This window comes from Meleagris gallopavo, chromosome 1 (assembly GCF_905368555.1).
Source record: "Meleagris gallopavo chromosome 1, MGAL_WU_HG_1.1, whole genome shotgun sequence".
Lineage (NCBI taxonomy): Eukaryota > Metazoa > Chordata > Aves > Galliformes > Phasianidae > Meleagris > Meleagris gallopavo.
In genome coordinates, this window is record NC_139404.1 from 77369983 (window position 1) to 77514161 (window position 144179).

A 144179-nucleotide genomic window follows, 5' to 3' on the forward strand; every position below is an offset into this window, starting at 1 on the left:
CTGTAGAGAACAAAAGCAAAATTGAAGTGCTGAGCATCACAGCTCTTTTAATCCATCTTGCTCACCCATACCATAAGCTGGTAGGTTCCCTTGGAGCAGAAACTCCACTTTTTCACATCTTTCAGCCAGCAAAACCCTGACTCATAGGGCTTCACTATACTCTCCACTTTGGCTTTGAGGAGATGGATGAGCTGAAGTGTGAATGTCATCTTTGTGGTTTATGAGGATGCTTCAGTGGATGATGAGTGTGTTGTCAGGAGAGATCACTGGGTGGCCTGAGAAGATTTAATGGGTACTGGAAGGTTTGGGGGAGTTGTCTTAGTTCTTTTCAGCTTAAGAAAATGTATACTGTATCTGCAGCTGAATATCAGCAGCTGAAAATTAAAATAACTAGAGATAATTTTCTATCAACTTTGTTGAATATTTTTCTATGGTTTCATAGAAAACAACCAAATGTGTATAGCAGTCTGTCATTTTCAACACAACTGCGTCTTTGTTGTCTGCCTTCTGGAATTCAGCTCCTTTACTATTATTTCTACAGAAAGTTTTGCTCTCTGTGTGAATAAAGAAAATCTAAAACTCTGTTTTACCTTCTGTTTCTTTGATGCCCTTGAGCAAATTGTTTAGCTTTCTTTGCCTTCGTTTTCTTTGCTGTAAAATGAGGCATATGAGACTTCCTAGCAGAGGTGCAGGAAGGCTAAACTAATGTTTGCTGAGCATTCTGAGCTTTCCAGCTGGAGATGGACTTGGCTTTGAGCTACAGCTGAAATGCACGGTTAGCAATGCTAGTGGCATGGATGAACACAGAGAGACTGCTGGAGGGCACACAGTTCAATCCGAAGTAATAAACAACGCATTCAACGAAAGCATCAAAGTTGTCTGCTTCATGGAAACCTGCAGGCTATCCCACTCTGGTGCGATACTTTTGATTTTGTCTCAAAAAAAAAAAAAAAAAAAAAGCCTGAAAATATCCCCAAAGCAACTTACACTACAACCTCTGCCGCGGCTCCTTAATCTTTGTCTCCTGTCTGCAATCCGAAAGTGAGGGCCTCTAGCGAGGATCTAATATCAAAAGAAGGGTAATGCCACTACAGGGAGGGGAAAAATAATTACCAAATTTCCTGAATAGTAAACAGCTTGGGGTTGGATTCGGTTTTTTTTTTTTTTTTTTTTTTTTTTTTTTAGATTTGAGGAACGCTTTCGCTCCATCGGTGGATATCCGCCAGGCTGCTGCTGCCTCAAGTCCCAAACCCGAGAGCGAGCGCTGCGCTCGGCCGGCACCGTGCCGCAGGGCGGCAGGGGGCGGCCGCGGGGCTCGGGGCGCGCTCGGACAGGATCTGCGGAGGGCAGCTCCGGTTCTCCCTTCGGCTCCTCGACCCGGCGCTGCTCAAGGGTGGTGTCCCCGCGTCCCCAGCGCTCAACCATCCCTAAGAGCTTAGAAGCCCTGTCAGGCGCCGAGAACGAACAGAGAACGGCCCGGCACCCAGGTCGCGCTTCTCCTTTGCAGCCCAGTCTGCTCCCTGCATCCCTTCGGAAGGATGCTGGAGTACGCGTAGGAGAGCCCGAGGTGCCGGCATCCTAACGAGCAGAAAACGGAGCAATCCCTAATCCAGCCTCACCGCCGGGACCAGTCCTTTGGATCCATCCCCTCCCCAGCACTTTCCATAAAGCAAGCCTGGGAATGCGGAGGATTTTAGTGGCCGGGAGGGGATTGCTCAGACACGGTCATTTCTGCCCATCGAGGGTTATTCATTAAGTCCTCCTGCTTCCCAAACAAGACAAATAGGCGGCCCGAGTCATCACCTACCTGACTTAGGGGGAAAGGGAGAAGCTTGTGTTATTCCGTGTTAGAAAGGGGGCATGCAATAGGACCAATGGGACCAAATACACCTGACCCTGATAACGACCGCGACAGCACAGTGGCTGTGTGAGTAGAAGCAACATCTACTCCTGATGCAGGACGGGCTCTGACAACCGGTCCCCTCGGCTCTATTCGTTCATGGCTGAATAGCTAAAAGTTGTGCAAAAAACTGTGCTGAAACAGAGCTAACCAATGTATGTTCCTTCGAAACCAAAGAGAAGCTACGGGTTTCGGATAGCCCCTTCTGCTCCCGGCCTTGAAAGCTGCTCCGGAGCCCTCCGGGCCCCACTCGTGGGTGGGCAGCGGCCTCTGAGCCTCCATCGGGACCTCCACGGCGGCGGGGAGCGGTGCTCCGACTGCCTCCGTCCCGATCCGGCCGAGGCGGACAGGTTGTACCGCGGTGAGGAATAAAGCCGGGAATTGCCGAGCGCTCGCAGACGAAAACCAAAATAAGGGAGAAAAAGAACGCAGAAAATAATTAGCGAGATGGCACGCTTCAGGAAGCGGAAAACACCCAAAGCCTGTCACCGCCATCCCGGTGCCCTCTCTGCCTTTTATTCTTTTATTTTCGGGCGTTGAAGTGTTGCTGTGCCCGAAATAATTGTTCTAAGAGAGCCCTTGTCTCGCATACGCAGATATAATCTCTCTGGTCTTTCTTTTTAATGACTTCCATGGAACCAATGCCGCAAAGCTCTTTATCTCATAGTGCATACGGAATGTGGCGTTGTACACATATGGTTTAGTTTTTTCTCCCCTAATTCTTGCGAGTTGGGAAAGGCGTATTCATAAGAATTTGACTGCTTCCACATTGTAGGGTTTGCGGGGCGTTTTGGGAGATCTGTTTGGGCAGAGGGATTAAATAAAATCTCGGGAAATACGTTTTAAAGAGGACCCGGAGGAAACAGTACCATCTTTGGGATTGATTCGTTGCTCTCAGAGAAAGCAGGTGAAGCACTGAGGGACGGATGGCTGTAGTGAACAGACCAAGAATTAGAATTAAGACCCCGTGTGAACACAAATAAGCAAATAAATAGATAGGCGGACGAGTAAATAAATGATAAAAACGAACACGCTGCTAATTGATTAATAAGTAGAAATGAATAAAAAGGGAAGGCACCGCAAACCCGCACTGGGAGCGTTCCCAAAAGGAGCGACGGTGTCCCCACCGTTGCCCCGGCAGGAGCAGAGCTCGGCCCCCTCACACCCTCGAGTCTCCCCGTGGGTGTATCGCGTGGGGAGACCTCTGTGTGCGGTGCGCTGGGGCCGCCCTCCCCGCCGGGCGCTGTGCGGAGCGGCCCCGCAGCGCTGTCCCCGTCGTCCCCGCGAGCGCTACACAGGGGTGAGTACGGGCGGCCCCGCAGCCGCGGCCGAGCCTCCAGTCCGGGCGGTGGGGCTTTACCCGCAGCCTCCCAGCAGCAGCACTACCGCTGGAAGGACAAGCGCTGGTGAGAAGCAACCCCGACGAACGTGCGGAGTGCTTCTGTCCAAATAAACAAATCCGAGCGAACTGCACCCCCTGCACTGTGCCACCCCTCTCCGAGCTGAGCTCAAACGCGTTTTCTTGCGTGCAAAATCGCTGTGACTCCCTCCCCGCCCGCCTCTCTGTCTGTGTGTCCGTCTGTCTGTCCTTCGGGTTGGGCTTTCCGGGAGAGGAAACCTACATTCAGCCGGTGAATGCTCAGGTACACCCTTTGCCGCTTTACCATTTTATTTTGTTGTTTTTTCTCCCCCTCAGTATCAGTTCTCGTTTGAGACACGGCGCGTCCAAAGAGCCGTCTCCCTCCCAAGCTGCTGAGGCCCTCAAATCAAATTTGATCGCAGCAGTCGGAAAGGGCTTTTCTAAGGGAAATGTATTTGTGTTTATATGCGTACACGTGGACATGGACCGGATAAAGCCCCCGAGCCGCCACGCAGCGTAACCGGGAGGTGCGTGAGTGTGCAGTGCGGGAGGAGATAACCTCCAGTCCTTGTAGGGCACGTGAATGAATGGGTCACCGCACTGCAGCTGCTTTCCTTCGGGAATAAACATGAGCTGAGCTCGGCAACGGTTCGCGTTCCCACCGGTGTTTCCCCTTTCACTGTTCTGTTGCAAACGGGAACAACGAGTGTTCCCTTGCGTTACGGCGAGAGGTGGAGAGCTCGCACACCCGGCCCGGTCTTGTCTGTAAGCAGACGCTTTTGGGGAAATGGCGCTGTGCTAAATAAGGTGTTCTGTGAGGGGGGAACAGCGAAACCGGGAGAGGATGGCGCAGAGCTTCCCGCCCGAAGGTTCGCTCCGGGCTGTTCTCTGTGCCCTATTGCGGAGCTGCGGGACAGCGCGGTGCTGCGCTGAGGTGCCGGGGTGAAACGGGAGCGGCCTTCGGGAGGGTCCTGAGGCCCTGGAACATGAAACCTGAAGAGGTTTCCCCATTTTTCCAACTTTGTTTCGGACTATTCATCTCGATGTCCCTCGTAACCAAAGGAGGGAACATTTCCCGCTGTCTTCAACTCCGTCCTCCATATCCCTCCTTGCCGGGGGAGCCTGCTGGAGAAAACCTCCCTGCTGGAAAAACCTTCTTCCCCAGAGGTTCTTGGGTTACGCTCGGCCGTTGCATTATACGGGGCGTGTGCGGGCTTTTAGCAGCCTCCGTAAAAGAATAAAGACTTCGTTTTTGCCCTGCACGCTATTACACGGCTCGCAGACGCCGTTCTGGGGCGAGCAGAATTCAGCTTTCCTATGGTCTCCATGGGATAGGAAGAGAGCTACGCAAGGTGTTTCCAGGCTGCCCGCGGTCCGTGCGACCCTCGGGCAGGTTATCCTCTTGGAAAGCCGCCCCGAGGCCCATTGTCTTTATCTGATGCTTGAGAGATCGGGGAGGAGAGGAAAGGAAAAAAAATCATTGTTAAAAGCACTTTGAAGTCTTGCAATTGCTGCCGCTCAGTTTTTTTCTCCAGTCTCCAGATGCACCACAAATCTTCACTTTGATCTTCCAAACCAGCAATTTATATTTTTTATTTATTTATTTTTTAACTGGTTGGGTAACTCGCGAGTAATGGCAACCATGCAGATGAGGTCACCTTGGGGGAGCGGGGGGATGGCGAGCAGGGAGTGCTGAGATAGCCGGGACGGGGCAGGCAGTGGATGAAAGAACATCTGCTCGGGGCCAGTGTAACATCCGCGTTTGTCCACTGGGACAATGTCCCTGCCCAGTGCTCACGGCTCACAGAGCGTGCGGGGTCGATCCTTGCCCCGCGCCCACCCGCGGAGCGCGATGCCGCGGTGAGGGGCGCGCATGCCGGGCTGGGATGGCACTGCAGCTTCAGGACCCGGCCTCTCGATGTCTCCAGTGCATGCCCATCCTTGTGACCGTCTCCTTGTGACCGCTACCCAGGTTCTCCGCCGTCAGGGAAAGATCTCTGGGAGGGGCTGGGACTCCTCGGCCACTTTGCCTCTCGAGGGTAGGCTCGGAGCAACCCTATTCATAAGGAGGGAAATGAAACGCGAAGGAGCGGGGAGAGGCCCCCAGGGACAGTGGTGCCGGCGCTCCGCTGTTTCAAAGCTGAAAGTGCCGTGCCCAGCACGATGCTCGCCCCCAGCCTCGCGTGGGGCTAGGAGGGTTTTCCCTCTGGTCTTCTTCTCGGTTTTCCTATCCATCTGTACAGTATCGCCTCGGGTCAATCGTTGCAGCTCTCCCCCACCCCCCATCCATCATCTCCCTGTGGGGATGTTCCCAACTCCTCCCCGGGGAGCTGTGTTCGGGATGCTCGGAACTTGCGCATCTCTGGAGCTGCGCGGTTGGGAACGGACCGCAGAGCTCCACCCGCCTTCTGGACCGCGAGGAGCTCAGTGCCATGCCGCTGCCCTGTGGGGACGCGGTGACACGGGTGTCCCCTCCCGCAGCCTCGGTGTGGAGCTGCGAGCGAAGAAATCTCCGTGCGCAGCGTAGAGGCGGCCCGGTGCCGCTGGAGGCGACCGAGCGATGCGGAATGGAGCCACCACGGGAGTTATGCTGCGGCCGTGCAGGAGTAGATGGAGTTTTTACAAAGCAAGAACAAGGTGTGGGGGCAACGCGATGTACAGGATGCGGACACCAGAGTGTCGTAGGGTGAAATCAGCCACTGGTGCCTATAGACCACATCAAAGGGACGCAGGGTGACAATTAAGTGCCTCGAAATACTCCTTAATGCGATGTTTGCGTTGGGCAAGTCCGCAAACGACGTCGATTTTGCCATTGTAGGGAAAAGATGGCAGCAGCTGGGGAGGTTCAGCCAACATTCCTCCGAGGCCTTCGGAGGGAGTGGGGGAGGAAAGGAAAGGAGAGGAGAGGAGAGGAGAGAGGAGAGGAGAGGAGAGGAGAGGAGAGGAGAGGAGAGGAGAGGAGAGGAGAGGAGAGGAGAGGAGAGGAGAGGAGAGGAGAGGAGAGGAGAGGAGAGGAGAGGAGAGGAGAGGAGAGGAGAGGAGAGGAGAGGAGAGGAGAGGAGAGGAGAGGAGGAGAGAGAGGAGAGGAGAGGGAGAGGGGAGAAGAGGGGAGAAGAGAAGAGAGGAAGCGGGACAGAGGGATTTGTGTAATCCTGAAAGGCGAGAGGGGAAACCACAGCAGCGGAGGGCGAGCGAACTCAGCAGGGCGGGATCACAGAGAGCGGCGGGAGGGGGGGGGGGGCGGGGGTCGGCGGCACTTCTGCAAGGATGAAACCTCAATTCCTCGGCGGTACTTCTGACTGCGAGGCGCAGAGTCCGACTGTCCAACGGCTCCAGAATACTCGTCGCAGTACCGTTCGGCAGCCCGTATCCCACATGTATCCCACTGCGTGGAGAACCCCACCCAGATCCCCCCTCCGGGGCTGCCACAACTCCCTGAGTAATCCCTTTGCCCGCCGTGTGCCTCCACCCGTCCGGCTCTTCCACCTCACGGGGCCTCACGTGCTGTGGGGTCCCGAGTTCGCGGTGGCTCCGGGATGCGGGAGAGAAGAGGAACCCGCTCAGAGCATCACTGCGGCGTATACATTTGTAACGCCGAGGGGTCCGGCCAAAAGCCGCCCTCCACCGAGGCAGAGCCAGGGGATCCCGGCATGGTGTTCCCCGGTTATGGTGTGGCCGCGGGAAGGCCGAACCGAGGTGGCAATGAGGTCCACTCCCGTTCTTCGAACATAAAAATAAAAACAGTCGGAAATTAAAACCACTCTGCGAGGGGCACTGCAAGCAAATGGCCCCGGCACAGCCCGATCCTGGCAGCTTTCTGGTTCGTGGAATTCGCTCAAAGCAATAATCACGGCACGCACTTCAGTACACGTGGGTGAACTCCAGGCTGCGGCCCGAGGGGACCGTGAGGGGCGGCCTCCGTGTCCGTGCTCTGGGACCCGGAGCCGGCTCCGCCGCCGCGTGAGATGGGTGAGATCCGCACCGTGCGGAGTCGCCGGGGCCGCGAGGAGGCCGAGGCGGCTCTCCCACTTTGGTGGCCGTGTGGGGAAACGCCTGAGCTCGGGAGTGGAGTGATGGCATCCTTCAGCCCCCGCTCCCTGAATGATGCCATTAAAGTCTGCTGAGTTTTAGGATCGGCGCTAAACGGGATCGTTTACAGTGTAACACGTCGTGCGAGAGGCGGAGGAGCGCGCAGGTTCAAAGAGCTGCGCCTCGAAGAAAAATAATTAAAAAAATGCCCCGTATTTATTTTTTTTAGCCTGAGCATACAGTGAACGCGGCACAGCTCGGCTTTCTGCCCTGAGCACCGAACCCCGGGTCCCGCCGGGCAACAAAGGGCCGTTGTGCGCGGCGGGGCCGTGCGGGAGCCGCTGTGTGCGGGATCCGAGGCGATTGGGGAGCGTGGCGGGCGTGGGGACGAGGGGGAGCGGCGCAGCTCCGTCCGGTTCGGACAGAAAATAAATCTTCAGAACACCTCGAAACACCCGAAATCCTAATAAATAGGAAGAAAAGAAAAGGAAAAGGAAGGAAGGAAGAAAGAAAGAAAGAAAGGAAGGAAGAAAGGAAGAAAGGAAGAAAGGAAGAAAGGAAGAAAGGAAGAAAGAAAGAAAGAAAGAAAGAAAGAAAGAAAGAAAGAAAGAAAGAAAGAAAGAAAGAAAGAAAGAAAGAAAGAAAGAAAGAAAGAAAGAAAGAAAGAAAGAAAGAAAGAAAGAAAGAAAGAAAGAACGACCAAACGAACACCGGGAGCCGTTTTAAGATCTCTTTTAGCCCCCTCGCCAATGCAGCCCCTGAGTCCACCTGCGAACAGGGGACGGGGGCAGGAGGTTGAAGGACACCTGGAGATCGCCAAGGACGGCCGCTTCTTCCCCTTCCCCTCCGCACGGGGGCCGATGGGGCTGCACGAAGCGGGCGCCGTGCTGGGCCGAGTGCTCCCCTCGTCCCGATCCAAGGGCTCCTCCGAAGCCCTTTCGGGAGGCCTCCGCCCGGCCCCGGGCCTCTCACCGCCCGAGAACTCACCTGCTCGGGATGGGTGGTACGTCTGCAAAGAGCGAGGGAAAACGATGATAATAACAAAAGAGTGGGGTGCCGGTGTGTGCGGGGTCTGAGACTCCGACGGAGTGCAGGGCGAAGGGGATGGAGGTGTCACTGGGGAAGCAAAACTGAACGTTGCGGAAGCTCCGCAGAACGAAATAGGGCTGAAAACGAAAAAACGGAGAAAGAAAGAGAGGAAAATATCGCTTAGCGCTCCGGCTTGCTCGGAATTTTGGTCAATACCCTATGTAGGGCTCTTAGCTCTGCCTTTATTGTTTTAAGGTAGCAGCCAAAAGTCAGAGGTCTCTGCAAGCCTTTGTTTGGGAGAGGGACTCGCTTGCTCCGAAGGGTTCATCATCGTTACCTTCAGCACGGGGACAGCCCCAGCTCCCGACACGGTGCAGGGGCTCTGTAGACGGGGTAAGGCACGGAAACAATATTGGGAGACGGGACATTTTGCTGCTTTGTGCCCGGGAAACCCGCCGTAAGCAAGAAAGCAACGAGAGAGGAGAGGTCCTGGTAAAATGGACGGAAAGCGGTGGCTGTTTTATGGTCCGAGTTTATAATCGGATTTTTTTCTATCCTGATAGAAAGCAGATAAATTTATGAAGGGAGAGCTAAGAGAATAATTACAGGGTGAAGGTAGTTAAATTTTATTTCGAGTCCCAAAGGCAAAACCTGACATTTTATTGCAAACATCTGGAAGGCTTAGGAGAGTGGCATGGTGTTTGTTTAAACACTCATTGAGAGCTTCATTCCGTAAAGCACAAACAAAGCCCATTTAAAAACACCCGGACCGTAAACGTTGTGCGGCTCTTCGCTTCTCTGAGCCCGAAAAGAGCGGGGGAGCGGAAATGGGCAACGAATGGGCGCCACAGTAGGGACGTAATTAGGAATTAGTTCATCATACGCAGTGATACCGTTTGTGCGGACCATAAAACAGACCGCTGCCGTGCTTTGCTCGCAGCCGCAGCCCCGCTCGTGGCTCGAAGCGCCCCAAAGCCTCTTCCGAGGGCACCGCCTCGGCTGCTTCGCTGCGCTCTGAAGGCGATCGATGGACTAAAAAGCAGCAAACCCCGCGCCCCCGTTATCGAGCAGCCCTCAGTCCACGCTCGTTTTAGCATTGTTTTCAATTACAAACGGGGAAAAAAAAAGAATAAGAACTCCCCGTGTGCGATGCGGCTGCGGGACCCTCGGTGCCGTATCCCATCGCGCAGCAGCACTGCAGGCTGCGCCCAGCCCCTCGAGCACCACATCTGTGCAGCACTCCGCCGCTGCAGCCACCCCCGTTTCTCCCCTTTACAAACATTCCCATCCACAAACAAATATTTTCAGGCAACGGGGAGGAGCGGGAGTGAATGATTTCTTTCTGCATCTCCGGGCCTGGCCCTGCGACCCCTGCTCCCGTCGCTCGATTCCAGAGAGCGGTTTCCTGGATTTAATGGAGGTTGAGGCCGAAGAGCCGGCAGAGGGGCTGCCTCCCCCCTCCCCCCCCGGGGGTCGGTCAGGATGAGAGCTGTGCTAGGCGCTGCCCTCGCTCCCGGCGCTCCCAGTGCGGTGCGGGGCTCTGCCCCTCGGCCAGAGACCGAGAAGGGATCGGGGTGCTGGAAACGCTCGGTGCGCAAAACCGCGCTGAAACCCGGGAAGATCTATCTCGATGTTTATGCATCGCCCCCCACATTTCGTTGCAGTCGCGCTGCCTTTCCAACACCATTTCCTCCCGCTAAAACGCTATAAACAATTCTTTGTTTTATTGGGCTCTCTTTCTAAACTCTCCCTTCCAGCTCCTTTAGAAGCCCTCTTCGCTCTTCGTCTCCTCTCGGAAATGAGGGAGCGGGTTCTGGCTGGGCGCACAGCCCCTCTCCACGGCCCCGGGGCCGGCGGTGTTCTGCGCGGCCCTCACTCCGTTCCGGCTCCGTTGCAGGCGCTGCGCCGCGGCCCCCTGCGAGCGCTCCCTCCGAGCGCACTGCTCTCCCTGCTCTCCCCCCGCATTCCCCCTCTCCCCCGGGATCCGGGACGCGACCTCCCTCCCTGCGGACTGGGGCAGCCCCGGCCAGGCGCGACCCGTCAGAGGCGATGTCCCAGAGGGGAGGGGAGGGGAAAGGAGCGGCGGGGGGTGCGGGGCGGGCGGCGGGGCCGCACAAAACCCGCTCCTCGGCCTAGATAGCGGCACTCCGCTTTGCCGGCGTTTCCCGAGGAAATCGTTCCCTTCTCGCCTTTCTGCCCGAATTCCCCTTCCCCCAACTCGAACCCCGGAGGACCCCGCTTCAGGTCGGGCAGAAGTGTCCGAGGTGTTCCGCGTACCCCTAAACGTGGCACCGCGGCAGTGTCGCCAGCCGCCCCCACCCCTCGTCCCCACGGTGTTCCGCAGCCTCCGATCCCAAACACCGCTCCCCACAATCCACCCCCCTAAGAGGCTGCATCCACATTAAGCCTAATTCATCCTATAGAATTATTTATTGTTTATCCCGAGCCTCCCCTCGATCCTCGGAAGCGATGTAACTCTCTTTACATTTTCCCCAGACGGGGTTTCGCTCGATCGCACGGATCCCCGCGTTTCGATCATAGAGCTGCCTTCCCCTCTCGGAATTCGGCCCCGATTTCCCTTTTTCCTGAGAGCTCGAAGGGTTTGGGACAGAGCAGGCAGAGGGGCCGATGCCATCTCTACCGCTTCCCGGGGGTGTACCTGGAGGGTTTGTTCGCTCAATGGTTAAAATGACAGAAAAAAATAAATAAAAGTAAAATACAATAAGCCAAATTTAAATTAAATTAAATTAAATAGCAAAAATAGGATAGGATAGGATAGGATAGGATAGGATAGGATAGGATAGGATAGGATAGGATAGAGTAATAAAATAAAATAAAAACATTGTAAGTTTCGCTTCAAAACATAGCGAGAAATTCCTGCCGCCAACCCCACTGCCGACCCCACGACACACGGCGTGAATGACGATTGAGCAGCACCCTCCGGTCCGGCACCCCCAGATTTTAAGGCCGCTTTCGAGCACTTCACGTCGTTTATTTTTTAATTTTCGGGGGCTTCTTTCCCGAGCCCGTGGGCTGCGCGGAGCAGGAGTGCCACAGCCGATACCTCCCCGCACTCAGAGCGCGGCGCTCCGCGAAGGGTTAACTCCCCGCCCGGTGCTCGGGGGCCGCGGACAGCCAAAATTCCTCGTTCCGAAGTCCGACTCTCCTTCCTTTCCCATTGGTCCACAGCTTTTGGGTCTCTCCCGATCCCTCTCTCCCATTGGTCAACGATATATATATTTTCACTATTTTTTTTTTCCCCCTTGACAGGCGCACGCAGCCTGCCTAACTCTCGGAGAAAAAAAAAAAAAAAAAAAATCCCAGAAGTTTGGATCAATCAGAGAGAGACAGAGGGAAAGGGGAGAAGGCAAAAAAAAAAAAAAAAAAAAAAAAAAAAAAAAAAAAAAAGATGAAACCCGGCCCGCGGCCCCTGTGAGCAGAGCACAGCTCCCGCTCTGCCCGCGGAGCACCGCAGCCCCATGTAGGACGGGGCTGTGCCGCTAGTGCTGGAGCCGCGGGGCCGTCCGCCCAGGGCCGGGCCGGGGGGAAGATGAGCGAGAGGCGGAGGTCGGCGGTGGCCCTCAGCTCCCGGGCTCACGCATTCTCTGTCGAAGCCTTGATTGGGACGAATAAAAAGAGGAAACTGCGGGACTGGGAGGACAAGGGGCTGGATTTGTCCATGGAAAGCCTCAGCCCCAATGGCCAGCTGGGCGACGGCGAGGACCCGACGCAATGCCTGGACCTCAACCCCGGTCAGTGCCGCCCCGCTCTCCGGCAGCCGCTGCAGGGAACTCCCGGAGCTGGGGCGGGGGGGTCGGGGAAGGAAGGGAAGGGGGGGGGGAAGGCGTTGTGCGGAGATTTCTCGGATTTGTGTTATTTTTCTTCTTAGTATTTTCGGTTTACAGTGATTTTTTCCGCAGCTCTTTCCCACTTTCCCTCCCGGTCCTAAATCTCTCTCGGATTCCGAGCGTCTCCCGCTTCCTCCTTCCCCCTCTCCTCCCGCCTCTGTGCTCTGTGCTGATCGCGGTGGGACACGCAGCACACCGCATAGCCCGGGTCCCCCCCCACCGCGGGGGGTTGGGGTGCACAAAAATCGAGTCACAGCTGAGTCTGCCCCGTCGGCACCGAGCGGCGTGCCGGGCACAGAAGGAGAGCATCGGAGCAGCGCCGTGCCCAGCTCGGGACCCGCAAGGGCCGGGAGGGAGCGGGGGGCGGCGGGATGGGGGAAAAGGGGCTGAGTGGTGCTTGGGGACGGAGAGCATGGGGCTCCGCTCCCGTGTCTTAAAATCGATTATTATTACCATTAATATTAACACGATTATTTACTACACTTACTATTCTACGCTATTAAGATTGTTACGATGATTGTGATACACTACTATTATTATACACTACTATTTATTGCACGTCCTATTTTATTTGAAAGGCAGCCGGTAGCCCGGAGCTCTCCTCCGGCTCCAGCGAAGCCCTGGGGCTCCTCTTGTCCCTTATCCCCTCGGTCACATCTCTCCGATCCTCCAACGCAGCCGCGGAGCCGCGGGTGGGTGCGCGCCGGCTCTGAGCGCCGCCGAACGGGACGGGGCCACGTCGCTGCCCCTGAGGGACTCGGTCTCGGAGCGAGGTCGCTCTCGGTAATTACGCTTCCTTCAGTATTGGGGTGCTGGGGGAGAGAAGACCAAAGGATGTCTGCTGCCACCACGTAGGAGAAAGTATAGGAGCTTCCTCCCCCGCTCTCAGGCCGCTCCACCAAGCTTAAATCCCTTTGTAACGTATATATATACCTACCGCAATATACATATATTGCACGGTATATATTGCTATTTATGTATTGTACTGTATATATTACAAAATATAAGTATATGGCGATTTTACTGTGTCAGCCGCCGAAAGGCCGCCGTGAAAAAAACTTAGAGAAACGTAAAGAGAAAAACAAAGCAACAGATCACCGAACGATTAACTGAAAGAAATCTGTAGTAAAAACCCTGCCGAGTGTTTCCGGAGGGAGCGAGACCCGGCGCTGCGCAGTCCCCGCCGTTGCGCTCCCGTTGCGCGGTGCTACCGGCACCGTCCCGGAGAGACAGAGTGCAGCGGCCGCCCGGCGGCAACGAACAACGAGAACAGCGGAAAATAGAAGGGGAAAAAAGAAAAAAAAAGAAAAAAGAAAAAGAAAAAGAAAAAGAAAAAAAGGATAGAAATCACGGCTTTGGGGTATTCCTCTTTCAAAATAACAAATACAGAAAGGAAGAGACAAAAATCTGCTTTGCCAAGGCAGAAAGGTGCGCTCATTGGTCTTTCTTAGTACCGTTTCTCACTAATTTCCGGCGTCTATACAATGTCTTTGTGTTGGTCTATAAGTTTAATTTGGCCTTTTTTCCACGAATTCAAAAAAAAAAAAAAAAACAAAAAAACTAAAAAGCCCAACACTCCTGCGCACCGGGCGGGCGACTGACAGAGAACGGCTGCAAAGCGTCCGAGGCCAGGAGAGCCGCGGTGGTGTTTTTCATAAAGCGAAGGAAATCAAGAACAGTTCGGGAAACCATTTCGGGGAGGCTGATAGACTTTAAACGAAGTCCCAGCTGCAAATTGCGCGCTCACTTCATTAAAGCCAAATCCCGCGCAGCGCACCTCTGCTGCCGGGTGGAAATTGGTTCGCGGCGGCGTAATGGCCCCCACATTCCGGCTTTATAAGGCCCCATTAAGAACAAACTTTACACCTCAAGCGTTTAAACGTCGCCAAATCTCTGGCGATATACCAAAAATTGGAGGAGGGAGTTTTTATAGCGTCCCAAACCTTCCCGATTTCAAATCGCTGCTTTGAATGGCGTAGGAAATAGAGCGGGTATAGCGCTTGTGCCGGAGGCGTATTGGTGCGGGCCCCGGACATCGAACTGAACGCGGCAAAAACGCGCACCGATTCGGCGCAGCAGAGAGCGAACGGGCCCCGATTTATCGAACTTTTCGCAAAGAGTCACTCCGAGCCCTCGGGGCTTCACCGCGCCGCATTTCGTCCGCCCCAGGGAACGGAGTGCCGCCCGAGGGAGGGAGAGGAAGGTTCCGTCCTCTTCCTCGCCGCCCTTCTCTGGGGATGTCTCCTTTCTAGGCTACAGCGTCCAGCGCCAATACCGTGAGAAAAATGAGATTGTTCCTCTGTGCCGCAGCGCCGTGGAACGCGTTTTGCCTGGGGAACCTCGAGAGATTCCCACGACCTCCGCGTTGCGCCTGGAGGAGCCGCGCGTGGGGCGATGCGGGACCGTGGGAGGCGGCGGCTCTTATAGCGCTGCCGCATCCCCACGCGGAGCCGAGAGACCCCGCTGCGTGTCGTGGGGCCCCGGCGATGCTGTGTCTCTGATTCGCTCCCGGCCGAGGGGGGATTTCGGCCCGGCGAACAGCCGACCGCCGGCTCTGGGGAAAGTTCCGATGGGAGCCCGGGATTTCCCTTCCGAAACGCGGCCGCTCTACACGGGAGGACCCGCAGGAGCTCCGGGAGCAGAGCGAAGGAGTGCTGTTGGAAATGTGCAGTTCCGTGCGTTTCGGTACTCGTGTCGTCCACAGAGACAGAAAGGCGTCAGCGTGTTCTTAAGCGAATTCCTCCACTGCAGCCTCATCTGGCGTTAAAAAAAAAAAGAAAAAGAAAAAAGAAAGAAAGAAAAAGAACACGTCGATTACAATCAACCCAACCAACCAACCAACCAAACAGCCCCCCCAAAAACCCACACTTTCGAGGGTGTGATTTTTGCCCATCCCCGAAGACGTGGCGTTGTCAGTTACTTTCCGCCCGGTGCGCTGCCCGAAGCGGTATTGATCAATATGAGAGCAGAGCGCGGCACGTCCAGGGGCGCGCACCCAGCCTGGGGGCCGCATCGCTGAGGGGCCGGAGTTCCCCCCTCCCGCTGCAGTGGCGAGCGCTTTCCCAAAGCGTGAGGAATTCGGTTCGTTTTATTTTTGTTTGTTTGTTTCGATGTACACATCTGTTTCTGGTTGCTCATCCTGGTGCATCTCCGTTTCTGGCCGTGCCCAGGAGGTGACTCCGGTTCTCGCTCCGACTGTTGTTGGAGCGGTGTGGGCGTGGGGCACCTGAGGGCTTTTTGCGCTCTGCCTGTGTCTGGTAGAAGTGGCGGCCTTCGCGCCGTATTGAGGCCGGGCAGCTGACCAGCGCTCCGCCACCACGAGCTGCGTGTCGTGGAACGTCGGCTTTGTGCTTGGCAGAACCCCCCGCTCTGGCATCGAGTTTTCCATCTCACTTCTGAGCGGGGCTGCAGAAGTTCCTCCCTCCCACCTGCTGCATCCTCTCGAGCGGGGAGCATCGAGGCCACCTCCGCAGCACCTCAACCCATCGCGACCCCGTACCTCCCACGCGCGGCGATGCGAACCCCGAGGGCTCGGGCTGCGACCACGACGGGGCAGGGATCCCGGAGCCGTAGCGAGCTCTGAGCGGGGTGCCCGGAGCTGAGCGGTGCGGTCCCGCCTGCCCCGAGGAGGTGCGGAGCCCGCAGTGCGTTACGGATGCGAAGCAAGAGAAAAGGCATCAACTCATGTCCTCCTTTTAAATGTATTTTAAATCGTCACCATTTTTTTTTTTTTTTTTAATGTAGTTTAGTTCCATCCGCGGGGAAAGCTGTTAGATCAATCGACATGTCTTGTCTTTAACAAGAACTGTGGGAGAATCCAGAGAGCTTCTGTTACCGGCGCAGCTCTGTGATTCCTTCCGCACCATCCATCACCGCTCCCTCCTCCCGCTCGGGACCGAGAGCCTGTATCGAGTATCGGCCCCTCCTCGGGCAGCAGCGTCCCCCTTCAGTCCTATCTGCCTCCTAGGAAACGGATGCTTTCTTTCAGATGGAAAAGTCGAAAAATGTCTTCCTAGAGTGCAGGAAAGAGCGTTTGCATCGTTTCACAGCACGGCAATACCGCTTTGGTCACCTCTGGTCAGAGATAGGCGTCCCTCCAGCTCACCTTCCGTATGGCTCTGCTTCCACTTTCGTGGTTTCAAGCTTCGAAGAACTGTGTTATGTTGTTCATATGTATGCATACACACACACACACACAAATACAGTGTTCTGTTCTAGATTAAGGCTTACAATAGTTCAAAAAACGCGCTAAAATCAATCTGGGAGCACTCGGAACATTGCCGGGTACATCTCAAGCAGCTTGTACGGCAGTTACATCAGTCCCTGCTGTAAGCAAAATCTGTTCACATGCGGTTTCAGTCACCCTGAGAGCTCACACTGAGATCTGTAGTTTGCACTGCTGACGTAAAGCAAGGCTCAGTGGAAAAAGCTTCAGTTTTCTAACACTGACCACGTTCCAGAGATTGATAGAGATGCCCGGAGGAGCTGTGCCCGCTGAGGGAACTGCAGGATTCGGTGCCAGCTCTCGGCTCCCCGAAGCCTCCCCGGGCATTGGTGAGGAATGGCGAGTCCTGACCCTCTGGAACGCGGCGGTGCGCGGGCGGCGAACCGGGGTCTGTGCGTCCGATGTCCGCCCTCGGCAGGAGCGGCGCTGGGCGCTGCGGAGCGGGTGCCCGAGAGGCGACGCTGAAATTTTTTCCTTTTTTCGTTTTTCTTCCTCTCTTTTTCTTCTTCCTTTTCTTTTCCTTTTCCTTTTTCTCTCCTCTCTTTCTTTCTTTTATTTTCATTTTCCTTTTTTTCTTTTCTTTTTTTTCTTTTTTTTCCTTCCTCCATCAAAACAATTGCTCCGTCACCACTTAATTCTTTGCTCCATCACCATTTAAAGCAGGTTACCACTCCGTCCTGTCTGCTTGCTGGGTACCTGTTGTCTATCCCGTGGCATGCTCCGTTGAGGAGGGCTAAGGACAAATAAAGGGGGGTTCTGGTAATGAAAATCACTTTGGAAACCGGTTAAGAAATTTTAATACTGATAGGAAACATAGCGCCCGTTCAAGTTCCAGCAACGACATTCACGCCATTGGCATCCTTTAATTGCGCATTCCGCACGATCAGACAGCAATGAATTAGCAAATCAATACGAGAAGCGACAAAAGCATTCGTTGCAAAAATATTCCCGTTTGAAAAGGACTGACAAGGAGTCGCTCCTTGTTTGTTGTGTGTGTGTGAGTGCAACATCGCAGAAAGACTGGGGAGGTATGGGGATGTGACGCCCCAAGTCAGCACTCACAGCAACAGGGGAGCCCGGGCTGGGGGAATCTCCTGCCTGCACCCAAATCAGTGAGGGATCTTCCGTGGGGAGGCTGAGCCAAAAAAAGGAAGATGTTGAGGAGGGATTCAGCTTTGGTTGAATCGAAGCTCCTTTCTCCTCTGCTCCTTTATTTTTTTTCTTCTTCTCATTCTCTTTTACTTTTTTAATTTTTTCTTTATTAATTCTTTTTTAATAATTTTATTTAGAAATGGGAAAACTTCGGTTTTGGCCAACCTTTAAATACTTACTTTTGTGTTATCGGAATGCTTCTTGTTTTTGAGTCACACAACCATTTTAAAAATTATTTCCAAGATTTCCTGTCTAAATTAATTCAAAAATAATTAAAAAATTAATTTTGAAATGTGTTTTAAATTTAAAAAAAAGAGAGAGAGATTTTGATTTTGATAATGAAATCAAGTATTTGAGCTTTTAAAAGAACCTACCTGTTAATTTTTCTTCTTCTAACGAAGTGATTTCCCAAATCCAACATAACTATTTTTTCATCTCTCCAAAGACATGTTCTCTTTGTCAATTCATTGTATTTAAAATGAAACAAAAATAAAAACACCAAACAAAAAACTGTCACAAGGGATAGTTTCAGTACAGCATACTCGCACCCGCTCGTTCTTAAGTACTCTTCCTTTGTGAGGGAGCACAGGAAATCATTGAATATTGTTGAATGGACATTTTTGGTGATGTCCACATACATGATTCTTGGAAAAGGAATTTGGGAAGAAATTATAGACAAACCCATTTACAGTTTCTAAAGATCACGTTAATGGCTGGTTAAGAACGGACCATACAAACAATCATAACAATCAGTAGATAGATAGAAATCAGCACGGCAAAAGTTGTTTGAATATCAGTTGCGCTCAGCTGAGCGCATACGGAACAATTATGAATGACTTACGGTGCTGCGATTTCCCCTGATGGCTGGGTGTGCTCTTGGCTGGTGTGAATGCTTTTCCCATGACTGAATTAACAAAACTAAGCGTCTACTTTTTGGGACTTTGGAAAATAAAGAGCAGTCAGATCAAAAACCTGCCCCCAAACTGACAGGAGAACTGAAGACATCAGAGGGCCTTTGTTTTAAATGAGAGCAGAGAGCGTAGAAGACTTGTGAAGAAGATACATCAGCTAACAGCAGCATTTCTAATCAAGGTATTGAAAGTGCTGACTGACCGTGTGGATGCTTCTGGTCAGATAACAATTCCAAGGGATATACGGTAATATTTAGCAATACATGGCGCACCGTACAAAGAGGGCAGGGAGTCTTTGAAAGTTCTGTAGGTTTGAATTTGCTGAGGAAGAAGGGACCTTGAGAAGAGATGGAGAGATTTAGAGATGATGGGCTTTTTTCACTTTGACTTCCCTCAGCCCCACTCAGATGATTCTTTAAGTGAAATGATTCATTGTGCATAGGTGTTATTATTCTATTCTGCTTTCAGTGAAGAAGTTATCTTAGCGCTGTAGATGCACTTTGCACTTGCGAGAGGTAAAAGTAGTTTTAGTGCACTTCAAGCACTTTTTTTTTACTGGGATGAAAAGGCAGAAGGAGGAGACCTGTTGAGTATCACTTGCATCCACTCAGACCTTGATGGAAACGCTCCTACCAACTTTCAAAAAAGCAGACTTCAGTCCCGAAATTGTATGGATTCTGCTGCTGCCCATGTAGCACAATGCCTTTCAACAACCGGGATGGGCAATCCTAAATCCAATCCTAACCTTCAGTTGACATCTCCTTTTGCAAACATGTGAATTGCACAAATCAGACCCTTGCTTGCTCCTTGCTCTTTGCTATGCAATGCTCACGCTAGGGCTGTCGGAACTGCAGTCGTCGTGTTTTCCTGGGCTTCTTTTGGTCTACTGGAGTACTGGGTCTGTCTGTAGGAAAAAATAATCTTGACTGTGAGGGTAACACCAGGAGGATCATTTTTATGCTATGAGAGAACTGTGTTTTCCTTTTGTCTTCAGCTCTTCTGCAAATGTATGGTAGTATGAAAACTGCTGTGTTGGGTCTGATATAAGCTCGGCATTATGCCTGGCCTTGCAATGTCTGAGCACTCCTGCTTTTGAGCTGTGTAAAGCCACACTGCAGTGCTCCATACAAGGCGACAAGGCTGCTTTCTTAAACTGAGAAGTTGTCCTTTTGTTTCTTATGCCAGAGGGATGTAGAAAGTCTGGAAAAATGTAGAATGTAGCTCATGGCTGTGGTGCCTAATGGTTTTTATTTCACTTCAGAATTTAAAAGATAAACAGAAGATCTATTATTGTAGGATTTGGGTGTTTCCTGTGCCAGGCTTCTTGGAGCAAGCACAAAAAGTCTTCATTTACCATCTGACAGCTCTAGCAAAGTCTGTCGGCGAGGCAGCCCCACTCCTTTCTGCCATTATCTGCATGCAGCCATAATGCCGGTTTGCTGTTGTGCAGCTCCCTGCACTGCAAATCCAGCTTTGCCTTTGCAGCCCACTCTGGTTGTTCTGGGCAGAGCAATTCTGGTTACCACAGGACTCAGGAAATTGTGCTGGGGGTGAGAGAAGGGAGGGTGGCCATGAAGATTGCCAGCGGTGTGCTGTTACAGGAATGGTCAATAATTGATAGCTCTTGTGAAAATAGAGTCGTATAATGAAGCTTGAGGAAAAATTCCCCCCATTGCTCTTTGGAATGAAAGATCTGATTGTAGGGTGGCTGTTTATTAAGAGTGTTTCAAGATGGATTGCTAGAGTAATATTAAGGTGCTGAGCATCATTTACCCAGAGTAATGTGGGAATAATTGATTCTTTAAATATCAGTCAAAAAAAGCAGTTCAGCCCCAAAAGGGAACGGAAAATGTTTGAGACATTTGCTGCCTCTTTCCCTTTGCGCTGTGCGACAAAGAATGTCATTGGGCAACTGCTGCAGTAGCTCCGTTCTGACACTGAGGTCCCCTTTGCATGACTCTGGTGGGGATGAAATGGTTATGAAGATGGGGAGAAAGGATCTAAAAGGGGTAAAGGAGTAGAAAACTAGGTACAAAAGGGGATCTCTTTTGGGAAGGAACAAGAGAAACAAGACAGGAAAGGTCAGAGGAGGAAGGAAGTGTTCAGTGTTTTGTTTCCTACCCCAATGGCTGACCATGGTGTGGGGAGAATTTAGAGACTATTTTCAGACTTACCCCTACATCTGGGATGCGTCATGTTGTTTTCCCCACAAAATAATGAATTGCATGGCTCCTCGAGATGCAAAATACTGTTATAGTGAATAGGGTTACAGGGTTTATGAAAGCAGTACGTTGTACCAGACAAATGCGTAATCATTTTGTACGACACAGATATGTGATGGCCCTGAAATAAGAAGGGAAAACTACTCGTATAGAAGCTTTTGGAAACCAACCAACAAGGTGTCTTCCCATGGGTTTTGTCCTCCATGTTTTGATGTAAAAGAAATCAGAAATTGCAGGAGAAATATTAAAATGAAATATTCTCACTTACAATGAACTCCAAAGAAGTTTTATTTATTTATTTATTTATTTTGAAAAACATTTTAAATCCTCCTTGCCACTTTTATTCAGAGCTTCAGACATTTTATAGTCAGCAGAAGTTGTGTGTAGATTTTTTTTTAGATCTATGCTATTATGCAGTTGTATTTCTTGTATAATATTGATTTCCTTTGTGTATAAAAATCAGAGCTTTTTGTTCCTTATATTACTCATATTTAAATAATCCATAAATAGAAGTGTTTTTATGTGCCCTACGGAGCATGTCAGCCATTATTGCAATGGGTGTAGTTTCTTATTATATAGGTATACCTAGAGGCATTTTCTAATTGCTAATTAAATTATGTGTTGCACTTTTCATATCGTTAAGGAAGTAATTAAAGTTTACTTACGGTAATCGGCTACACCAGAAAACTCAGTCTCTCCTTCTGCTCCCAATTTCTACTTGTGACTGTGTGTATTTCTGTGTCTTTGCTGGGGCTGGGGACAGAGAGGAGGAGGAAGACAGGATTTTTGCACAGCAGCAAAATTTCTTGGAAATGCTGTTCCTTTGTGCAGACTGGAAGAGCCTTGTGATCTAAATGAAGAATTATGAATACAATAATGATTTCTTATGACAATAGCTGTGTATTTGCTCATGAATCGGCCCTTAATCATTTTGCTTATGAAAATTGAGATGCTCACTGATTATTCATGAAAACGTTTGGCGATCCTCAGCTGGGATCTACATGGCTGCATCTCATACAGTTGCTATTCACTGCAACACAGTGATGTTTGTTGTACAGATACATGGGAAGAAAAATATTATTACCATAGTCATCCAGTGAATTTTATGCCAGCTAATTTGCTCTGTTTTTCCTGAAAAATACAAGTCTGGCTTTTTTAGGCTGTTTTTTTTCCCCTATTTTCCATTTCTCTTTTGCTTTACTCCAGATTCATAATATTTTTTTGAGTCTCAGTCATGACATTAATCACGTTTTCTCCTGCAAATCAGGATGCTCATCTCCCTTTATTTGTGGAGTGCAAGATGATTCATTGTTAGCAGTTAGGATGTTACACGTCCTTACTTACACTAGTGGCTTTTTGGATCAGCTCTCTTTTTTGTTTTGTTTGCATTAACATCGCTGCAGAGCGCCAATCCACGATGAGGGCTTTGGGACAAACTGCAGTTGTACAAAGAGTAATGTTTTGAAGGTGTTGCTGGTTAGTCACCTCCCTTTAATAATGCAGCATTTCCGCCAACCATTTACACTGTGGTTGGATACAGTTATTCCCATATACATACTGAGATGCGCACTTCATTAGGTGAAACACAATTTGCTGCATTGAGCACAGAGGTGAAATGTCCCTAACTCTTCCCTGCTGCCTTCGTGATGAGGGGAATAGAGACTTCAACTAGAACTCAATCATTATTCTACTTGAGCGGTGAGTTTGGCATCATTTAATACCAAATTCAAAGTGACCCCTGATGATACTGGGACAAGAACTCAGAATTCACAGTACAGGGAAAACCCAAAGTGAAGAATGAAGAAATAACAAATTTGTGAAGCAGAACAGAGGTCTTGCATTGGTTCAGAGCTCAATAAATCACAGGTTAAACCTCCATTTTATAAAGGTATATTTTGTGAACTATATCAGAAAATCCCTGGCATGCAGTTCCCCTTCCTCTGCCTAGGATGCTGAGAGAGATACCTGTACATTTTGCGTACCTTGAACATAAACAAGGGAACAGAAAGCAGTGATTTCTCATCTGCAGATGCAGAGAGCAATCTAAAATGAGAAGGCCATATCTGCAGAGTTCTGTTATTTCTTCCTCTTCACGTTCCTCATTTGGTTAAAAGTAACAGAATTCCCAGCTGACGCTGCTGCCTCGGAGAGCTTCCCGGTTTGGTAAGGAATCAGTGATTGAGCCACTTATACACAGCACTTTTGAAAGTGTGAATCTATCCATTTTTCTCTCCTCTATAAGATTTTGACTAAGCTCAAACAGATAAAGTTATTTTTTACGAGGGCATCGCTTTTCAAAACTTATTTTAAATCTTCCCTTTCTCTCTTTAAGTAAGTCCTTAGATATCTATTTAGGGCCAAATTCAGCAAGCAGCTGAGCAATCCAGTCATCATATCACTGTGTTTAAGCAGAGGCTGTGCAGTGGCCATGATTTTTTTCCAAATATCTATTCTCACCCATTTAAACTGAATGCAGTTCTCTCTCTCTCTTCTTTTTGTTAAAACTGGGGATTTTCGCAGGGAGGAAATTCCTCCAGTTCAGTAAAAGTGACTGTCAAAGCGTGAACAGCAAAGCATCTGCATTCAAATCCCATTTTACTTGTTATATACTCTCCTCATGTTGTGTGCATGTGTAAGTCCCTCTATATAGACAGATTTATAGTATTGCATACTGGATATATTATATTAATAATATTCTGAGTATGTGTGTTTTTCTGAAATAAGAGTACAGTCTAATCTGGACTGACTGAAGTCCTGAATTTGAACATTTAACTTTTTTTAAGTGTTTGAGAAATATCTGTCTTTTATGTTTCTGTTTAGCACTTACAGTTTGTTTAAGCAGTAACTGATATTGGCATCATGTTTGATGGCCAGAAATAGGATAGTTCTGCTCTGGTGAAGAATGCAACTTGCATTTTATTTTACTTTTTTCCAGCAGTGGCACTTGTTTTCCCACAGAACTTAAGCACACTTTCTTGTCTAAGAAGAGAATTATCTTGTGTTTTTATGAGAGAAGCATCTCTTTATCCATCTATTTGCTCAATTTAGCTTGCAGCAATTACCTGAAGTAAGGACTTGAGACATGAAAGTCGCCCTGCTGCTGTCTTCGGTGGGAGTCACTCAACAGCAGCAGCGTTCCCATGGATCCAGCATATATATTTGTGGCAGCAAGGGCTTCCCTCAAGGCAAAAGTGGGGGTGAAATCCTTCCTTGGGAGGACAGTTCAAAAAATTCCCTGTGCTAAACAGAAGTGCAAAAACCTCTTTTTAATGAAAGACAGATTGCCATCATTTGCCAGAGATTATCACTCTGCTAAACTGAAGCAGAGCAGCAGAAATTCCTGCATCATTTACATCCCGAGAACGAGGCAAGGGCAAAAGCTGGAGGGGAAATATTTAGCAGTACAGGAGCAACAGCTGTGAAGAAGAAAAAGCTGCACTTTTAGTTGCTGAGTCTCTCAGCAAAAGAAAATAATAGTTTAGGAAAAGCCATACCAAGCAAACCCTGGGCTGTGCCATACCGTAAACCCTTAAAGGGACACTCTCAACTCGAACGTAAAAGAAGCTCTGAAATTTTCCAGCTCCAGCGGCGCTCCCTTTAAAAATGCTGGCTGGCATTTAAAAGTGTATTGAACTCCAATTTTTGTTCCTGGGATCTTTCCTGCTCCACTTTTTGTGTTTGCAAAGGTGGTTTCTGTTAGCCAGTTTCCTCCTTGCTATCTGAGGCCCCGATCCTGCCAAAATGTATTCCCGTCCTTCGCTGCCGCGAGTCTCCCTTGAAATCACTCCCAGCAGGAAAGGTGAACTCACACTCGTGTGTGTGTAGGATCGGTGCCTGACTGTAGGGGAAATGGAAACTGCATAAAGTTCTGTCAGTGGCACAAAGTAAACAATAGAGGATGTAGGCTGAAATGTAATTTTAGTACTTCAGTTGCAGGAATTCTAGATGTGATGTGTAACTCCAGCAAAGGATAGACCCTTCAGAAAGGAATGTAATTTTTCATCGTATAAGTATGTAACTTTAAGCAGAACTGGCCATAGCATGGATTGAAATTGTTGTAGTTGTAAGGTGATGAACCACACTCTTTCTTTTCATTCCATATTTTCCTTTCAACATAAAATTATGGAGCCCTACTGCTGCTTGCCATTAGACGTTAATGGAACTTTGATTTTATTTCCCTTTGTGCATGATCTTATTTTACATGTTTGGCAGTTCTGATGATGGAACTTCATTTAGAAGCCACCTGCCATCATCTTTTATGGTGTCAGTGCAAGACAGAATGTTAAGAAAAGTGAAATTGTGATCTCTTACATGTCCTTGTTCAGAAAAATTGACCCTGGGAGATGGAAAACACTTGTATATCAGATGTGATTTACACGTTTACTTAAATCTAAAGTCTTAAATTACATTCAAAATTGAAATAAAAATGTTTATATCATTTATATGCATTAAAAATTTTAAGTATTATAGTGACATACATGACCATAATTCAAAATTCAAGTCTAGCATGCTGGTTTTAGCCTGTGCTAGAGCTGATTGGGTGCAAGCCCACTGTCATTTGACAGAACTGTGTACAGCCAGTGCACAAGACTCCACCACTCCCAGTATGATTAACAACAGTAATAGGGGGATGAGCCATTAGGTAAAAATTATCTTTGTTTCTGAGTATCAACCTGAGATAAAAGATAGAGAAAGGAGTTTTGCTATTTCTTGACTTTTGGACTTCAGTCACAGGATGTTTATGGAGAAACATAGCAATCTTTATGCCCTGCTCTTTCTTTTAGTACAGCAGTACAGCTGATTTGTGAGTATAGGTAAGGTGTTTGTTAGTATTTAGACCTTTTATAACATTTTTCTCAGTCTTGGCAACTGTTTCACAGTTCCACACAGCTTTGCCATAATTTCTTCAATGCTGAGATCTGAGTGCCATTTGTGGAAACAAAACCAATTGCATAATGCCAGTTCACTGCTGGTAAAAGGGTACCCAATGATGAAGGATTCTGCACTCTCTTATTACTGATATATATCTGCCAAATACAAAATTCCCTTTTTACAATAGTGGATATTCTTTCACAATATGATGAATAGAGAAATAGTTAAGAAGATACATTTTACCACAACTAGCAAAAAAATTGACACTTGAAGTTAAAAATTAAACATCAGAACTCACCCCTCCCAGTTTAGGCTTTTCAGATTCACATGGATATTCATAGCATAGATTGCTCTGTGCTACTCAGGTTAGAGCATGTTACACTTCCTGGAGGCAACGGTGGAGGGATGTGGATATCAAGGAGATGAATCAGAACATCCCAAGTTGGAAGGGATCCACAAAGGTCACCAAGTCCAACTCCCAGCTCCACACAACACAACCCAAAATACGAACCGAACCAAATACAAACACCGAAACGCTCCCTAAACTCCAGCATCTTGGGGCCATGCCCACTGACCTGGGGAGTCTGCTCCAGGGCTTCACCATCCTCTGGTGAAAAACCTTTTCCTAACCTGCACCCTGAATCTAATATACGGTTTGAGCTTGGCTCCGTGTCCTGCCACTTGCTTTCTGCTTGACCTTCCATCATCCTCAGACCAAGATGTTTCCGAAGCTGCTCATTTTGTTTCAGGCAGCTCTTGAGTACTCAGTCAATGATAAATCAGTGATAAGAAAACAGTGTTTGTGACTCATCATCCTAAATCCAACGCACTCTCATCTACGGCAAAATCAAGAATTCCATTTGAATGCAGAACTTAGTGCTTAATACTTGTGTTCAGAAGTTCAGAGTATTAAAACACTCCAGAGTTTTAGGGAGAAGGTTTGAGTTGTCACAGATTCAACTGATGTACTGTAACATTATCTGACAAAACCTTCAGGAATGTTTTCCTGGAGATGGATGTCTTCACCACTGCCCCATCCTTTGGGATGCTTCAGAAGCCCCAACAACCCAGAGGGAAATGTTTCCCCTTATTTGGTAAACGCTAACATTTTTCTAATGAAAATTAATACAGAATAAACTTTTTTTTATTATTTTTTTTTCCTCCAGTGATTTTCTATAAATAAATAGATCCCACGAGTGAAAATCTCCTTGGCAGAGAAACTCAGATTAAGAACGCATTTACCAGCTAAGACTAATTTAGACCCAGCATTAAGGGTTTAGAGTAGTTTGTTGGCTCCTGCGTGGAGCGCTGGATGTGAATTTCACTAGAATATTTATAGATACAACATTCCTCCTTTGTATCACCATCTGCTCGCCACCTCTGTTTCTCTAGCTGAGCTTCAGGGCCTGTACCAATGTCAGCGGAAGCTTTAAAATCTGCCATTAAAATAGCAACAACAGCAGAGATCTGCTGTTAAAATAATAGCAACAACATCCCTCTGTGGGATGCTCAGGAACATGCGACTATGGACAGGACTGTTCCAGCATTCCTTTCCTGTCCTGGGAGCTTTTTAGGAAAGAATAAAATAGAAGCCTGAGTTGGCTCCATTTGTGTACAGATAGCTGAAAATATGGAACTGCTTTCTCCCATTGTCCTTCTGGTTGAACACTGGGGAGAGAGTGGAACAATGCGTGGAAATGCCATAGAGAAAATATAAAAAAATACTTAGCAGATGAATTCAATATAAAACGAGCTCAAATAACCAATAATGTTAATTGTAGTTTTTTTTGTTGTTGTTGTTGTTTTCTTTTTCTAATGACAATCCATGTGATTCCAGTGGAGCCTGCTTCCACACCTACTGCAGTTAATACTACCAAGGTTAAGTCCTTGCATTCAGTACCAGTGGAACTGAACTTACAGATCACTGGTCAAACAGTCTGGAAGCACAACTAAAGCTGAGAAAAGCAAGAAAGGAGAATGTGAAGACGAAAGTAATAAATAAACATTAAATATTTTGCCTTTTTTTTTCTTGGCTGTAAGGGAAAACCATTGTGGCAACAGTTTGTTTTAGTCCATGAGCTGTTCTTTTTTAAGGAATCTGGGTGGCCAATTATATAGATGGAGTTGAGAAATGTTTCTGGATAGCAACTCAGCACATGCAAGTGACTAATGAATTCCCATTGTACTCCACAACACAGCTTCCTGGTGCACTTTAATGCTTTTGACTAGCAGAACACTAACAGAATACTGTAATTCCTGACATGGAAATAGGATCATGGTGGGTAATAAGAAAGAAAATATGACCACAGAAATCAGTAGTAAGTACCGAGAAGCTTTAATTTTCATATTTTGATGTAAAAAATAGTGCAAGGCTACTTTAAGAAGACAATCTAAACCAGAGCCTAGTGTGGTCTTTCAAATGGAGAGAAACTAACGTCTTAAAAAATTACCTCTTTTTTTCCACAGAACAGTTTAGGACAGAGGAACTAAACTAGCCATAACAAAAGGATAGGAAGGACAAAAATTCAAGATGGAAATAATCTCTAGTTGTGATCCTGTCTGGAAAACTACGTGAATGCCCATTGGCTGCAGATATCAAAGGTGCAACATCAATGGGACTTGTGAGGTACCTAAATACTTTTGTGGACCTGGACATTAGGATGGAGCATTACATTTCCTGCTGAATAGTTTGCCCCTGTGTTATTTTGAGTAAGTCTTGCATTCATTCACGTTTGCAGCACTTGGTTTTTCGTTGTCTGTTAGAAGGAAGATCATGCTAATATTTTTAATGCTGGCATCTGGATGTGGAATAGGGTAAAGGATATTTTCTCTGGGGAAGAAAAACCTGTGGCTTCCCAGCCTTAAAATAAGAAACATTATTAATTTAAATGTCGAAATGAGAGGATTTCTAAACTTGTTTCAACTATTCAATGAATAACTAGTCAGAAAACTAACCCTGTCTTCTTGTACATTCACTGGAAAGAATATTGCTCACCGTAAGAGGAAGAATAAGAACTAAATCTAGAGGACAAAGAATGTTATCGAGTATTAGCTGCATGTCAATAATATGACAATGTGGAAAATATTAGTGATAACTGATAACTGGTCATTACAAAACAATGACATTGTGATTGATGATGTTCAGTCTCTAAAGCACTTAAGATTCTGGTCAACTATTGCATGGTATAAGTAGACACTCAGCTCATAAGTGCAGAGTTTTGCACTTGGGCAGGAGGAATCCCAGGCATCCATACAGACTGGATGAAGCAGTCCTTGAGAGCAGCCCTGTGGAGAGGGACCTGGGGGTCTTGATAGATGAAAAACTTAACATGAACCAGCAGTGTGCTCTTGCGGCTCGGAAGGCAAACGGTATCCTGGGGTCCATCAGAAGAGGGGTGGCCAGCAGGGAGAGGGAAGTGATTGTCCCTCTCTACTCTGCTCTTGTGAGGCCCCATCTGGAGTACTGCATCCAGGTCTGGAGCCCCCAGTACAAAAAAGACAGGGAGCTGTTGGAGAGGGTCCAGAGGAGGGCTACAAAGATGATCAGAGGGCTAGAGCACCTCCCCTACGAAGACAGGCTGAGGGAACTGGGCTTGTTCAGCCTGGAGAAAAGAAGGCTGTGGGGTTCCCTTCCAACCCTGGCCATTCTGTGTTATTTTGTGATTCTGTGATAGACACTTACAGTTTTAATGGCTTCCTAAGAATATATACCAAATTAAATAGCAAAGAGCTACACAAAATGGCAGCGTTCTAAATGAGGAATTGATTAATGCTTTAACAATTGTTAAGAGTAGGAGAATACTCTTTTTGTATAGAAGTTAGTTTGCTCTCCTATTGTTCAGGCTTTTTCACATCACTCCCATTATGTATTTGTAGAGTACAGTTGGTGAAGTGGAATATCAGAAGAAGGTGTGAATTGCTAGTGTTTCTACTGTAAGAGGAAGAAAGGCTGCTGTACTTTGTTTTAACCTTAACTGTGAAAGTCTGTCAGCAACAATAAGTGGAAATGAACAGGAGACCAAAACAAGGGGGTAAAGTAAGAGATCTCCATAAGATAAGGGAGCCCAATTTATTATTTTTAATGACAGGCATATGGAAGAGACACTTCTACAACAGTAGTAACAAGAAACAGTCTACCATTTAATAACTGTAGAAGATATCATTTATTTTTATGGCAGGTCAAAAGCGCAATTCAAAAAACAGATGAAATTTTGCTTTCATGAGCTCAGCAGGCCAGGATCATACAACACAATGTTGGCTGCAGTTGGGCAGTCTTTGAAGTCAGTTGTATCTGCCTTTGCACTACTGGGTGCATGAAGCTTCAGAGTGCTGGGGAAAGAAACCTTTAAAAAATTACTGTGGAGAAAATGTAAGATGAAAAGGGAGCGAGGAAGTAGCACAAAGGAAAACAAAGACAAAACCCACATTCTTGTGCCTATAGATTTACTCCAGTGACCTGTGTGAATTTTCACTTGTTGACATTATGTGATACTGACCCAGAAAGACAGAAGTATGAAATAGCAGCCGACTGGGCAGAACAGCAGTGAGATAAACATCATCTTTGTAATCTGAGATAAATTCCCTTTATTTTTGTTCAATAAAAGCAAGAATTGCACAGTGGAAACCGTACAGATGAGGTCAGGCTCATGAGGTACAGCATCTCTTCTGTGTGGCTATGACTGCCCGTCAGTAATATACAAGAGCTTGACACATGACTTTGGGACATTAATTTCACATTGCACATCTACTGTCTTTTAATTCCTTGGTCTATTACGACAGTGAAACATCTTTCCTACTCATCCTGGAGTTTTGCAGGGAAGGAAATTGGGATGAAATGCCAGAGACAATCTTTTGTCAACGATGTGCATGCCTGGCTGGAAAGAAGTACTCATCATTAAAGCAGGTTATTTGAGTACATCAATCCTGCTCCTTCTCGATTATTCCTGGATGTTTTAAATTACTTTCTGATAATCTGGTTTGTTAATACCTCATCTCTAAAATCACAGCTTCCCCTTTTTGTTTCAAAATTATCTGTCTTTACTTTTCCCTAGAAAATCCACCATGCTCATACTCTGAGAACGTCTTGCCTACAGCAACATTATTGCTGATAATTCTCTCCAGATGTTGTCTGACACATAACCATTAGGCCAGGCACTTCCTAGGATATTTACCTGCCATTAAGGAAAAACAAAAGCAATAGCAAAGGCAGTTTTCTATTTAGACAAATAAAACTGCCAGGCCAAAATAAGTTTAGAATTACACCTGCTAACAAGCATAAAAAATCATAAACACTGAATAATTTATTTATTATATATATGTAATAACTTATACATAATATTATTCAGTAATGTCCAAGAAAATATGTCATGATGAGGGACTTGGACTCATTATCTGGTGAATTCCTATCTTTCGTGTAAGTAAAGAATGGAACATGTATGAACATCTTCTTCTAACTTACTTTGAGAAACATGACTTGCTAGTGTTCTGCTTTTCTCTTACAAAAATATTCCAGAATTAGCAGGCTACATCTTTAAGGAAGAAAGGATAGGGCTGGTTAAAGGAGCAGAATTGATATTTGATCATTTCTTACTTGAGGTCTCTTAGCAAGAAGGATATCCTCTCTTCCTTCTGCACAAGGTGAACTTCATGTGAGGAGTAGTGTAGAGGATATCAGTGCCTGACATAAGGCCTAGTCCTTTCAGATGCATACAGAAAATTTGGGCCCCTGGCATCCCCCAGGGTGACAGAAAAGAAGCTTGTTTCTGGAGAGATTCTGCAGTGGAAAAGTTACCATTACAGAGTATACATTGAATTGCTACCGAGACGGATATTTCAATGCAAAACTGTATTGTAGTTAGGTTTTCTTTGAGCAAATCACACTCTGAAGAGGAAGACCCTATGTGTGCCCTTTCTCCCATTCTCTGTGCTGGTGTATCTACTTCTTCATTAAATTTACATATATTTTTAAAAATTATTCCACTTTTTTCCTTGAGTTCATGTATGTCAACTACTTAGAAGGGCAAACATGACAGATAAGTGTTGTTAAATTATTATTTCTGATGGCTATGGCCGTTGAACAGCTTTCTTACTTTGTAATCTCTTCATAAGATTGGACAATGTCCTCAGGAGTTAATCTGAGTGGGTGACACCTATCACAATGCAAACAGATCTATACCTTAGAACAAGTGAGGGATTATTTATTTCTAACCAAGATGGTAAATTTGCAAAGATGAAGGGAGAACGTTTTTTGCCTGTTTATCTTGCATATTAAAGTAGGCCAAGTAAAGAAGTGACTAATTATTTTGTTCCTAATCTCTTTCTTATGCAGCAGTCATCTAAGAAACGTCCTCATGCTGTTCTCATTCTGCATCAATCTACAAATATGGCTTTGCCCACAAGTGAAAAACATCCTTCAGATGTGTTCCTTATTTCAACTGTGTAATAATATGCCGCACTTCTAGGCCTGTAAGGCTTCCCATTGTGGGAGGCCTTAACAATATCGAGCTGTTGGGTTTTGGCTCTGTGTACTGCCAGATGAAATTCATGACAACAGCTTTTCGACTCTTTAAAGAGCTGTCTGCTATACACAGAAGTGAGCAGTAAAATGGGAAAAGAATGTAAGGGAGGACATCCATTTTTCATAATTTTTTTAAGGCTATCTCAGAAATCTGTTCTTACCCAATTTCTTTAAGTCCGTTTAAAAAACCTAATTTTATTTTAAATTTTATATATTGTTCCAGATTAATATACCACTGTGTTTTAAAAGACCTGAGCTATGCAGGTATTTCACTGAGTCTTTAACAATTAGTCCTTTAGCATGTGAGGGCTTTTTTGGGGAAACACAGAAATACAAAAATTTTACCTTGATTTTTTTTTTTTTTTTTTTGTATAGAAGCTGAACTATATCTGCGTATCTGCGTATTTCAAATGGTTTCGCTTATGAGGCATCCTGTACAGAAAGTTTTACAGAGTTATCTCAGGTCTTGCCTCTGAGCTACCCTCCAGCTGCTTTACTTTGAGAAGAAAATGGCAGGACACTATCATCATCCAATTCATGAGTAGATGAGCAACAGAACACAAGTTCAAGTCCTAAATGTATCCTCAATATCATACATCTAATGCTGTGATTATTAATTTCTATTCTGTTTGACAAATCATACTTCCAAATTCAGAGACAGATAGCATCTCCAGTCTATACAATTTTTAAGCTTTGTTGCTATCTGTGTCTTCTAGAAGAGGGACTCCACTTTGCACAGTGTAGACAAATAGGCTTAATAATGACACAGTGTTTGGACATAAACCCATCTGTTTCTGCTGCCTTGTTTGCATCCAGACTTTCAATGATGTTACTCCTACCCTTTAAGTGTGTTATCCAAGAATTCTGTATTTTTCATGTGGTTCTGTGGGAAATATGTTCTCAACACAATTTAAATCTTGTGGGGTTTCTGAGAGTTGACCTGTAATCAATAAAGGTTTTGGTCTCTAATCACCCTCTGCCTCTTCTCAGCGTGTTACCAGATGTCCTTTTGAAGAAAATGCTATATTATCTTTTTTTTTTTCTTTTTTTTGAAGCTGTCCACAATCATTCCCTTACATAACATTGTTTCTTAGTCATCTTAAGGTTGGCTCTGTTTCACAGATTTGCAGGAAATCCAGTCTCTCCAATCCCTATAGACTTGTAAATTTTTATTTTTTATATTTTTAGAACCTTTCTGGTTATCTCAGACTAAAAAGGATTCATCACACCCATTTCTTCAGCAATTCTTTTTTTTTTTTTTTAAAGATCTTTTGCTGGTAACTTTAATATTTATCACTGCATTATAAACATTCTTCAGATTTTTCATATATCAGTGGGCTTAATGTTTTCTTCTAGATAACTGACAAACTTTATATATTTACTTTGCCCTGGGTTATAAGTAGAGTTCTATTCAGTTTAAATAAATATAATTTATTTTAAAATTGAATCTTTAAAATCTATGCACAGGGAGTGAGGATATTGACTAGCTACTTCCAGAGGGATTGAGGTAGCATGATTTAACAAGTTTTTAGTGACAAGAAACACATAAATGATGAAACAGGGTAACGTGACTGACAATAGTAAGTGCATTTCTTGAGCTATGAGCTCACCACCTTACAAATATCATCAGGATCTTAAAGGATGACTGGCTTTGTTATCTTCAGGAAGAAAGGAAAGGAGAAAGAAAGAAAGAAAAGGAAGGAAGGAAGGAAGGGAAAGAAGGAAAGAAGAAAAGGAGGAAAAGAGGAAAAGAGGAAAGGAGGATTTCCCCCCAGGTGAAATGATATGGAGTGCACATTCTTTACAGTTACTATTTCAGAGGTCTTTGATCAGAATACAGAATATATCTGCCATCTTCAAACACCATCCTAAAGGATGAAAAGAAGATATTTGACTAATAAAACTGCCACCTCTTTTCCTTTTTCATGGCCTGAGAAGCAATATATCTGTTCTCATATTGCACCTCAAGCAGCCTTCATCACTGATCTGCAAAGGAGGTTCTTGTAGTTGAATAGCAGCAATTTCATTTTTTGTTTTATTTCTTATGAAATTCTTTTCCCAGTGGTGGCCATCCGTTTCACATTTAATGACATCATTTGAATTGGGTCATGTGTTCTGCGGGGTTTCTAGATGTTGCTTTTCTAACACACTTTAAGCATTATAACCACTCAGCAGAGCTGATGTTTTCATAACAAATTCAATGGTACTTGTCGCAACAGCAGAAGCCCTCTCTTTATGGTAGAATAGATAACAGGTCTACAGATGTCTTTTCAGACAACTTAGTATCCGTGATTTACTTTCTTGGATCCTCTGTACTGTGTATTACTGCCCTAGCATTCACTTGTCTGAATCCTCATCAGTTTGAATTTCTTCTGTCCCTTGTCTCTGTCTTAGTATCCGTATTTCTACCTTCCCAGATCTCCAGGCATGTGTCCTGTTCCTCTTGGAGCCTTAGCACAACTGCAAATTAGAATGAGAAGTTACTTGTTACCAGAGGGTAATGATCACTTGAAGGAATGGTGTTCACAAAATGGAAAGCATTGGTAACAGGAGAACATAATATTTTAAAAGCTCCACCAGTTTGGCCAGCACACAGATTGCTGTTCTGCCTGACAGCTTACACACCTCGTGGCTGTTTGCCTGTGGATCTGTGGCCATATCAACAAATTCAGTGAAGGACATGACTGAAAGCACTGCCTTTACCCATGCAGTGGTGGGCCCGAACCAAAATGGTGTCCGAGCGCTGCCAGGAGAAGTGTGTCTGCTTGAGGCTTATTTCCTGCAGATGGAAGGGGCCTCCACATCCGGGGTAACTTGGCAGTGCAGAAGGCCTTGGGTGTCCCCAAAGCTTTTGCTCTCTTTGAAAGTCAAGGCAAGGAAGGCACCCTGCCTCGCGGGAGAGATTTCTGCCGCCCAGACAGGGGAAGTTCTGGTTGTTATTAAGTCTCTTGAAACTGTGAGCAGTTGTGAAAGCATGTTTGAAAGCAGGATATGCTCCATAGTGATATCCAGGGCTCTTAAGAGATTTTAAAGGAGCTTAAAGAGGAAATCAGACCTGATCAAGAGAGTTTCAGGACAGTAATTTAACAGGGGAACTCTGTATAGTTTGAGGGTGTTGCTTTCCTGTGCGTTGATTTCTCTGTGATTCTGAACTTAAAAAAAAAAAAAAAAAAAAACAGTAGGATATTAAAACCAGAGCTTCTGCAGTACAGTTTGGATGAAATCATGAAGTGGGAGAATATGGAAAATTTGCCCATGCAAAGCCCACTTTTTGCTTAAAAAGTTACATCTTGCAGTGTTTACTGCTTTGATGTGAAGCCCAGCAAACGTGCAAAGAGAAAAACAGTTCTCTCTGTTCTTTCCATCTGGGCCTACAGAGAAAAGCATAGAATGATCTTGAACAAAAAGTGCTCTGGAATGCAAAGGGGAATAGCAAAGTAGAACTCAGGACCTAATGTAGACATTACATTACTCTTGCAGGCTTTGCTGTAAATTTGCTGCTATGCAATGTATTAAAGAATCATCTTTAACATGGGTTATGGTGAAAACGTGCACTCCCATTAACAGCTCCCTAGTCAACAGAGATCCTCTGAAATCAAGCCACCTGGGGGAAGATGAAGGGCATTGTGGAATTTGGCCTATCTACGTTGGAGGAAAAGGAATCAACTTGACTTGTTAGCGGTTTTTCAGCTTTATTTCTGGTTCAAACTCCTGATGGCTTTGCAGCTCAGTGGATCTTGATAGAGTATATAACTGCTCTGTCCAGAATGTCTGCTGACTTTCGCAGTGAAACTCAAAGAGAACTTTTATTTTTTTAGTAATATTCTTTCACAACAGTGAGTTCTTTTTCATGCAAATAAACGAAATAGTCTATGAAAACGAAATAAAAGAAATAGCCTATGTACTTTAACTCTGCACTTCAAAGCATTTCCACTAGCAGCAGGGATATTCTGCACAGAATAACATACTGATGGCTCCTAGACACCTTTGTAGTGTTTTCTTGGTCATATGCTATGAACTGCAGTACTTCACTGTTTTCTGCCACTAAATGATGTTAACAGTTTATGCTTTTCCTTTACAATGCAAAGTAATATCCAACAATTATCTATTTCCTATTGCCTACTACTAGGGGAAAATGTTGAAATTCTAGTTGATATTTCCTTTTAATGTTAGGAGGGTTAAAGCTTAACATAATTTAGGTTGTGAAGCCCCTTTGAAGTTTTCAGTGTTATCCAAAGCCAACAGTTTCTTCATAGTTCAATGCTTTAATAAGTATTCAATGATATGATATCAGGGACGAAAAAACCTATTTTTTAAAACAAAATCATAAGATTGAGGTGTTCGTAGCTTCATGGTATGGGATAAGGAATGGTCTTTGACCCTAACAGATTTCTCTTTCACATTTATGGTAAACCATGCAGATCCACACCCACATTCTAATCACGAGACAACAGCAGTTGAGATGCAGAGTCCTTAAGGACCAAGGAGACTATTAGATTGTCACCATTATACCTTCCGTGTATCACAGACTGCATCATCTTACTCAGTCATAGCTTTCATTTGGCTAAATAATATCTTCTAGAAAAGCACACAAAAATTAATCTGAAAATTTCAGAAATTGGGTGCTTCAGCCCAATCTTTGGCAGTTTGCTCTAAAGTCTATCACCATACCACTAGGAACATGTGTCTTCTTTCCCTCTGAAAAGGGCTTTGCCTTTCTGCTTTGGTTCCTATCATTCCTTCCTCCAGGAAATTAAAGAATTCTCTTCTATTTCATGTTTTGTATTGCAATCATATTCCTGCATTGTGGTGAACTCATCCTGTCTTTCTTTAATACACGAAGCAGGCATCTTCTTCTCTAACATCTTTTCACCAGATTTGAAATAATTTCACTCTTTCTTTTCTCCATATCATTCATTTTTAAAACATCTTTTAGAAAAGTTGTTTGCAAGACTGCATATGGTATTTCAGTACCATTACTACTGCATTCAGTATTAAAAACACCTCTGCTCCCCCTTACCCAGTTTAAACATCATTACTTGTTTATTGCTAGGGCACTGCACTGGGTGCCCATGTTGTGCTCTTTGTCACTGTGATCCCATACTCTTTTCATTCACACCACTGTTCCAAACACAATCTTCACTTGGTAGGTTTGTCTTTCATTCTTTTTTCCTAAACGTATAATTTTGCATTTGCCTGATTTAGCATGCTCTCTTTGACAGGATTTATGTTCCATTGAACCACATAGTACAGCTTTATTTATATCTTCATTTGAAAAACTGTTTATATCTTCAATTGAAAAATCCCATTTCATGAATGGGACCCCTCTCCAGATTTTGCATCCTTCTGCCCACGTGTGATACCAGGCAGGCAGCCTATTCACTGAATACTGAAACTATTCTGGTCTTTAACATTCCCCCACATTTCCAAGATATATTCAAGTCCATCACAGCAGATCAGGGATCTCTCCAGCCAAGTCATTTAGAATTGTTTTGCACGAGTGGTCTCAGCCTGCCAAGTTGAAAATACTTTTTCCTAGGGGACTGATCTGAATTTATCTAGCATTCTCCTCTGTTACTAATAAAAATAAATGTTCTTCATCATTCTTAAATGATGCAGTCTTACTTCTGAGTCCCAGGCGTAAGCAATTGTTATTTTGTATCTATATTAGTGCATCCGACCTTGCATTGATCTTGCTAATTTGGCATTCTGTTTTATGGGCTATCAGCTAACGTTTATTGCTGTCTTCTGGTAAAGAATGTTATGTCTGTAAATTCCCCAATACATTTGCACTTACTTACTAATGCAGAGTTGCTTGCTGTTTTTGGCTAATTCATCCTTGACTCATTCAGATCATTTAAAACTCCACCCAAAATCTCCTCCTTTACTCATTGTTTCCTCACATTATTAGTTCCTATGAGCAATCTACTTTTTCTTTGCAAATTCAAATCATTTGGGACATCGGAAAAAACACTTCTAAATACAAATACCCATGCAGTTTCAACTTTCTTTCAGGTCACGCCTGAGAACCTGACTTGATCCTTAAACTCTTAACTACCAAAAGCGTTAATCTTCTTTCCTGTCCTTCAAGCAATCTGTTTTCATGAAAGTGATTATCTGGATGGAGGCACTCACATCTGCCATCAGGAAGCTCTGTTGCACACTAATAGTTTGCAGTAACACTAGCATTGCAGCTGCTTCTGGTCTGGGTGCTTCTGGTCCTGCTGTCATCCCCAGGGGCACAAGGCTTTCATTCTTGCATGCCCTGGTGAACGGGGGCTGGCTATTAACACGTCACCCACACTATGTGGCAGCCTGTTGCCTCCACCTTCAGGCTCTGGAGTTTACCCTGACATTTGCCAAGTTTGCAGAACAAAAAGTGGTTTCTGTGTGTTTGACTTCTTCCTGAGCCTGCTGTTCCTGCAGATCTCAAAATGGCAGTCTCCCTTCTTGAGAAGCTGCATCAAGGTAATTCTTGTTGATTCCTCTTTTTCCCTAGAGGGCAAGATTAGAGAAGGGAACAAAGATGTGGTACCAGAGCATCCCCTGAATTCTTTGCTTGAATGGAATTTGTGCCACTGTGAATCTGTATACATTTATATGTGCTCATAAGTCCAAAATATAGGGAAACAAAATAGATTATCTGAGACTGCTTCCTTTGCTTCTTTCAAGAGTATTTTCTTCCCAGTCCTCTTCCATGAAAAACACTCCCCCACACAAACTGTCTTTAGAAACAGTCATAGGTGCTGCTCAAATTCATTCCTTGAAATAGAATATAGTATAACTTAAAATTAATCAAAAATGTAACTTTTTCAAAACACACATGAGCATTATGTTATAAATCATGAACAATAGTGCATCCAAGATCTTTTCTCATCTTCCTTGAATATTAGAAGTACTGAAAATCCTTTTATTACCAAGAAAAATATAAAGGTTCCAAAGTCTGCCAGAATAATAGTAGGCAATAAATGAGACTGAGGACTGGAAGAAAGGGACTGGAGTTCTACTGTGCTTGGGTTGCACCATACTTCAGATGATCCATGATTTGCCCCAAATGTCCTTTGAAATAGTGCCCAAGTCTGCGTGATTGCATAGGCTTGAGTGGAAGCTACGTGGACAAACACGGATCTGCCACCTCCACATCCAGCACCTGAAGCTTGAATATCAGCCCAACTCTTCCCATACATACTGTTAGTATACAGACAATTCAGTATACAGGGACTACATTCACAATAAAGTGGTAAGAGGCAGCGGAAAAAAGAAGTCAAAAAGAATAAAAGGAGAATAGCTAGATTTCCAAGTGTCAGGAGTGTAGGACAGCAGGCATAAAAACCTAAGTGTGGATTTAACATGATGTATGGCTGGTCTGCTGCCTTCCAATCAGAAGACACACAGGTACAGATCATGCCTTAAGAGACAGAGTGTGGGTGGAAAAGAAGAAGCAGTTACCCACTTCGTGGGGGGTTACATGCACATGGGGACCATCAGAATAATTAATCATACAATTTGGAAATCTCTCTCTGTTGTTGCTTCTCCAATGATTCTTGTGTCCTGGGCAGGGAGTGGGTTATGGATGACATGACCCATCATGTCACCATGTCACCTCACTGTCTGCAGACTTCCTGTGTGACCTGTCTTCCTTCACCCCATGCATTCCATGGGGTCCAGGGGGTAAATGGGCTTCTGATAAGCTGAAATAAGTTAGAAGTTGTAGCAATCAGAAATATTAACACAACGGAATGGTGTTACAGGAGATGCAACGACAAGGGAACTAGCGCAATGGAAAAGCATTACAAAGAAAAATGAGAAGTGCTCACCCATCTCTGAAAATCTAGGCTTGTAAGGGAAACACCACAAGGAAGGAAGCTCCACCCAGAGAAGCTTCTTCAGTGGCAGTCAGCCCTTAAATGAGGTTTAAGGGAGGTGCAGCCAGGCTCCTGAACTGCCTTTACCTGTGCTCCCAGGACTCACTGGGTCCTTTCCCCAGGTGCTCAGTGGTTCAGACTGTGACTCAGTAATCTACTTTTTACCGAGGTTTTTACTGTGAGGTTTAATTTTGCCTTGTTTATTAACTTCAGCTAAATGCTTAAGCATTGTCACAGCTTAAGGCTGCGCAGAGAGGTGGTGGATTCACCATCCCTTGAGGTGTTCAAGAACCGTGTAGATGTGGCACTGAGGGACACATGTTAGTGGGCATGGTGGGGATGGGTTGATGATTGGACTAGATGATCTTAGAGATCTTTTCCAAGCTTAATGATTCTATGAAATAATTATTTCTAATAAAGCATTTATAAAGCTAAAGGAGATATTCTTGAAATACCGATCACATCCAGGCAAACTTGTGGTGATGAAAGAGCAACTAATGTAGGGAAGAAGAACACCTTCTCAGACTGCATGAAGGCTGAGGAAAGGAGGAAAAATGAGGTTCTTGTCAGAAAGTCCTTCTTTTGGAAGTGCATTTTCCTGTCCTGATAAAGGAGGAGAGGCAAGAAAATCACCAGTTTATATGTACAGAAATTTTCATAGTGAAAAAAATTTCATGGGAAATGGTATGAAAAATATACTGGAAAACAGAGAGCTGGGGAGATTGCAGAGTGCAAAACTACTCCTGCGTAGGGGAAGGCATAACTCAGGTCAAACTGACTTTGTAACAGTGAATTACAGAGCAAAACCGAACCTGAATTGGAAAGGTTTTCTGTGCTAACTTTACCAACGGTTGCTGATGGCTCTAAACTGAAAGTCAGTTTTAGCTAACACGTTCCTAATTTTTTCCTCCTTTGTTAAATTGCTTTTCATTTGCTCTGAAAATATCTCTGAATAGGACCTTGAAAATATATGAACTTTTACCACAAGCCATGAGGGTGGTGGTACAAAGAATGCTGGAGAAAATTGCTTTTGGTCTGAGGGACTCAGAAGACAATTAGAAGATTCTTAAAATAAGAATAATAATAAGGAAAAAAAGAAAAGACAATTCTGACTTTTGTTGGGGAGCAGACAACAGGACATCGTTCTGGGACTCACTCCCCAGTGAAACTCATCCTGTTGGCAGTTCTCCTCGCCACCTTTGCTCTGCCCAAGGACCTCACATTCCCTCTTGGCCTCCTTTCAGCTGAGCAAGCCCCATGACTGCACTTGGTGGGAAACTTTGCCCTCCCGTCATGAAGTATGACATTTGTGGTTAAGCAGCCCCTTCTAATTTTTCTTCCTGATGTCTCTCGTGGCTTTGCTTCCTTTTTGCTGCTTTTCCACTATGATTTGCTCTTTTCATTTGGTAATGTATCTCAACCAGCATTTTGTCAGCCTGGCTAATATCTTCTTTATCTGTCTTCTGTATGGTCAAGAAATACATTTAATTCTCTGTCTCTTCTCCTAGTTTTCATCCAGATGGTCTCCATCACTTAATGGAGGGTGAATTTCTCACCTTACCTACCCTGGCCTTCAGTCTTGAGGCTTCCCTCTGGAATCTGAAAATTGAAAAACGAGTAAAAAAAGCCTCCTTCAAAACAACTTCCTCAATAATAAATCAAGACTCACTTTTTTCAAACTGTCTGTTGGTGGAAAAGCTTGGAACATTCTCTTTGTGTATTTGGCTTGCATGGAGTTTTATTGACTTCTCACTTTTTGCCTTAAAAACCTATTTTAATTAAGTGCAATCACACTTAATTATCACAAAAAATCTACAGGCAGAATAGTGGTTAGATTTCAAACCCTAACTCAGGTCCAAGCTGGCTTTGCATGCAACTGGATAAACTGTGATTACTAATAATTACACAGCCATGTTATGGTGCAATATGCTTTGAAAAGTAAACCTTTCAAATTATTTTTTTATCTCTCAAATTCTCCTAATTCCCTTCCTATTTTTGGAAAGGAAAAAAAAAAGCAAAGAAAAAGGGAAAAAGAGGGGAAAAGGGGAAAAAAAGGAAAAGCAGGTTCTTTTCTGTATTGAACTGCTTGTTCTAAATTGCTGAACCATGTGCTTCTGTCCTGGAGTCTGCAAGCACAGCTCCTAATGACATTGCTCCAGCTGCAGGAATCTGCTCAGTGAAAGGAGAGGAGGAGGGTGGCTGCTGGCCATTTTTGTTTTCTAACGTGCATGGGTTGAAGAAAGAAGAATCCCTTGTGGGATTTGAGTTAGATGGCTTTGGCAGCTGTAAATTACTCACAGCATGCTGCAGAGTTTATGCTCTGAGATATTTTCAGTTCCATCGAAATCTCGTTCTAAAAAAAAAAAAACAACCCTCGCTAACTCAAACAAAAATCAGGCAACTGTGCAGGAGATTGCTGTGTCTTTTGGCCAGCTCATGACTGCTGACTCTATAGGAGGAGCTTCAAGAAGCTGGGTTTGCTGCCTTGGAGACTCAGAAGAAATGACAGCAAATTGCACTGAAATGTTGCTAATGGCAGTGGAAGTGCTTTTCTTCAGCCTGTGAGTTACATCAGGCCGCCATACAGGGGGGCTGTCTGCTTATCTGAAGGGAGTGCTACTGCACAGGTTTTAGAGGAATCTGGGAGTAATAACTCCATGTTTTCTGAAACATTGTTTACTTCTGTGGTTGTGCTGTGAAGGCCATTTCAGAGTAATTCTTAGTCAGAGGGCAGAGCTGCAGCTCATAAATTGTACCTGTGCAAATAAGCAAACAAATAAACAAGAACCTGTGCTAAAATTAAAAATCTGTTGTAGTCTGAGGAGCACAGGGTTCAATACCTCTATTTTGTGGAAGAAAAATTCTTTTCTTAGACTAATTTCTGTTTCTTAAAATAAAATAAAAAAAAAAACAACGCATTTTTATAGCTTGCTATTCCTGCTGCCTTTGTTATGAGAGAAGTGAGTCTGCCTTTCACCAGAAAGCTGTTGCTGCAATTACAAAAATTCCTTCAGTGGAAGGAACTTACCTTGGCTTCTGAATCCCAGGCCAGCTTGCAAGATCAGCCCCCCCCTCCAGAACCAGCAGAAATAAAACCAACCAAAATATCTCCCCACATTCACATTGCTGGTAAACTGAGAAATTGAATGGATTTAATCTAGGAACGGTTGAAGAGTGGGGAACACAGGTGCCCTTGCTGCTTTTACTTATAGTAGTTATTCAGAAGAGTCATGCTCTTACAGGACGTTTCACACTGTAGACAGATGTGGCCATACAGCCTCCCTGCAGCAAAATTTTGTTATGGGGGAGGGTGAACAAAACTGTCTCACCTTTTCTTTTGCCAACAGCATCACTCCAGCCTCCATTCTTACTCCACAGTGTTATTGTGTTTTCTGCATCACTGCATGTAAAACTGACTAAAATTTTTTTAATATGCAGGAATATTTTAAAGAAGTCAGGAAAATGCCAGGGCATGATCATATCAACATTTTTACAAATGTTAGCACGGAAGAGCAGTGTAATCATAAAAGTGATATGGGGTTTTGACATATTTTCATTTAGAAAATAAGAAGAATTCTTTGACACAATTTTACTTTTAAGAAGTTATGTCTTCTGAGAAACACTATTTCATCAGCATTTTCCAGCTGATTCCATTACCAGCTTCTCTCATAGTTTCATTTTACCTTCGCTTTCTGTGCTTCTTGATAACCTGAGCTTTGTGTCATGGTCCTCCTATACCCATCTCCACCTTCCTCTAAAGGGCAGGAGGAGAACTATGGGAGAAGTGCCACCTGAGCCACACTTATCCTTCCCCAAGCCTAATGAAAAGCCAAAGAAGAAATCAGATGTTGAATAGTCATCTCATATTGTGGGTTGTTCCTCTCTATGTGCTCCAAATCAATCTGCAATGGTTTCTAGCTGAGCTTCCACAGGACAGTAGGTGAGGTCTTCACTTTGACTGTCTGAGGAGATTCTCAGCATGAGCTTGCTAATTGATAGAGATAAGGAAGTATGGTCTCCACTATATTGCACTGGAGAGATGATTCTTATTTGTTTTGCTATTTCAGGAACTGAGCTACAACCTGTGCAAAAAGACAGCAACATAGAAAATGATTATACATCTCTAGTGTCACTGTAAATGAAGAAAAACACCACTGCTGTAATTCAGAAGAGAACTGGAATAATTTCACAAGAGTTAAATGCACTCAGAGAGATACAGTGGTGGATCGAGCCCTGACATCAGGGGAGTCTCATACTTGTCCTCCATAATCCAGCATATGTGGCTTTGTGTCCACCTGAATGTGGTTGCATATATCACATAATGTAGGCATTTCACAGAAGTATGGAAATAATACCTGAGGGATAGTGGGAAACTGTTCAAGCCATCCAGCACTGTCAGTCATTTCCAAATTTCAGCTGGACTTGTATTTTCTGTTTGTCCTCCCCCTACATTTTACATTTTCTTCTTCATGTTTTTATTTCTTCTTAGGGTCTTTTTAATGTCTATTTGTCTTCCTTATTTGATCTACATTTATTTAATGTTGTATTTTTAATTTATTTTCTTCCATTCTCTTTTTCCCATTCTTTCTCCCTCTTATTGCTGTGCGACCTGCGGTATTTCCCTCTTTCTTCTCAGGATGTCCTTGAGAGCTATTTTAGCAAATAAAAATTATTGTAGCCTTCCCTGCAGCAGGAGAGGTGTCTCCCAAATGTTTACCTTGGCTTCCAGGCCATGTAGGAAATTCTGGAGAATGTTTTCATTGATTCAATTTGTTGGCTAGCAAGTCTGCAGTCACTGAAATATTTTGTGTCTGTGTGGGCAGATTTTCTCTTTTTGCTTTACTTTCTCCTTTAATATTGATAGCAGTGCTGTGGGCAATGGCTTAAGATGTTTTGTGCAAGTTCCCAGGTGTCAGCAAGCTTGACTCTGCCTTCTGTGCAAGGGCTTTGAGTTTACACAGGAAGGCAGACAGGGCAATGGTGAATGTTAATAGATTTACTGTTACTTGGGAGGTAGCAGCTGCAAATTAATCATAGCTTCTGTGAGGGAGTGGCTCTGAGCAATTCTGTTAAATGTGATTCAGCGTAGGTGTCTTCAGGATGCACCCAGCACAGGCACAGGGAAACAGTCCTGGCTGAGGTCTGGGAGAACCATGTGGAAGTGGATGTGTCTGGTTTTGTGCTTGGGAATGGTAACTCTAGAGTAAGTCCCCTCAAACCAATGGTAGACTTAAAAAATTAGGAAGTGCTTGAGTTCACTGAAGAACACGGCGTGTTATACTTCTCTGTGACAAATTCTGTGTGGAATTGCTTTCAGTTGTGTGCAGAAATTAAAGCACTTACTGGAATCCGCACTAAAACAGCCTGTGCTACTGACAGGGGTTTGTGTTTCTTGTGGTTTGCAATATCAAGTCAATCACGCTGCCTCTAAAGTCAAAGAGGTCTGTTCATTCTTGGGCAGACTGTGCTGGCCTGTATGGCTTGCTGGTGCAAGCCTTCTGCTCAAGAGCTCCAAGTTTCTGGCAGATTCTTTAGAGCGCCTTGCAAACCTTTGAAATAAAAAGCCATGGAGTATTTGAGTGCATAAATAAATGACGGGAAATCACATGCAGTAAATCAATACGAGCTCACAGACAGCCTAAGAATTGTGAAAGAAATAAAGTGTGAAATAGCGATGATACTGTAAAAGATATATAACAAAATCAGAAAAGCAGTGGGTCAGGTGCTAAGCGGTATGAAGGCTGCTTTGCTCCCTGCCAGCAGCTGAATATAGCAGTTAAACAAACATTCTATAGGCGGAGGCACACATACTCCAGTTCCTCTGAAGTGGAGTGCTGTGCCACTCTCACTGTGCGTGTGGAATAGTAGTACACAGTCCTTGCATTGGGCTCATTCGGTGAGTCAGTGGGACAGAAGAAGCATTCACTGTGGGAATGGTTCCGTGTTTGGAGTTCCTGCTCAGTTGCCGAGTTCCTCAGTGCAGTCCTATATGCAGAAAGAATGGGGGACCACAAATGGATGCTGAAAATCTGGTTATCTGAGGCACCTGGAAGTTATCCTTGTCTTTTAAATAAATTTCCTCCTGAAAGAAAACACTGTTTTTCATGCATCAGCAGAACGTTGCAGGAGATCAGGCACAAAAGGCAGAATGTAAAAGATGTAATTCTGTGATCTTGGTCTCAGCTCTGCCTCTTGGTGCCTGTGTGACCCCAGCATCACCATGTCACTTATCAGCTGATGATCTCAAGATCTGATGGGCTTCAAATCCTGACAGTGTAGGCAAGTCTGGAGGAAGGGCAGGAGGAAGAACAATGACTTGTGCAAATGTTTCTTCTCTTGTGCAGAAAGGGAATAGGCAGAGGAGTGCCTGCTGAGACCCAAAGAACACTGCAAATAAGTGCTGACATTGGGCAGTTTAATGGCTTTTTTGGTTATGGGGTGAAGACTGAAAATGTGAAGCAGGTCCTTGAAAGCTGAAGCTTTTTCAGATTTGTACAGTTTTGTAGAAAAAGGGAAGAGTGTAGAGGGATGTGAAACAGCAAAGGGCTCAGGTGACAAGTGGATGTTTATCCTCCAGTAGTGTTGTAAACTAATGTAACTGCAGTGAGACTGTTAGGTGCCAAGGGAAATTATTTCATAACAATCAAAATGCCAGAAATGACAAAAACTTATGAATTTATCATAAAAAGGCACAAGCTTTTCTTGCACTGCCTAAGTTTCAAATTGCAGAGAAAGCTTACTGACTGTATGTGATTTTAAGAAACAAAGTCAAAGAAAGCCTTGCATAGACGTATTAGGCAGGAAACTGAGGTCCAGCTCTCCTTAGGAGCCAGGGTCTCACACCTGTAGATATAGGTGATGATAGCTGATTATGGTTCATCACAGGCTAGAGGGGCATAAACTGAGGTATCTGTCTCAGCAAAGTTCAGCCTCATTCTTCTTTTCATTCAGTCTTCCAGAATGAGCATTTCAGATGAGGCATCTCTTTTTATTTGTCTTCTTATGCAATAATCATTAGCATTGTGTATTACCCCTCTGCAAGCCAATCTGCACATAACTTTAATTGACTCTTCTGTCACTGATATGTAAAAAGCAACTAATTACCTAGCTCAGATGATAGACTTGAGAATTTTTTTACATTAAGAGGCTTCTCTTGAACTTTTGATCATCAGCCCCAATTGGACCTTACTGTGTTTGCTCATTTTGATGATAAATATGACACCAGGAATAGAAACTAAAAATTTGGTGCCCACTATCTTCTACTAGATACATTCCTAGGTCATTGCTAAAGGTAGTACTGGCCTGCTCATGCAAGAAGTAGCAACATATTTCTTACCTGTCCATTTTGCCCTACAAGTTACTTAGAGGTAAGTGTTGGTATAAACATTTCAGCTTTAGGCCATGCTGATCTTTCTATGCTCTTAAGTTTGCAAAAAATACGAATTAGTGTGAAAAAAGGTGTGATGCAGAAATTATTTGCTGTTTCTTTGCACATGTGCAGGATCCATTTAAGGTTACATTTGCGGCAAGCAGAGAGTTTGGACCTGAAGGTGATGCTGTCTGTTATGTGGGCAGACCATGTTAGGGAGGCTGTTAAGATCTCAGCCTCAATTCAGATGATTTATTTCCAGAAAGCCTGTCACAGTTTTGAAGATATAGCATTAGCATCAGCAGGTCTTTAGGGAGTAGTTAATGATTTGCAGTCTTTCAGCAGCACATTAGAACCCAAAAAATGCCTACCTCAAGGTGACTTCTTAAATGCATTGTAGTCCTTCTTTAAGAAGAGTTTGATAAATCTCAGTTCCTCCTCCTGTTTCACAAACCATCTAGTTGGTCTTGTCCTCTGAAAGGGGGATTTTCCCTTTCCATATGCTTCCCAGGGCTTTAGCATAGCAGTTACCTGATTCCAGGTCTCCTCATACAGGAGCTCCTACTAGGGCTGAAATTATTCTATGACAGGTGAGAAGCCTACAGAAAGCTATTTACAAGGTAATTTCATGAGACAGGTAATTTAAATTATGCCATGGAAAATCTTTGAAGGATGAATTCTAAGGGTGAATTTTTAATGTACCTTATCTCAGACAGACAGTTTCCCCATGGTTCCTCCTAGACAGCTCCAAGACTCTTGCAGAGTGTCAGCATAGAGCAGCGCTGTTGCTGAGAAGAAAACTTGCAGTAGACCTCAGAACAAAGCTTTGCATGGACTCGCTGAAATTTTTTGAGCAGGACTTTGAATTTGGGCTGTTTGAGTTTCATAAAGGAGTGAGGGCCTTGCAAATCATCAAATGAGCAGTGCCTTTACTGAGTGACAGGAACAGCTGTCTCATAGCATTTGCTGCTGGAAGAAGAGACCTGATCCGTGCAATTCTGAAGGTGTGAGGGCGGATGAGTGTAGGGGTGGTAGGTGGGAAGGAAACAGGAGGAACATTACAGGTTACCCTAGCAATACTCTGTGCAGGACACTTGCTTTGTGTTGCCAGGGGCTTCTCTAGATAGAAGATTCTTCCTTATTGATTGACACGTGGTTAAGTGAGTGTCCTTTACTCCTGAAAAAAAAAGAAACCTCAAAAACTTCATCATTGCTATTCTCAATCATTGGGGTTACTACCTAAGCAATCCCAAAACCTCCTCGGCTATTTCCATGTGGAGATGCCTTTCAATTTAGAAACATGAGAGTTATTACACAAAGTATGCCTCATGGATGTGACCTTTTCCAATCCTCCCACTCTATAACCGATGGAGTTGGTCACTCTCCAGTTCTGCCTTCCCTCTGAGAAAAGCACATTGTTGCTGTAAGACACATGGAAAGAGGTTAAGCTATCTTTCTGTAAAATACTTGATGGAATAGGATTGGGTGGATTTTGCCCGAGTTGCAGAGAAAGCCACAGAGAGAGGGGACATAATGTTGAATCTGCTTTGCTGCACTCTGGAGAAACTTTTTGCTCCTATTTACCAATGAGGTGGCCCAAGTGCATTGGTTTACATTTCTCTAAATATCCTGGCTTGTTTTTAGCAGCAAAAGGACACCTGTGGCTGCAAAACTGGCATTTTGCAAATACACAGTGAGATTCAGCCATGGACATAGCCATCTAATTTCAGCCAGTCACTTTTATTTTATTTTATTTTATTTTATTTTATTTTATTTTGTTTTGTTTTGTTTTGTTTTGTCCAGTTTTGTTTTATTTTATTTATTTCTGTGGAGTTTTTTGTTATTGTTGTTCATTTGTTTTCTTGCTTGCTTTTTACTTTTGTTTCTTCTGTGCCTCCCCACAACCTACTTGCACTGTGCCATGTCTGTAGTGAGGAGTGTTGTGGAACATCCTGTCTGGTCAGAGCTGGGAGAAAGGGGTCTGCAGATGGGTGCAAGGTTTTTTAATTCCGGTTTCCTTATACTTAAAAGCTGTAAGATTTAAACAAAAAACAGACCCACCAGCCAGAATCTGGGCGCTTCCTGCAGAAGCAGAAGGAATTCTCTTGGAACAATCCTGTATTTCATTATTATGTTCATCTATTTGTCTGACACAAAATGGCAGTGGGCAGAATGATGCTGAGATGGGTCAAGAGGTATCCACTTACCCAGCACACATAGCAGGAGGTGATCTGATCTGCCTGAACAGACCTTCAGCCAGCAACAGAAAGTAGGGCCTCCTGACAAACAGCATAAAAAAGGAAGAAAAGAATAGTATGGCATTAAAGACATTAATGTGGTTGTGAAAAGTTGTACAGTACAAGATTGCAGTGGTTCCCGAGCAGTTCTCCCTTCACAGTGTTTGACACCAAGAAGCCAATTTCAATAATATTTCCTAATCACTAGCTTCTAGTTTCTCCTTTCTTATTCTGTACTTTTCTCAAGTCCTGTTTTACCCTTGTTCTCCCCTCTGCCCTCTCTCTCCCTGCCTTCCATAGCATATTTCCCTGCGGAGCAGCCCAGCTGTTTCTCAGCCCCCACTGGGCTCCAGGCTGGAAGAGAGGGGTCACAGATCTGCTTTGAAGCATCACCATGGGGCTTCGCAACTGCATCAGGGGAGGAAATTGCTGCCTCCTCCTGTAGTCACATTGCCCAGCTCAGTAGCATTGGAGGCAAGCTTGGTCTGTGCTCCACATCAGGTTTTACCACACAAGGAGATAACGAAGTATGATGGAAGGGAAGGTGTTGAGATGGGGAGGAAAGTACATTGTTTTTAGACTGTCCTTTCCCTTGCTCTTCCCCATGAAAGCTGATAGATCTTTTATTATATTTTAGTGCTTCTCTCTGACTGCTGCGTGTTATGCGATATTAAGGGCTAAGAGGAATTTTTGAGACAGGATGTTTCAGTGATAAGTAGAACATGTGAGGATGCAGAGGAACACCAGAGATAATAAATTGAGTAATGAAATAAAATGTTTAGAGTCTTAATAGGAGATGAACTCATTGTCTGCCCATGCATTTATAATCCACCCATAATGAAATTCCAATGGCAGTTGAAACTCCTCATGGCTTCTTTGTTCTGAGAGACATTGGAGGTAAGACAAAACTGCAGCAATGCCTGGGAAGGATGTGAGGGATCATCTGCATATAAGAAAACAGTGCCTTCTTTTTATTAAGAATTCTCATGTGGAATGTGCTTAATAGTTATAAGCATCAGTAGGATTACCAGAAATCAAGTTTCCTGGTGTGTTGATGTCCATGGGTACCTGCCCATCTCTGGGCTCTAACATGAGCTATTTTGAATTTTCATCCTGTGTTTTTTTATGCACTTGCACTCCTCAGTTTTCTCTGTGCACAGTTATTTGATGGAAACCTCTAACTGCAACAGGAGTTCCTCAGTATTCAAACTCTAATGCTGGACAGCAAAGTAAGGCATTTGGGAAGGCGCAAAGAGACCATGAAATCAATGCATTCTCTGGAAATCTCTGTTTATCAACCAAATGCTTAGTGATACTATCACTAGACTTACCTACAGTTTTCACAGTTAACAGCGAGTAAAGATATGTGGAACAAATGAGATAATTCAGAGCTGATATCCCAAGACGCACAGAATACACTAAGAAGATGCTTTTATTAATTTATCTCTCAGGGATTTTAAACATTTGGGAAACTTTCTTGTTTTAAATTCAAGCCCAGATGGCTAACGTAGCAGTTAATGATAACAGAAATTCTTGTTGTTTTCTTCTTGAATAGAATTTATGGAACATTTACATTCTTATCTGTAGTTGAGATAAAACAATTTTGGGGATTTTGCAGATTTTCTTTCCACATGAAAATATTCATCCTCATTTTCTTACCGGAAGTTCTAAAGTAATACAGTAAAATGCATTGTATTTCTTCCTCTCATCTGCATTAAGATACAGCTATTCTTCTCACTGTAAAAAGTCATAACCTTTTAATAGACAAGATAGTTTAAAAAAAACCTCAATAAATTCAAAATATGTGTATAATATTTGAGGTGCCGTAAATGCTTTAGACATTTAAAAGAATGGGTTATGGAACAGTTTAGTTCTGGAACAGTTTAGTTCTGTGTGGTTGAAAATGTGTGTGTATCCGTACCCAGAGAAAATTATCACTCCTCTTTTGGATGGGAACCAGTAGGTTATTATGCACTGAACTGGTGTGGGGGAAAAGTGGGCAAAGCTGAGAGAATTTTCAGCTTCCACACTGTGTGCTTTCCAGCCTCTTTTGCTGTAATTTAAGTTGTTGAGAACAGCACAGGGGGGCATCCCATTGTTTTCAGTGCACAGAATTGAGATCTAGGCAGGCACAAGTATTTTAGATTATAGTATCTTGCATAAAATGCCAAACATGAACTATCGTGTTTGCCCACATGTTTTCTGAGTGCATCTTTTAGGTTAGATTTGGATGTGAGATTCAAATTTCCTAACATTCAGAAATGGTGAATTATGAAGCTGAGTTTGTGCTAAGAAGTGGTATGTTCTTAATTTGACTTCTGCCTGGATGTTTGTAATTGATTTTTCATTTCCTTTTATCACTTTTATTTCTGGCATGATTTCTAGCGAGGAAGTTGGAATGTGAGCCTCATAGCAGGAAAGGTCATGTAGGCAAAATTACAGGTATGGCTGAAAAGTAAGGAGGCGTACATCTATATGCACATTATGTGCAACATCTGTGAAGTGTTTATGTCAAGAGCCATTCAAGCCCTGTTATTCAGAAGGATTAAATGAGTGCTTCAAGACTAAGTGCAAGTGCTTGGTTATATTTCTGCATGTGACTGTGAATGCCAGGTTAAGAGCACATATTTGTTTTACTGAAGTGGAAGAGGTTATGCACCTCTTTAGTGCATGCACAGATGAAGTGTTAGTGAGCTTTGTAAAGAAGAATGAAGTTCACAGAGTTATTATAGTTAGCTTGTGAATGCCAGATGTTGGGATATGTGTGTGCATGCACGCTGGTGCGGCTGTTGTATGGGTGATAGTATACACACATGTGAGACAACTGTGTGGTGTAGGTGTTATTACTCTCAAGTCCATAACTTCAGCAGGTGTAAATCGGGGTGGCTCAGTGGAAGTCAACAAAGAAAACCAGTGTGCATTTCCTGGAATCATTGTGTGTGACTGTACGATGGGATTTGGACGTGTGGTATTGCAGTTGGCAAACTGTGTCAGAATGTGACTTTGGGAGACTGGGCTGAGGACAGTCAAAGAGAAGAAAAAAATCCAAGCCACAAATGTACATCCAAGAGGCATGGATGTTGAAGGAAAAGGAAAGAGAACATAGACTTATTCTCCAGATTAAACACCAGTTTTGTGCTATTCTTTCCCCATGGAAGTATGTGGAAGATGTGGGATTTTAGGACATTGGTCTTTTATGTAATTCACTTGCCTGTAATATCTGCATTAGCAGATCATGCAGTCCAACAGGAGCACATCTGCAGAATGAAATGGTTGGTGTACAAGACCTGATGTCCATGCTGTGTGGCTTTAGAAGAGAGTTAATGTACACCATACTTTGTGGATTGGATGAGAATAAGCAGTTGATGCTTTGGGTACTTTTGGAGGGCCAGTTTTGGTTTAGACTCACCAAGAAGAAACTAGTTGCATGTGTTACCATAATCCTCCATGATGTGAACTGAAGGGTAGTGACTGGGGATGATAAGGCATTTGCTTAAAAATCACTCTTCCAAGATGAACTGAAACATAGTATAGGCAAACACTCCCAGTGTGGCAATAGATTGTTAAAAAAGCCTGGGTCTTTTTTTTTTTTTTTTTTTGACCCTCTGGTGTTCTGTACCTTTAGTGTTTGTGCATAGTAATCATACATAAATGAGAGTAATTATGGACATTTATGTCCTTTTCAGAACATATGTTCTGAAAAGAAGTTTATTTCATCCCTATAACTTGTTCTGCCTCTATTTTTAACTCTTGCGTTTTTTCAACAACTTTTATGAACAAAATGCTTGAAAGCCATGGAGTGCACAGTTCCTGTTCTCTCCTATGTTTTGAGGAGGTTGGTTGCCCTCAAAAGGCTTAACTAGGAGATAATAATCCCCTCTGAACATGGGTGATGTTCTTTAGTGCTACATATCAAAATTTTTTCTTTGCCACCGAGCTCTTGATGCAGTGGAGCTGGTATAAGCCTGAAGAATCTCTCGGCCATGACCTTGTGTTCTAGCTCTATAGAAGAAAAGCTCACAGCCATTGTTGGGCCACATCAGCAGTATTGCCTGACATGTTGGGCATGGGCATGAGGCTTGGGTTTATCTGTTCCTCCTCCTTCCTCTTCTTAACTCTCAGTTGGGCTGAAGAAGAACATAGCTCAGTACTTCCCTCTTCTGCTGCACATGAAAGGGAAATCTCTAACTACAGAGTTTCCTTACATCTGAACACAGTATCAAGAATTGCATGCGATTATTTTGACTGTCGAATTACACAGTATGAAAGTCATCTGTACTCTGTTACTCTGTGGTCTCTTTCAGCATCCCTTTCCCTGCCTTCTGCCAACTACAGGTGCCTCCATTCGTCTTTCAGCTCATCACTGCAGTGATTTTATTAGAAGTTCTTAAAGATCAGTATCTGGTACCACACCCTGGATATGAAGTGAAGCATTGGCTTTTGCAGATTTTAAAGCTTTTACAGCTTGAACTACTTTTGAATAACCTCATCCTCACAAGTACTATTCACTTGCAGAATACCTAATTATTTTTAGGACATTAGGATAATTGTTTCAAATTAATATGAGATGCCTTCTTGGATGTAGTTGAGGGTGACATTCTGTTTTAGGTTGGCACATGTATGTCAGGCTTCAAATAAAATTGGTTTTATATGATGCAGTTGCCTTTCACAGTGTAGGCTGGATTGAAGGCCCTAATACATTAGTTCAATGTCTGAGCAGCATAGTCTCATAATGCAGTACTGTAACCTGTTCAGCCTCTGTCACTGTTGTCCTATCCCTGTTTTATCACATACTTTTAGAAATACTTCTAATGTTTATTGCTGGCTGTTGAAATGCTAGAGCTCAGCACTGTGCTCTGGTTTTTCTGGAGAAACTTCTCTCTCAATCCTTCTCACATGACTGCAGAGTAAGAAGGAGAAAAATTGTCTGGTTTGAATGCAAGTCTGTTCCAGGTGAAGCAAATGAAAGGAGGAATATGTTTATCACTTTTGAAAAATACCCCAGGCTCATTGCGAGTGGTTTAGTGGAAACATATGGTCATCCTGTAAAAGTGATCAAAACAGCAAACAGAATGCTATGTTGCAAGAAATATCCTGGTAGAAAGTGCCATTGAAAATATTATAATTTCTGCTATGTGGATCAGGGGCAGATCACTGACTAAAGCTAAATACATTTTTAAGAACCAGTCTCATACACATATATATACACCTGTCTCTCTGTGTGTATATAGTAAAGAGAGACGAGATCCAGAGAGTAGGCAATTAAAATATTTAGAGCCATGGAAGTGCTTTCTTATGAATAAAATATTAAAAGATTTGTGCTATAGTTGATAAATTTATATACAGGGTAATAACTGCACTAGGGCAGATAGTTCCCGAAGCCTGAATCAGAAAGGGATGTGTGAGTGGGTCAGTGGATGAAAGGAAGCTTGAATAATGAAGCATATGAATGAAAAAAATTGAGTTTACTCATTTACTGAACAGTTGCAAATTCAAACATCAGCCAACAGAATTAGTCTGATAAATACTGTTTTTCCAAAGTAAAATTGTAGATTGTGAATCTACACAAAAGCAAAGAATTTGGTCTCAAAACTTCAGCTCAGTTGGAGTAAGCTATTTATTTATCTTGCCAAAACCATGGATGTTTCCTAATGATTATCTTCTGACAGGAAATACACGAAACATGTAGAGTGGTATTTATCTTATTATAACTTTACAGCAGATGGACACTCAAACGGAAACAGACAGGTGTTGTTATAAGTGAAAAAGGACACTTTCTCTTCTGTGCATAATCACAATGTGGAACTTACTGCCATATGAGCACAGTGCCAATTAATCAGTGGGAGTCAGGAAAGGTTTGGGCATCTCTCATTATGAAGATGCCAGCTGGCTCCCTGATACTACTGTCATGATAATCATCGTGGTATAGGGAAACATATGTAATGTCCCTCTCTATGGTTTGCAGGCCACCAAATATCTTCAGCTTGCAAATATTTAAGATGTTAGTCTTCATTTGTCTGAGAAGTGTTCCTATCTGCAAAAAGAGGGAAAAACTTAATGGACTTTATAGTCTGGTCTCTGAGAGAATAGATATCTCTGCAGCACTGATCCTGCATGCTGTGTCCTGAGTTGATTAAGTTTCCTTTATATATATATGTATATATATGCATACATATATATATGTATGGCCATCAGAGAGAAGTCCAAGCCACAGAATCCAGAGACAGTCTGTACCAGAGCTTGTTCCTGTTCCTACCAGGGAAGGGCCAGCCACAAGGCTAGGATCTGGTTTTGTACTCCTGCACAATTTGAGGTTACTTAGAGCCAAAATTTTGGTTTAGTTTGGTTTCTAAATATTTGTTGTATGGTTTTATTTGTAAGAACATTGTCTCTATGTTTACAGAATGCAGCATATATCTAATACGTGGTATCTTATTTTTGTAAGTTTCTCCAGCTTTCGAGTGCCACTTTAAATTAAGAGTCCCACTCTTTAATTTTACACAAACTCTTGGACATTGGCCAGACAAGTTCTCTGTAGTCTGTAAAGTTCCGGATCTTGGCCAGATTAAAGTTGTCATCAATTTTACCTCCTTCTTTAAATAACATCCCATTAGTACTTCTCATATGTTTGAAAGTTAGCATTCTCTGTGCTCTTCTGGATTTTACTGAATTTTACACTCTTTTATTTTATCTTTTTATTTAACTGAATCTTAGTTTCTAAACCACTTCCATTTTGAATATGGCCTTTCAGAATGTTTGCTACCGAGCTGTCTTTCTTTTGCAGTCTGAGGCTATGCTGAGTGACAGCTGCAGAGTTTCCCTGGGGACTTTTAGGAATCTCTTGGATCCTTCTGTACTAAATTTCAAATTACATTTTCCTTAAGATACTGAAGATCCAAGTTATTTTTTGTTTTCTGAAAGACAACAATATGACATCAAATAAAAAGTCCAAGTTTTGTTACTGATATTTTTTCTTCTGAAAGATTATTATCAGAAACCTTTTATTGGGAATGCTTATGAAATACCTTTAAGCAAACAAGTTGCCTCAATCCAGATATGAGAGGGCCTATAAAACAGTCTTCTGTTTGGCAGCTGTTCGATGAGATATTTTTGGTTGTGATAGTTCAATTGATCTAAAGCACGGACTGATGAGCTGGGGACAATTTTCTTAAGATAGTTTGGATTAAATATGAAGCCCACAAAGAAATCCTGTGCTGTGGAATTACTCAGAACACTCTTTTCCATCTAGCTTACACTTCTGTAATGAGAATTTGTATTTGCCAAGGATAAATTCAGAGCCCAGCAGTCAGCATCCCCATGATGCAGCTTGAAACTGGAGCTGAACTCTTGAATATTTGGTCCTAAAGAGTATGTGGGCAAAATGTGTAAGTTCTCTTCATCTGTGTAGTCTTAAAAAAGACAATAGATCGTGAGGTTAAAAATCACTTCAAAGATTAACTGTGACTGATGTTCTTTTTCCTGGATGGAGTTAACTTTTGAGATTGAACTCTTGAGGTTAAGTATACTAGCAAACTCCAGCTGCTTTATACATCTTTGCCAAAACAGAGAAGCCACAAACCCAATCTAACTTGCTGGTTAAACCAGGTTTACAACTGTTTTCCTTTGCTGGAGTGAAACAGAGCAGTTGGAGCATACCAGTGAATCAGAATGATTTTTTTTCTTTGCTGAGGTTTTTATCCCTTTTTAAAATCTTATATGGAATAAGCCAAGGCAGAAGCAGTCAGTTCTTGGCATTGGACAGTCAAGTTGATGCAAGACTTGCATTTAGAGCCAAAGCCACTGTGTTTTTGCTGTTGTATTTGCTTTTATATTCTTCTACTAGTTGTGTTTGCCATATATATATTTGAGTAATAATTCCCTGTCATATTGGCCTTATAGTTAGTCTTTATTCGATACAAATAATCATCAGTTTGAGTGTATTTCACAAGCTTTAGTGGCTCAAGGAATCTTGTGAAAATGTCTTTTAAAATTATGATTTAGATGAATGAAGAAAATTTTGTGGGTAAAGTACCAGAGAAGTTTTTCACTTCAGAGTCATCTTGTCTTCCATGGTTTTCATTTGTCTCCATACTGGGTTGCTTCATTTACCTATAAGGGCTCCTTCTATTTTGTTAAGTTGGTCCATATAGTCAGAGGTAAATGTTGGTGATACATCAGTAGAGATTGAAACTTCCTGCCAGTATTCTATTATGTTCTGTGCTGTGTGACAGATGGCAGCAAAGGGGCAGTCTGACAGAATGGCGTCTGACACGGGAGTGAGGATAAGGAAAAGGTGTGTCATTGAATTCCTCGGTGGGGAAAAAGTTGTACCCGTTGACATTAATCAGTGTTTGCTGCATGTTTATGGAGACCAAACAGTGGATGTGAGCACAGTGAGGCAGCGAGTGGTGCATTTTAGCAGTGGCAACAGTGACAGTATGTTACCTCTGCTGGTGCAGATTTTGATGAGCATGGCATGCAGGCTCTTGTTTATCACTGGCAAAAATGCATATGTTGAAAGATAGTGTTTTGTAGCTGACAATTTGCTCTGTTGAACAGTGCTATTGTTCATTTTTAATGAAAATAAATAGGAGGCATTGTTTTTAGATGACCAGTTACACAATAGTTTCCCATCTATGAAATGAGATAATAGTTGTCTTCTAGTTTTTCCTTTTTGAGTTTTGCTGATGTTAATGCCATTTTTTTTTCCCCTCTGGTTTCATAAAAAGTTCTGGAAATTAGTTATTTTAACACTTCTTTGTGCTTTTGAGATTGTAATGTAGCATTGGTGTTGATGAAGTTCTGGGTTTGTACATGCTTATACTGCCCTAAGACTAGAAAATCTTGAAATTGATTTCAACCTGTGGTCACTAATGTAATAAAAAATTGATATTATCAGTAATAAATATTACAAATTCTAGCATGAAATTGTTATGAGGCCTAATGCGCAAAGAAAGCAAAATTAGTATGGTAGAGGAATGCAAAAGAGTCCACAGGAATAATACAGTACATAAGGATATCTGCTTAGGAAATGCTCAGAAGCCTTTGCTTGCAGCAAAGGCAATTGCTGGATCAGCTGCATAAAATCAGCTGTACTAATCTCAGTGGCTTTGCTGAACCTCAGCTTGATTCACCTCTGCTTTCTTGCTGCCTTTGCTGCTGCAGAACGTCCTGTGTAATTTTGAAGTTCCTGGTGGCTTTGTTCAGTTTCTGTCTATGTAGTAGTTATCAGGGAGAAAACAGTATATATCTGAAGTCGTTGTATCAGCAGCCATGCTAGCCAAACTCTACTCTTCCAGTCTGTTCAGCCTTAGTATGTTTCTGTGTTTTCACTTACATAGGATTTGGCAGTTTGTATCTGGATTCCAGTAATGTCGTAATTCCACATGCATGGTTCCCATGCAGCTGTGGGGTGGCAGAAGCATATGCAAAAGCAAGGCTCTATGCTTATTTCAGCAGAGTTCATAGAAAAGAGTGGCAACCGCCAAGTTTTCTCTAAATATGTATGTCCAGGATTGTATAATATCATTGTAAACTGTAGACCTTGGTTTGCCAGCAAGTTCACTGTAGGAGTGAAGAATCATCTGTTGCAGTAAATGTTCACAAACTTTACAAACAAAAACAAACAATTGGAAAAAAAATAATAAAAAAAAACAAGCCAAAAGGCCCAACAGCTTGAAACAGCTGCCACATTCCATCCAAGAGAAATCTTTATGCTAATAGAATCTGAAAGGACCTACATCAGATATCTACACATAAATTTGAAAAAATAAAAAGAGAGAGAAAAGAAAGAAAGAGACAAAGACTTCTGGGTAGGTGGTGTTTTATGTATACAAGCTTTTTGTACTTACTCTCACTCCCGTATTTTACATTCTTTGATACCTTGGAGTAAAACATTTGTTGAATGCACAAGCTTCTTGATATAGTCAAAGGCTAAACAGAATTCTCTCTGTTTGAGTGGTTAAATATGGAGCTCAGTGTCCCTGCTGTGTACAAACGGCAGAGAAAATTCTGCTGAAGATGCATGCATGAAGTTGCTTAGAAAATTAATGCCTTTAAATGTCTCGCATACCAGTCTCTTGTACCAGGCTGATGAAAATGTAGGGAATAATAGTGCTTAGCTATAGAAATAAGGCAGTCAATCACATCTTTTTTTATGTATAAGAGCATTCTGATCCCAGAACACATAGTGTTGGTGCAGGAAGCTGGCTGTAGTTATTGACCATCATCCTGGGCCATTCAGTGAGGATGATGATCTCAGAGTCACTGTGCTTGAGAAAACGGTGTTTTTTAATTCCTGTCTGCAAACAAGAAGCCTGGGAATTTGTGGGTCGAAAGAAATCACGTGCTGAGATTTCCCAGGATGAACTGGAGATAGCGGGAATGGGAAAAGGATTAAGAAAGAAAAATCTGAGCTTGCTCAATATTCCTTGATAATCTCAATAATGGCCACTGTATCCCTAGAAATTCTGAGTGTTACTTCTCCAAGTGATCCTGTAGTTCTCTTGATAGACTCAAGGTTGCTGAAAGGGCTAAGACATTTCCTTTCCTCTAGCACTATGAAAGTGTATGAGCTGGATGTGAGGTTAGCATGGTGACAAAGGATAATAGGAGGCCATGCAACAGGGGAATAGAAAGGGAACAACCATTCACACAGTGGAAGACGGCTATATTTCAAGATTTAAGGAGTTATTTTGAATGCTTCTGAAATCCATGGATCTTCTCTCTAAACTTTTTAGTAGCATCCCACTAGAAAGTTCCAAGATCCTACAATTCCTGCAAGAACCAGTCTCTTTTTGATAGATTAGGCCAAGTCTCACTATCAAAAATACATTCTAGCAAGAGAAAAAACAGAACTCTTTCAATTGCTGATTGCCCAGCATAAGCCAAAAGTGGCAGATTGCAACCTAACACGGCATTAGAGAACCAGAGTTCCTGTGACAGTAAAGAAATCTTATAAAAGTAAGGAATCTTGTCTTGTCCCTTTGGAGCTAGAAGAAGCTATTAGAAACATCCTTAGGAATTTTTCTGTTTGTCCTTTAGTTGGACACAATATTTAGTATCAGCCACAATCTCTTCTTCAAGGCATTCACAGGCATGGTTTTTTTTGTTTGTTTGTTTGTTTTTATTTGTTTGTTTGTTTTTTTGAACTTCAGTATCTATTCCCTAGTTCCCTTCTGCTTACACTAACGTAATGTAGAAATAATGTATTTAAACTTACTGAAGTTGCATCACACTAAAACTGATGCTTGGAGTAAACAAAGCTGTCAGTGTGAATGTCAGAAGAAAATTCAGATGTTCTTCCTGTCCTGTTTTATTACAGGAGCAGGAGAAGGGCTTGAGCTGTGCTAGCTGCCAGCAGCCATGAAGTATCAAGATTGGTTCGCTCTGCGTTTGTCTTAGGTTGCTTACATGCAGATGTCAGTATCTGCCCCTTTATTAATCCAGAATCCTAACATATGTAGAGAAATCCTATTAAAATCATGTGATCTTATGAAGCTGGATGTCATTATAGATTATTTTCATTTATTAGATACACTTAACATTCCCTAAATTCCTTGGGCCTGGAATGAACTTAGTGTCTGCAGTTGGATGACACCATTCAGAAGAGCTTTGTTCAAGAAAGGCTGAGGAGAAAAATCAAAAATTAATGTTAGTACCTACCAAAACTGAACTAAGAGCAGTCACACTCTAGACTTCCTCTCTTCCATTTCCAAAACTGGAGGAAGGAGAAGCACTTATTGTTCTGAGCATTTAACTTGTAGTACTGTTGGTCATGTTTCAGGGCACTGAAGAGTATAATTTGAACAAAGATACTTTTTTTTCTGCACTATGTGGTACCTCATGGTTGGGTAGATGTTGGCATATCACTAATCAGTGAATTCCTTTTGCAGTTACTGATTTGTGCCAGCATGGCAGTTTATGTTCAAGGATGTGGTTCCACCACTTCCACTTCCCCCATTGTCAAAAACATCCCCCAGAGCTCTGCTGAAGTCAGTTTAGTGATAGTGGCATAAAATCTGTAAGTGGGCTTAAGCCAATGATGTTTAATTTTTTCATGGCATGAAATTCCAGTTAATTCCCAGGGTTCTCCGAGACTCCATTTACATGCCCATTTTGAAAGGCTGTCCAGAAAATGCTGAAATGATGCTGGAACAGTATCTACCCGTGTGCCATCTGTTGGCCGTTTACTATACTGCTTCAAGGGACATACAGTTTCTAAGTGCCTCAACCAGAAAGATGATGCGTCCTAAAATACTCCATCTGTATGCAAACCCTCAGATTAATACCTCATTCAAGGAGAAGGACTGTATAATGAAAGCTTTTCCCTCCATCCCATCCTCTCAGATGTTTACTCGTCCCACAGCAGTTTACCTTCACTTTCTTAGGAACTCAAAGAAGATGTAAGACTATTGGTTAATGGTTCATCTCATGAGTAGGTATACAAATTGGTCTTCAAATGATGTAAGAAGCAAAATCTTGCTTATCCTTAAATGATAAAACAATTAAGCATTACTACAAAAGCGAATGATGCATATTCAGGCCTATGCCCTCCACCCTGTGAAGAGGAATCATTTGAACTACAGGAAGTCGCTTTGCTCCTGCATCACTGGGCTTCGTATGCAGGCACCAAATGTATTAATCTCTATAATTTCACATTGATTATCTAGCTTCCTGTCACTGAATCCCAGCATGTTATCTCATATTATCTTGAATTAGACTGTGTTATGATACCAGTGTTAGGTGGAATGCTGGTCTCCATGTAGTAATCCTTTCTTGGTTGGTTTGTGCTATTCATTTGGAGAGATAGATCTGTTCTAGTTTCAGCCCAACTTGGATGTCAGTGGGAGACATAAAGGACCACATGTTCAAAATGGTTTGGAAACAATACATGCAAAACCTTTTCAATGTCCTACAGAATTTCTACATCATACATGCAGATTGCCTAAATGCTGTTGAAGTTTACTGTGTCCTTCAAACAAGTTTATTATCCAATCCACTTAGAGTTCTTCTAGAAAACAAAGGCTTCCTGATGGCACTTGGGCTGTGAGTTTCTCAAATGCTACCAACCAAACTGTTTATGTCCATTCCATTACAGCAGTAAAAGTTTTCCAGAATATTTCTGTGGGGGTGGTGGTTCTGCAGGTGACATCTGCACTCCCAGCCTCTTCTCTGCTATGGCATTCTGCACTGGTGTTCAAGTATCCAGGAGATACTGTCTCAGAGACAGTTTAAAACTGAGAACTATCCTGCATGACCTCAGAGTTACTAAAGAGTCTTTAGCATTTGTTGATATGGACATAAATTTAGCTGTGGTGATTTCACCACATTTTAAACACAGATTTTACTTTTTATCTCCTTAAGTTTCCATATAATAGCTGTTCTATACCCTCACTGGCATGCATGCGCTTAGGTGATCAATGCAGACGATGTATGGTATTGATTTTGTATTGTCTTTGAAATCTGTAGAGCTCTTCTTGATCCATTTGACTGAGCACTTCACATCCATTTTTGCTAACTCAATCATCTATTTAATACTTGTGTCAATTTGTTAAAACTCAGATTCTAAATGTAAACACATTGCCTTACAAAATGAACTGTGAATTATTTTTTTGTAATGTGGGTGTACACCCTGTTGCAATGAAACACTACTATTTGCAAAATTCACCTTAGCCGATTGTATGAAAGCTAGGACCATATACATACTATATATCTAATTATCTAATGTAAATGAGATATTTTGGCAAAGATGAGGCTACATGGCTCAGCATGCCAGTCCGTAATTTTAAGCTACTCCAACCTCAAGTTTTTTGTTTGATTTCTTTCATTTTCTATTAGCAAGTTTACTTTTCCTCCTTAAAGTGAGATGGTTGTCTCATGTAGTGTTTTATACAGTTCTCTTCATCTGCTTTCCTTTATAACATATTCCATATGTTTACTATCTTCTCTTTTTGTTGTTAAGTAGCCTAGAGCATTTTCCTCACCAAAAGCTGCATGCTTATTTTCCCAGGAAACATCATTGTTCCAAAAAATATTATAGTAACAAATAAAACACATTTCCAAAATGGTACTGCCAAATAGCAAAATACAAAATGGTCATTATTTTTGATGACAAGGATATTGAAAGGAAAAAATGCTGTTTAAAAATAACCAATTCTTTAATAGTTTTGTGGGAGGATGTTCAATTAAATGGAATGTAGTTTTCCATTGAGCTCATTTAATTTTGGTTTGAAACTATGGGTTCAAATATTATTATTATTTTTTCATTTCAATTTTTTTCATCTATATTTTGTGTTCCATTCCTGGCATTGCAGTGATGTTTGTTACTATTTATATTTTATGTTGAGAGTGTTTTAAAATCTGTTTGTAAAGCTTTACAAGAATACCAGATGTTATGTTGGAACCTCAAAGACCAAAATCAGATCATAAATCATGACATACCATATACAAAAAATCCAGTTACATCACTCTTTAGAACTTCCTTTATTGACTTTCCTTTTCCTTTTTAACTCACAGCAGGTAGAATTGCAGTGTCTTATCTGGTATGTTTACTTTGCAGACTCAGAACAGAGCACTGGGTCAGACACAGAGGTGTTGGCAGAAAGAACATCCTGCTCTTTTGGCTCCCATTCTGACCTTACATCTGGTGGATCGGGTCCTCAACCTCCTCCACCTTCATCCATGGAAGAGATCCAAGTAGAACTGCAGTGTGCTGACCTCTGGAAAAGATTTCATGACATTGGGACAGAGATGATCATCACAAAAGCAGGCAGGTAAGATATCTCTGACTTTTTGTGTAGTTAAAAAAAAATCAGAACAAAACAAACAACCATTTTCTTTCATGAAATCCCATAAATATCTGAGGGAATAAATGTAAATGATTGTCAGATTTTCACAGCTGCATATCCTACTAGCTTTATGAAGTTTGATAAAGTGATTCCATATTTCTGCCTGAATCAGTGTCTTCAAAGAGTAAATGTCAGCTGTAGGAAGCAGTTGAGGGTAGTCCTTCCTAACAGCAAATAAATAAAGAGATGATCCTTTTGTTGCTGGCTGCACTGAATTTGAGACGAGTTATGAATTTGAGGATGAGCCATTAGAGTTTCAAGTTCTGTTAGCACTTCATGACCCAGCTGATTTAATCTTATACGTGGTCTAGTTTAAATTTACCTTTACTATGAAATAATGTATTTCTGCAATTCTGAGTAGACATATTCTAATGTTTTCTTCTATTAACGAAGAGCAGGTTTAGTGTTTATCTCTGCTATTGCAAATGAGCTCATGTCAGCTGTGGCTAGGAAGAGTCATTAATGGCCAGATGAAAAAAAAAAACAAAAAACAAAAAAAACCCAAAACGCTGAAACTCACTCTGCCTTCCAGTTCTTTGAGTGTCTCATTGCTGTCTATTATTAAAAAAATGGCTAGAAATCTGTTCACCAAAACACAACCTGAAATGAACTGCAAATCTCTAGATGTCACAAGGTATTAAACATTCTAAATTTTTAGACATGCTTGTGATAATATAATTTTCCTTTCCTCCACTTAACGATATTTTAATTGCGATTAATATTGCTGTTAGGAAAATCAGCACCATGGACAGGGTTGTCCAACAGGAACCGCGCGGTTATCTCAAGAGCTGTTCTGCAGAAACGTGGAGGACAAATTTTCCGTAATTCTTTTCCTCTTTTTTTTTTTTCCTCTTTTTTTTTTTTTCCTCTTTTTTTTTTCCGCTTTTTTTTTTTTTTTTTTTTTTTTTTAATTTCCTGAGGGGTGGGGAAGGATTTCATTCATTCTTTTGTGATAAATGGAGGGGATAGGCTTAACAGCAGCACAGCAAAATGAGCAGAGCTTGTTGATATGAAGATCACGTTTCTGAATTAAGTAGTTGAACTCTCTGGGATCTTAAATAACTGCACGGTAATTACAGCGTCTTTAAAAAAAAAAAAATCACTCAAAAAGTTGCAACATCAAAGCCACTGCAATTTTACAAATTGTTTAACACTTGTTCCCATAGAAGCCTGGGGAATTTTGGCAGAGATTCTGGAGAAGAACGGTTTCGTGGAAAAAAAAAATCAAAAACAGGCTGAAATGTTTGGATCTGTTAAAAAAAAAAAAAACAAAACAAAACAATTGGAATCAGAGCTATCAGATGTGTTAAGAAAGACAGAAACACTAACTTTATTTAAGTCATCCAAAATAGTATGTATTTATATATATATATTTTTTAGAGAATAGATGCAGGAAAGCCTGTAAGAGTTGTAAGAAATATTTCTCAGACTTAATATGTGGTTTTCTGTAAACCATTAATGGCATTATCAAGTGGGAAGTTAGAGAATATTTGCAAGCTCCAGTCTTGACAGCTCTTCCACTAACAAAAACTGATGGACCACACTGCAAAACTTAATATACCAAGCAAACCATGTATTCTTTACAATTTTAAATCATATTCTTTATCCTTGAAAGATGATGTTTATTATTTCCTTAGTCTTCGTAGTCATCAAGCTCATCATTGACTGTACCCACAAAATCTATGTAGGTCACTCCGAATGTAATACCTCCTATTTATTTCCCTGTAAACTACAACAGATACAAAGAACACAATAACATAATTTGATAACTACAAAACTGTTTTTCAACATTGCCCACTATTGTGGGCATTTTCACAAGCAATAAGCAAGACTCTGCATGTCATAGGGATCATAAAAATCAGCAACAGCAAAGGTGACACATTGTTTCACGGATGCTATGATGACTCTGCTGCTAGGAAAAGGTTGCCCATATAGTCCATCTTTATTGGCCCGAATAGATGGAATTCAGAAGGCATCAATTGTGAATTATACTGTGGGTGTGGTAGGACAGTTCTGCCAAGATTGACAACGTGCTCCATGAACTTCAGACTGGTATGGGCCTGGCAATGTCGTGTTACAAGAGAAAGGTTGTCTTCTTTTCTGGCCTGACTCTGGAAGTTTGACCTTTCAGCTTTGTCAGTGGCACAATGTAGCAGTCAGTGTTGATGGATTCCAGGAAATCCAGAAGCCTCACCCCTTTCCTAAACCAAAAGACAGTGCACATCACTTCACCCACTGAAGGCTGCGTCTTGAACTTTTTCTTCCATGGGGAATTCACGTTGCCACTCCATGGACTGCTGTTTTTACTTTATCTTGTAGTTGTGATACCACACCTTGTCACTGATAATGATGTGATCCAGAAAACTGCCACCTTCAGCCTCATAGGAGTGGTTCAATAGAGATATATTTGCATATGATGTTCTTTCTGTTCCTTGCGATCATTCATGGGACCCACCTGACACAAACTTTGTTATATTCCAACTGCTACCATCATTTCCAATGCATTGAAATAGATACTAAGCTCCATACACAGTTCCCTGACTGCATTCTGCTGATTTGTGGGGATGAACTGATTGAGATGCTCTTCATTTTGTGGTGTGACAGCTGTGTGTGGCTGTTCAGAACACAGCTTGTCTTTCTCATCACCATCGCCGCAGCTGAAACACACCACTCACTGCCCGACTGTTCTCACATCCTCTGTTTTGTCTCCATAAGCATTCAGCAAACACTGATGAATGTCAGTGGGTACAATTTTTTTTCCCGCATGGAAGAATTCAATGACTCATCTTTGCTTCATCTTCATTTCCATGTCAGACACCATTTTGTTAGACTGCGTCTCAGCTGCCATCTCTCACACAGCAACAAAATGTATTGAGATATTGGCGCAGAAGTTTAATATATACTACCACATCACCAACCTTCTCCTCTGACATCATGGGCCAACATAATAAAATAGGTGGCATTGCTTTCAGAGCAGTCTTCATGTGTAGCTACTAAACGTACATGTCTTTACCATTTAATGTTGTCTTCGGTGGTAATATTAACAGTATTGGAGGAGATTTTTTCTGCTGACCACATTTTAAGTTAACCATTGCAAAGCAGAAAGAAGATCTGGTCAATTTATTTCCTTAGGACATCTGTTTACTGGGACAGATCTTACAGATTTGAAGAAATATACTAGTTAAATGTTTAATATTTTTGATTAAACATTCCCTTTTCAGAGAGGATGTGCCTGAGATAGATGAGAACAGAATTCTATTTCTTCACATGGATTCCATGATACATTGTGCATCCCATAGATTAGATAGCATGATTTCTGACAAAGAGAGACATGAATTATTATTATCTGCTGAGGATTTCCAATTACTTATTAAATTTTGAGAGATGTACAGCTTCCTTCTCCAGGGAAGATTGTTCTCTTTTTTGTCAGTTTCCCTCCAGAAACCGTATTTAAATCCTGCAAGGCCTTCTTGTTTTGGAAGCCCTTATAATTGCAGACTTGGTTGCCTATAAGTACAGCAGCTCCTTAATTTTCTATGACTGATAAGACATTGCTTGCCTCCTGCCTGTTTTCACTAAGCCTTTTTGCTCTTGCTGATTAATGCTAGATTCTAGCCTTCATTCTCATTTCAAACATATTTCTAGAGCTATATCCTGCTTACATTAGGCCTAATACATTTTCTAGCTTTTAAACTCCACTTCCACTCACATTTAAATCTGCTTTGTTGTTTTTTCTTTCTTGAAGTTGTATTTATAACTGCCTATTTTTTGATCTGCTTCCATAAATTGACTACAGTCCTTTTAGAATTTTCCCTTCTTTCTTTCTACCAGAATGTTGCTATTCAGACTTAGTAAGATTCTTATAACAAGAGTCCTTTGTTCTTTTTGCAAAAGATGCAAATGACTTTCTGTCAGCTGCAGTGCATTCAAATCTACAATCTCTTTTATCTCCTTTTGGTTTGAAAGGGAGCTTTAAACTCTACAAAAACTCACCTTAAGCCACAAATCATCCTGATTTTAAGCAACTGTTCCAAAAGAATTATTTTACTCTTTTTCTCTACTCTCTTGCACTATGCGTGCATGTATATTAGCAACATCAGCACAGGAATCTGAACTCTTCTCTACATTTATTAACTAAAGACCATTGTAATCTGAGCTGCAGGGTTTGCTGTTGCACATTGCATAGAAGTGCTGTCCAAATGGGAAAGCAATGAGCAATTATTACTGGGGGAATGCACTTTTACTACAGTGAATGTTTTTAGTCCTGCCTTAGGAGGGAAACATTATGTACAGTTCATGGGGGTGATTACACAAGGGCGACCAAGCACAGAGGCACAAATGGAAGGTGTTCCTCCAGGGATACAAATTCTATCTTTTGCAAATTTGGGATTTCTTCTCAGAAATGAGAGTAACAATTACAGGAGTCTTATCATAGCTACCGTAACTGTACTGAGGGATGCTCATTCTAGGCTCAGTAATAAGAGAAGAATTAAAAAACAGCAGTGAATGCAAGAGGTGGCCTTGCTCCTCTGTGCCTCCTGATAAATTAATTGGTATTTTCACTGGATTTTCTTTGAGTTCCTTATACTATCAGCTGGAGTTGTATGAGACACATACTTGGGGCTGTTTACACTACAAAATGATTGTTCTGTTTCCAGTGGAAGGAAGCAAGAGTCCCATGGTGCTCTTCAGTAAGAGGCAGCAACAGGGATTTAGTTGTGGAATTCTGATGAAGTGTTCATGTCTTCCCTTCCTGTCTCTCGCTTTAACTCCTCACAAGTTTGTTTTTATAAACAAATATACATTTGGCACCAGTCTTGAAATACAAAGAATTATGAGGTATAAAATAGCTATAAATTCAGGATACCCTGTAGACTTCTCTCACTTATACCACAGTCCACCAGAGTCCCTCAGTCACTTCTGTTTATTTCTGCCTTTTCCATTTTCTCTTTTCCAGGGATAATGTAGCAGTGCTGCTGGAGATCTGCTGTGATAGTCCCAGGCCACATTCTTATGTCAAAAACCCAAGTTTTTTTTACACCCACAGAAAATCTTAACAGTAATATTTTAAAAACTTTAAAAATATACTTAAACCTTAGAGAAAATGCTGGGTTCAGTTGAGCTTTCTCTGGTCATTTTAGAGATTAGCCTCTAAGCCTGTTGAATGGTCTGTGGTAACCTTTTACAAGGTATTTCATAAGCAAACAACCCCATAAGCTATATTGCAACCTTACACGGGGTTGCAGTGTTGGAGAGAGTTGCGAACACACAGCATTCAGTTTTCCCAATGTAGTGTGCAGACTTAGACCCAAAGAGACTCAGATTTAATCCTGGATTTCTCAACAACCCTCTGAAATATGACCCACCTCTTAAGCTACTCCCACGCCACCTCTATCCAATTAAGAAGAATGGATTCGTAAAATGCCATATTGTGTACCCATTTGGTTTGGCAGATTTAATGAGCCATTGTGATAGAAACAAGGTAATGCCCTCAAGACACTGAAGACTATCCACTGTTTCTTTTTCTCCCCCTTAACCGTTTAGCTAGCAAACTCATACCATCAGCTGCACAAATCTACTCTCTCCTTGAGGGATTCTGTAGGCAATTTTTCTGACACTTTTACATCTCTCATAACTCTAGCTGTGTGCTGGCAGCTGTGGGGTGATGTTCTCCTCATCTCTGCAATGAAAGCCCTTTTCCTAGGCAGGTTCAGTTACTAATATATCAGAACTTTGCCTGTCAATGGCCTGAAATGGAAAAGCTGTGGGCAGGGTGAATGCTGAGCATTGAGCTCTTCCTTCCCACCCTCTTCTCCAAATGTATGTATGTAGTGCAGATGGGAAAGAATAAAATAATTTCTCACAGTCATAGTACAGTTTTTGAAAGGCGTGTTTGGTAATGTTCACAAACATTCCCATTTTTCCCTTCTCCAGGCTCTATTGTTAATACTTCAAGAATAAAAATATTGGGTAGATATGTAAATCTTCTCAGACATTTCACTATTTTTCATTAAACAGAAGACAAAATGTCACAGTGGTTTCTAAGGAGGGCTCTGGAAACAGTAGACAAATATTTATTTCATTCATTTTTTTGTAATTCTTCATCATCATTTTAATACTTTTTATTTCCCCTTTAATATCCTCCTTCCATCCAACCTATTCTCATTCCATATAGAGACATCTACCTGTCAGAGGATCAGTATGTAACTACACATTGGTATTCAGTATTTTCAGTTTCTCTCAACAAAACTCCATATCTTCTGGGCAAGAGTAGTACAATTGAATAATACGCTCTTGTGGGATCTCAGCTCAAGGTTTGTTGTACACATCTCCAGAAAGTGACCAGTGCACAGCACAGCTTTTCTGTGCTCAGACAAGAGAAGAAAGACCAGGAATTAATTTGTTGTAGAAGTTTCATAACTTACCTATTGGAAGAAAAAAATTTAAGACATAATGTGATTAAACATCACATAAAAGACGACATTTACAAAAAGGTTTTCAAAAAATAGTGCTTAGACTTCAGGAAAGCCATAGTGATACTGCCAGTGTTTCTGTTAATTCTGGAATATAGGCCTAATAAGCAAATTCATTTAAGGCATATTTTTCTTAAGTGTCTACAATCATAAAGGCAAGAGACTCTTCTGTGATGATGGTTTTGCTTTAGATTATTCCAGTACAATTAAAATCCATATTGAAATGTAATTTTCTCAAAAGTAAACATTTGGTGTGACGTGAGACCATAGTGCTAGATGGAGAAAAAACAAAAAAAAACAAAAAAACAACCCCCCTCTCCCCCCAGAATATATATACTGCTCATATCTATACTGAAGCACCAAGAGAGGAGCCTAGACTTGAGGGACAATTTATGTGGAGGGCTGTCTACTAGGAGTCAGAAATAGAAAGTGCTTGACTAGAGTGCCTTACTTTCACCCACAGGTTTTTATCCTGCTATTCCTTTTCTTAAATGGAAAAACAAACAAACAAAAAAACCACCACCAACAACAAAAAAAAGACAAATACAATTGAAACCACTGCCAGAGCAATCTTTGCTATCCATACCAAGTCCAGATGTGTCATGCCAAGAAGTGATCTTTGTAAAGTAGCATGATCCTGGTGTCAGAGACAGATCAAAGAGCTCATTCAGCTTCCTTATTCACCATTTCCTCCCTTGTTTCTACCCTTCTTTTCCTAGGAGAATGTTTCCAGCCATGAGGGTGAAAATTACAGGTTTGGATCCTCACCAGCAGTATTATATTGCTATGGACATTGTACCGGTGGATAACAAGAGATACAGGTAAGCTTTTAAGGCATATAGATAGGAACATTTTGTGATAGATCAGTGTCAGTTAGAGCCCAGGAAAGACAATAGTGTATAATATGCCATTATACACTATTGCAAAAGTATGCTGGAGGAGAGACTGTTGGTTTAAAACTTTGAGTTGACCAGAATTGTAAGACAAAAACCTAAAGGTTTAATATACTTCCTTGCACTTTTTTTCTGAGATCTGAGATGGATAGACCACCCACTGGATAAGGAACTGGTCTCACTCAAAGAGTTGCAGTCAACAGCTTGATGTTCAGGTGGAGATCAGTGACAAATGGTATACCTCAGGGGTGGGTATTGGGACTGGCTCTATTTAATATCATTATCAGTGGGATTGAGTGAACCCTAAGCACTGTACTTTTTGGTACAGTCAACATGCAGGAGGGAAGGGATGCCATTCAGAGGGAATTTGGCAGGCTTGAGAGGTGGGTCTGTGCAAACCTCCTGAAGTTCAACAAGGACAAGATCAAGATCCTGAACCTGGATTGGGACAGTCTGATGCACAGATGCAGGCTGGATGGAGAATGAATTGAGAGCAGCCCTGAGGTGAAGGACCTTGGGGTACTGGTTGCTGGAAAACTTGACCTTCGCTGGCAATGTGCATTTGTAGCCCAGAAAGCCAAACATCCTGGGCAGCATAAAGAATCATGGTGAACAGGGTGAAGGAGATGATTCTGCTCTTCTACTGTACTCTCCTGAGACTCCACCTGCAATACTGTGTTCAGCTGTGGCCTCTGCAGCATAAGAAGGATATGGACCTATTGAAGCAAGATCAGAGAAGGGTCCAGACCTTGATCAGAGGGATGGAGCACCTCTCATGAGAGACTGGGTTGTTCAGTCTAGAGAAGAGAAGGCTCCAAGGAGACCTTTATAGTGACATTCCAGTATCTAAAGAGGGACTACAGGAAAGCTGGGGAGTGAATCTTTAGCAGGTAGTGTAGCAATAGGAAAAGGGGTAATGGTTTTAAACTAGAAGAGGGAAGAAATTCTTTACTATGTGGGTGTTGAGGTACTGGAACAGATTGCCCAGGGAAACAGTCCCTTCCCTGGAAATGTTCAAGGTCAGGTTAGATGGGTCTTTGGGCAACGTGGCTCCTAGTCATGGCAGGAGGGTTAGAACTGGATGTTCTTTCAGGTCCCTTCCAACTAAAACCATTTTTAAATTTTATTATTTTTCTCTGTAGTTTTGAATAGCAGTCAGTTTTTATTTGGGGTGGTTTCCAGCATGCATTTCAGAATATATGTTATTAACAACCACTCTCTGAGGGACGTAGCAATTGGAGTTTAGAGCTTCTAAAGCTATCTCAGCAAAGAAGGAATGGAAAACTAGGCTTTGAACAGAGAAGAGCGTCTCCAGTCTACCCTGAGCTGAATGGTGTCATTTTTAGTGTTGTCCAGCACAGCATGAACATAGACTTAAAGTACTTAACTGATGAAAAACACAGTTGAATCTCAACTAAATTACTAGATTTCTCTAGTAATAATGGCCTTTACCCCCTAGAAAAGTACTCTAGAAAACTCATGATGCTCTGCATCACAGAATACGACCCAGACAGAAATTATTTATCTATACTCAGAAGACCCTTGAGAGCAACTCTTTTCCCAGAACAGTCTTGACCACTCCACATTCCAAAGATTCAAGAACTTTTCTTAAAATGCTAAATATTTCATTTTTCTCTCAAAGTGTTTCTCAGGAAAGTAATTTTTTGGAAGCATCAAGATAGTTCCCTAGACCTAGTTAGTTATTTTGTCTCTTTCCTTCAATGTAGTTCTGAGAGTATTTAACTCAAAAATTAGTAGATTGTCTTATATTCTGTTTCTGCCCTTGCCAGCTAATGCAGCCACATAGAATAAACTAGCACTGAAAGGAATGAACTTTCTTTTCCATTTCTTTTAAAAATACAGGAAATGAATCACTGTTAGTAGGTAAGGACTGAAATAGCTTCACAGAGCCACAGAGCTGAGTAGAGACCCAAGGAAGGGCAGTGCAGGGAAGAATTAAGAGGTGTTAGCAGGACTGTTTGTGAAATACTTTAGACTACAGGAGCCACAGAACACAGAGAAAGAGCTAAGAAGAACTGCAGGAGAGTAATTTTTGGCATACACAGGATGGTTAGCTCAGTAACACAGAAGATAATTTAATTTTTTTTCCTCTAATCCTGACATTGGTTATACTAAATGGATTTTCCTATTTCACTCTATTTTAAATGAGAAATTCTTTTTTATCAGTTGTTCTGGTGGTATCCATAGGATTTTGGCCTTTTTGGATGAATATATGTTTTGTACAGTCTGGCATGGCAGTCAGTGCAGATTTCCAGAGATCACAGATCATTTATCAATATTCAAAACTCACCTGGATATGTTCCTGTGTGACCTAATCTAGGTGTTACTGCTCTGGCAGGGGGACTGGACTAGGTGATTCAAGGTCCATTCCAATCCCTGACATTCTGTAATTCTGTGATTCTGTGATTTTCAGAGAGAGCTTTATTTACTATTTTCTATCCTCTTACTCTGGCTCAGAGAGGGTTAAGGAGTTAAGGAGGCACATGTGGCAGAGTTTTACAGGGAAAATAACTGTGAAGGTGGTTTTAATAAGGAATCAAGTCCGAACAAGTGGCTCAGAGGTAATCTGGCTTTCATTTAGAAGGTAGGAGGTTGCAATAAAGCACATTCCCCCCTGACTGCAAATGAGTGCTTGGAGTGTGTGCGGTAGGATGGCAGGAGAGGGAGAACTCTGGGAATGTTCTTCCAACGACTGAGTGACAATTTTTCTTAGCCATCGCCTCTTCCTCTTTCAGGTATGTGTACCACAGCTCCAAATGGATGGTGGCTGGCAATGCTGACTCTCCAGTGCCCCCAAGGGTTTACATCCACCCGGACTCATTGGCTTCTGGAGACACCTGGATGAGGCAGGTGGTCAGTTTTGACAAGCTCAAGCTGACCAACAATGAACTTGATGATCAAGGACATGTAAGTTAGAAGCTAATCTTAGTTCGTACTTTCCCAGCCTTGCTCATCCCAGAATGAAAAGAGTGATGCTGTTGCTCTAATGGCTCCCCTGTCCTGGTGGCCACACATGTGTAGACACTTCCCATGAGTGTAGAGATTTTTTTCCGTACTTCAGTGCTTTTTCTCAGATGGTTCTTGTCCCTTTAAAGCAACAAGCCCATTTCTCTTTCAAACAGTCCAATTTGACAGGTCAACTGATGTTTGTATCATATGCACTTATAAGACAAGAGTAACTCTATTTGTATTAGTCCTCACTCCATCCCTGTGTCCTTGTACCTATGGATGTAGTGAAGAATTTTTAGGGAAAAAAAATTATTCCTCCTCTTTTTTTCTGCTTCAGATAATTTTACATTCAATGCATAAGTACCAGCCTCGTGTTCACGTCATCCGCAAGGATTTCAGCAGTGATCTTTCTCCGACGAAGCCAGTTCCCTCAGGAGATGGGGTGAAAACCTTCAACTTCCCTGAGACTGTCTTCACCACAGTGACAGCCTACCAGAATCAACAGGTAAAGCTATGTGCCTTCAAGCTTCTTGTATGTGGGATGTTCATAAAAACATTGGTACGCTTTTTGTGTTTGTGAGTCATTAACTTCTCCAAGAAATATGGCTAAATAAATGTGTCCAGTTTACAAGCTCACTGTACTTTTCTGTACAAAAATAAAATGCTTGCTGTGAGGTAGTCAATAGACACGAGCTATCTACCCAGACAACCATCTTGGAGATAAGATGCCTGCCATTTTTACTAATAAAATAACTAGATGAGATAAGCCACAGAGGTATATATTTTGTTCACTTTTCCTTGCCACTTTGTTGTTCAAACTCCAATGTCCTGTCCAGACTGCAATTTTGAAGCAGTACAACCACTTCAGATCCATTATTTCACAGAGAAAACTTTATTTTTCATATCAGTGAAGGTAGAAGCTTCAAAGAAAAGGGAACACCAGCAGTTTTCTGACAAAAGAAGCCTTATAGTATGAGCAACAGCAGTCTATTTTTTGCACACTAAATAAAATTCTCATGCGTAATTCACAGTTGATTCTGATCCTGTAATTTCCACACTAGAGAATTACTACTGAATCCAGATATAAGGAAATTGTATCGTTGCAGCGGGATTCCTTCTGCAGAAGCGTTGACTGCAGGAGCTTTGTGACAGATCTGCCCTTTTTCTTGAACCAGACTTCTTGGCACCCAAAACTGTAAATGTAGTCCACACTAGTATTTGATTACAGAATTTCATATCTTCTCAAAATATAAGACATCTTTAAGAGGAAAACAATTGCTAGGAAAACATGAGCATTTGAAAAAAAATATGTATTTGAGGCTGTAGAAAAACATTAAGTTCTGGAAAGGGCTGGCCTGTGGATTCCACAAGTTTCCTCATTGGCCTCTTGAAATGCAGTGTCCAAGCTTTTGAAGGAGGAGGTTGTCTGCTTCATTGCTTCTACAGGTATGGTCACTGTAGCTGCTGAGAATTCCTTATATCCATCCATTCCCTTTGTACTCTTCTCATGTATTGCTTATTTGCCAGCCACCTTTGCCTCAGCCATTCCCCCAGTCTTCGCACCACCTCTGCCATGCTTTAGGCTCTGCATGCTCAGCTTGTTCATGTACATGTACTCTTTGTCTTATTCTCAGATGAGATGTACAAAACATTTCCTATTCCTGCCATACTTCTCCTTGGGGAAGGAAAGGGAAGGGAGAGGGGGCATTGTTACGATGGCATTAAAAATTCAGCATAAGGTAATTTTTTCCCAGCAATGACAAACAAAATCTCAGTTGATGAAGGTTTTTGTTGTGTAAATGATGAGATTTGAGAGTGAGTTTGAGAGGACAAATAATGAGATTTGAGATTTGAGTTGAGAGGACAAGGAACCGTCACAGGATGGAATGATGGCACAAGCAATGTTAGAAGAAAAATAATCTGTTATAAAGCCTGTTGGGAGAATAATTTACACAATTTTCTTCCATAAATTCCACAGGAAGATTGAATTGGAAATGGTAAGGCAAACATCTCTCTGTGCTGCCATCTGAGCTTCTGGAAAGTGACCTAGTAAACTCATTGGACAACAGTGTACTTAGTACTCTTGGACAGAGTCATTCAAATCAGCTAAAATTAGCCAGCAAATTTTTAGTTTTTGTTTTGTAACATATAAGAGCAGTGTTCCTGTGACTGCTTTTACCTATTCCTAAATTTTTCTTAGTCCAATCCCTTCAAATTGGCTTCAGACAGGATTCAAAATGGAATAAACTATTCCAGCAGAGAAAAAAAACAAAAATTACACTACCATGGTGGATTCACTACCATTGTAGCACTTGTAATTTTCTACTCTTCCTCTCACAACTGTATACTTATACTCAATAAACTTTTAATTGTAGACCAAACACATGAAAAAGATAGAGGAAGGAGAAGAAATGAAAAGAAATGACAGGTTTTCAAATGTTATCATTTTTTTCCTGATGATTAGATGTATAAGACCCTATCTGCAAGAGGGAAAGGAAGAACTCTGTAAGCCACTTTACTGTAAAGAAAGCATTGAAATTTCGTCCTATCATCTCTGAATTCCAAACATTTGTGTTTTCTTTTTTCAGAAACATTTTTGGGGGTATTTTTCTAGCAGCAGTAAAGGAGATTCTGGTAGGACGAAAAAGCTTTTTTATTAAAAACAAATTAAAATCCACTGAATCCACACACTTGCCCTCCAGTGGCTGTAAAACTTTGCCTTACTGGGAGAAGTGTCTCTGGAAACAGTTGTAAAATGTTAGCAAAGCCACCACAGGGATTCCCTCTACTGTAACTCCATACTCCACAGAACATTTCTGTCTCTGTACACACAAGTCCCAGGACAGCTGCAAAATCAGCTTAGCGGAAATTAAGTTCACAAATTAAGCTTCTGCAAAAATAGGAACTGCATTCCATATCTGAAGCTAATAACCAGCAGTAAGGGCTTGATTCTGACAGAAGAAAGACACCTGCAAGTCCATTTTAGATCAGTCTATATTAAACGAGTCCCTTTTGAGCAGTTTCAGCAAAAGCACCTCAAATTCAGCTGAATCTGGAGGTCTTCCTTTTCAGAGCCACTGTGTATGGAACAAAGTGAGGTTGACCCAGGGAAGCTCTTGTGCTGTACCAGGTTAGGGAGCATGATAAGCATGATACTACCAAATGCAAAGTTGGTATCTCAATATTATTTTCCATTCTTGACAACATGGAAATTCTGTTAAGAAAGGAAGAAAGGAAAAGAGAAAGAAAAGAAAGAAAGAAAGAAAGAAAGAAAGAAAGAAAGAAAGAAAGAAAGAAAGAAAGAAAGAAAGAAAGAAAGCAAGCAAGCAAGCAAGCAAGCAAGCTGGAAGGAACATTCCTCAAAAAACACCGTCCAGCTATCTTCTTTGTTAAGAGAAGGGAAAAAAAATGGTTTCCACAACAGCAATTCCTTGAAGGCCACCCAGATGCTGAGCAGCACAGCAGCTGTGCATGTGATCAGGTGGCCAGTTGCTGTCTGTAGGAGACTGTAGGCTGCACTTTGCCTGGCCTTTTCTCCTCAGCATTGCTTGAAGGCCTATGAGTGCATCCAGCTGTTGGGAACTGGGAATGATGGGGCAGGGATACCCCCAGTGCCAGCCAAATGCAAATGGTGTGCCTGCTTCTTGAAATGTGGGACTGTTGATGGACTGTAGCTCCTAGGGCTTCTCCTTTGGGAATAGCCTCTTATCTCCAGTGCTATGCTCAGCAAATGTTCAGAGACAAACAGCAAAGACAGGTTTCCTGGTGCTGCACCACTCATTTGCTAAATTCATAGTCCACTCATAGACAATGAAGGGTGACTTTAACATGAATCTGTGGGAAAACATACAAAAGGTAATCATACAGGTGTCTCGGGAAAGAGTGGTAATCATCCATAATTTTAATTTGTTGAAAGAAAAATATTTTTTTGAGGAGATGTGCTAATTCTCTTATTCTTCTTCCATAGATCACCAGATTAAAAATTGACAGAAACCCTTTTGCTAAAGGCTTCAGAGATTCTGGGAGAAACAGGTAAGGGGAGATTTTTTTGTGCATCCAAACTGATCTCTCTCGTTGATGAGTGCACAGGGCACGTATCTGAGAACCAAGGGCGACATTTTCCAACACTACCTCAGTTTTACAAGAGCAGTTTGCCTTAGACTGATTCTTAGAGGATCCAGAAGACTGTTTACTTTGCCTAAACAGACACATTAATGATGGTTTCCTTTGAAAATACTTTCCAGGCCAGCCAGATGGACTGACTTGTTTCTTTTCAGAAGCTTCCTCCAGTGCTGCTCTTCTTTCTATCTGAAAGTAGAGGGAAGCTTTGGTCTTGCAGTCCCCAAACCCAAGCGCAGGAGAGGGTTTTGGATACTATTAGACCTGCCAAGACAGCATCACTTTCCTGCTTTACATTTTCTTTTTCTATGACTCTGTATTTTTGCTGTTGGATCTTTAATTAAATATTCACTTTTATGCCTGTATCTTTTCCATAATCACTATTCTTCAGGGTATTTTCTTCTGTATATCCATTTTGTTGATTTTTTTTCTAGCTTAATAATGAAATTATTATGCTTATTTCTATTTTTCCATCTTTCTCTGAACCTTTCTATTGGTTGTTTAGAATATGATCAAAATATTCTTTAGCTTCTCTGATAGGCTTTTATATATGTATTACTGGTATGATACTATTATACACAAAATATTAGGTAAAATAAATGAACTTGTGGAGATACTGTAGGGCTTCTCAGAGATTTCTGTTGTTGAAATGAAGAACAGAGATGGAAAATTAGGAGACTGCAGTTTGGAAAATGGACAAATAGATGCAATGTTAATTCTCTGCAAAATAACGAATGATGCTATAAAAGGGATCTAGACACTTCTTTTTTTTTTTTTTAATTACACATGAGTCTGGCTAAAAGATAGATTTATCTTTTAATTTTCACAGGAAATTCCAAAAATTTGGAGCACAAATGCTTGCTTTATATCAGAAGACTTTTTGATAGGGTTTCAGGATAACAGGGCATCAATGTTCTAGTTTTGAAACATTTCAATATTTCTCTGATGATGTCAAACTTTTTCACTTTATGCTACTAAATTTTGTCTGGATTTTTATGGAAAGATTAAATAGAACACCTTAAACACTACTTGGAATACTTCATATTTTAACAGACCAGTGTAAAAGCAGAAGCTTTAATTGAAATATTTTTTGTATTAGGAGAAGACAATATGGTGCCATGCACAACTCCAACAGTATGTAATAAACCTAAACATTTCAGTTTTACAAATGATGTGGGCATCCTTTAAATTAGCATGACAAAGGCTTTTAACTTTAAATTAATGATGAAACTGAACATGTATGACTACATTACAAGAGCACTAGGGTTGTAAAGCAAGGCTCTGAGCGTGCACACCAGAGCACGAGTTGTATTCACTGCCTTCATTTGCTGTCACCATGGGCATCGTGATTCAGTCTTTACTTGCATGATCCTCTTGAATGTTTTCATCAGGACTGCTATTTCATTCATGGTTTGCCTTGGAAGCCTTCAATGAGTGAGCAACTCCCCGTGTTTTCAATCACCCATTTAAATACATCTTCACAGGGGAGATATCCTACTCACCAGAAAACTTTCTAGGTTCCATCTCAAAGCTGCTTTGTGAAAAGACATTCCAACCCTATTTAATCCCCATCAAGAGTATTAATTCTGATATTTAGGGTACACATGCCTTTTACTCTTCTCTCCATCCTTGCGTGGGGGAAATAGCATATGCCCCTGTACAAGGTCTTCCCTGTGTGCAGCTGCAGCTGCACTGGAGGCTGGGCTCAGAAGAGGGATTGATGCAGTTCCAGGTCCATGGTGGGCTGGATGAACATGGAAGGTATTAATAAGGTCCAAGCCCAGTGAATTTGGACAGTTTCCTGAAAAGGTTGGGAATTACTGATCTTTGTAGCTCATTGATTTAAGAAAGGGCAGGAAATTGCTACATGGCTGCAGCTGTGGGGAAGGCTCAGTAAGGCTCTCTGCTGATGTAAAGAGGAATTAAAATCTTTAAGGTATTACACATCAAAGAGAGGAGCCTGAGGCTTTAGGAAGAAAAAACAGGCAAAGGTATTTGCAAGCATATATAAGCAGCCAGGCGCCTGCCTCACAAGCAGTGGTCTGGCGAAGGTTGTACTGCTGCTGTCAGCTAGTGGAGGATACTGGGATGCTCAAATGCTACCTTTCTGGGGCACACATACATAGGTGTACACGTAGGAGGGAGAAAATCAGTAAGATCCAAGCTGCATGTGGAAAAGATTGATGAAATGGGATTTTTCTTAACTATGTTGAATGCCTCCTCTCTCCCTAATTAATTTAAATCCCATCATTGGCCAATTAGTTTAACAATCATGATACTCTGCATCTTTCTGCATCCTCACACCTCTGGTCAGCTACAGTGCACGAGGCTGTAGCTGGAGAATGTCCCACTGAAGATGTGGGATAATTGGAGAAAGGCACAATTTGTGAAGCAGGAGTGTATCTGTCCAAAGGGTTTTCTGTATGAGATCTTAAGAAGAACCCAACAATTTGGTAGCAGGAGAAGCTACAGAATACCTGGGACTGCTCCAGGGCAACCCAGCTACATCAGGATGCTGAACCACAGCCATAGGTAGAGTTTGCCAACAAATGATAAAGAAAATCCAAACACTGGGAAGAACAGAGCAAAGTGAAATCTTAGATCACTTCTTCTGTAAGGCATTGCCTTTCTTCTTTGTGTTGAGGCTTTTCCACAAAACAAAGAGGGATGATTTTCTTTCCCTCCCTTCTTATTCAATTGTATCTTATTGCTTACTGTTGTTGCTTGCTGCATAAATTACAGGGTTGGCTATTTTTTCAAATTAAATTCCATTTTAAATCTTTCACTTGCATCAGCTTGCAGCTTTCCTGTATGTTTCCTCATGAGTGAGGTCTGTCTTCATTAGTACAAGAGTGTATTAAAAACCTGCTGCACTGGGGGACCCCCATCACAATATAACTACCTTTATCCATCTGAGGAACTGTTGTTGTGCATCTCCTCTTAGATATCCCTCAGCTGTTTGCATGGTTGCCTTCTTTTGCAGTGCTTGGGCTGGGAGAGGGAGCAGTGAAGTATTTCAGAGGGAAGGATGGAAATAGCTCAGCAGCTGAACTTTTTTGAAGACTTTGAACACTGAAAAAATATTAGCCAATGCTGTTCAACAATCTAGCCATCAGCTTTGATAGGTTAGAGTGCTAGCTCGAGTCAGGAAGCCTAGGCTTAGTTACCTCTTAATTAAAGTTTTGTAAAAGTGAAACAAAAGAGCTGGACTCGGTGGAAAAAGGACACTAACATAAAAGAGGTTCTTCTCTAATATGGCAGTGTACTTAAGAGCCAGGTATTGCTAGTTTGTTTTCCCAAACTTCAAGAGATTGAGAAATAGCATTTTTGACATACAGAGATCAGCTAGCCAAATATTTAGTGGTGCAGGTTTAATACTGTAGAGCCTATTTTTGGAGACTGAGTAGAGTTCATCTGGTGGTGGAATGCTTAGGGGAGCTCCATATGCTGGAGAAAGCTAAAAGGAGAGACAGACTGGAAACCCAATGGGGTGATGAATGAAAAAAAACAAAGCTGAAGGCAAGCAACAACACTTTCTTTTCAGATATGGGCAGCTGAGGTGAATAAAAGCTGTTTGTGTTGGAAGTGCTTTTAGAGCTTTTTAGGGTAGGAGAGTCAGGAGGATGCTTGGAGCCAGCGGTTTGGCCTCTCTTGTGAACAATGAAATGATGACCTGCATCCCGCATGCAGAAGGAATGGCAAGGTCAGCCATATGGGATGGATTATGGACATGCACAGATAGCTCGTACATCTTTTTTCATTTTTCAGACAATGGAACTGTTTCATTTATTGCCTATTATTAAAACTTTATAGCACTCGAAATAATTTAAAAAAAAATGAATGAAAAAGAGAGAGCGAATTTTGGATACCTTTTAAAGGACAGACCTTATTAAAATAAGGCTGGCAGCAAGTCCTCTTCTTATGCTTTCTTACTTCCTTCATAAAGTTGTTGTGAGAGGGAAGTGTTTATGGCCTGATAGGCAATTTAAAGTCAGTTTTTCAGAGCTTTTTTTTTTTTTTTGGAAGAGAAAGTGGATGCCACATGGGTAATTTGAGCACATTTTACAAGCAATACTCACCAAAGACCAAAAGAAACTGCTGAGAATTTCAGAAATTCCGAAAAGAGGGTTTTTTTAAACAACATTCACTGCTGTTACAAAATGTCTCTCCATTGGCAAACTGTGGATTGTTTTTCCCTGTAGAGAATGATACACACACAGGATAGCACTTCACTTCTGCCTAGGATAGTGTTCTCTTCCTGTCCTGTGGTGGAGGTCTGTGAGGAGAGGTGTCCCAAATGGCATCCCTCATTCCCTGGTATCCTCAGTAACAGAAAGAGTTGAGTCCAGTCCCTGAAAGAAGTAAATTATTTCTGATTTCTACTTTTATTTCTTCTTTTATTATCTCCTGACTATTCTCTCTCTCCTTTCTTTTTTTTCTTTAGAAATACACATAATAAAATACATGAGAGAGCTGTATTGGTACAAAGGAAAGCTGTAGACTGAAAGCTCTAATTGCTAGGAAGCTTAAACTTTGAGTCAATCTGAGTTGTAAATAAATGATGCAGGGGCAATAGCTTAATGCTTCCTTTGATGAAAGCCCATTAGGGGCTGGATTTAACTGGTTTGGAGTAGAATTATTTAGGCTGGAAAAGACCCTCACAAGCAGCAGGGCATTTTATGCTTCCAGGATAAACGGTCCCAGAAAGTCCTCCCTCAGCATTTGGGCTGGGGATCGTTTCATGAGGCTGCAGAGAGGCATCAGTCTCCTCCTGGCTGTGCTGAGAAGCAGCTGGAGTCTGCACGTGTGTGGCAGAGGAAATCCTGGGAGTGGTCCGGCAGCCTGAGAGTTGCTTTTTGCACACAGAGCCTGGCTTAGCAGATGGGCTCACACTCAGCACTGCCTTGTTGTCTCCAAGCTCCATGAGCTGGCAAAGGCTGCTGTATTAACCAGATAGTTTTGTTGTAATGTGCTCAGTGCTAGTGTGAGATTGCTATGCAGAGATGTCTTCTGTTTCTACTTCTAACAGCTTAGCAGCTAATAAACACCATGCAACAACCTCTCTTCTAAACCTCCTCTTAAAATACAGAGTTTGGTTTGCCAACTCCAATGTATTTAAAGCATCTGAGCTTCCGGGGAGACTTTGGAAAGTTAACTGAGCAAGAGGAGGCACGTGCAGAAAGACATTTTCAGAAGCAAAAGGCAGCTCCAGTATCAGCTCAACATCTGATGAGAGGCTCTGGGGATGTTAGAGCCTTTTGCATTGAAACGGGATATGGTCTCACATTTGACAAAGCATCTCTAGTTGTGTTAAGCCAGTGCAAGGGCTATAACCTCCTGCTGGAAAGGAGGCAAGGAGAGACCTGGGAACAGAGCAAGGTTCAGTGTCCACAGAGGGGAATTTTTCCTAGGAAGAAACCTCAGGATACTGTCTCATAAAGAGCAGAGAGGGTCCTCAGTTGGTAATGCATCTATGTTCTCAGTGAGCTTGTGGAGTTAGAGACTTCCAGCAGTGCTAATATTTTGCAGTAGAAAAAACCCCCACAAACCTGAGACTCCAGTCCTTTAAGAGGAAAAGCTGTTCTCACTTGATTTTTGGCTTTTTTTCTTTGGTACTGTCACTGTAGTGAGTTATGGACCCAAAGCAGAGAAGCCATTGACCTTTTTATAAAAAGCCTCTTACTGCATTTCTGGTCAAAATACAAAACCAACAAGATTCCCCTTTGGATGTCTTCCAAAAGCCCTTCAGAACAGTGTCCAGAAATGGGAAGTGACAGGGAAGGTTCATTCATAAAAACCCTCTCAGATTCTGTAGGATTAATCTCTGATCTCCCATGTTTGTATGTATGACAGCTTGCTTCTGTAAAGTGTTTAAGCCACTTCCATAAGTGTTTAAGTGTGCTTTGAGGGCCTGTCATTTGTCCCCTGCGAAGCAAAATGGAAGTTAAGGATCCTTGTTAAAAATCAAAAAGGACTGGAAGACCATTAGGATTTATGGAAGTCTTGAACAGGGGAAGTTCTGTTTTACTGCAGCAGCCAGCGCCTGCACAGAAAGGCTTGCTGGATGAATTCACAGTTGCCAAGGTGGCCTTTTGGTGGCCACTGGCAGACCAGAAGTCAGACCCTTTTTCCCTATGCCAATACCCTTGCTGGCTGATCGATGTTCTTCTTGCTTTATTCCATCCTGCAGGACGGGTCTGGAGGCCATCATGGAGACCTACGCCTTCTGGAGGCCCCCTGTGCGCACTCTCACTTTTGAGGATTTCACCACCATGCAGAAGCAGCAAGGTGAGTGTAAAAAGGATGGTGCAAAGCAGAAGAGGATACAAGAGCTATGATATGCTCTGTTTTTCACGCTTTGCTGAACTCTTGATGGCTGTGAAAGGACACCGGGAGGGTGGATGGCAGCTAGGAGACATTGGGCAGGCTGTATGTTATGAGGTGGAATGCAGCTGTCTCACCTCTTTGGTGTCCTCAGAGCTCAAAGGAAGTGGAGTAGGAAGGAGTGCAGCATTGGATAAACCAGTCCACATGCGTGGCGTGGGTTGAGTTAAAAACAAAGACAGACAGAAGCAATGTTCCACCATGTCAAATGCATTGATCAGCATTTATAGTTAGAGTTTGCCATTTGTGCGGAAATGCAAGGGGAAGAAGTCTGTGTCCTGTGGGAGCTTCAAGAGGCCGGAAATATGCACACCTCCCCCAGGATCACACTGCCTCACTTGCAAAACCCAGTAGCCTTTCTGGAGAGACTTTCTGTTAGTATGAGGCTGGGAAGAATTATCGGGTAGCCCAAGTGTTTCCCAGTTGTTCATGCTGTGTCTTTTCATAGCTTCTGCCCTTTATATCCTTCATTTGTTAAACAGGGCTTTCATCTCCAGTTTCAGGCTGCAACATCATTTTTATTTTGTGCTGCTAGGATTCACCCATTGACTTTTTTGTAGTTCTTTTTAGTTAAAAACACAGTCATCACTGGGAACAGAGGTATCACTGCAATCTATTACTTTTTCCCCTTGATATAAACACAACAAAAGAAACAAAGCAAAAAAGTATCTTTAGATGTGACACCTGCGAGGTTAAACAGTCAGAAATAAATGGGTGCCAGGTGTAGCAGAGCACATTCTCTGGCCTCCCTAGTTTGAGCTGGACTTCAAACCAAATCTTCTCTCCAGACCTTGGATCCACCTGGAGATGATGTGTTCTGCTCCAGAGAGAGGCTGGGGGCTGCCCACTGGGGATCCAGCAGAGTGTGGGGGGCAGGAGATGTTTTGCAGAAGCTCAGAGGTATGCATTAAGAAGCACTTGTGGTGGGGTGTGCGGTCAGAGATGGGTTAAAGCAGGGATTCAGAATGGTTTTCATCACCCACCTAAATAGAAACATAACAACCTCTCCTCCTGGTCATCCTTGCTGGAGCAGCCTCTCCTCTGGCAGCCGGCTGGCCCAGCTCACCTCCTGTCCAGGCTCACATGGCTCCCTCCCCTCCCAGTGGTTATCAGATAACATCCTAGTGGCAAGTCCAGCTCTAGCTTACGTGGTAAGGTAATATTAGGAAAGGAAAATATTTAATGTATTTTTAGCTTGTTTTAATATAGTTTGGCAGCTGAAAAGCCAGGAAGTGAGCCAGTACCCTGTGACCAGCCGGCTCTGTGCAGACCACCACCGCTGCACTACGGTTCAGTGAGAGCAGGGCAGCCCTAAATAAAGCTGTGTCCGCAGGTTCGTCTCAAAACTGTATAATTCACTAGAAAACAGTGAGTGCTCTTAAGCTCTTTATTTAGTCAAATGAAACAGCCCCAAGTTAGTGCAACTGAAATACTCCCTGCACTGTAGTGCTCCTCTTTCCAGTGATTCCTTTGACATGCTGAACCCTGGTCTCAGCTGTAGGTGCAAAGCCAAGGTACAAACACACTCTATTTTAATTCCTGGCTATGAGAAGAAAATCAGCTGCTGACACCCAGAACCAGCAAGGAGTGCTCTAGGGCTGGCTGTAGAAAACTGCCTTGGGGTTACAGGAGACTTTGGGGATGTGTATATTGTCCTTCCTCCCTTCTCCTCTCTTCTGTGGCTTTACATGATGCCTAGATGTGTCCATTGCAGCTTGAGAAGGGCACATCTACTGCAATGAGTTGAAATGAAGGCAGTAAAAATGGCCTAGTGCCTAGGAAGAGATACCATAGATGAGGAGCCAGTTGTAGTTGTTCAGTTGTTCAGGAAGGGAGAGAGGGAGGACATAATGGCACTGAAATAAAATGCTGTCTGTGCTGGATAGGAAAAGAAGTAACAGGCTCCAGTTGCATGAAGTCTAGCAGAGTGCTGGAATAGATTCCCTGCAGAGACTGTGGAATTCAATCCTGATTTTCTACGGATGAGTACGCTTACTGTGGTAGAAAAAATGATGCTTTCTGAGACAGAAGCTTGGGACTTTAGCAGTGTAAATATGCTGTATTTTCTGTTTTTTATCTGGATTTTTACATGTTGAGGATTATTATGGATTCTTATCTTTTCTTTTGCACTTTAGTATGCTTTTTTATGAAATAAATGTTTTATCTCCCTTTTCCAAAACAGATTTGTCAGACAAATCTAACCAAATTTTCTGATTGGGGCGGAACTTTGACTGTTAGAAATAACTGGATAGCTGTGAAAGATTTTTAGAGCATTTAGCTTAATGCCATGTGTACCAGCTTGAAAAAGTTTGCACATTTGAAGGAATGAATAGCAGGTCAATCTCAAAGCCGATGAGTAAATAGGAAACCTGACGACAAATGTGAAAACACTCCCCTTGAGGACAGTCTCAGTGTTTCTCTGTGGAGACTATTTTGTGGACTAACCAGTCTGGAAACAAATAAAACTACACATTTGCTAAAAGATAAAAAAGACTGCAATGCCAACAGTGCTGATGGGTATGAAAGTATGAACGGTAGGGATTGCTTGGTAACCTGCAGCATTCAAACAAATTGTGGGTCTAAGTACAGTCAGATATAATATCAAGTGCCTAGGAACAAAATGTAGGGTGTACATAACTACTGAGTGTGCTGGAAAGCATTGGCACTGACAAAGATTTGGAGGTCAGGGTAGATGAGCAGTGATAAACAGGGACATATTATTATAGAAAAAAGAAAATAGTGGGAAGCAGTTGAGAGAAAATTTCCTGGCTGCAAACACTATAATACTGTCTTCTACTGTACATATTTTTGATGGTAGAAAGAAATTAATTAAGAGGAAAAAAATTAGAATGATTTATTGGCTGAAGCAGATGCCTGAGAATGGAAGCTCAGTTTGCAGAGTTAATCAAAAAGAACATAAAGAACTGAAATGCTTATGGCCAATGCTATCTTGCAGAGAAAAGAATATGTGGTAACTTCCTGTCACTCACTAGAATCTTGTAACTGTGGTTTCCGTGTTTTCATGGCAAAACTGTGTGAAACACTTCTGTCAGGTGGCTCTGGCTTTTCAATTCTAGCTGAATGTTTCATCCCTTTTTTGGGGAGATAATTAGATAAGAAGGACACAAGTTCCCTCCCATCTATCTTCTTCATACAATTAATTGTTTTAGATTTTTATGTCCCTTGTCTGTGCTTCTTACCATGAATAGAAACAGTAATTTTATTTCTTTTCTACTGGAAGGTTTTCTGTGTCCTTAATCATTTCTTTAAAAATATGTTTGCACAGAGTATTCCAGATACAGCTACATAATACAATTATCTAAAAGTATTATAATTTTTTCCACATTAGCTTTTCTCTTGTTTAACATGCATCTGAGAGTTTTGCTCATTCATTTGGCCCAAGCTATATGTTGAGTAAGGGCCATGATGACACAGAGAATCAATACCCAGAGCATTGGATGCAGCTGTTTCATACAAGGATTAAATAACTTTCTGATTTACACAATGATAGGTTTCAGCTGCCACACAAGCTGGAGAGCCTGATAGCCACAACTACTCACACAGATGTCTGGTGACTGGTACTAGCAGTGCACAGACTTTACTTCCATGTCTTTCCAGTGCAGTAAAACACATCAGTAAGTCTCCATAGCTCTGTTATCACTGTGTCATCCTACCGAAGAGAAGAACATGCTATTTCTGTTAGTGAACTTTCCTGGCCTGAGCACAAAATCTCTGTTGGACCACATAATGCAAAAGTCATCACAACTTTACTACGGCAAGCATTGTTTTTGACGGTATCACAGCAGAACTCAAGATAGTAGTTAAAAAAGTTCCCCCAAACAGAACCTTACAGATGCTCAGAAAACAGCAGTTCAGGAAAGGCTGACCTTCTGAAGAATGATGTCAACCACTCTGCAGTCTACTTATTAGTAGGGAAAAAGGGGGCTTGGGATTATTGAATGCACATGGCAATGAGATGTGAGGAAAGCCAAGAATCTATTAAAGACTTTAATTGGAATATATTTTCAAAATTTAGCTTGAACTTTATCCAGATTCTCATTATTAAAAGTATGTGGCTCAGTTTCTCGATTTTAACAGGGTACATTAAGAAAAAAGAAGAGAAGGGGGATAAGAAAATAGGAGTTCCAGTAACTCTGGATTGTGTCACTTTCCAAGAGTAAAAAGAGCCAGTGCTGGCTCCCATATGATATACAGTTTCCCACAAGATGCTGAGATGAGCAGATTGCTATCAGCAACTGTAATTTTTGCCAGGACATAGGGACTAGAAAGACACTGCGACAATACTACAGCAGTGATCAGCATTGGAACCTCTCTATAAAAGCTGATGACTTAGGCAAAGAGTTAAATCAAATGTATCTTGGCAACTGGTGAAAAGAATAACCTCCCAGGCAAGAGTTCAGGTCAAGTAAGAGAGTCACATGATGTGATTTATCAGCAAGATTACAGTACATAAAATGTAACTTCTCCATTAAATCATTGTTTTGATACACGTACACTAAACCCCCAAGTGGCAAGCTCCAAGTGCTGAAGTCTAAAGTCTTTCTTTTCAAACTGTGTTTCCTCAGTTGACTAGTACTTTTGCTGAGGTTCCTCACCACTTACTTTCAGTAAATTCAACCTGTTCTTTATCAGATTGAATATTTCTCTTGATCTTGCCCTGGGAATCTCAAGTATAGAATCATAGAATTATTAAATGGAAAGACCACTAAGATCATCTAGTCCAACCATCAACCCATCGCCACCATGCTCACTAAACCATGTCACTACGTCAAGTTAAGACTTTGAGGAAGGAAACGCTATATTATGGCAAAGTCTGACAGAAAAATGCAGAGCATGCACAGCAGAAATGTATGATGCTTACGTCAGTTTCATATGTCGGCACCTATTAGGTAGCCCATGAAATCATCCTTAATGACTGTTGACCTTAGCATCATAAGCTTAAAAGTGGTCTAAACGGGAAGAGCAGAAGCAAAGTAGTGTGCTCCTCTCTGGCAAGAGAGTAGTTGCTGTCACTGATAGGATAGAGCAGCATGCGTATGCAAAGTGGCATTTGAATATAGCTCTACCATCTCCCTCTGGGAGAGATTATCTTAACACAGCAGTCTTGTGTTGACAAGGATATGCACAAAAGGATCCCTCCTCTGTTTCGAATAGGTTCGATCCACTCATTTACTGCTGGATAAGAGCAAAATTTTCTTGTAGTAGCAGAAGCAGTGTAGTAACAGTCCAAGCGGACTCACTGCATGATACATTAGCAGATGGGAGACAGATAGTCTGAACAGAAGTGTTCTTGATTTTCCAGCTTCTTTGTCTGTAAGCATTACACTGATTCTGCAGGCAGTGTCAAGGTTTTTCTGTACTGCTTGTTTCTAATTTCTCCTTTGTTCTTGCTGGGTGTCGTGTTCAGAGAGCCAACCTGACTGCACCCATCTGCAAACAAAATCATGAATGCACATATATGTATTGGTGTCAAGCAGAGACCAGACTGAGCCCTCCAGAACTTGACTTCAGAGGCATTTTGAGGCAGAAAGATCCTTTTGGCTTTATCTGAGATTCCAGAACCCCAAAGTAGTGTCTCCTGAGAGAGTGGAGCTGCTGATGTCAAAGGAAGCTGGACAACCCATGAATGCATCTGCTTGGCCACTTGCCTCCTGACTGCAACCATCGGTTCTTTCAGCAGTGCCACCAAGATAATTTGGAGGCTGCTTCCCTTTGGAAATAAACTGTGAATGGTCCAGGCTATTGGCAGAGGTCAGACATACAGGTTTGGTCTCAATTATCCTCTTAAATCTTTTGAGAGGAGTTTGGAAACTGAATAGTTGTTGCCAGAGTTATTGGGATCAAGTTTTGGTTTCAGCTCCATACTTCAAATGGCCAGTAGATTGCCTCATCTGTATGAAGCAACAGAGAACAAATGGTTCCACCTCCATCCTGGTAGAATAGCAGCCAGTTTTTCTTCAGGGAAGGGGTGTTTCAAGATCTCATCTTCCATAGTTAAAATACGTTCCCAGATGTAACATGAGGGTCTGTGAGTCAAAGTTTTTGCCACTCCTTGATAACCTGAAGGACCATGGAATAATTTATTATTTCAGATAGGATTTTACCCTGAAGCCTAATTGCTGATGACTAAATTTCTGTTATTCCATTAATCTTGATCAGATTTCACATGAATGAAAAGGAGCAATGATACTTTGAAAGTCTGCACAATTTCCTCAGTGTCATGTTTTCTTACAAATAGAATATGGTGTGTACTTTGAGCTTGACACAATGCTGACATTTTTTCCTCGATTCAGAAATTTTGAACTACAGTGTGTTTATGGGGTCTTATGGGTTTTTACTGTATTTTTTACTGTTGAAAGCGCTGGAGCTTCCAAGGCCTGTTTTGGACCAAAGCACACTCCATCAAGAATGGAAAAAAAGGTTCTCAATTCAGTTCACATTTGTCACCACTAAAGAAGTCACCATAATGTCAATTAATCTCAGTTGCAAATTGGCAGCAGCATCTTTTTTCAAAATTAATTGCCACTATGATGACTTTCATAGGGATTTGGATCACAGAGAATCCTTTTCTGCATACTTTTTCATACGTCGTCTCCTGGTGGAGCTTCCATTCCATGTTGCAGACATCAGCTATCAAAGATAGTTGCAAAGATGAGAAACAGTGCATAATTATCACTGGTAAGCAATTTTCTCCACTAAACTGGGGGCATTATCAATCTCTAGTACTGGTCCAGTTGATGCCCACACCTGAAGAAGAGAAAAAGAAAACATTTCTGTAGGAGCTGATGTATACGTTAAATATGTGGTATAAAATCTGCTCTTCAGCAGTCTACGCACAAAACAAAGCCACATCCTGTAAGTCTTCTCCTGAGACTATGTGAAACTGGCCCTAGAAAACTGTACTTTTGTGAGGAACAAAACTCACTGTACTAAAGATAGTCTATAGGGAACAGGAAGGGGAAGTTGTCTCTTTTGGGAAAAATCTCTTGGTGCTCTGGATATAGAAGGGAACGAAAATCAGAAGTTCTAGACCATAGTTTTTTGGATTGCTTATCCACATTAGAAAAAAAATGATGATTTTCAACATAAGATTTTGAAATTTTTTTATCTTGGAGGATAACTGAAGCAAGTATTATCACTAACTTGCTGACTGTCCAATTTGAGTTACAGAGTTCAGAAGAGCTAAAGAGAAGTGTTAATCAGAGTTGTTGTAGATTTAACCATTAAGTCCACAGATTCCCATAATTTGAGCCATATTTATAAAGTATCTTTCTCTGTGATTTACCAACCTTCAGGATACTTTCCTTTCATCCTAAATGTTGTGCACTTTAACATATTACAGTAGCCATCTTTTTTGTGCTAAGTCACATCTCTAAGAACTAGAAAATACTCTTAAAGTTTCCCCTACCAATACAGCAATTCAGCATGAAATTACTTTGGGGGCCTATTTTGGCCTTCAAAAAATTTTACCATCAGTTGCATAATTTGATAATTAGCCAAGGACTCTAGAGAAAAAAACAAACAGCTAGACTCTGTGAAGGCAGAAATGGCTCTCATTCCCCTGGAAGATGAAAGTTTTCATTCCTTGAAAATGGGAGAGAATGAAAGGAGGCTGCGGCATGTCACAGACCTGGTGGCCCTGTTCTGCATCCGTGAGAAACTGAGGAGAAGACATCAAAGCTAGTTAGTTTTCCATCGTGGTAAACATGGAACTCAGAAGGGGTAGTAGTGCCATAAAAAAGAAGTGGTGAAGGAACTTTCAGTTCTTCTGAGGGTTTTGGATTTGAGTATGGGAAAGACAGGAACAGGAGGAAAGACCTCAGGCTGTTGTTTATGCTTACAAGACAAAAGTTGTCATGAAAAGTGGGAGCAGGAGTGACACCTCATTTTGTGGTACTTAAAAACATAGAGGTGCAAGCAGACATCAAGCAGAACTGAGCCATGTGTTCTTGAAGTGGGAACAGATCCAGGCTTGTGCTAGGCCTGGATCTTCAAGGACATGAGATCAAGTGATGAGAATGGCACCATCTGGCCTGATAATCAGTAAGACCTCCTGGCAATCTGTACAACCCCCTCCTCATATACATCTTAGTTTTCCATTTTTGGACTGATATTCCATTTTTGTTCAGCCACCAAAGGTACAGTAACTTGGAAGATGAAGTGTATGTTTCTTAAGCCACACTTAGGGTATATTCACATGTGAATACACAATAGGAAAGAAAATTTACTTCTTTGTTCTAATACATTTTCTTGCATGTATATCATCACATTAATTTACTGCTGTGTCCAAGAGCAGAATATTATGAAAACCTGGAAAGGGTTGGGTTCTCCCTTAAGGGGAGATCCCTTAAAAGGATTAGAAAATCCTTTTATGTATGCATAGATGTCCAGACCATTTAGAAGTAACTAAGAGAACATCTGCATGGATAGGTACCTAAGTCTGTGTTTGGTGCTGGCCAGACACATGCCAGCTCCCAGCCAGCTCCATTTGGAAAGCTGGAGAATTGCATTAGCATGGCTCTGTACCAGACTGAATATAAACTGCCTCTTGAGAGGACTTATTACCTCAATCAAAGCACTATGAGGAGAACTCCGAGACAGACTAGTGGCTACAGCTCCTTTCTCACACCCTCAGGAGCTCAGACATATGCCTGTTGGCTGGTGAAGATGTCAACATATTAGAGAAGGAGCTGTGGCTCCTCCAGGAGAATGATCAGCAATGCTCTTTTCTGCAGTTGTCAGATGAGACTCTGCTATTGTACAGGGCATGTCCTTGGTGCTCAGCCATTCTTGTGCTGACTACAGCTTCAGCGAGTGTTTGCTCTCTTCCTGTGCATTAAGTAAGGACTTCAGGGACCAAGTGGTTTGCATGGAAGAACTGAAGGTGATGGAATCAATTGATGTCTGGAAACATAGCAAGGCATGTATGCTGCAGTGGAGTCCAAAGTGTGATTTATGTGCATCTTTCAGATAAAGAACATTGAGATAAGTTGTGGGTCAGTTGGCTACTGTGATGTCATTCATAAGAGAGATACCGGAAGATTTTCCATGAACAATTGTTTCAGACTCCCTTGGCTCTGATACTCTCCTCCTTAACGTCCCTCTTGCCAGAGGCTCACTTGGCTAACACTAGCTACTGGCAGATGTGTTTTCCAACTACACTGTAGTGTTAGAAGTTCCACAAGTGGCCTGCAGTGTGCAAAACTAGTCGCTTTGCTTTTTGGATGTCCTGGCATACTGAGTGCTTCAGGAGCACTGTTGCCCCTCCTTGTAAAGCACATCATACTCTTGAACTGGTTGTGTCTGGGTCTGCAGTTTATCTTGAAATTATCGTTAACACAAGCTCAGTGTATGTAAAAGCAAAAGCATGTGGAGATGCAGTACATTATTAAGATTTAAGGAAGCATGTGACAGGAAGCAAAGGCTGGTTATAAGCTACTTAAGATGAAATTTTAATGACAATTCTTATCCAGATGAGAAGTTGTAGGTGCTTTCCTAATTTTTGTGGAGAGGTATTCAATTAGGGTGTACAGCTCATATTTCTATATCTTGTTAACAAGAGGAGGGAACTGTGGTGTGGATAAGAATATTTGCTTTTACATGCCACCCTCTCTATGGTGTTTCTCTTTCACCATATTTTCAGTCTTCTTCCCATCTTCCCACCTCACCCATGACTTCTTACTACTCATTCCAGTTTACAAATTTTGATCTTTCTAGCACAAGATTTTTCTCTACCTCCTGTCTTTGGAAATGGTTCTGTCCCTTCAAAGTCAAATTTATTATCACTTGTACGCTCAGATAAAGAGCAGGCTCCTTTCAGGATGGTACCAGGGCTTGATTAAGCTCTGGACATGATGAGTGCCAGAAATGGTCTGAAGATCAGATGCAATGGTAACTAACCACTTTAAAATCATGATAACATGGAGGACAGGAGTACCATGGCATCAATGGTAAATTATGTTGGCGTTGGCAATTATTTCCATGGGCAATAGTGGGTAGAGAAAAGTAACAGAGAAGAATCATTCAGATTCATTTTGTTCTTGCTTCAACGTGGTTTCAGTTTACTTAATCCATTCCTAAGCATATCCTTGTGTATCAGTCTAACTAGACTGGTTTGTGTCCATGCCTTCCATTAAAATGACATACACATCTGTACAACTGAGATTGCAGTATGGTGTGGATATATTATCTGGGCTTGCTGCCATCCATAACAGCTACAGTCCAAGATATAACTTCACAAAAGTCCAGGTTGCTTTTGCCCATACTTCCAGAAAATATGAATCAAAAATATTATTGAGAACAGAATAGAGCTATTTGAATTCTAAAGAAGATGAGCTGAGATGGACCTTGCTTTTTAGTGTTTTCTATCCCATAAAGGATATAAAGATTATTCTGCAAGTGATCAGAAACTTCAATATTCTGCACTAGCTCTATTGCAGTAGAAGTTTGGTATATCTTGTCCTTAATGGTTGACATTTTCAGCAAATCTTTCGAGAAAGCAAGTCACAATGTCTGGCATTTGTTTCTGCTGATAGATCTTTCACTTTCTTATCATGATAAAATTACAGAGATAAAGACCTTTTTTACCTTGAGTGTTTCATAATTACTGTGTTGTCAATTCAGACTTTTATTCTGTTGGCTTGTGAATAGTGATGATAATTAAGAGCAGAATCACTGTAGTACTCCTTTATATATATATATAAAATTAATTAAAAAAAAAAAAAACAATACTAGAAATCGGCATTCCATTAAGTGGAGAAACAAAGGTTTATTTGACCAAAGAAGCTTTCTCTATCTTATAATCTTGACAATAATTATCTCAGTTAGTTACTGTTCTTGGTGGTATTACATAGATTACATAGTACTCTTTTCTCTGGGTCAGAACACGTGAGTATCCCTGCTGTGTGAACTAATTAACTGTATCATTTGTAAAATAAATAGTATATAAAATATTGATAATACTGACGTGCATATATATCAATATTTCGTTAACATCAGCGATACAACATATGGAATCCTTTTTAAAGTTAAAACACATGAGTTAAAATCTTTACATATCCCCTTTATCAGCTTTGCGGGACAGACTGTAGCTCAAAACTCTGTCCAGTGTTCCAGTGTTCCTTGTGTTACTTCTGGCTTAAATCAGCACCACTGCACCATGAGCCATCTAAGAAAACTGTTGAACAGTGCAGAAGTCCAACATTTTTTCAGCCACTTCCTGCCACAAGCCCCTTGAGTGGATGATAAAGCATTTTTGCAGCAGGGCCATACAGATTGCTGACTGGTGGTCTTCCTGGAGTCCAGGAGAGGAGAAAAAGCAGATTTTTTGAATGATGGAGCAATGCTACCTTGCAGATTTTTCCTCCACCCTGTAATGCTCTCTGGCATGCTTGCTTCCATCTCCTATTTCAAAAGGGAAGAAAACCCCCACTGAACAAGAAAATCACAACAAAAAACAGCAGGAAAAACCAAGGGATGCTATTTATAAAGTGAAGGCCCTTGCCAAGAGGGACTAAGTTTTCTAGCGGCCATTTTACCACCCTTTTTTTTTTAAATTAAACTAAGCTGTTTCTTAATGAGACTGTCTCATTTTGCACATGTGATTTCAGGCTCTGAACATCCTCCCATGTGTTTTGTTTTGCAGGAGGCAGCACTGGCACCTCCCCAACAACCTCCAGCACAGGGACTCCATCACCCTCTGCTTCCTCTCACCTTCTCTCTCCATCCTGCTCCCCTCCAGCCTTCCATCTGGCCCCCAACACTTTCAATGTTGGTTGCCGGGAGAGTCAGCTTTGCAACCTCAACCTGTCTGACTACCCTCCATGTGCCAGAAGCAACATGGCTGCCCTGCAGAGCTACCCAGGGCTGGGCGACACTGGCTACAACCGGCTGCAGAGTGGCACTGCTTCCGCCTCACAGCCCTCCGAAAGCTTCATGCCTCAGAGGACTCCATCTTTGATCTCAGGAATGCCAACTCCTTCTTCTCTGCCCAGCAACAGCAAGATGGAGGCCTACAGCAGCCAGCTGGGGTCTTTCCCCAGCTCCCAGTTTCAGTATGTCATGCAAGCAGGCAATCCTGCATCCAGTTCTTCTTCTTCACACATGTTTGGTGGCAGCCACATGCAGCAGAGCTCCTACAATGCCTTCTCCCTGCACAATCCCTACAACCTCTATGGATACAATTTCCCTGCTTCCCCAAGGCTGGCAGCAAGCCCGGAGAAACTCACCACTTCCCAAAGCACTTTACTCTGCTCTTCCCCATCCAGTGGGGCCTTTGGAGAGAGGCAATATCTTTCCACAGGGATGGATCATGGGATGCACATGATCAGTCCTCCCTCCAGCAACCAGCAGACAGCCAATGCCTGTGACAACAGACAGTATGGTGCTGTTCAGGGCTCTTCCTCACAGATGTCTGTGCACATGGTCTAACCAGCTGTGCCTCTCCTTGGCATGGAAGGCAATAGGACCTGCATTGTTTCCATGGATAAAACCATCCTAGTACCTTTTTGCCTTCAAACTTATAGAGAAACTAGCATTGTAATGATAAATTAGAACACAAACCATCTAGGTATGCACCACCAAATCTTGTGGAAAACCTTCATTGACAGCCATTGTTGAAATCCAGGGCCCCTGGACCTGGTATGGAGTGTCTGCTCCTTCTGGACATTGCAAAGAGAAGGGCAGGACTTTAATGAGAAGCTGGAGTGAAGAAACCAAATATACAGTTTATGCATTAACTCTCAGCTAGTGTGAGCTCTCATGGTGAGAGAGCTATTTCCTTGTGCCGTCTTCTCTGAGTGTTGAAGAAAGGCAGTCTCCCAAGACTTTGTCCTGAAGCTGTACTGCCCATGATGGGCCAAAGCTTTAAATGCCTTCCCCTTCCTGAACTGTCCCTGGCTGCTGAAGCAGCTCAGCCTGTTTCTGAAGCCATCAGTGACCTATGGCTCCTTCTACTGTAGCACAGGAATGACACTGCTGAGTTGGAGCTTCTCTTCCTAAAGAGGTTTCTGTACTTTCATTGCAGCTCTGCTCGACCAGTGTTTTCTTTTTGAGGGTCGAGCCTACCAGTACTCAGTCTGCAGACAGAGATGAGAGAGAGGAGAGAGAAAAATTTTAACTCGTAAGTGAGTCTCAGACACGAGCAGGGTTTGAAGCTTGACACAAGCATCTTTGAAAAGATGCACAGGGGGAGAAGGAGATCAGCTCTTACTGACATTCCCTAAAGGGATGTACTCAAGCCAAAAGAACAAAAGCCTCTGTGGGGAACATGTGTCTTGTAGCACTCAACTCAATGGGAGGAAACTCCAGACTGAACTCATGGGGAAGAACAATGAGAAATGAGCGCTCTGCTCTGCAGCAGTACAATGGCCTCCCTCACCTTGCATGTAAGAATTGCCATAGAAAACCAATAGCATTTCAGTAACAATGAGGTCGAGTATTCTCCAAATTCCTGCCTGCCATGGGATCTCTGCTTAACCAACTTTCTTTTATGTTTTATTTTCTTCTGTTTTTTTTTTTTTTTCTTTTTTTTTTTTCTTCTTCAGATCCTTTAAAAATAAGAAAACAATTGTAGCTTGGTGCAAGCTATGCATTTAAGTTGTGTGAAAATGCAAATACCAAGTAACAGAACACAGATATTATTGAGATTTGTTGTGAGGTGTTGTAGATAAATGTATTTATATGCCTAGTGGGGGAGTCAATATTATGAATATAAAAGAGGGCAATAAAAATGGTATGTAAAATATGTATGAAGAAAAAGGTGTATAAAGATTTGCCCTATGCACGGAACTCTGTTTCTAAGTGCCAAGCACAGAATGCGCTAAATAAATCTTTGCAATTGTTCCTTCTGTGTTTTTTATTTTTGTTTTTATTTTTGTCTGTGAGGCTTCTTTAACAGTCTTCTAGAGACATAAGTTTTCAAAGTACTGCCATGCATGCTTTCACTATAGAAGAATTAAAAATATGAAGTAGAGGTGAAGTCCAGGTACATTGTTTAAAGAGAATGCAAGCATCTGCATGGATTTGTGTTGGGGCAGATCACTCAAAAGGAGTGTTAGCAGTCAGAAATACTGTTCTGCAACTACCAGCCCAGAAATTTGTTTCCCGGGAAGACCTAAATAAATTCTTGATGCTTTATATAACTTAAATCCCCAATATCGATCATAATGAAATCTCTTGTAATATGAACAATTCTCTCGAGCAGTCTATCAGCTCAAGTAATTAGTAAACATTCCCAGGAGCACTATTTACAGTAGAAGTTCTCTTCATTAGTTGGGATTTATTAGGTGTCTGCTTTCACAGGAATTGTGTCTTATGGACTGCTAGAATTATTATTTTGATTGTTGAAGTCTAATAAAAAGTTTTTCAGAGCCACTTTTCACAGTTAATATGTATAAATAATAGTTAAAGATACTAGTATAATTTTTATTTCATTTTAAAATGTAATTTTGAGGTATTTGCCAGTTTACAATTTGCACTGCATGTCATTGAATCACAGAATCATAGGGGTTGGAAGGAACATCTGGAGATCATCTAGTCCAACCTCTATGGAGCAGGCTCCCTACAATAGGTTACAGAGGAAAGACTCCACATGAGTTTTCAGTATCTCCCGAGAAGAAGACTCCAGAACTCCTCTGGACAGCCTGTTCCAGTGTTCTGTCACCCTCAAAGTCAAGAAGTTTTTCTTCATGTTTGTATGGAACTTCCTGCGTTTCAGTTTCTGACCATTGTCCCATTTTCTGTCACCACCAAAAAGATTGTGATCCCATTTTCTGACTCCTGCATTTCAGATATTTATAAGCATTGATGAAATCCTCCGTTATTCTTCACTTCCCCAGACTGAACAGTCCCGGTTCTCCTTGTGGCCCTCCTCTGGATTTTCTCCAGTAGTTCTGTCTTGAACAGAGGAGCCCAGAACTGGATACAGTACTCCAGATGTGGTCTCACCAGTGCAGTGGAGAGGCGGAGGACCTCAACCTGCTGGTCACACTTTTTTAATGCACCCCAGAGTAGCATTGGGCTTCTTGGCCAATGGACAATTTCTAATATGAGATTGAAAACAGTGGGGAAACTGAAGCCCCACTGATCTGCCTGTAAGAGTTATGACTGCAAAGTTTACAGTTCTCCTTGTGTAAAGTAAACTTCTTATCTGAACTAAGAAAAAGAACACTAAAATGGTAGAAAACCCTGAAAGATAAATTCTCTGATGGTTATTAATTTTTATTTCTATAGGGGAAGATAAACACACAACAACATTCCCAGTACTGTGCCTAGTCTGTCTGACGATATTGCAGATTTTACTGTGTGTAGCCTTGGATGCTTCAGAAAAGGGCTGGAGCGATTACTGATGAGAGAATATGTTCTTCCTTTCACTGTCTTCTGTTTACTCTAGGAAATTCAATCTTGGTTTAAAATCAAAAGAGAGTCGTATAGCTATCTAAAATCCTTTCAGAATCTTTAAAAAGTACTTTTAATTCCGTGCTTTGAGCTTTGCTGTAATTTCAGGTTTGACTCAATCCTGTGGCAACAATTTCTGTATATTAACATTAGTAGGAAATGCTATTTCTTTCTGCTGGCCACTTCCATTAGATAATGCAATCCTGACAGGAAAGCATAAAGATATTGAATGATACACACATGCAGATCAGGAAGTTCTGTTTCACAGACAGGACACCAAGACACAGTCAGATTTTCAGAAAAGTGTTTCCTTGCCCAATGCATCTTTTTCTCTACTTCCAGTGCCTGTTTGGAGATGATGTCCCAGAAACACATAGTCTTGGCATGTGGCATGAAGGAGAGTTATTCATCTGTGACATGGCAGGATGTAGCGCCTGCCACCCTTCTTTATTCACTCTCACTTCTTTGAGACATTAGGGGGAGACTGGGAGAAATGTTATCTGATTAACTGCTGCCATACATAGTCAGAATCACAGAATATCCCAAGGCAAAAAGGACCCACAAGAATCATGGAATCCAATTCCTGGCTCTGCACAGGACTACCTAAAATTCAAACCCTATGTTTGAGAATACTGTCCAAACAGTATTGAACTCCAGCAGGCCCAGTGCCATGACCACTGCCTTGAGGAACCTGTTCTAGGGCCTGACCACCCTTTGGTAAAGATCCTTTTCCTAATCCCCAAGCTGACTCACCTCTGACACAGCTCCAAGTGGTTAGTTCCTATGGCAAGGCTGCACCAGAGAAGTGCAAACTCCACAAGTATTAGGCTGTTCTATCTAGTTCTCAGAGAAGTGTTTCAGAAAGTTTACTTAATCTTGTGAAACTTTTAAACTCTGGGCTGCTATTCTTTTGTGCTTTTGAGACATCAAAGTAACAGCACTTGGCCTATGTTAAGATGAAGTTAGAAAGCCTCCCACTTCCCATTGGCACTGTTCTAATGAATGCTGTTAAAACTTTTGAGGAAGAAAGGAGAGGGGAAGGAAAGGAAAAGGACTAAGTGATTTATCCAAATTCATGCAATAAGCACTTTGTGGTCCTGTAGTTGTCTCCTCCACACTGCTCCAGGCAGTACAGGAAGGAGATGGCCTCAGGCAGGGCGGAGTTCTCAGTTTCATAACCTGTTTGAACAGCAGGGGCCAAAAGAAGCTGCCCTCATATGGCATTTGCCTTCAGGATCATACTAAGGCCAGCCAAGAGCCACTGTCTTATCTTACACCCAGGACAGCCACAGCAATCCCATTTCTTCTACAGCAGCAAAGTTAATGCAACTATTCCCTTTCTCATGCAGAAATAATGCTTTTCTCCACCAGCCCTTTTGAACAGAGGTGGGATTTGCACATTTGCTTGGATGTTACGAAAAAAACATCTACACAAGACAGCAGAGAATTTGCATGCACGCAGCTGCCATCAGGAAAATTTTTGTATCTGTTGTGTTTCCCCCTGTGATCTCTTGTTTATCTACAAACATTAATGCAGAAGTGCAATGATGGTCTGGCATTCATGTCTGAGCTCAGACATTTAGTATATCTTGCTGTACTATTCATGATCTGTTCCCAGGAAATGTGCCTGCTGCTTGCTGGCTGTGGGACAGATCTCTACTCCTGGCAGGAGAGATCTTGGTCCCACACCGTTTTTAAGCAAAGTAACCGAGGGTATTTTCATGAAGTTCTAGAATAATAAAATAACCCAAGTTCATACTGAAATTCAGCACACCTTTCTGTCAGAACAAAAGTCTTCTGCTTCTCCAGAGAAGCAACTACCTCCGTAACTTTTTGACATCTCATCAAGGCCCCATGGAACTTGGCTCCCTCCACTAGGCTCCTCCGTCTCCCAAGAACAGCAGCTGAGAAGAATCCAGTCCCTGCCTTCTCCTCTTCCTCAGGACACACTGAAGAAGGGATTTTAGGAGGGGTAAGGGCAAGAAACGGAAAGGAAGGGCTTGTATATTTCTTAACAGGAATTAGATGTGCCATGTGAGCCCACAGGGTGTTTCTGGAGTTCCAATTTTCCTGGCTAATGGTAAACTTACAGGATGGAATGCTCATTGTCAGAAGTGAGGCAGCCACTTGGGAAAGGTGGCCAGGCTCCAGTACCCCTGATTGGGTCAGAGTTTCTTTGCAGGCTATCTGAGAGTGAAGGATTGCATGGATCTGTCCCAGAAAGGTGGATCGGTTTCATCAGTCCTTCATCGTGTTGTGGATTCACCTCCACAGGTTCTCAATTGATCTCAGGCAGGTCCACTTCCATGGACTCAAGGTAATTTCTCCTGCCCATTAGCCACCTCTACTTGGTGGGAGAATACATCATACTCCCTTCTTTGAAAGAAAACTTCTTGTATACCTCACAGTGTAATACCACTGGCTGCTTCCAGTCAGCAACTGTCATTCTGGTATCAGTCCCCATATATATACGGCTGAGAATAGAAGGCAGTGAGGTGGCTTGGGACAGCAGAAAGCCATGGTGATGAGATTCTAAGAGTGTCCCATGCTGATCAAAACACTGCAGTGCTGGGAGTTGGGGCCTATGGCCTGAGAGTTGCCTCAGTTTTGAAGGAGGAGGAAGGGAGGAGGTGCCTTTCCTGAGAACAGCTCCCCAGGAATGTTTTGCTTGCCAGACAGAATGGCTGCCCCTTGGCCAGACACAGAGACCTGTGGAGTGTCCAGTCTTCAACCTCTGTATGGAGTCCCCTCAATGAGATTCACTGCTTTTCAGCCTAATAAGCTTATTTTTGAAAAACTTTCTCATACATAAGTGTGGTGCAGCCTTTTGAATATCAGGGAAAGAAATCATACTGCTTTTCTTATTTATTCCATTTAAATCTTTATGAGTGTATCTGTATTTCAACTAGTAAGAGAATGTGATTTGACTAAAGTAAAATCCTTCTTAGTAGCAACACATTGGGAAGACCTTTGAAACTATCACCTAGATTCTTCAGCAGTGTGACACTTCAAGGTATTGAGCAGGCTATCCCTGATCCTACCAAGTTCCAGCATAGTGAGATAATGTTACTCTGTCCAATTGCCTTCAGCATGAAACTTACTGATCTCAGAGTCAGCATTTATTGACTGTATTTACTGACTCTATTTATAGTATTTTCTTATTTAGATCTTATATAGCTATGTGACGAATGTAAACTAAAAGAGTTTAATTAACTAGCTACTCCATCTGAGGATATCAGCAGAACACTTAAATAAGTGCTTTGCTGATCCAAGATTGGAATATTCAGTATAAAGGACTGAAACAGAATAGGCAAAAAAACTGAGCAACGTCTGCTTGTTCCATAATGTAGATTTATAATTACAAACATAAGTATGACTCTCTGTGAAAGTTTCACTCTCTATGAGGATTAAAAAGAAGCTGACAGTGAAATGGGAAAAATGCAATAAGATTTTTCCTTGATTGTCACTGAAGGAAGTAAAAATTGAGCAGTGTAAGGAAGGTAGCATCAAAAATAACAGGCACATTTAAAAGCAAGTTAAAATAAATTACTCAGTGTTCTGTTAGGTGTACAGATAAAATCCTCTCAGCATAACACTCTCCTGAGCAGACAGACAGCTTAAGAACAGTGAGCAGTGAATCTGAAGTGAACTCATGTGTGACAGAGATATCCTGTGTACAGCAGGGGTACTTCTCTCCCTATTGACTCCATAGGGACAGAAGGCTCTGAGCTATTTGCCACATTTTACTGAGGCTTTCCAGAAAAGAAACGATGCCCTAGCAATGTGAGAGATGCACCAGGGCCAGTCTGGGACATCCACGTGGGACCAGTCTGCCTCATGGGAGACGTGAGTCACAGTACACAGAATTCAGCAGCCATACCTGGAAAACTCCCTCTCCTTGAATAGCTGCCATAACCACAGGGCTAGCCAGCGTTCCTGGCATGGACTTGCTCTCACTCAGGAGCCTTTGATTTGCAAAGCAAGTGTGAGCAGGGGGAGCAGATACAGTTGTGTGGTTCCTCTCTTTCCTTCTGTATTTCACCACAAAATCTTGAACTCCTTGTCTACCTTCAAGCAACTTTGACAGTGTGCTTACAGTGTTAAAGACATAAGTTCCTATATCAGATGGGGAGAAGAACTAAGTCCTTACTCTTTTTGTCAGTGTGGAGAAGCCGACATGACATCATCACATTCAGAACAGCCACACCAAGGCCAGGTATCCTGCATGCACTCTCCCATTAGTTCCATTTGGCACATTCATGTTAGCCAAAAGAGGATCTATCTAGAGGAAAGTGTCACAGAAGCCAGAGGTCTTTATTCTAACATGCCTCACCCATTTGCTCTTAGCCAGGCTTCTGGCTTACAGTGCGGAAAGCTCTGCATCTCCTAGTTAGATGTTGCGGAATAAAAAGATGAATTGTCATCATGTGCCTCTTGTATGAAAAGTCCTTCTTTTAAAAGACCAATCCAAATGTCAGGAAAGGTAGTGGAAATATTCATAATAGGAGATCTCTCATCTTGAAGCACAGGCTCTTCCAAAAGTAAGCCTTTCGTACTGTTACACAAATGAAGATGATAGGAGCAAAAATAATCAGAGTGGATTTGTCAGCAAGCCTTGAAAATTTATTTAGCTTCATTTCTTAATACACTGACAGGCTGAGGTCATAAATATTGCTGTGTGCACAGTCGGTGTAGCTCAGTGATACCAGAACATTGCACTCAGTGCAACATAGTATTCTTGGGTACATGTGAATGCTGTGTACTAAAGCAAAAGACGTAGAGCACAGACATTAAAACAGATTAAGATATGTGCTCTGTGACATTATATTAAATATACCACAGCAAAAATCACAGTGAGTTATTTTATTGCAGTAGTTGATTTATTGCATGCTGGTGGAAGCTTTACTGATGTAGGTGAGGGTTGACAGTCATTTGCCATAAAAATAAAATAAAATAAAATAAAATAAAATAAAATAAAATAAAATAAAATAAAAATTTAGCTTTTTTCTCAAGACAGTTAGGAACATCCACCTAGAACACAGATGATGTTAGATCCTGTGCCTGCATTAGCAGATGGGCATTGCATGCTGAACATCATTCTAAACAAAACAACGACATGAAAGTGCACCCAAGGGTGAAGCAGAGGGATACCTGAGCATGCCAATGATATGCAACTCAAGTACTAGGAACCCAACTTTAATAAGAATGCAACAGAACCTTGTGAAGAGAGTGCTGGTGTGGTGAAGGGATAATTTGCTACAAATAAGCCAGTTCCCACCCAAACACCATCTGACTCCTTCAGCCTTTTTTTCTTCTTTAGAGCAGCACCAGGTCTTTTGGTCAGGTCAGTAAGACTGCATTTTGAATTTGCTGACAGGACAATTTCTAAAACCATTAGAGGTACATCTATTGTTCTGCTGGGCAGGAGTTGTTCTGTTGGCCCGCAAAACTTTTGCTGGCGAAGTGGATCACTCAATTTCCTGACTGTTCCTTGTAATTTGTCTGTAATTAATATATAGGAAAATGTATAGATGACAGTCAAGGACCCTGAAACTCTTTTCAAATGTTGCTTTTTCATGTCAGTAACTGTTTATTAACCCGGAAAAATAATATGACCACAGATAATGGGAGTGGTATATGGAACATAGCTCTTTAAATGCTAAGTCCTGTCCATGATGGTAATCCCCATCAACTTTGATCTGCCTGAATGGGCAATTAGACAAAAAAAATCAGCTCACATTGTTGCATGCAATTGCTGTTGTTCTGCAATAGCCCAATAATGAGCGTGGCTACTGTATTGGATAGCAGTCAGCATCAGCTGATTCAATAAGCCTCCACAACAGGACTAATTGTGTAAGAGTCTATCCCTGGAACACTAAGCTAGTTTTTTTTTCTAACTCAGTATGGAACTTGTATGCTGTGGGGGAGAAGGATTAGGAGCCTGTGTAATTTTACACTGGTTGAAGTTCCTACAGATGCTGTTCTTATCCCAGCAATGTTCTAAATTTGTAGAGTGTTTTGGAAGCTCTGCCATTCAGCTTCTCTGCTGATATACATAGAGTGACTTCTGCATGCTCTTCTTGGACACATTCACAAACAGGACAGTTCATGTCTCCCTTTTAGTAACTGGCACTGTGCGCACCTCATAACATTATTTCCAGCTGACTGGACTAGCAATACTGCAGAGACCTAGAATTGGCTTGTGAGTAGAGAGCATCAGCCTTCTTCTTAAGGTGACTTAGGAGCATTGTGCTGGTTCAGCCAAGACTGCCTGTACATGTAGGTAATGAATGTACCTGCACCTGGGGTGGGTTTTCCCCTCCAGACCATATCAACAACTACCCTCACGACATACTGCAACACTCATTGCCTTCCCAGTGCTTCTTTTGTGAGAATCAGAATGACAGAGGGGAGTGACTTGGCCTCCAGTTCCTCTCCTACCTGAGCTGTTTTATAATATTTCCTTTAATGTGCATTCTAGTAATTGAACATCAATATAGTTGGACTTTCAGATGGTGTAACTGGCCCAGAAACATGCACAAAGAAAAACTGCATCCAATTTGATGTCTTAAATAAATAATTCAGTCTAATGATTGCAAACCTGATGTAATTACCTGCATCTGCCTCTCCCACTAAAACTGGAACAAGTTGAGGTGCAATTAACCCAGAATAAACGTGAGTATAGCCTGCCAACACCATCCAAACCAGGGCCAGCACTGTACTCCATGGTTTATATTATGTTGCTATGGAAGTATGAAGAAAGTATGTATGCAGATGTGTGTATGTAAAAGCACCAGAGGAATACAAGAGCAAGGATTCAAATAATGACCTATACTCATTGCCAGGGATGTGATCAACAGCAGTGAAACTGGTAAACACTGAGAAACGTGTTGTTTTCACCAAGATCCCAGCACTGATGCCTTAGCAGAAAACCTGCAATAAAATAATGGGAGGATGGTAACAAGACTACAGTACTCTATGACTTTCATCTTTTTGAATTACAAGAAGAGAAGCTTTAAAAGCAACTACAAAAAAATGAGGAAAGAGAAGACAATGTGCAGCAATGTCATCTAAGATTTCTGTTGGGTAACTAAGCATGATTCTCATGCCTCAATACCTGTGACTTCTGAAAGGTATAAAAGATCTGTCGAAAAGAAAGCCATGAAATGAAGGGGGAGTTAAATGTTAATCATTCTTTGCATGCAGGTGGTTCTACCCAGAAAAGTTGGAGACATATATTTTGGAGCATGAGTTTTAAGCAGTTTTGCACTCAGTTTCTCAAATTATTTCCTACATACTATTCCTACATACTATTCTATTCATACTACTATTCTAACTTCCAGCTCTGTGAACATTATGAAACCAGGAGCAGTCTCAAACTGTACAAAAAACTAAATTAAAAAAAATCCAACAAAAAGTTTGTTGAAATGAGAGAAGGTAAAAAAAAAAAAAAAAAAAAAAAAAGCAGAAGAAAATATTATTCAAAAGGAATTCAAGTTGGTCTGAAGAAATCTATACAGAAATGAAATATAAATCCAAAATGAGCAAGTATTGGCCATGAACACATAGCAAAGGGTACAACTTATAGTCTGGAAAGATGATCAGTGGGTAGCTGAGATACGTGCGGATAACACATAATAAACTGCCCTCCTCCCTGAATGGAGAATTTGAAATAGTCCAAAGAAACTGATCTGGTGAAGCTTTAGTTTTGGACCACAAAGATAAAAATCATATCAGCAAAACCTCAGCTTTTCAAAGGGAACATTCACTCCATTAAAAAAAAAAAAAGAAAATTTGATTTATTAAATTTGTTAATTTAATAGGCAGTATTAATACACTGCCTATAGTCCCTAAACATATCAGACAACGTGAGCCAAATGCTAAACATTCTCATTCACAGGAAAAAGAAAGGAAAGGAAGGAAGGAAGGAAGGAAGGAAGGAAGGAAGGAAGGAAGGAAGGAAGGAAGGAAGGAAGGAAGAGGAAAATGAGAAATCTGCTAAGGAATAAATGCAAATAAGAAGGGATTTTTTGAAAATATATGAGAAAATAAATAGATGCAAAAAGCTTTCTAAGAGCATAAATAAATTAGTAAAGTTGAAAGAAATCATTGCTGTCTTTTTCAATTCATTGAGGACTAAATGATTTTTTAAAAAACAAACTTTAAAAAATTATGAAGGGTTTGTAAAATGTCTTACTAATAAAACAAAGCACTTCTGTTAATGCATACCAGTCTGTGAGTTCAAAAACCAACACAGTACTGAAAGAAAGAAGTGGTAGGTTTTTGGATCTGTGGACATCTGAAAAATATCATGGCTGACAGGAAATCTCAGATCTGTAAAAGATGGTTGTAGATAGAAAAAAATATATATGTTAAGAACATCTCTAGCTATTACTTTCAAATTTTCAATTGTAGTGGTTTGGAATAACAAATATTAAAAGAAAGCTCTTAATAGGGATAGAATTCAGTACATTAAAACCACTTATCTATGGCCAACTCACCATCATGCATATTTTCTTCTTCAACGTGTTGTCCATCATGATCTATTTGTGGTTTGTCAGTCATATCTCAACTGATGGGGCCATAGCCATGTGCTATTCAATGTGTTTGACAGTCCTAGGCACCGAGTTTCAGCTCTGATTTAGCTTTCATCATATACAACATTATGTGAAGAGAAGACATAGTAAGAGAAGGGAAATTCAAGGGACAATGTCAAGTAAAGTAGCTTTTGAGCTGAAGTTAGCTGTGGAACAGTCACAGCTCTAAAGCTCAGGAAAGTAGTGCAGGAGCAGTCCTGGGTGGGCTGTAGCTCATGCTGTTTTCCATTTCGAAGTCCAACAGTTCTACAACAGAAGGAACAACATACAGTATCCATGAGTTGCCCATAGGAAGAAAGTGAGGAGTTCACAATTTCTCAGAGCAGCTGAGATGCAATTGAGATTGAATCTAAACCTAAAAAATTCTCTAGGTTAATTCATCCATAATATCTATGTTTTTTCTCCCTTCAGCTGTTGCCACAATTGTTCCACTGGGGGACTCTTTAATTCAGTTCTCCACTACTTTTATCCATGTTTCCCAGAATGCTAGCAGCTGCAATATAATGAGATTATTTATGATTTCTAAACATCATCTTCTAATATATCTCCCAGGCCAGCAAAGTGGCAGCTCAGCAAAGCTCACTGAACCAGAGCCGTCTGTAGCAATCCCAAAGTGTCCAGCCATTCATTTCTATTTCCTGGCTTTTCAGATTTCCTTCTATGTTTTTTTTTTTCTTCATTTTTCTTTTTCCTTCCCAGCAAAAACAGAAAGAAAAATGTTATGGGCTGCTGGTGTTCAATCCCTGAAGAGGTGCAGCAGCAGAAGCCCTTCTAGGACTGTTTTGATGGCATAAAACAGTAAGAAGTTCTGTACTCCATGCAATCACCAGAAATGGTCAGCTCTGTAAGCTATGATGTTTCCTGACTCAGTAGTCATTGAAACAGTCTGCAGTGACATGGATGAATGTGCTTCTACATTTGTCCTGGTCTGAGAAGTCTGTGCTTATTCTATTCTTTCATTTTTCTCATACACTTTGGGCATCGCCTTTTGAGATAGGTATTTATTTGAGGTTGAACACCCTGTGCTGCAAGTGCAGATTGCTTCTCTTTCAAGTTGGAAAATGATATTGTTTGCTTTCCAGCAAATTTGTTGGGCATATTCATGTCAAAAAAAAAAGGCTATCGTATAGAAACAAAACATAATTTCAGGTTTTCCGTAAATTCTATTTTATGTTGATTGACTTTGAAGAGATACTGCTGCTTTGCACAGTCAGAAAACTACCAACAGCCTCCTCTTTCCAATAGTCCATGGTCAAAACACTTAGAGATTTATGGTTCTTGACATCATCAAGTACAGATAGTTCAAGCTGTAATTCTCACAGCACTACCACAACACCATCAAGACATTCAAGCCAGAGGATTGATCAATGCTTTTATATACAGGTGGAGGACAGCAACGAGAGGTATCTCCTGGGTACATCTTGGGGTGAACAATCCCAGATGTGTATACAGTCTGGGAGAACTGACTGAGAGGAGCTCTGCAGAGAACTTGGTGGTTCTGGTGAATGAAATACTGGACATGAGCCAGCAAGTGTGTGATCAGGCCTGGAAGGCCAACTATATCCTGGGCTGCATCAAAAGAGGGGTGACCAGCAGGGGGAGGGTGGTGATTTTCACTCTCTATTCTGCCCTTGTGAGGCCCCATCTGGAATACTACATACAGATTTGAGGCCCCCAACACAAGAAACATGTAGAGCTGTTGGAGCAGGTCCAGAAGAGGGCTACAAAGTTTATCAGAGGACTTAAGCAACTCTCTAATGAAAAAAAGCTGAGGGAGCTGGGCTTATTCTGTTCCAGAGAAGAGAAGGGTCTTGGGAGACCTCATTGCAGCCTTCTAGTACTTAAAGGGAGCTTAAAAGCAGGAGGGAGACCAACTTTTTACTTGGTCTGGTGGTAGCAGGACGATGGGGAATAGTTTTAAACTAAAAGATTTAGGTTAGATGTTAGGAAGAAATCCTTTACTCAGAGTTTGGTGAGGCACTGGCACAGACTACCCAGAGGAGCTGTGGATGTTCCATCCCAGGAGGCATTCAAGGCCTGGTTGGATGTGGCTCTGGACAGCCTGAGCTGGTGGGTGGCAATCCTGCCCACACCAAGGGCTTGGAATTGGATGATCTGGAACTGGCAAGGTGATGGTGAAATAGTTTTCAGCTGAGCCTGCAAAGGCTGTGGGTTGCACAGGCAGGAAAATGCATGCTGCTCCAGAGCATGCTGCTGCTGGCCAGTGCAAATATCTGAGTCTGCAGTCCCCTTACTGGCACAAAGATCTGAAAATGCACCCCTGGAAACTACAGGGCTCTTCAGTTTGATTTTACTCCTCTTTGTAAAGAAGTCTTGTGCCAGCAGCTTTGTGTAGGTGCACAGAGAAAAAGAGACAGTTGCCCAAACAATATGATATGGAGGGCTGGGGAAAAGGCATATTTGAAATATAAAGGGCATTTACATTCAAGAAAGGTGTGAGAGCTGAAGGAAGAGCCAAATTAAAAAAAAAAAAAAGTAAAAAAAAAAGTGAGTCTTTCAAGTAGCCAAGTTAAATAAGACACAATGGGGGCCAATTTTGCCTCCCAGGCATTTCATGAGTCTACATCTCAGAGTCCAGGGGGTGCTGGAGAGAGAACCATGTGTCCCTCCAGGTCTTATTTCATTTGGCCACACGTAAAGAACTTTAACTCCTTTGTAACTTGCCTGTTTCTACAGCACACATCTTCCTATTTTTATTTTGCTTTACTTCTGGGTCCATTCTGTCCATTTTTGATTTTTTTTTTTTTTTGAGGGGGAGAGTTTTAAATGCTTTTGAAGACAAATATCTTCTTTCTGTTTAGAAAAATAATCAGTGGAGGCAAAGCATAGTGTCATTTCAGTCATAGTATCTCAAAGGAAAATAGATACAGTATTTTGGAAAGAATTTGAAATGAAAACACATAACCTGATGGGATTTAAATACAGAAAACCAAAAATCCAGTCTCGCCCCCTCTTTTCCCTCCCCAATTCATGAGGTCACCATTTCTCATTGCAAAGACTATGGCATCTTGCCGGGATCCTAAGGCAGCCACCAGAAAGTGTTCTTGCTGCTGTGAACACAGGCAAGGCAGGCTCAAACTGGCCAAGAGAAAATAATCAGGGTGGTTTCTTGAAGCTACAAAGAGAGAATCTTTATAGAACCATCAAGAAACAGATGTCCACAAAATGCAGATGACCTTTCTTGATCGCTAAAAATTTTGATGCATAGGCATTTGAGCAAAAGGAGACCAGATGAAAATGTGTGAAATACTGAACATGTGCTGACATTCAGCTTGTAAAAAGCTTGCTTGTGCCTGTGTATGTGTGTACAAAGGATGAGAAGTAGGAAAAAGTCACTGCATACTCAGCACTAGCCAGGTTTCTATTAAATAAACTTAGTCCAAAGTGCTTGCAAATACTTTGTCGCAGCAGGCTGGCTTTCTGAGTAGGGAGGGCTAATTCTGCTGATAATCTCAACTCAATTCTTACTTCTCCAGTGAACTGGAGAAGTAAACTTTTTCTTACACTGTGACTCAGACTGTTGTCTGCCCCTCAGCAGATAGATCTTTGCTTAGCCCAAGACCCCTGTGAATAGCACCTGAGCTTTGCATCCCACATGATTCCCAGCTGATCTGCAGAAGAAGTGACTACTCTCTCCATCACTGCATTGACTTTGGTTAACTACAGACAATTCCCTTTTATTTTAAATAAGTTGTGAACCATTTGAGGCAAATCAAGTGTGTGAGAGAAGTGGGGTTTGTGCATATTTTCCTCCCACTGCAGATGTTGTCTGGACCAACAGGACAATCAGAAATGGTTTTAAATCAGAAGAGGGTAGATTTTAGACTAGATATTAGGAAGAAATTCTTTACTGTGAGAGCACTGAGACACTGGAACAAGTTGCCCAGTGAGGTTGTGGATGTCTCTTCCCTGGAAACATTCAAGGCCAGGCTGAATGGGCCTTTGAACAACCTCGTCTAGAGGGAGGAGTCCCTGCTTATAGCAGGGGGTTGGAACTAGATGATCCTAAAGGTCCTTTCCAACCCAAACGGTTCTATCATTCTACTACTCTATCATTTCTCTGCAAAAGAACAGTGGAAACTCAAAGGACCTCCTGGCCACATTTATGGTTCTTACCTGCTCTGTCACAACTTCTGGGACATCACAGGCAAAATGAATGCTCTGATTATTACCAAAGTCAGGTTACAGCACAATTATTTTCAGTGTACATTTCTAAATTGTTTTGTTACTACATAAATCCAGTTCAGAAATGCGTCCTCATGACAGTTTCCCCAATGCAAGGAAGAAGGAGAACTTACTATGAAGAGAAATGTATGCCTGTTAGAGGGAACGATTTTTTTTGTTGAATTTTCGCTTTGGATATGAATTGTCTGCAAGGAAAAGTTATGGCATAAAAGGGCTTTAGAGTCAGCTTGGCTTGATGAGATACTCCTCTGAAATAGCAGAAAGGCTTAAACATGTTCAGCATCAAGTACATTCCTAATCTTCCGTCCATATCAGCAGGGATGCCCATATGCCAAAGTCCACAGCCAGAGAACTTCAGTTCAGTAAAAGCACATCTACAACCCCGGGCATGAGTTAGCTACTAGTGAGGAGCACAGCTTTACAGACATGTACGAAGTTCTGATAATCACCACTCAGGGATTTGCCACCATGCTGACTTCACTGCTCAGAACAAGAATTCAAGCTGTACATGGCAAGATTTGAAGCCTACCATGGAGTTGATTGCATTATTCAGCATAATGGTAGGGAATTCTTCTCTTGATTTTCTTTCCTAGTCTTAAAGTATCTACTAGCCATGTACTCAGCTCCCTAACTGCAAATTGAGGCTTATTTCAGTGCAATGTCATGCAGCACCTCCACACAATCATAGCTGGCTGAGGTTGACAGGGACCTCAGGGTCCATCTGGTCCAATCCCACTGCTACAGCAGGGACATCTAAAACAGGGTGCCCAGAACCACATCTGGGTGGCTCTAGAGATCTCCAAGAGGAAGACTCCAAAACTTCTTTGGGCAACCTTAGCCTGAAGCTCTCCCATACACCTCCTAGAATACACAGTGGGTTTTTACCTTGGTCTGGAACGGTCCCCACCATCTGTGAAAGTCAAATCCTCTGGTCTTCATTCTTTTCTCCTCCTCTGCTGTTATTTTGTCAGGAATCATATGGAGCTCTTCAAGCCTGTAGTGACAGTATATTCCTTTCAGCAGTTGTGGGGATGTGGGGATGAGCACAGAGCGTCAGTCTCTGACACTGACAGATCTCACACTGTTCCCAAGGAGATGCCCAAATGTTACAAAGATGAACCATATGGGCAGCCCCAGCACTCAAGGCCATTAATAGGAATTTTTAAGCAACTGTGATTGATGGGGCAGCTCTTACAAGTCTGAGATCAATGAAAATGCAACTTGATCTTTTGAACTTAAGTCCTTAATTTTTTTGTTCTTTTTTTTTCTTTCTTTTTTTTTTTTTCTGCAGAGAATCCCATAAAACCATTTCTGTGCAGACAAAAGCTGTCTGGGACACTTCATGTGGATTTGTCATGCATTTTCCTTTTGCTCCCCCCTACCTCTATCCTGTTTTCAGTTTTACATGCAGTTGGTTTTGAGTTTTCTCCATATTTTTACAGGCATTTCAAGGTCATATTTTCCTATGCTTGTGATTGTCTTGAGGGCATTTTTTGAGATTCATATTTTTAACTTTATTTTCAGTTTATTTACTCCTCATTGTAACCTGAAAACAAGAGGAGAAAAATGATAGAAAAAGGAAAGCTGAAGTCATCGGGGACAGAGAGAAGGATGAATAACCCACAGGAGAAAGTGAGGAGCCCAAGAAAGAAGCAAGAAAGAGGATATATCCTCTAACCATGTCTAACAAGTTTTGAATTATCTGATATTGATATTTTTCCCACAGGATTTGCTGACACAAATCCACATTATTCAGAATAGCTTTATCTTTCAGCATTTTCTTTTATGCTCTCAACCAACAGAGCAATCACTCCTGGTAACTTTGTACTGAGCTGGTCCTCAGCCAAGACAGCGATAGCCTTCCACCAGCTGGATTCTCCTGGAAATGAAAGCTTCCAAGAGGTTGGCAGGCTGCTTATAGACAGAGGAGAATGAGTCTGAAAAGGCAGATGGAGGGGGCCATTTCTTAGACATCCAGGCAGGGAATTAGGGAACAGGGAGGGAAGTGAGAGTACTCTGGGGAGCTGTTAGCTACAGTCACAGCTTGAGGATGCACAAGAGAGCCCAGGGTGCACAAGGGAAGAGGAGGTCAAATGCAATGCACAGGGTATGGGTGAGCTTGAGAAAGTGAAGAGAAATCTGAGGCAAGGCAAGAATGGGGCAGAGTGGCTCAGAGTGAGAATATGAAAGGGAAAGGGCTGCAGAGGAGAGAGTACAACTGTAGAGAAATTTGTGGGGAAAAAAAAAAAAGAGAAAGGAAAGGAAAGGAACAGCTTTAAGGAGGTAGGGATGGATGTGGTAGGAGAGGGGGGAAAGCTAAGAGACCAACCAGCAGTTCCTCCATCTCCAGGGAATGAAAGTGCAGGAAATGGAGCCTATGTTTTATGTGGGATCGACAGCTGTATTTTGAACTGAAAACAACCACATACAAGTCAGGGGCTGGGAAAATTTCTCTCTGGGCATAGAAATGAAGAAATAGGTAAAAGCAACGAAAGCTGTGTGTTACATGATGTTTAACCCAACATCAGTGCAAAGGGGATTTGGTGAAGGAGTCAAAGAGGTGATATTGACTTTTGGAATAGTACTTCCTTGAGTGAGACATTTTTTCTCCTCCCCTGAATAGTTGTTAGCCCACACAGCTCCCTGCAAGGCTCAGAGTAGATAAATTCTAGCACAGTTTTCGGACAGGCAGTGCATATGGAGATTCCAGAAGGGGTGAGGATCTGTCCTGAGAAATCCTGTTTGAATGCATCTCCCAGAGCACACCAAGCCTTATCTGAGTAACACTTAACTAGATGTGGGGATGATTTCTTTGCTTGACTGATTGGCAGTGGAAGTGATGGCCCAGCACATCCTTTGGAAGTTCCACATAGCTCTGGAAATGGGCAAGCAGTTGGTAAGAAGTGGAAACTCACACAATCTCGAGACCTCAAGCACCCCAAAGAGTTCAAGCACTCTAGCAGTGGGCATAAGTGAAGTTGCCATTGTATGTAGCCTGGGGATTTTCATCTTCAAACAGGCCCTTCAGTGATGTCACACAGATAATTTACATTGTGGGTGACTGCCAGAGCTGTCTTTTTTTTAGCTTCTGGAGCTCCCAAATCTTGATTTAGCAGATTATACGGTATCCCCAGAGACACACTCACACTCGAGATGGTTTCTTCCATTAAAAGCCTTGGTGTTTGCAAAATGCAGCACTCCTTCACTAAAAATACTATGCTCATTTAGCTGATCTGATGTGACGTGATGATTCAGACATAGCTCCACAGTGTGCCAGTAACAGTGCTACTAATTTGAGTGGTTTGAACTGCTGAGTCTTTTCTTTGTAACAAATATGTGTGATTAACATTTTCCTTCAAAATGGTCAGTGGAGCAGTGAGATGTACAAGCTCACATCATTAAAAATTGGAACTTGTCTCCAAGGAAGACAAGCAAGCTGACTGAAGACAGCCATCTCCTTGTGACTACACAGGACTCTGGCCATACAGCTTAACTTCACACCCAACCTGGAGTGACCACTTCTACCAGTGAATGGTAAGCCTAGTCTTCCTGACTTTCTCAGATGCTGGCTGCATTTATCAAGGCTTGCAAAAGCCACAAGGCGGCAGCCAGATAGCAACACCAAATGGTGGCTAGGCTTGTTTCTTACAGGCATCTACCAACTGGAACTCCTTTTACTGCCATACCGCTGCAGCATAGTGCTGAGCTTCAATGGGAGACCCAAAACAAGGATGAACTACCTAGCTCACCTCACTTTGCAATTTGCCTCAGCTGAGTGCTCCTTGCTCCAGTTGAATATTTACTTTATTGAAACAGCAGCCTGATCTAGAGCCTCTCAGTGGTCACATTTGGCTTTTCCCCACCATGAGCTTCAGGGAGAGACTAAGTGATGGTGGGGAGGTTCCTTTCAGCTTTGACCTATATGAGCTTCTGCATTTTTCTTTCTTTCCTGACTTCTATTCTGCTTCTAAAACTTTCTTTAAAATGACACTGACTCTTCCATTTACAGCTGCTGCTTTGGAGCTCTGTCAGCCTTGTTGATCCCTGCTGCAAGTGACAACACTTCTCACTGTCTTTTATATATCAGCTTAACAGCCTGATAACAACTGGACAGAAACAGATATTCCTGGCACTCTGTATGAGTATACTGTGCAAGGCTTGCAGTGTGGCACTAGCTATATTTTTCAGTCTCTTGATCTTGAGCTGTTACCTTCTGATTGCTTGAAAATTATTCCAGAGGTTCATACGGTCTGAATTAAGTCTATTTCTGAACACTCTTAGTGCTGTAGAATACTTAAAGGATTTTAGGCAGAATCAACTTTTTCTTGTGTGTCTGCACTCTTCTGAGACATTTTAGCAAGAAACAAAATACAGATTTTGCCAACTACAGAAATGTTTTCATCAGCTGAGGATCTGAACCCCACTTTCAGACTCTTTTAACACTTTTTGCAATTCACTTTGGGTAATGCAGCTATAGAGCAACATTTTTATGGAAACCTTCAGCCTCTTTATTTTTGTGCACATTTTTGTGTGGAATTGTTCTACATACAGTGGAGCATACTCACAAGGTGTATCTTTTAAAACCTTGCTAAGTGTTTCGTGAGTGATTTCCCTTATCTTGCTTTCTAAAAGATGCTCTGTGTCTACAAATATGTGAGCTCTGCCTGACAGAGTAAACTCTACTATCAGCAGTTCTTTTCCAAATCATCCTAAGATTTTCTCTCCAACCCCTATCTCTATTATCAACATCCCCACATTTGCTTCAATGGTTTTGCACTCCTGGTCCACTAACTCCACTGTCAATCAACACATCAATGCTCAAGCATTCTCCAGAGCACATTTGGTGATATAAACTGATGGATAATAGGCAAGCACTGGTGCTGGTGTCTGGTGAACAGCTACTGTGCTGCTAGTCTGAACAGCACTTCCTCAAACTAAGCTTAATATCCATTTAACAAGAATATAGATAAAGTGGACAAGTGTTGGCATCTCTATTCCCCATTATCCTAAAAACCTGAGTTACCTACTGTTGGTCTGGAAGTCACTCTTGTATCCCAGAATGCTCTAGTGCTCTGTGGAAAAAAAGAAAAAAAAAAAAAAAAAAAAAGTATTAAAATTACCCTTCCCTAGGTCTTTAGGTCTTCGGTCTTTTATGCTTGGTGCCCCAGTGATCCCAAAGGGTGTTAAAAATGTATTTAACACTTGGACTATCTATTTTAAATTTCAGCAAAGACTGGAGGGTTTGCCAGTGGTTTTGCTTTCCCAGCACGAGCCAAATATGCCTGCCAGATTTCTCAAGAGGGGATGTAAGATTTTCCCATTTCTAAATAGTCCAATGAAGCATTAAAATATTGAAACATAAAATGAATGTGTTTTATAAAAAAGATTCTCTGTTGCCAAGGAAAGAGGGCTGGCAAACACCTGAGGACGCTGGGATCTTTTCTCCTCTGTGACCTGAGTCTCCTGGAAAGTGACCTTTACCAACGTGGAGACACAGAAATGCAGTGGTGCCAAACTTCCCCTCCAAATGCTGAGGGCAGCCTAGTGGAAAAACCTGTAAAAACTGCAGAATGTAGTGAATTGTTACTAGTGCTACTGTGTCTTTAGATAGAAGCATGTACTGTGCATTTTGTTCTCCGTAACTCTCTTTTCATAACAGTTAACTACTATATAACAAGGAAAGAAAAGCCAGAGGTGTCATAGTTACAGGAAGTATATAGTGTCAGTGGATTTGCATAGTATTTAGAAGAGTTAGAGTTACATTGCAGTGATGCAATTCTACAGCAGTTGTTAATTCCCTCTTCTTCCCAAATATTTCCTTCTGACTCCCACTCTTATTTGTTTGAACATACCTGCTCTGTTATCCCTCTCTCCAAGTGCTGTGTGGTTACCGGACAATTGTAATTTAACTTATTAATGCTGCATTTAATATTCTGCAGCAGATCCCAGGCTGACAGTGTGTCCGGATGAGGCTCCACTGGCCCCATCCAGGCACGGTAACCCAGACTCTCCCAATGGGATCCGAAGACTTTTGTCTCTTGCTATCAGTTTCCATCTGTCCCTATGAAAATGTTGCTCTCCATTCCAGCAATTGTCACAAAATGAGTTTTAAAATCCTACTTGTTTGCCAAATGAAGCTGTTTCTGAAGCATTCCCAGGAGAACTCACACCATGGAGACCTCCACATCAGAGAGAGGCTTTATATTTGTCACATTTCTATCCAGAGTTCAGGTTTCATAGAGATATCCCCTATCTTTTACTATGTGGCATCTTGTTCTTCTGTAAAGTGCCTGACCAGAAGAAGCAGAGCTGCTGTAACACCTTCTGCTCTGATTCTGGTAAAGGACAAACCTCTCATGAACCATCTAACATCATTGCAAGGGTGACCCTGAAAAACTCCCTGGAAATGCCCTTTCCTCTTTCCACCTTGAGAGCTGGTTTCAATTGTCTCCCTTTTTTGGCAAACAGGGGTAGAAGTGGTGACATCAAGGCCCTTCTTAGCACCTCCCTTTTCACAAGGAAGCATGCATTCAATTAGAGGATTTTAATTAAAATACTTCTCTGTAGCATCCTGTTTCCAGGCCTTGCTGTAAATTTAACTTGACGTTCTCTCATTTAACAGGTGGGTGAGATTATTCTGAGAGCTGCCAGATGGAAGAAAGTAGAAACAGAGCTGGTTGCTCTGATAGAAGGAGAGGAAGAGAGTGCAAAAGCAGAGTGGGATACATATTTGCTGGGTATCTGTCAATATTTACTGTGTAACATTTAATCCCTTTCTGTGATGGTTCTTCACTATTATGTGCAGGTGACTTTAATTTCTTCTGAAGGATAAAGGTTGCAAATTTTGTTTCCTTTCATTTCAGGAAAGCAACCACTGAGTTCCAATTGAAGCAAAATTCAACGTACCCCCATCCTACCTAACAAAAAGAAACAAAACACCCTTCAGCCTGAAGGTGGGAAGCAGAGTAGCAGCTGCGAAAGCTATGGGAGTGGGCAGCTTGCTAAAGGTCTCTTCTGTGAATGCAGCTGTGTCAGCACCAGCCTCCAGATGCAATGGGTTAAAGGATATGGGAGAGAAAAAATTGTTTCCGAGAGGTTAAAATCCAACAGCTATCAGAAGCAAGGGTAAGGAATGTGGAAAGCAGCCAGCTGTGAGTCTGTGAGGCAGAGAGGCTGGTGACAAGGGGTGATTAGGAGGGAAAATTGAAGGAACCAAAGCAAAAGAGAAAAAGGAGGCGGACAGGTCAGGAAGGAGGAACCTCAAAGAACAGGAAAGAAATAAGCACTAGGAGTAAAGGAGCACAGGGAGAAGACTGAGAAAACTGTGGTAGGAACAATGACAGTAATGAGGAGGAAAGGAAATGAAGATCATTACGCTCTATTTTTACTCCTGGCAGCAACAATACATAAAAGAATTAAAGACCAAACTGTTAACACTGATCTCCCACTCCATTATGTAGGACTGTAGCAGTCTAACCTATATATATGCCACTAGGAAGTGAACCCTAATGAACAAAGCAGAGCAGGGACTACTCTGTGGTGCAAGCAAAAAGTGTGTTATAAGTCATCAGAAGCAATGGGCTCTGCTGTTGTAACCTAGAATAATAGAGCAGTTAATCTCACTCTTGCCTTTCTGACACGGACCAACTCCTTTCAAGAGAGACCTTTGCAGCAGAAGGCTTAGCAGTTAAGATGCTCCAGGGGAAAAAGAATCCAGTAAGCATTGTCTTTCTTGTTTCCATTTGGTAAAGGCTGCTTTAGGTTCTAGCTTCAGAGGTCTGGAGCATTCAAAGCTGATGATGAACTGCTTAGATTTTCTATTCTAACCCCAAAGGCCCACAGAGTGAATTGCAGTCTGTGTCAGTTGGCTGTAGACTGAAGGACTTAAAATTGTGCAGGTTAGCGCTACAAGTTCTTATGGTTTCCTCACTAAGAATAAGTTTTTATTCAGAGCTGTGGTCAGTCCAGCAGTGACACAAAAATGTTTTGTGGAGGTAAAAGAGCTTTCATGTGCCCATGTAACAGCTTCTTACAGGATGAAATAGAAAAATATATGAGCATACTACATCTACATTTTCAATGAGACCGAATTATCATGGGCAAGTACAGCTTTTCATCAGTTTAGCAAAGAGAAATATTTCAATAGAGACCAACACCAAAACAGATGGTTTTAATTCCTCAAACAGAAAAAGAAAAATATAAAACAAAATTCTATCTAAAAATGTATAACTATAATTGTTCTCTATTAAAAATTTGTTCAGAGGAAAAATTCTCCAACAACAAGCATAGCCTAGATGTTAGTACAAGCTGAAACTTACATCTGAGTGTTGCTGCACAAAATCAAGTGCTTTAGCCTCCAGAAATACTTCTATCAGTCACATTGCAATCACTCTCCAAAACAGAGATCTTAATTATTTTCCTGTGGTATTTGCTCTCCATATTACTATACTAATGATCTTTAAATGCATCAGTATCTTAATTCTTTACCAGTCACGTCTCATACAAATCTTTCCATAATTTTTCCTGGGACTAATTCCAGCCTAATCTGCCTGTTTTTGCTTGAGCAATCCCATTTATCCTCTTGAACAAAGGGACAATAACTAGCTTCTTTACAATCATTTCAAGCTGCCTCAGTGTTCCAGAACATATGAAATATCAACTGGAATAGCTCAGAATACTCTTCAGCAAAGCTCTTTTGAGCTCTCTCTAACATATGCCTGGTCTGTGGATCTTAAAATATTAAATTTTATTAATTGTTTAAAACATTCTTGAGTTACTCTTTAAAGTATTTTCAGAGATTCACAGGAAGGATGGACCCACCAGGCTGCAGAGACCAACTCTTTATCATCGATGTGCTACGTGTTGCCCAGCTGCTTTTACATTAAGTCCCACAAGTTTAGTTTGATGGAGGCCAAAGTCTAGGCACAATAGAAGCCTCAGATAACATCTGTGCTAATACTTCTGCAGTAGCAAGGAAGTGATGATATCGACGACGGGATCAAGTGCACCCTCAGTGCAAGTTTGCTGATGACACCAAGCTGAGTGGTGCGGTTGACATGGAGAAAGGAAGGGATGCCATTCAGAGGGACCTCAACAGACTTGAAAGGTGGGCCTTTCAAAGGTGAATCTAAGGAGGTTCAACACAGCAAAGTCCAAGGTTTTGCACTTGGGCTGGAGGAATCCAAGGAATTTATACAGTCTGGAAGGAGCGTCCTTGAGAGCAGTCCTGCAGAGAAGGACCTGGGGGTCCTGATGGATGAAAAACTCAACAGCAGTGTGCTCTTGCAGCTCAGAAAGCAAATGGTATCCTGGACTCCATCAGAAGAGGGGTGGCCAGCAGGGAGTGGGAGGTGACTGTCCCTCTCTACTCTGCTCTTGTGAGTCCCTATCTGGAGTACAGGTCTGAAGCCCCCAGTACAAGAAAGACAGAGCTGTTTGAGAGAGTCCAGAGGAGAGCCACAAAGATGATCAGAGGGCTGGAGCACCTCCCCTACGAAGACAGGCTGAGGGAGCTGGGCTTGTTCAGCTGGAGAAAAGAAGGCTGCAAGGTGACCTTCTTGCAGCCTTCCAGTGCCTCACGGGAGCCTACAAATAGGAGGGGAGTCAACTCTTTGAAAGGGTAGATAATGGCAAGATAAGGGGAAATGGTTTTAAGTTGAAGGAGGAAAGATTTAGGTTGGATGTCAGGGGGAAGTTCTTTACTATGAGAGTGGGGAGGTGCTGGAACGGGCTGCCCAGAGAGGCTGTGGATGCACCATCCCTGGAGGTGTTCAAGGCCAGGTTGGATGGGCGCTGGTCTAGTATTAAATGTGGAAGTTGGTGGCCCTGCCTGTGGTGGGGAGGCTGGAGATTCATGATCCTTGTGGTCCCTTCCAAACCAGGCCATTCTGTGATTCTGTGATTCTGTGATCCATGTACACAACCTACAGCCCTCCAATGTGCACTCTGTACTGCAGAAGAATTTTATGCAACTGTGATCTTGGCAAAGTCCCATTTGCACCTTAAGTTGAGGTTGTGACCTTCAGCACAAGATATCACAAGGCATCTAAAGCAGAACTGCTTTAGAGAAGAGATCAGTTCCCCCTCAAAGGGATGAGTTTGGCTCTAGCTCATTTCTCAGGCCTTAGAAAAATGCAAAGCAAGAAAATGTTACTTCCTTCCCCAAAAACCAGAAAGAATACCATAATACGTCTGGTAAACTCAACACCAAGAAAAACCTCCCTTAGGATAACTTCAATGAACTAGAGAAAATTCCGATGTACTATATATGCTTTTATGTTGTTACTCATATGAAGAGTTACACAGAACCAAAGGGTTTTGCAGAATGCTGAATGCAAAGGGAGATATTTTATTCTGCAGAGAGCTTTGATGCATGTGACTTTCTCTGAGCCACTGCTTTCCAAACTGTGTGCTCTCTTGCTGGAAATTGAAATGGCATTTCAAAGTCTCAAGATTTCCCTGTAGGTCTGTATTTGTTAGTCACTGGAGCGAAAGTAAGAACCCTCCATTCTAAATTATACCAGAATGCCAACATTTGTGAAATGTATATGACTCAGGAAGCTCTTAAGCTATTTCAAGGTTCTTTAATTTAAGTAGCTTCCATCTTGCATTCTCCTTTGCTACAGGTGACAAATTTTTATTCCATCTATAGAACCATATACAATAAAACCTGCCCACTGCCTTTTTTTCTCTGTAGAACTATAAAACAATGGGAGATAAACACCTTCAAGTTTCCAATTTTTCTGTTAAAATGACCTGTGTTAACCCAGGCTTTCTTTTCTTTTTTCCTAATACACTTTTAAATATTCTCTTTAAAGCCACTGGTCACTTTCATTTTAAAAACTCACATATTCTTAATTTATAAATTATATTAATCATCAGCTACTTCCACCTTATTTATGTGACATCTTGTTTTTTAATCACTGCTTCCAGATAGCTTTTTTAACCAATCTGATTTCCACTGAACTATATTTCCATCCATATCCAACACTGTAACATTTTATGGATGCACACAATGATGGACTGTGCTATTGATCTGGTAGGAGATTCACAAACAATTCCAAAGAATAGCTAGGATTTTCCAAATTTTCTACTCAGGAATAGCTAAAAGCTTTGGAAAATGGAATTGGAGTTTCAAATACAAAATTTAATTATTGTTTCATGTGATTTTTTTTTACACACGACAAATACACTTTTGCAGTGACTGGTGTTTAGGCAACCAATGACCTTTAGATTAGCTACTACCTTTTGTTCTGTTCAAGAGTTGGCACTGAGTTATTTCATTGCAGATGGAGCATAGCATGTGTAAGGAACTTACCAATTATTATTTTTAGAAACTCTCAAAAGTTTTGTCAACAGAACATGAGAAGTCCAGCAAATGTTTCCCAGGTTCCTCTCAGCCAGATATCTGTCATTCTCTATCCTTAGTGAAGCTAGTTACATGTTTAGCCCTCATATATTCAGATTTCATGTTTCTAAATCTTGACTTTGGAGTACGCATCGCAGTTTCTCTGATGTCTGGAGACACAGTTTCACTTCTGCTTGCCTTGCTGTACAGGTTGTAACTATGACTTTTAATGTCCACGTTGTAAAATTTAACTCATCCTAGGTGTAAGGACTGCACCTAGAATGTAAGGATTGATATGGCCCAGTTTGCTTATTATCTCATAAACAGGTGGAACGCATAAATTTTCCTTTCACTCATGTACATGGTGGTATCTTATAACCTGGACCCAACAACTGGTTACAGAAAAGTGCCTCAACATCTTTACAAGTTCACACCACTACTGACTGCACAGTCATCTCAGGACAACCTTAACCAACATGGTCCAACTAGACATTTACTCCTCTCCTTTGGAAACAGATCTCTGTCTGTGGCTAAAACGTTTTCTATCATTTTGAATGTATGAATGGAAGTTAAAATATTTAAAAGAATTTATGTGAACACAGGTAACATTAACAATATGCCCTACAGGATTATTTACCTACAAGGCTGTCCATAGCCCATTCTTAAACATATGGACTCTTTTCTGCTGCAGATCCCAGCTCAGACCTCTACATCTCCCATGCCCTTGGATTTTCACTGAGAAAAAAAAAAAAAAAAGAATAAAGTGATTTAGGAAGAGTTAATGCTCCTGAACAGATGCACCAGTAAGAGATGTGACAAAATGTCAAGTGGAATGTGCCTGAGGGCTTGGAATTTGGCCGTGGACATAGCAGATGAGTCCCCAGGATGGCATGTCCCCCAGAGGCCCAGCATGCTTTGGTGACAGCTGTGATTTTTATGGCCCAGTTTCGATGACAGTTTGGGAGGAGTCAACTCCACTCTGTTCTGATAGGAATTTGGTTTGTCATCAGATTCTAAAATCCCTCTGATTTACGGCATCAGCCACTGTTGGAGTTTTACGTAGATGCACATCCTGTACTCTTTCCCTGTGGATAACAGACTGATGGAGGTTAAGGTGCAAACAGTAATGTTTAGATTAAACTAACTGGGAGGAAAAGGAAAGTGGTAGGTCATTACATGATAGGAAGCATAGAGAAAGTTCCAAAAATCATTCATTAAGAGCGCTTTATTCTGAAAATGGACAGCTCCTCCAAAGTGGTATAGACACCAGCAACATCTGCGGTCCACGATCTGACAGAATTGTGCATGCTTTAGGGAATTAAAAGATTTATCCCAGAGTACTCCAAGAACTGGCTGATAGCATCTTGAGACCTCTCTATTATTTTTCAGTGATCTTGGGGATTTCAATTGTCCCAGACAATTGAAGGCTGGCAGTTTTCCAGAAGGGCAAGAAAGAAGACTCTGATAATTATTGGCTATCTCACTTCAGTGCCTGGCAAAATTATGGGGAAGATTATTCTGAGAGTTACTGAAAAACACCTGAAAGACAATGGAGCCATTGGTCATTGCCAAAACAGATTCACAAGGGAAAAGTCCTGTTTAATGAACTTAATTTCCTTTCAAGATACAGTTACCCATGTAGATGACCAAGGGAAGCCAGTGGATACAGTTTTCTTGGGTTTCAGTAAAGTTTTTTATACTATTTCTCATAGTACCCTTCTGTGCAAAATGTCTGGCCTATAGCTAGACAAAAACATAATGTAATGGATGAGAAATTGGCTGATGGATTGGGCTCAAAGGGTTATAACTAATGGGGTTAAATCAGGCTGCTTGCTGGTCATTAGAGGGTTCTGCAGAACTCTCTATTTTAGGGCCAGTTCTCTGTAGAATTCATTGAAGACATGGATACAGGACTCAAAGGTATGCTAAGAAAGTTTGTAGATGATACTAAACTGGGAGAAGCTGTTGACTCCCTCAGGGATAGAGAAACCTTTCAGAGAAAACTTCATAAATCAAAGGGCTGGGCAATCATCATCTGCATGAAGTTTAACATGAGCAAGTGCTGGATTCTGCATCTTGGATGTGGCAGCTCTGGCCATGTGTACAAACTGGAGAACAAGCGGCAGATCCCAGATTTGACTGGGATCGGGGGGTTGTGGCTGAATCTGAGCCAGCAGTGTGCCCTGGCAGCCCAAAGTGCCAACTGTACCCTGGGGTGCATCAGGTCCAGCACTGACAGCCAGGCGGGGAGAGGGGTTGTCCTGCTCTGCTCTGTGCTGTGCGGCCTCACCTCCTGCACTGGGTGCAGCTGTGGGTGCCACTATGTTCAAAGGACATAAAACTGTGAGAGAGCATCCAAAGGAGGGCTAGGATAATGGGGAAGGGCCTGGAGGGCAAAATATCTGAGGAGCGGCTGAGGTCCTGTAGTTTGTTCAGCCCAGAGCAGAGTTACTGAAGGGAGATCTCATGGTGGCCTACAGCTTCTCACAAGGGGAGTAGAAGAGCAGCCCTGAGCTCTGCTCTCTGATGACAGTGACAGGATCTGAGGGAACGGCATGAAGCTGTGTTAGGGGAGGGTCAGGATGAGAGTTAGGAAAAGTTTCTGCACCAGAGGGCAGTGGGCATAGCAAAGGCTGCCCAGGGCAGTGTGCACGGCCTTGAGCTGCCAGAGCGCAAGGAACGTTTGGACTCTGCTCTCAGACATAGGGTGGTGCTGTGTTGAGCCAGAAGTTGGACTCAATCTTCCAACTCAGGATATTCTATGATTTTCTGATTCTAATAAAGATCTACCCCTTGGTACCAAGTACCCTTGTATTTGCCCATGACAAAGTAACCTCCCAGAAAGGTGATCTGTGAACGCACTTGGAACAAGAACTTTAGAACTAGGTGTCAAATGCCTACAGCCACACAGGGTAAGGGCCATGTCAGCACGGCACTAGTCAATTCTTCAGCTCCCATTTGGTGTGACCTTGATGTGGATTTCCTTGTTCACTTAACACCCAGTAGGGAACCAATCTGGCACTTGCAGAGTCATTTAGGATACAGGCTCCTGGATTTTGTGACCTTTTATTTTGCAGGCCTAGTAAGACACAGATAGCGCTAATGGTTCCTCTGCTAGTCAAAAATCCCATTCCTACCAGCATAGGCATTTAATTCTCATTTTAAGATAGGATGTTATAGGATAAGGTAGTTTCATTCTGGTGGACCTCACTGGTACTCCTCATGAGCTCTGCTATAAATGTGGCCTGAAGCCTGAAGACTTCAAAGATCACATTTCTCAGAGATGACAACAAAACATTCAAAATCACTGGGAACCCTGTGGCCAAGCTGTGTGTCCTCTCTGGGATCAATAGGGGCTGACTGGTGGGAATTCTCAGCATGGCACTTGGGACTTTCCCAGCAAAATGTATGTATGTCCCGCCTGGAGCATGTTCGGATGCAACACAATTCCTAGCATCATTCTCACCCTTGGGTCGCAGGCACCCACCTCCCTCTTTTCTCCAGACATTCTGCCACATGGCATTTCTAGCAGTTGGATTAGAAATTACTTCTATTTCCACTTCTTCAGATTCATTGCATGTTTGTAAAAGCATATCTTACTAATTCTCCTGTTGTCAATTGTTTGGTTTTTTTTTCATGCAAAAGATGTAAAGATACTATAAATTTCTAAAGAAATTGGCAAAAAAAAAGGAAAAAATATGAAATTACATTTGATCCTTTTTTATAAAGCACAAATTGAAGTGTTATATTTCTTACTGAAAGTTATCTGACCGCAGATGAAAAAGCGTGGGAAAACCACAGCAGAGCAACAGCAAGAAGAAGCTCAACCCCAGTCCTTGTCATACAGGATGCAGTGGACACAGAGAGTCTCCGGAGATCTGTTGCAACTGGGGATTTGGAAAGAAAACAAACAAAGCCAAACTACCGCTTGAGTGAAACAATTCCAGTTCAGTTTTCATAAATCAGATACAGTTTGGATCTGTTGAAAAACTCTGTAAGAAATGTCAGAAAGAGATCAGTCAGTACACCTGAGTACTTCTGTTGGGATGTAAAATCTCAATAGTTTTGTAATCAATCAATCTATAAGGATGGAAAAGTTCATTCCCTGGTGAGTGGGTACTACAGATTCCAACTGTGTTTTTGCAGAATCATCTTTTTTCTCCATTTGCAATCCCAAGACTCTAGAAGTGGTGTTACAGTACCTCTCACAGTTAGCTCAGAGTGAGAGAGGTATATGAATAGCATTAGAACGCCATTCCCAATGGACTGTTTGTTCTTCACGGCTATTTTATTTTATAGTCCAGTTATCATCCTACTCCACAAATGTCTAATCAGATAGCAAGTGTTTCCCTGGGGCCTTAGGATCCTTCATATAATTTGGGGACAACACTGAAACAGGTAAGGTAAGTGTCACCTGAAACAGAATAATACATTTCTAATTAATAGTCTAAGTGTTTTCCCCTGATTTCCAAGTGACTGAGAAAGGCAGGTACAATCCTTCTGTTTTCATATTTAGAGCAACAGCAACACTGAAGTGCGGACCTTGGGTGACATGAGTGGCCAGTGAATTGCAGAGAACACAAAGGACAAGGTCAGTACAACTGTTAACACAATCAGAACATATGAATCACTGATCTTAGAGCCCAAAAGACTCCTGAATTCCACGCCCATTTGAATAAACAATTAGAATTTCAGTACCATCTATCTGCTTCTAGGCTTCGCAACACTTCATAGATTTTTTTCACTGAGAAATGTTTTCCAGATTTCTTTTACTTCTTGCCAATGATACAAATACCACAAAACAGTCTATCTCAAAGTGTTCTGGCAAATAATTCAGGTGTTGGCCAAGATTCTAATACACACTGTCTACATTAGGTTTTTATAACATGTCAGCTAGCCCCTGATAGCTACCATGTGGTGATAACGACTATTCAGTCCAAGCCCTAAATGAGATGGAGAAAGTGCATGTGTAAAGAAGGAACACATCTCTGCAGTGATGTTCCTATTCCTACAATTTCTGCAGTTCCTGGAAAAAGAATGAATTGAGAGGCCTGGACTGTTAACACTGAAATAAGTCCTGCTCTTTCTAACCTAATACTTATGGTTTCATCATCACTATTTGTCACTACTATATCTTGATCTTTTTTCTTCCAGCATACTGATGTGGATGTTGTGGAGAGCCTAGTGGTGCAAATCACATATGTCTGTAAAGAAGGAAAATTGATTGTGTCACAGCAAATGAGCTGCTGCTGGTCTGATCAGCCTCATGAAGTCAAGGTTTGCACTCAAGTGCCATTAGTTTGGAGTAACATGTCAGGTATAATTTAATACTGAGAATCTAGAAGTGTCTGACTGGACTTTGGAGAGAGCCTAACCCCTCTGTTCTGCATGTCAAATTAACTACCCAGTAGTGAGTTCCCCTGGCAAAATGATCACCCGTTGGCCAGCTGCCACACCACAAAGCTCCCCATACAACCGTCTCAGAAATGGAAACTTGTTATTCTTTAGCTGCCCTGTGAATACCCGTTCTGTCGAGGCTGGAGGGAAATATTTGGGGCAGGCAGGCTGAGAAAACAGAGAGGTGTTGGGTGTCAGAATTGATTTAAATGGGCTGCAGCTTTGCGCATAAGCACTGGAGCTCAGCAATCAGAGGATGGAAGGTAGCAAGAGTGGGGGCTTAGAGGCAGAAGAAAGTGTGCTAGAGATAACCTTGAATGCCCAAGAGCTTCATTTGGATGTAAGGAGAGAGCATTGTTTGTTTCAGCATGACATGTGATGTCTTCCTAATTTTCACAAGCATTCACAGGTAGCAGTTTTGTTTACAGGACTTCTGGTACACTGCTGCTGGCAAATCAATGAACATTACTCCCTAGATGCCCTTACAGGCTGAGCTGCCAGGGGACCAGGTATGTATGAGAATAACAGACTCAGTCTCAGCAAATGTGATTCTGTGATTCTGAAATGACCTCTTCTTGAGTCTGTTGTGGAGTTAACAGTGTCCAGTGATTGCAGTGACAAAGCCTTCTTAAAGAACTTTAGCATGCACTGAGCACGTTTGGGTGCTTCTCCATGAAAGAAATCCCAATGTCCCTACAGCCTCTGCCTTATTCAAACAAGGAGATCTGCTGGAGCACGTATCTCTCTAAAGATTCCCAGTAAAGAAAACTGGGCTGGTAAGGGTTGGTGAATATCATCTGTCATCCGGTCATGCAATTGGTATGTATTCAGAGCATGTCCAGATGCCAGGATTTAAAAAGTGGTAAATTTGGATGCCTTGATATAAAAATGATCATGATTTAGAATCATAAGATTCTGACTATCCCAAGGTCTCCACCCAAGACCCCGCTCAAAGTAGAGTCAGCTATGAGAGCAAGCCAGACTGCTCAGGGCTTGCTCAGAGAGCACAAATCTTGGAAACAGATACACATACTTGTCATTTTGTTCAGGAGGACATGCCATATATGACTATTTCCTTAGTCATAAATGATAATAGTTCTTCATGCTTTCAAGTAGTTTTTCCCCAGTTTCCACCACTGAATGTCAAAGCCTAAACAGAGCTGAGACAAAGGACAGGAACCCTGAATAAATATGTTAGTGACAAATATGTTTCACTTTTCTTCCAAATCTATTCTGTAACTGTTGCTAGGCTTGGCAAAGTAGCCTACATTAAAACATATCTTGCATTAAGCCACTTCTTTTCTACTCATAAATTTAGTTTTCTCTTTCTTTTCTACTGCCTGCCACCTGAAGTTCTGAGGATTTTCAGGAGACTTTCTGGCTTATTCCATCTCACAGAAGAAGACCCCTTGACTCATTTTCTTTCTCCTTTCTCATATTCAGTAGCCTTACACACAAGAAATCATTCTAAAATCCATTTTGTATCAAGAAAAAGCAAATCTAGTTACACTCTGCATTACATATCAATGTTATATGTGTGCATTGTTCACTTGCTTACAATAATAGAGACATGTTTATCATTATTTATTTTCATAATTTATTTTATTTTGCAAATACCAACATACTGAACTCATTATAAATAATTCTGTTGGGCACAACCTAGTATGGGGTGTTCTGACCTGTCACCCCATCAACAGTTGAGCTGGGTTAGTATATTTTGTAACTTAGCTCTTCTAGCACTCCTGATAATCCTGGTTTAACATCTTGAAAGGCATCATTCTGCAGAAGTCTGTGAGTCTACAATAAAAGTACTGTGACTTGTCAGATTTTCTGCCTTAGAGATGCCCATCACTTCAAGCTTGATGTGATGTTTATCTCTGATAAACAGTTTACTCAAAGACATCATCTGAACTTGGATATAGTACATTAGCAGCTTCTTAATCTGGTTCAATCTTTATGCTTGGGCTGGCAAGCTACTTAGAAAAGATGCTCACATCTGTTTTCCCTCATCCTGGGCCTCCAGAGAATGTGGATGGTCAACAGGCTTCAAAAGGCCGAAGAATTAAGCAGACATTGTACTGGTATGTAGCATAAAATATATTTAAATCACACAAGAGTTTTTAGTGGTCTCTGACAGATAAGAGAACTAGATATCTTTAATTCTAATGAGAAATTAGTCTGTTTGCAAGGATGTCTACATAAAGAGAAATAAAAGTATTCCTGAAATATGTGTCTACCATCACTTCTTTCCAATGAGGAACATTTTCATATTGATATACTGATGAACAATATCTAAAAGCAGTAGACTTTTGTAAATCTACTGTGGGTATGGACTTTTACCTTTAGCATATCTTGAATCAATTTGTGTTGCCCAATCTGTATCTAGAAGTTTAATGCTACTTTCATAGGCATTTCCAAAGTATTAGGGCATTTACTTCTCTTTTTAACTACTGTTTATATGACAAGATTGCTTTACAAAAAGGGTTTTGTTATTTCTTATAAATGCTAGGGGGTAGCTGAATATTTGATGAGATGCTGGATTAATTTCTGTGTGTTTTGGAAAAATAAGTACTCTAATCTCAGGACAGGCCTGAAGTATTCATTCAGCAATATTAATATCTGAAGATGTACCACAAAAGGACTGATCAGAAATGCTGTGAAAGGCAAGAAGGTTGTAAAGTTTAGTGTGGAATAATATATATAAGTCATGTGGATCATGCTGAATTTTTGAATGTTTTTGTGGGAATTTAGTATGACAACACTCCCATCAACATGGTTAAAGCAGAAAAAGAATCAAGAATTCTGCTTATTTGCAAAACAGGACTTCAGAAAAAAACGTATTTTGAGGTTCTCATATCATTCCTTTGGGCATTATATGTTAAAAATGTCTCTCCTCCATTTATTTCTGGAGGAATATGAAAATTGCCATACCTGATCAAACAGAAATGAAAGGTATCCTGTTGTCCTCTCTCCATACTCATGTCTTCAGAAGAAACTGCATGCCTGTGTATATGGAACAACAGGGAAAGCTCCTTCCTAGCTTATTCTGACAGAAGTGAACTGGTTCATACCATTCATTTTAAGATTATTTTCCACAGTAATTTAATAATTTTCATTTACCATGTAAGCTTTCAGCTACTTTTTAATCTTATTTAAATATTCACACAGTCCTCAATTGTTAGTGACCACTACGGGCTCACTCTGTAGTGACCACTACTCTCACCATGTAAAAAAAATCTCCTGGGGATTACATTTTAAACCTATGTTGCCACTAAAATTCACAGATGTCCTTTACTTTTATTACCATTTTCACTCATCCATTTCTCATTTCTACTGAACAAATTTGATCTTGTCACACATATGGAATTCTGTTATTCTTGCAAGCTTTTTTGTCACCTGACACAAGCCCTTTCCCAGAATTTGCCTGGAGGTTTTCATTACCTGGCCAGTTCCATCTATGCAGCTACAGCCCAGGCTAGTAGTATGCAATTCAAATTATCCCACAAGATTTGGATTTGCTGTTGTGCCAGTCATGCCATTACCACCAAATTTTCACACTGTTCCTTTGACAGAATGAAATGCAAACACTGGGAGACATTTCAAAGATGGCTTGTGAATTTTCACTTGCCCATCTGACTGTTGTGCAAGTGTAGAGTATCACCTATTTTTAATCACAACTCCAAATTCTGCACAATTCAAACACTGTCAGCTTGTCTGCAGACAAGCTATATGATATGTATGTTTATGAACTTGTCACTGATTTGTATTAAGGGCCTGACTGTACCTCAGCCTGCAAAATCAAATTAGAGCAATGGAAAAGTATAATTCTCTACCCTCCCCCAGAAATACCATGCTTGGAGAACAGGTGCAAGTTTCAAGGCCAGGTCAAGATCACTGTCAAAATGTGGCCCTTCGTGCCAAATTATCAGTCAAAGATCATCTCCTCTTCCTTCCTAACAGCCCATAACAACAGAAGCTAAGCTCCCATCAGAAACTTGAAGCTTGTCAGCACTGTGTTTGCATTTCAATATATTCTTTGTAAATAACGATCATGTAAGACATTAAACTGAGCCTTCTAGTGAAATTGGAGCTGAATGTATCTGCATTACAGTTGCATTTTATGTAGTATGTTGCAGGGTGAAGGCTTGTTCTTTGCAAGGGTTTCAATTCAGGTTGTTTGCATCCTCAAGATCTAGCGAAATTACTCTTCCATAACTGTATTTTGGTTAGACAGCTTAGTTCGTACACTCAACATTGGTACAGACTGCAAATCTAGATAAAATATTTGGTAAAATAATTAGATTGTCCTGCATGCCCCCTCCTGCCACTCAACAGATTTGACGAGCAACAACAAACCTTCCACAAATCAATACCATCTTTGTAACTAGCCAAAGAAAGCTCCAGAGTATAGATGGTCTTCACAGAATGCCTGGAAGGCCAGTGCCACAGGCCACTCTGCATGCAGGGATGGGACTGGTAGAACTGCGGGCCTTTACACAAGCCCCGATTCCTATTCAAGATGACAGAATGTACTATGTTGAAGTTTTCTTTTGCTCCCCAGTATCAAGAATACACAGCCCAAACCCATGCAAAGGCAGAGAGAATTACAGGCAGAAACAAAAAGAAGATTTGCATTCTTCCCACTGGCTGCCAGCCCGTCCACAGCTGTCTCTGATCCCTACCCCCATGACATGCCTTAAATTTGATGAGGGGTGAACTCTACAACAGTCTGCAGAATGGCAAATATATTCCTTCAGCCAGTATCCTTGAGAAAACTAGTTTTTTTGGTTGCTTCTCCCAGCCTTCAACATCTGATCTCAGGGAAGGACCTTAGGTACCCTGCTGACTGTGAGGAAAATAAATGTTTGTGGAGACAATATGAAGAGGATACCAAGTTTCTTGCTAGCCAATGCAATGACTGAACTTATAGGCACAGGTTAGGCTGATTTCAGTTTAGAAAGGAACCTTTCTGTTCTGTAAATCTGATGCCTACTCTAACGTTAGTACATCAGTACATCAGTACTCCAACACAAAACTAATACCAGGTCTAAAGATATTTAAGTACTCTGAAATAGGTAAGGAGACAAAGATTAACATACAAGAAGAAAAAAATGCTCCAAAGTCTTTCCAAATATTTTGCCCGCCTGTTAATTTTTGGCCTCTTAGTGCCTACCACCAGGTTGAGTAAGGTGCCTAGAAGATGACACTTTTAATCATCATCTCCCTACTTCACAGATTCATAGAAGCCATTATATATCATATAATGGCCAGTAACTGAGATCCTGTCTATGCTGACATTATCTGAAGCAAAAGCAAAGCCTTTATGGCCACCCTGCCTAATCAATGTTCTCACTTAACTCATGCTGCCCTTTCCTTCCCCAGGATTTTCAGTTCAACCATGAACTGCATCCAAAGGCTACTTTGTTCTTAATGAAATAACAAGGTTGAAATCATCTAGTGCTGTGATCACTGAGTGTGATCACTGAGAATGCCTCAAGGGAGCCTTCCCAATTAACCTCAGCAGAGAGCTTTTGTAAGCCTACCAAGAGGAAGCCAGCCAGTTTATGAGTTTCTTTTGGGGATATGACATTTCTGAGTGACCTTGTACACCACAGGAAGTTTCTGATCTTAGCGGTTTCCCCAGAGCTGTAATTCTAAAATATACTCCCTGAAATAGCCCCACTACAACTGTAGGGCTTCCCAGATTCCATGCCTCATCATGCACATTCCTCATGATACTTACGGTGGCAGTGCCCAACCTGTTTCTCATGAGGAACCAAAGCACCCATTTCCCCATTGCCTCTTCTGTGGCCTCCCTGAGTGCATTACCTGAAATGCTTCTTAAGTGGACACATTTCTCACTCACACTTCCAATGTTCTCTTTTTTATTTTTATTTATTTATTTATTTGTTTGTTTTTGAGAATGAGATCTCCCATCTTGTAAATGTCATCTGCACTTTTTTTGTTTTTACATGTGTTACTGTGCTGTGGATTTGGATGTATTCACACATACGTTCAACTGCTTTCAGCCTAATGATTAACCCCATTTTCTTTACATCCATCACATGCTCTCACCTCATTTACCATGCCATAAGTCCTGTGTGATCAGATAACTTAATCATCAGCAAAAATATTCAACAGTGCAGGACTAAAATCAGAACTCCATGAGAATTGAACAGAAACACATACCCCTTCATTGAAGATTTCCCAGTAGCAAACAGTTTTCAGACATTTAGCTGACTTCTAACTCGTTTAACATGCGCTGTAGTGTCTTGGCACTAGCCTAGTTTGTAATCAGAATGCAAAATACTTCTAAATCACATTCTGTAGAAACTGAACTGTACATTAACAAGATTGGCATTGGTAGCCAGGATTACAATATTTTTAGTAAACAATGTGACGCTATTTTATTAGAATCCATTTTCCATGAAACCTCATTTACTAACACTCACTAAATTTCTGTACTTGAACTGTTTATTGATTGTGTACCACTGCTGTTTTTCCCAGTATCACTATCACCCTAGCTGACCTGTAACTTCCCCTGTTAGGCTATTCATCACTTTAAAATGTCAGCAGACTAGCTTCTTAATATTTCACTGGAAATTATTCCAGTTCATCAAAACTTGAGCAATTAAATCCAGTATCACAGAAAGTTCCATGATCCACTTTAAAATGTCTCGACTGCAAGCTAACAAGATGGTTTTAAACTAAGACAGGAGAGGTTTAGGTTAGGTATTAGGAGGAAGTTTTTCACAGAGAGGGTGGTGACACACTGGAACAGGTTGCCCAAGGAGGTTGTGGATGCCCCATCCCTGGAGGCATTCAAGGCCAGGCTGGATGTGGCTCTGGGCAGCCTGGTCTGGTGGTTGGTGACCCTGCACTTATCTGAGGGGTTGAAACTGGATGATTCTTTTCAATCCAGGCCATTCTATGATTCTATGATTCTATGAAGATCTTCTGACTTCAAGGTATTTAAACTTTCACAGTAACTGTTTATCTCAGCCATTGTCAGACTGTGCCACATCTACCGGTACAGTGCTCTAATGCAATAGATCTTATTTTGCGCTACTTTCCAAGTTCTGTGCTCCAGGAATTGCACAGGCTTTTGGATCCTTTTCAGAGAAAGATATTGTTTTTAGGTTTTGGAACTTTCCACATTTTGGTGCCTCATATGATGGTCATGACTTGTCTGAATGAGATTCTCCTCTTGATGGTCTTTTTTGTGCAAAATCACAGCTACAATGTTCAACATTTCCAAGGAAACTCTAAGGAGTTCTCCAAGGAAATATCCGTGTTTAGCACATGAAAAATGAGCTATGTTTCATCTTTTCTTAATCAAGGATAGTATTTTGTTTTGTTTATTTTTTATTTACATTTTACTTACCATCAGTTGACAACATGTGGGTATTTGGTTTTAAAACCACAAATACTCAGTAAGGCAATCTGCATTGGATTTCTTACATTTGTTAAAACAATTCGAATATCTGAAATGTTATTGGTTTTATATTTTGTACAAGATATGTATCTTTCATATGTGCTAATTAAATTGTGTGTGTGCATCTATAAAAACTACATATGTCATCAAGTTATTTTGCCTGCCTTATTAATATTTCATCCTTAATGAAGGATAATTACTAATTGTCTTTTACCTCCCCTCTCTTCTCATTCTCATTGGACACTATCCACAAGTCTGGGAGTACAGTTCTCTACACCAGTCAATCAAAAAATAATAATTTACTTCCTTTAAGTTGAATAAATCTTTTTACAATTTTTAAAAAATTTTTACAGACAAGTAAACTGTTTTTCTTTTATATGTATCACCAACCATGTAAGTATCCAGGCTTTCTTCTCATCCATCCTCAGTAACACTCAGAGGTCTATTGGCTAATTTGGGTTAAGATTGTTTTACAGACTGAAAGATCAGAAAATGTAAGTAATTCCTGTTACTGTTGTAGTGACAGTGTCTGCAACAGGAGACCCTCCAGATGGTCCATGAGACACAGACTTAAAAACCAGATGTAAAGAAGATAGGATGCTTCCTTTCAAAAAATGTAGCAGATACCAACACTCAGTTGAACCAATAAGAAAGTTGATATTTTTAACAATCCGTTTCTCAAACAGTAGTTAAGTTGGAGTTACTGAAAATATTCTTTAGAATGGCCTTTTCCGTAACAACCACGCAAAATTGCAGAGCAGATGGAACATCTGTGGAATTCTTGGAGAGTCAAGCATTAAGTGCAATGTCTTTTTTAACTGTGAAGGTGATGTTCACAAGCCATGTCATTGTTCTGTGTGCTTCAGTTCCCCTCATGCTCTCTTAGCCTCTTCCTTTTTTTTTTTTTTTTTTTTGCAGTTGTCAGTTCTATGCATGTAACAGGACTCCACTGAAGCCATGCAGCACTTTCCATTCTCCGCAGCAGCATTCTCCGCAGCAGCATTATGCACATGCTCTACTGGCTCAGCTAATCCCTGTGTTTCTCGAGAATGGAGGTCACCTCCTGGGAGAGGACTGAAGGGAGATTCCTCCTCCTCTGTGGAGATGCCAAATACAGCAACACATGGAGCCAGTTGGTGTCAGTTCATGAACAAAGTGTGACACGTGAAATAAAAGATCTATGTAGCGGGTGTTCTTTTCTGACATTTCCAAGTCTATAAAATACAAAGTGACTAATAAAATGCAAAATGCAGACCTATTTCATCCCACGACTGCTACAGGGTGGTAGTAATTTGAGAAGGAGAAGGGAGTTATCTGTATAATTGTTTCTGATTCAAGGACAGAACTTCTTTCCAGTTTTTAAATGATTTGATACAAAAGGGCAAGGAATGAGCTCCCGCTAATCCAGGTATATGCAACTGAATTACTGGCTTCCTGTACTCCATGATCCCTCCCTGCTCTGACAGTATTTTGAAATTGCTTTTCCAGCATTCTTCTTTGATGTTTTTTGGATATCAATGCCAATGTCGAGACAGTCTTTTAAATAAACAGAATTACGGACCAGCTAAGGCTTTGAGATGAAGGGCAAAGGTTTGAAAGAGGGCTTAGCTATTGTATGTACAGCTGGGGTGCCCTGGATGCATCAGCAGAGGAAGTAGGTATGGCATCACTGACTTCAACTTTCTTGGACCTATTGCTGTTGTGACCTTGGAGAGCACATGGTCAATATTCAGAGAGAAGGGCAAGGCAGCTGGTGTTTTATATCAAGGTTGTGAGTAACATGGGTAGAAAGAACTTTGTCTCAGGGACAGCTGAGGGCAGTATCCAGAGTTCTCTAATTTTGATACTGCAGACCTACCACTTCTGGAGGCAAAACAAGTAAGATCTTCTAAACATAGGCCTGTTACCTCACAGCAATTCTTAGGGAGACTTAATGGGACAATTGAGCCAACACAGGTCTCAGTTACACATGGTTGACTTCACTGTAAGTAGAACTGTTCCCTCAGGGACTTTTGCTCTCAGAGAAGAACAAATACTTGACTAAGGAACTCTCAGTCTGGGATGTGAGCATTTTCCTCTGGAAGGGGCAATCAGGTGTTGTGAATAATTCTGTCTGCTGTTGCATGAAATCTTGATCTTCATAGTTTTACGACACAATCCTTCTGTCCCTTGACAGCCTAATGATATAGCAAATAAGTGAAAAGTCCCTCAAAATCTAAACAAAAACACTGTTCTTTCCCTGTTATTTGACACGCTATTTGCAGACATTGTTTATGTTTACTATTTTCTTAGTGGTACTGTCTGCTCTTGCCCATTCTCTCTTGCTATACTGCCTGGAACACTGAGTTTGGCAGAAGCCGCTGGGAAAAACTTATCCTAAATCTGCCATAGCACTTTTAATGAAAGAGAAGGTCTTAGCCATGATGTCCTGGCTGAAGGCCAGCCCCAGTAATTGCATACTGGATTCTTGTAGTTCCATGCGCTTTCAATCAGAGTCAAGATTCTTCAGCTCTGCCACGGGGTTTTATGCCACGCACTCTGATGCTCAGTTCATAACAAAGTATATGCTCCATCATCACCTGAGCACCCACTTCGTAACAGTCTCTGCCTTCTTTCAGCATCACCCCAAGATATGTCACTTTTCTATGCCTGAATAAATTTAATCCAGAGCTGTAATGTAAATATTTTTCAAGCTTTATGTCCTGTTGTGCACTGATTTAACATATTAAAGACCTTAGCAGAATGCAACTAGCAGGCTTCAACTCACCAAAGAAATCACAGCTCTGAATTTCTTAATATTTTGAAATAAAAGTCTTAACTTTCATGACACATCATTTATATATTTTTACAGCATTACAGTCATATTTTACAAGCTATCTATTCATGTGTTTCAGTACCTCTGATCTACCATTTCTCAGGCCCTTGGGGAAATAGGGAGGTTTCATGCTCTGATTGAAATTCACCAGATTCCCTTCACACTCCTGACTCAAGTCATTGCAAATAATTTTACTTGGATGGCAGGTCACTTGTAGTTGCATCAAATCAAGAAACTATAGTACATGCTCCGGTGTAACAGAGACAGAAAAAACATTCAAACCCTTGAAGGTAGGACTTATAACATAGTAAGTTTGTCAATGTTTAGATGTTTTTTTCTATAGAAAGTTCTGATATCAACATTTATTTTGGACCCACATCAGGCAAAATGTTGGAACAGTAATATTTTTTACTGAAAGCAAATTTGTCCTTTCTCAGAAAAACTTTAGCTTCAACTTGGTTCAATATAACTGCGTCCCCTTTGGAACTGCTGCAGTGCCTCATGAGGGTGATACATCATGTTTTTCAGTTAACAAAGTTTCCGGGCAGCATCCTGTGATGTTTTGTGGCCATTTGGCTCTCAGAGTACATTGCAAAAATTTAATGAGAGAGATGATTATGATGCATTATGGGAGTAAGATGTCTATAAATTACAGTGTCCACGGGGCACATTATAACTCTTGTGGACATAAATTAAAACTGAGCTCTTCCATCATGAAATGTTTTAATTCAGTGTTTCAATTTAGACTCAGCTAATTCAAAGCAAAGCATTTTCTTTTTCCCACTGGAGAGTAAAAATCTTGAACAAAATGCCATGGGGAAATTCAGAGTTCTTAAAGACTGCATCTCTGTTCAGAAAAAGATATTCATGGGAAATATACGACCTCTTATTATACATACTCAATTTCCATATATTTATATAAATGTGTAGATACATATATATATATATACTGTAAGAAATAAAGAAATATAAGCCAGATCTGTTAAATATAGCTCAATATACACTTGGTGATATATAAATTGCAGTTTGATATATAATAAGCAAGTAGCAAGTTGGTCACAGGAAGTCAAAGAACATTTTTTTTCTAATCCCTATACAGATGAATCTATATATTACAAACTCAGCCCACTGGAAGTTATTTTTCTGTTTGTAAGGAATAAGGGTAAGAGAAAGAAGAAGAAAAGATTGTGCAGTTCACCCTTGCTTTGGCATGTGCATAGCACTGTCAGGGCCTCTGTTACTTCATTAGTATTCCACAACACTGCTAGCAATTTGTAAACTTCTGATTACTTTTGCCCAGTTTTCTGGCTTCCCATTTTACTAGATTATTTTTTCCTGAGACAGAGTTCTGCTATTGTGCTGTGGCAGAAATCTAGTGTTTATGCATTGTTGTCAAAGTCCAATGTATATCTTCTATATTATCATTGTATATTACAAAATGTTTCACTTACAGGAAGCTGTTACTTAATTCATTTATTTAATTATTTCATTTGGGCTCCCAGAATAATTATTTCTTGTGATTGATTTTTTTGTCCAGTTGTTGTTTTGAAACCAAACTTCTGTTTATGTTTTTCTGTTATGAGGTATCTTCACGGAAAAAGTATGAAATTACCCTCTTTCTATCTTTATTTCAGGATCCATGAGTCATTGTAATTTGATTTGGGTACAAAATAATGGCAAAACAGCTTTAGAAATTAAGGATGTCACAGTGACACTGCTGGTGTTTGGAGGGTGTTGGTCTCTCACCGTTATGTCATTATTTCTGTAAGAAATGTGCTGGTGATGGTAACTGGACTCATGCTGCATGAGAGCTTATGGCTGCATCACCTGTCAGCCAGATCCTGCTTCAAGCCTATAGGAGGGGATATTGCTGGTGCCACTGTGGTTGCAAGCAGCAAAGGTGTTAGAAGACATAAACACAGAAAGTTCATTGTTGGAGGCAAATAGTCCTCTCCAAAATTCCCTCAGGTTTCTGATCACCAGTTATCTACTTAATCCCCTGCTCCACTCACCAGTCATTTGTACCTGAAATGTTCTTCCTGCGAATGCCATGATGGCTTGCAGCTCTGAGTGGCTTCCTGATAAGCCAACTAGGCTGCTCATTTTCTCTTTCTCATTTTGCTCATTCAGTTATAGGGAATGACTTATTGCTGTGCCCAGTTATCCACACTCATGACCTTTTCAGAGTCTCTGCTTTCCAAGATGCATGCCCAGCATCCCCTGAGAGAACTGCTGTTCTGTGTTGATAGATGCAAACCTTTGTATCTGGCTTAATTCAATCTTATTTTTGCCTAAATGGTCAAGTCCTATAAGGTGATCTACACTAGTAGTCTGAATGAGTGTCCACTCTACCTCATCTTTTTGGATACCATCAGCTTTGTCTTGTCTGCAGATTATACTGACTATGAGTTTGTACTCCTCATAATGGGACACACTTGTCCCCGTTTCCAAGATTGCACGATTGCTGATAACATTCAAAAGTATCACTGTAGAAAATATGCAGAAGATAAACAGTTTAGCAGCTGACAAAAGAAGCTGAAAAATACTGCTTCAGGAAGAGGACTAGCAAAACGCATTGCATGGCAAAGCACAGAGCAGAAACTGTCTAGGACATATAGCTTCATTACTCAGTCAAGGGTACTTCCAGCTTTTAAGTATAGGGAGGCAATGTGGCACTGTTAACCTTCGCAAGAGACTCCAACGTCCAGGGAGAATAAGTCTGTACAATGCAGGTTGCCTTTTCTCAGTGTCCTGAGCCCTTGCTGGACGACAGCATCACCATCTGTAGCTGCAATTTTGAGCTGCAAATAGCATGAAACATTTTTTCCTTCCTCTGTGCCCGCTATGCCATTCATGACACCAATGTCCTGCTGCAGACCCACACAGTCCTTATCCCATTTACACTCCTCCCCTATATTTGTGCCAGACTTATTTTGAGCCATTTATGCGAGCCATTAATCATAGTGTGGTTAGTCATTTAAAAACAAAAAGAATTACTTGTCTGTGGACGTGACAACTCATTTCCAGCTACTGAACAACTTGGCAAGGGATTTTCTTTCTCTTCAGTTGAAAATACTCTTGATACACCAGGGAGAGTTTTATCTGCGTATTTGTATAGAGGGAACATGCAAATATGTCAGAGGGGATGAGATGGGAAACAGCCAACTCTTGAGCAGTTGCTAAAAGATGACACTTTGTAAACTATGTTGATAACCCTCTGTGGGAGGAATAGCAAAAACTTAATTAGTACTGAAATATATCAAGAGAAGTCTTATTTTTAGCATTCAGGAGAAAGCCTGCAGGACTTTTTGTATTTAACTTCTTGTGTAGTACCTTGACTCAGTGGGAGGCTGAGACATTTGACCCAGAATAAGGTGACCTACAGTTTTCAGTGATTTAGCTTTGGTCAGTCCACACAAAAGTCTTGCTGACTTCTAGGAAGGTTAAAGATCAGTCTTGCGTTTTCTGAGATCTAAACTAAAATGAAGAAGTAAATAGCATAAGAACTCAACTATAAGGTGACCAAAATCAGTTTGCTTCTGATACCTTGAATATACTTGTAAAGTTAAGAAACCTTTTTTGTACATCACCCCTGTGCTGGTAATTGGCAACAGCAGGATACAAATTGCTTTTCTACCTATCAACATTTTTGTTTTAAAAAAAATATTTTGTGTTTTTCTTTGCACTGAGACATGCCCCAAACCTTTTAAAATCACCTTCAAAAGAACAGAGACAGTAGAT

General features: G+C 41.8%; 1 protein-coding gene across 1 annotated transcript; it reads left to right on the forward strand.

Moving 5' to 3' along the window:
* The first annotated feature begins 11560 nt into the window (after positions 1 to 11560).
* On the forward strand, positions 11561 to 99092 carry TBX15 (T-box transcription factor 15). The gene is made up of 8 exons (XM_003202683.4): positions 11561 to 12070; positions 64097 to 64310; positions 71578 to 71679; positions 74508 to 74679; positions 75059 to 75226; positions 78689 to 78753; positions 85031 to 85128; positions 96890 to 99092. The coding sequence occupies exons 1-8, from the start codon at positions 11869 to 11871 to the stop codon at positions 97672 to 97674; spliced, it is 1806 nt and encodes a 601-aa protein (XP_003202731.1). The 5' UTR covers positions 11561 to 11868; the 3' UTR covers positions 97675 to 99092.
* The last annotated feature ends 45087 nt before the right edge of the window (positions 99093 to 144179 follow it).

Excerpts from the sequence above, each read along its gene's own strand:
- TBX15 (XM_003202683.4), top strand. The coding sequence starts at position 11,869 with ATGAGCGAGAGGCGGAGGTCGGCGGTGGCCCTCAGCTCCCGGGCTCAC. Across the intron at positions 12,071-64,096 it reads ATGCCTGGACCTCAACCCCG|ACTCAGAACAGAGCACTGGG; the intron begins GTCAGTGCCGCC and ends TTTACTTTGCAG. Across the intron at positions 64,311-71,577 it reads ATCATCACAAAAGCAGGCAG|GAGAATGTTTCCAGCCATGA; the intron begins GTAAGATATCTC and ends TTCTTTTCCTAG.